This window comes from Acomys minous, assembly GCF_964271855.1.
Source record: "Acomys minous genome assembly, chromosome: 4".
Taxonomy (NCBI): domain Eukaryota; kingdom Metazoa; phylum Chordata; class Mammalia; order Rodentia; family Muridae; genus Acomys; species Acomys minous.
This window is the reverse complement of record NC_140486.1, coordinates 47,616,831-47,759,113: the sequence shown is the minus strand read 5'-3', so window position 1 is coordinate 47,759,113 and position 142,283 is coordinate 47,616,831. Positions and strand designations below refer to the sequence as shown.

Below are 142,283 nucleotides of genomic sequence, written 5' to 3'. Positions count from 1 at the left end.
AGGAAGTGGGTGTTCCCAGAGCTCTGGGAAGCTGTGATGTCACCTCTGCAGTAAGGGGTGCAGGCGAGCAGGGCCTGGTGCAGTAGCTGTCCTCTCCTACATGCTGGCTCATAGTGCTGAATGACCTCCTCAAGTCCTGTGGCTCCCATGACTCCAGAGAACTGGGGTTCCAGGGCAGAATAGGGACTAGGGTTTTAGGGAGACCGAGAGCATGGAATGAGGCTGGACGGTGGCGATTCCTGATGCTCTGAAGAGAAGCATGGCTAACTTGCTCTGTGAATGCTGGGTTTCAGTCCCCCTAGCTATAAAAATCTGTTAAATGTCGAACATTTCTGGGGGAAATCCCCAGGGCTCTTTGATTTCCCTTTATTCTGTAGTTGGAACAGGGTGACAAGCCCAGAGGCTACAGAGAAATGCCGGCTCCACCCTTGGCTAAGGGACTTAAATCAGCATTTGTTGACATTTCTCAAGACACCCTCAGTGCTGGTGACATTTCCAGAGACCTGCTCTCTGACATGGCTGGAGGATATGTAAGCTTGACCCTGAAGCTTTTGCTCCAGACCCAGACCCACTAGTATAAACCTTGCCTTTCGGCCACCACCCTCTGACCAGTGTTGAAACTCCCCAGGAGGCTCCCGTCCCACACCATCTTGAAAATGCTGATGAGGCAAGAATGAAGCAGGCTTAGCCCTTTGCTTGGCAAGCCTCAACATCTGCTTCTGTGGGATGGAACCACAATCCCACAGAACAGAGCCAAGAATGTGCAATGGTGAGAAAAGGGAAGTGCTACACCAACTGTGTACCGTTGTCCAAGTGTGAAGTTCGGATGGAAACATTAGGCCCTTGGTATGGGCGCAGTGTGGAAGATCCACAGGTGCAGAGGCTGGAGAACCCCAAGCCAGATTCTGCACTTTTACACATTGGAGAGGGGCACTGGATGGATAGAGGTCAGCACAGGGACCTAGGGGGATTCTTTGATGCTCTTGTTGATGCTAACAGAGGATGTCAGAGCTATGGACCACATCAGAACCAGTCCAGTCTAAGGCCCAGACCACCCTGAACATGCCTAAGCAGGGTTGGCTCTAGTCAACACATGGTTGGGAAAGCCAGTCCATATCAGGAGGGAGAGCCAAGCTCCGCTTGCTGGTTCCACTCTTTCATCTCAGGCTAGTTAGGAAGCCGATTTGAAAGATCAGGTCAGAGCGATGACAAAGTGTCTAGATTTTGGAGTCAGCAAAGCTAATCCTGGCTCTACTGCTCACTAGCTGTGTGGCTTTAGGCAAGTACTTCACCTTTCAGAATATTGTCTTTCTCAGTTCTGGAGAAGAGTGGTGATGCTGCCTACCCCTGCAGGCTTGTGCGGAGAACTAGAGAGGAAAATGTTTCAAATGTCTTAGCATGGACGACCACAAAACACACAGACTTTATTATCACCAGTGGCTTCAGCTCTCAACCAGGAAGCATTTTGGACCTCACCAAGACCCTTTCTCACCTCAGATGGGCTTCATCTATAAAGAGAGAGGACCGTCTCCCCAGCTGGTGCTTATGCATTTGAGAAAAGGGAAGTGCTCCACCAACTGTGTACCGTTGTCCAAGTGTGAAGTTCGGATGGAAACATTAGGCCCTTGGTATGGGGCCAGGCACCTAGTGTGCACCCACCGTGGACAGAGGGGAAAAAAAGAAAATCAGATTCCTACTCAGAGTGCAAATGTGCTGATTGTGTGAGATAGGTTTCTCACCTGAATCTCAGTTTTTGCCTCTTTAAATATAAGAGCAGGAGCTGGGGATGGGGCTTGAAGGGGAAGAGCGCTTCCTGCTCTTTCAGAGGACCCAAATTCCCAGCACCTATGTCAGGTGACTCACAACGGCCTGTAACTACAGCTCCAGGACATTTAATGTCATCTTCTGGCCTCTAGAATCACACACCCTCCCCGCAACACACACACACACACACAGAGTGAGACACACATATAAGAAATAATGAATCGGGTTGGAGAGATGGCTCAGAGGTTAAGATCATTGGCTGCTCTTCCAAAGGTCATGAGTTCAATTCCCAGCAACCACATGGTGGCTCACAACCATCTATAATGAGATCTGGTGGTCTCTTCTGGAGTGCAGGTATGCATGCAGGCAGAGCACTGTATACCTAATAAATCTTTTTTTCAAAAAAGGAAAAGGAAAAAAAGAAACAATAAATCTTAGAAAATATGGGGTCTGGAGAGATGGCTCAGAGGTTAAGGGCACTGTCTGCTCTTTCAGAGGTCCTGAGTTCAATTCCCAGGAACCACATAGTGGCTCACAACCATCAAGGATGGGATCTGGTGTCCTCTTCTGGCCTGCAGGCAGAGCACTGTGTACATAATAAATAAACAAATCTTTAAAGAAAAATGAAAGTAACCAGTGAATGAGTATGGATTGGTACTAATAACCAGTAAGTGGCCAGGCATGGTGGCACACGCCTTTAATCCCAGCACTGGGAAGGCAGAGGCAGGTGGATTTGTGAGTTTGAGGCCAGCCTGGTCTACAGAGTGAGTTCCATGACAGCCGAGGCTACACAGAGAAACCCTGTCTCAAAAAACAAAACAAAACAAAACAAAACAAAACAAAAAACCAATAATAACAAAAAAAAATTTTAAGTGAATTTCTGGTGAAGGAAATGAGTCTTTTTGGTGCCAACGTGATCCACAAACATTATTTTTCTAGGAGGTAAGGATAAAATTACAGCCACCACTCTGTCTGCCTAAGAGTTCCAATGATGAGAGAATAAGGTACCACCTGCCTTCTGCTGTGATGCAACATGGTATATCAGCGCTGCCCCACATATGTTCCAATGGTTTACTTTAAATTGCTTTAGCCTTTAGATCAAATTCCTAATTTATAGAAAATGCTGGGAGAGTGTCAGAAGCTGAGTGATAGCACAAGGAAATAACTAGGTAGCTAGGAGAAGGGATGGGTACAGGAAGGAGTGTGTCGTGCTAACTGGGCGTGGTGGTGCATGCCTTTGATTCCAGCACTTGGGAAGCAGAGGCAGATGGAGCTCTGTGAGTTCGAGGCCAGCCTGGTGTTCAGAGTAATTCCAGGACAGCCAGAGCTACACACATAGAAACCCTGTGTGTAAACAAAAACAAAAACAAAAGACCTGGCAGCTAAGATTATGAGGCTGCAGAGACGGCTCAGGGGTAAACGCACTGACTGTCTAACTCTTCCTTCAAAGGGCCCAGATTCAATTCCCAGTGGCAGCTCACAACTGTCTGTGACTTCAAGATCTGACTCCCTCACACAGGCATACATGCAGGCAAACATCAATGCACATTAAAATAAAAAAAAATTTTAAAGGGTGTATCATGTTAAGGGGTGTTCTGCACAGCCTAATATCAGGTGCTGTCCCCATACTGGACTCTGGCAAACCAACTGGAAAGAACTGAGAGGGTGGCTAGTTGGAGAAATTTGTATATGAGATATGTATTAAAGGAGAAGACAAGAGGCCGGCGTGGTGGCACACACCTTTAATCCCAGCACTCAGGGAGGCAGAGGCAAGTAGATCTCTGTATGTTCGAGGCCAGCCTTATTTACGAAGTAAGTCCAGGACAGCCAAGGATACACAGAGAAACTCTGTCTTAAACAAACAAACAAACAAAAGAGAAAAAGAAAAAGAAGACACACAAACAAACATATAAAATATGTTATTTTCATAAGAATGCATTTTGGGGCTGGAGAGATACCTCAGAGGTTAAGAGCACTGACTGCTCTTCCAAAGGTCCTGGAGGGAGAGCACTGTTATATATAAAAATAAATAAATCTTTTAAAAAATAAATAAAAGAGAAGACATTTACTGAAATGAAAGGGTGGAAATTGCTGAATGCACACATACCTTGATCACTTTTTTCCATTTTACAGGTGGGTGGTTTGCCCACATGTATGTCTATGTACCGCATGCATGCAATGCCAGTGGGAACCAGAAGAGGACATTAAATCCCCTGGAACTGGAGTTAGGGTCAGTTGTGAGCTTCTATGTGGGCGCTGCTAATCGAACCAGGGTCCTCTGAAGATCAGACAGTGTTCTTTATTATTTAAGCCAAATCTCCAGACCTTGATTACATTTTGTTTTTTTTTTTTAATGGCTTATTAGTTAAAAAAAAAAAAAAGAAGAAGAAGAAGAAGAAGATCAAGAACAGCTGGGCATGGTGCCACACACCTGTAATCCTAGAACTTAGAAGGCAGAGGCAGGAGGATGGGCAGTTTGAGGCCAGATTGGTCTCTGGGGTGGACACCAGACCAGCCAACGCCGTGTGGGCAGACCTTACTCAAAAGCTAAAAAGAGGAGGGGAGGGGTGGATGTGTTGTTAATACTGACAGGAATATGACCGGTTTAAATTTTTATATTTTTGCTTTTGTATTCATCATGTACATGCATTGCTTCTATAATAAAATGCTATTTAATAAACAAAATGGAAACGGTAACAGTGTGTACCCGCTGGTGCTGTCATGGTGCAGTGAGGTACTGATGAGGAACACAGGCTTTGGTGCAGGGCATGCTAGGCAGTTAGGTGACATGAAGATGTCTGTGTTTTTCTACTCCCAGCCCATTACTAATTTCAGCTGCCTTACTGGGGGTGCCTCCCCTGTCCCCAAGTCCTGGCACATAGGAGGCCTCTGCTGATATTTGCTGAACAAATCATTACTTTTGGTATAGCTTCTGCTGGAAGGAAGCGTGCGGGCTGTGTTTATGTGGGTGACTCTCAGCCAGGTCCTTACAATAGGCAAGCGGCAACTCTCTGCTAGTGACAGAAAGTCTCAGTGGTCTGGGTCAAAGGAAAACAACCTTGTCCCCACTTCCCCAGCCTATACTCTCCATTTACTTTCTTTTTCATTTCTGAAACAGAGTCTGGTTTTGTTTGTTTGTTTTGGTTTGGTTTTTTTGAGACAGAATTTCTCTATGTAGCCTTGACTGTCCTGGACTCACTTTGTAGACCAGGTTGGCCTCGAACTCACAGCGATCCTTCTGCCTCTGCCTCCCCAAGTGCTGGGATTAAAGGTGTGTGACACCACCACCCAGCTGAAACAGAAACAGAGTCTGGCCGTAGCTCAGGCTAGTCTGGAACTCACCGTTTTCCTGTCTCAGTCTCCCCAGTGTTGGGATTATAAAAACAACTTCCAATTCCCCCCACTCCTAAAAGCTTTTGATGCTGGCTTCCTTATCCACCCTAAAACTCTGGGCCAGAGGTTGAGACTGAAGCTGTTCTTCAAATACCGACTGGGATTAAGGCCAGCCTTACCGCAGGAGCTGGTTTTTGGTCTGGGCTGAAACAGCTTCCCACAGAAAGCTTCAAAATTAAGATCAGGCTGCACCAGGATTATGCGATGGCTGAGGACTGCCCTGAATTGAAAGCCGAGCTTTAGAAAAGAATGCTAGCAAGCTTGGGTCCAAAGCTTGGGTTCTGGGCTGAACGCTGAAGCTGAGGCTGGGTGTGATCCGGGTTGAGGCCGAGGTTGCACCTGCACAACAGGAGTGGGCCTGAGGTATTGCTTCGCGGAGAAGCCAAGAAGGAGGCGGTGGGCAGTGGACTGCGGGGTGGGGTTGCAGGCAGTCACGCTGCGCCGGAGAGGCCGAGATGCCCGCGGAGGCTTAGGGTGAGGGCAGCGGCGCCTACCCGCGCCAACACAGGGAAGCCGGTACTAAGGGCGTTCGGGCACCTACAGAGTCGAGGTAGAGCTTTGCAGTCAGCGAGGAGCACTTGCCTCCGAGGGATCGCCGCTCTGGAGAAGGGCCTCCGGGCCCAGCGTGTGTGGTTTGTGCCCCATTACCCCAGCTCCACCCACTAGGAGCCCGCTGGGCTCTTTGCTCATTAGGCCGACATCCCTCTTTAATAAAAAATACATGAATAAATAAATAATAACAGCTATAACCGAGCGGGAAACCACTTTCCACTCTTCTGTTCTGTTTCCTCCACTCCTTCCTTCCAACCGCAGTCGGAGGGGCTCCCGGTGGGGTGGTCTGTAAATCCTTTGCTCCCCACAGAGTGGCTGGCGTTCCTGGAGACTGCGGCTTGGGGCCACTGGCTGTGCTTGTGTCATGTTAAGCCAGACGAGGGGCTCTTCTGGGTTTTGGCACTGTCGAGACTTTGGGAACAAGACTGGAACACTCAGGGACAGGCACAGACTGGAGGCGGTATGAGAGGAGGAACTGGAAAGTGGCGCGTTGAGAAAGCAGGGACTACAGGGCGCTGGCCTCAGGGAAAGTGAGGAACTGGGACGGAAGATTATCTTTCTTACACAGAACTACCAAACCCTCACTCTTCACACCATCTTGAATTGCCCTGCATTGTCCCCTTTCTTTCTGTGCCTCTGTGTCTTACACTCTGTCTCCAAGAGATCACCTCCTCCTGATCTCTGCCGCTGGAAGTTACTACAAACCTTTCCGCCCCGGCCTACGGTTCAGGACCATGGAGAGTGCCCTGCAAGGCAGGTACCCTTTCCCTATGCAAACTCAATTCTAATAGGGACTGCCTCAGAGAGTGAGGCTCAGGCTGACTGAAAGCCTGAGGAAGGAGGTGGTGGTCAGCGGGAAGGGGGTGGGCGAAGGTCATTCTAGCCTGGCCCTAATGGGATGTGTTTTCTAAACTGGCATTCAAAAATGTTGGTGCTCTGGACCAAAGGCCTTGAGTTACATAGCCCCTGCCCCCCAACCTCCTCTTGTACATGCGCACCCTACATCACTACCTTTTGGAGGAGTGGGAAGCAAAAAAGCTGCCAATTCTGGGATGTGTAGTTTAGGAATACAGCCCTTGCTAGGATGCTAAACATACCAGCCCATCCCGGCACGGAGAACACTATGACCCACGGGGTGGCTGATAGAGGGTGTAGAAGCAGTGTTGTGCACACAGCCCTAAATCTGAGGAGGTGCTCAAGAGTAGAAAGAGTAGGCCATGGGGACCATAGTCTCCTAGGTCTATTCACTCTGGCAGCTGCAGGCCAGAAGCGGGAGGTCAGCCAGGGCCTTCCCTGGCCCTAGCTCAGAACTAATGGGACCCAGGAGTTTCCTCTTCCCCCAGCAGATCCCTCTAGACAAAACCAGGAGCCAGATTTCAGGAGCAGTCCAGATGTTCAGGGGAAATACAGGGAAGTGGAGCAGATGGGGTCTGGGATTCCTGTGGGGGCAGGGGAGGGGGGAGGCAGCTGGAGGCTGTGCTGGGGCATGTGTTAGAGACAAGGTTGGTGCAGTGTGTGCCAGGGCATGCCTTACCATGTGGGCTTAGGATGTGGGACTTGGTTAAAGATCAGGTGGAGTCGGGTAGCCCTGGGAACCTTCCCTGGACCAGCTACTAAGATCTGATCTGGCTCTAGTTCTTCCGGGGGCCCAAAGGGTGAACCCTGTGTTAGAAGTGTGACATGCCAGACCCGGCTCCTGCAGCTGTGTGGGGGAGCTTAGTCGGTCTGCCTATCATGCAGGCTTTTGATTTGGACCCTGGAAAGGCACCTGCCACTCAGAGGCTGAGGTGGGGGTCACTCCTTCTATCCTGGGGGTGCCAAGTTCTGCCCATAAAAGGCCCAAGCTTTCTCTTTCCTTTCTACTCCAGGAGACAGCTCATCTCCCCGTCCAGGGCCTTGATCCATGTCCATGCCATCTCTGCCCTGTGGTCCTTGGGAGTCTGTGGAGCAAGGCAAAGGGACATTGACATGTATAGCCAGACTCTAGACTCGTGTCATCCTGCCTCCAGCAAGGGCTTGAGGTCCACAGGCCGTTTCTTCCCATCCTCGTTTTGTTGCACCCAGCTGTTTTCAATTCCCTGTGGTCACACCAGTGGGAGGGAGGGGCCATGAGCCCACTTGGAAGATGAGAAAACTGAGGTACATAGGAGCAAAGCCATCGTGCATGGAAGGCGCAGTTCTGCTCCAGGGCAGGATCTAAAGCTGCCTACAAGTTTTACCAGCAAGTCAGGTAACCCCGGGCATGGCTTTCCATGACACACATTCTCTATCCTCCTCCTTCTCCCCTCCCCCACCCCACTGAAAGAGAAGGTCCAAACAGTTGATCTCCAAGTGGGTTATGTTCCACTCTGCTCTGAGAAATGGGAAGATGAAGGTGTCAGCTGTGTTGATGGTACCCCAGCCGAGGACAAGGTAGTAATCAATCTCCCACATTTTTCTAGGCCCTTGGGGCCCCCTAGGAGGACAGGATATTTGGCAAGGGTGGGTCCTCTATAGGCTCTCAAGGTGGGGTTGGTTGGAGTAGCGGCTTGGGGTGGCCGCATGCTGAACTAATGGCTCAGGAAAGAGTAGGGAAGATCTGGAGTGGAAAGCAGAGCTAACTGGGCAGGCCAGTGCCAGACAGGCAGAGCCAGGCAAGCAGAGCCAGGCAAGCAGAACAGAACGAGCCTCAAAGCTCTAGGGCTTTACAAATGGATTTTGCTAAAATGGAAATTTCCACCCATCCCTGAAATGAAGCCTAGCAGTATGGCCAGATCTGGTGGGGGCTGCAACAACTGGGGACATAGGCAGGGACAGAAAACCTCAAGCCTATCCACCCCTCCTTCTTTGTCTCCCTCCCACAAGGGTCATCGGGTTCCCCCGGTTCCTCGGAGACCTGCAGTGTCCTCACACCTTTTAAAACCCTTCTACTGTCCCTCTCACCACCACCCGCAGCCTCCTCCTCTTCTTCCCTAAACAGCCCACACACCTCCCTGCTCCCCCCCCCCCACTGACCTGACCAATTTCTCGCCTCCACCTTTTCATCTTTTTACCCTCCCCTGCTCCCCTTCCCCCTCACACACTCTCTCACACTCTCCCCTCAGCTCAAGCCCAACCCCATTCACTCTGCACCCTCCTCACCCCACTTTTTGGAATCCTCTGCTGCTCCCAACACTCTCTCGCCCTCTATCTCCCTCCTCCTGCCACTCCATATGACACTGCCTTCCTGTCTTGAACCCTCTCTCCTACACACTTGCTTGTAACCATTAATAGCATTTGGTGGGGGTTGCTTTTTTTTTTTTTTTTTTTTTTTTTTTAGACAACGTCTTAGCTCTGTAGCCCAGGCTGGCCTAGAATTTGGAATCTTTCTACCTGAGACTCCTGAGTGCTGGGATTACAGGCATGTGCTCCCATACCTTGTACACCTGGCTCCCACCAACCAAGTCTTTAGGGCTAAGCACATCCTGGGAAGGGGCTGGGTTCTAATGTCAGACTCCTAGCTCAGCCCCTGACTGTTTGGGTGGACCAGGAAATTGTCTGATGCCTCTGAGATTGTTTCCTTACCTGGACAGTGGAGTCGGCATCTAACCACTCCTGTGGTGGGGCTGCTGTGCTGGCTGATTTAAGGAACATTTGCCTAGCACGCAGGAGCCTTAATCTTGTGCATTTGCTCTTGTGTAATTAATTGATCCTTTTGGGGGAGGGGAAGGATGCAGCTCATTGTGTAAGCCCAGAGGGCCAGAGTGAAAGAAAACAGTGAACTGACTCCTGGGAATTATAGATAGCCCAGACCTTAAAGAGGTATATACAGACACTGGCCATGGGGCATTCTAGAGAATGAGGACACCCTTTCCTTCCCAGGCCACTGTTCACCACAGCCTTCCTCCAATGACACCACCCAAAGGCTAACCTAGAGGTTGTAGTTGGGGATGAAGCTCAAGGTCTGGGTAGAGATAGGGGGCTAGTGGGCACCCTTTGAGGTCTTGGTATCAGGAGATCCTCACTGCTGTAGGGAACAGGCTCCTGCTTCTAGGTATAGGGAGAGCAGAGTATGCAGACTGGGTGGGACTGGGCTTGTGGGTTGAATGAATGGGGCCAGTGGTCAAAGGAGGATGAAAACTGCATTTAACCTGAGCAGGTAGGGCACTGAGGGGCACCTGGTAGGCCATGGGAGTATGGTACGGAGCTAGCCTCCTTCCTCTTCAGTTTCACAGAAAATTAGCATCTGGGATGCCAAAGCTTTCTCTCATTCTAGTCCTAGGTGTTGGGTACCAATCTCAGAGCCTGGCCCGAGCTGGGTCAGTCTGTGGAAAACCAGGTTGTTACAGGGAGAGATGGCCATGAGTGATAGGTGATGCATAAGGACAAACAACAGTCACTTGGAGAAGTGGCCTTGGGGTTTGGGGCCTGGGAGAAAGGATAAGTAGGGAGATGGGAAAGAATACATCTTCAGAATGGGCCAGGAACAGGGAGCCTAAAAAAACTGGGGAGCTAGCAACTCCTTCACCCAGACTGAGGTCCAAGTCAGAATCCTGGTGCTATCACATTCTAGTCTATGTAGCTTTGGCACGTGGCCAAGCGCTCTGGTTTCCCCATTTTATCTGTCTGTCTGACTATTTACTTATTTTGGTTTTTTGAGATAGGCTTTTCTGTGTGTAACCTTGGCTGTCCTAGAACTTGCTCTGTAGCCCAGGCTGGCCTTGAACTCACAGAGATCTGCCTGCCTCTGCCTCCTGAGTGCTGGGATGTATGTCACCACTTCCAGCTAGTTTCCTCAGTTTAAAAGGATAATAGGGGGCTGGAGAGATGGCTCAGTGGTTAGGAGCACTGGCTGCTCTTCCAGAGGTCCTTTGTTCAATTCCCAGCACCCACATGGTGGCTCACAACCATCTGTATTATGATCAGATGCCCTCTTCTGGTGTACATGAATACAGCATACTCATCTACATAATAAATAAATAAACATATTTTTAAATTAAAATAAAAGGATAATAATAGTAATAATAGGAGACACATTGTGAGTCTCAGTGCAAAGCACCTTACTCTCTTGAGATATAGAGGAGCAAACTTTATGCATACAAGGCAGGCAAGCACTCTCATTAGCAACACCTACCTTGGTTTGTTGTTGCTTGGGTTTTTGTTTGATTGTTACTTTGTTTTTTTTAAAGACAGGGTCTTACTGTGTAGCTCAGGCTAGCCTGGATCCTGAGATCCTCCTGCCCCAGCCTTCTGAGTTGCTAAGATTTACAGATGTGTACCACTAAGTTTAGCACCTAACACTTTTTTTTTATATATCCTCACAAACCTTTTAAGGAGGGTTTGTTGTTGTTTGTTGTTTTTGGTTCTTTTGTTTTTCAAGACAGAGTTTCTCTGTGTGGCTCTGGCTGTCCTAGAACTCATTCTATAGACCAGGCTGGCCTCGAACTCAGAGAGACCTGCCTGCCTCTGCCTTCTGGGTGCTAGGATTAAAAGGCTTGCGCCAGCACGGCCCAATTTATAAGGCGGTTTTGGAGCTGAGGAAACAGGAAATCTGAAAGGTTAAGTGATATTTTTCTCCCAGTAGTCATCTGGCAAGTGAGGAGGTGGGGCCTCTAGCCTCAGAGCCCTACCCTCTATGGATAATGGTGTGTGTGTTTCCTTGTCACTGTGAGGGACAAAGGAGATGACGCACTTAAAGGAGTATTTAGCTCCTGTCTGGCACACAGCGAGTGCTCGGGAACTAATGCTGTTATTACTTATTCATTGGCACGGGTGCGCCGGGTTTTTGGTTTATGGCTGGGCAGATAGTAGGGGGCTTGGGAAAGGATGGGGTAACTTCTTGGGGGTAGGGTAAGATAAGACTATGCAGCTGTAGGGAGGTAATAGGTACAGGAATAAGAGGGTGAGTCAGTGAGGCGAGCCGACTAAAGGAAAAGGAAGTGAACGGCTGTGTATTTACTTAAAGATCACTCCTGTGATCTCACTGGCCAGACATCTGGTTTTCCTGGGCATCCCCAGGGAGAGGAAGTCAGACCCATTACTTCAGCAGCTCTGATGCCATTCACCTCAGGTCTGCTTGAACTGGCTTGATAGCTTGAGGGCTCAAGCCATTTCACTGAAAACTGAACCACAGCTATAGGTCTGGTCTTGAAGCTTGCTGGGAGTGGCAGTCGCTTCTGGGTTGGTCACTCTTTGCTCAGAGTCAGCGGGGGAGAGTTGGGGGGACTGGGGAGGCTGGGGGGACTAGGCGGGGGAGGGCACAGGACACAACACAATCTGCCTCCCTGACCAGATCTATGCTAGTATTGAAATCGGATGTTGCAAGGCATTGAGAAGGACACTGAGGAATCCCTGGAGAAGAGACCCCCTCCCGCAGGAGGTTAGTCACCAGGCAACTGCCCAATGGCCACTGTGCCCTGAAGACCACTAAGGCTTCACAAGTCATTAACAAATTGGAGGAGAGAGTATGAGTCATAATGGGCATGGCAGAGAGTTGCCAGGACAGCTCTGGAGGCTGCGCTTATCAGGTGAGACCCCTGCAGGGTGGTCAGCCACAGGGCTGTTCATTACATCCTTCTTTCCGACTTGGGGCTCCTGGAGAATCAAAGGGTTCCCCCACGAAACTCAGTGGGGCAAGCCAGGTTAGGAGCAGACAGGCACCGCTCAGCTGACGGCGAGGCTGAGGGTTGCAGACAGCCTCCCTCTTTGCCCAGTCCTCGCACAGCGTCTCTCTTCCCCAGTAAATACAGGACAAGGACTGAATGCATGCTGGCTAAAAAAGAGGCATCTAATTGCTCATTTGTCCCTGGTTCTGCCAATTGCAAAAGTTCCATAGCGATGGCTTTCATGGTCCCGTTCCTGTCTTGATCATTTATTCAACTCAGCTCATTCATTCTTTTCTTCACTCATTCAGCAGCCATTTCTAAGCACCTGCCTTGCGCTGGTCCTGTCTTAGGACCAATGAGACAACAGCAAACTATTTCCTTTCAACGCACACCCCCCACCCCCATCCCCATGCCCCTCCCCGCGCCGCCGCCCTTTTTCAATTCCTATGAGCCACTGAACCTGTTGGTGTTCAGAATGTTTTGTGTGCCAAGCCTACATTAGGGAGGGGTGGGTCAGAAGCCGACCAGAGCCTCTGCCCCAGGAAGAAATCCTCCCTTTGAATAACAAGGCATCTTCACAGAGGCGTCATTTGGGGCCTGCCTGCTGCCCAGCCCAGCTTCCCCAGTTTTATATCCCTGGCTTTCCAAATGCCCCAGGACTTCACAAGATCTAATAAATTCATGCTGGTCCTTGCTCTGTGTGTGTCTTCATGTGAATCTATATGAGTGTTCATGTGCATGTGAGTATTCCCGCTAGTGTGTGTATGTGTGTGTGTGTGTGTGTCCATGTGAATATGTGCATTTGTGTGAGTGTTCGTGAGTGTTAAGTGAGTGTGAATTTCAAGCAAAAACTGTCCAGAGGCCACATTCTCTCTGAGCACATGCTCATCTGGACATCTGAGGGGAAACAGATGATTCTAATCTCTAGCCTCATCATAACTTATAGACCCCACTGGACCTTTCTACCAAAAGCGGCTGCCCACAGGAACAGAGCACCCAAACTAAGCTGGTAGTGGTTTCTCCTAACCCCTTAGGGAGAACCTGTGGGAAGGCCAGGAAGCCAGAGGGAGTAAAACCAACAAGGCACCCTCAGAGTGCATGACCTCTCAGAGTGCGTGACCTCACCGTCCCTTGGGCTTCCGTTCCCGCCTGGGCTCCTGGGCCGTTTTCCAATCCTGAAGGTGCCTGACCCAGAAGCCTTGTCCCATAGGACCTATTTGGCTTGCTGAAGAGACAGAAACAACCCAGGAGATTAGGTCTTTGTGTTCAATACCTCTGCCTCTCCCCGACAGAAACCTGTCAGAATGTTCTCCAAGGAGCTAGATTCTAAGCAACAGCTGGCCCAGCAGAGGGAGGCTGTGAGCAGCAGGGGCATGTGTGGGGGAGACTGGGGGCTGGGTATCACGTGCCCAGAAATAGGGGGGGCCTATGTCTGCACAGGCGTGCCCCCCCCCACACACTGTCTGACAAAACGAGCTGCGTCCTTGCCGTCTCTATTTTTAGTCGGAACTGGAAGGAAAGGAAATTCGGGGGCCAAGCTACCAGCCCCGGCTGCCGCTGCCAGCACCCACTCCACGTGGTGCGGGGGCACAGGAGGAGCCCCAAGTACCAGAGCCTCAGGGAGGTGGCACACTGCTCCCTCCCACCTGCCAACCCAGATACAGGGGCCTGATGGAGCCTGGAGTCAGGGGACATGTTCTGGGTTGCCAACTGGGGAGGCAGTACCTCCTTCCTGCTTGACCCCCAGGCCGTGATGGGTGTGTCCTGCCACAGATGGTGGTAGAGGAGGATGCAGACCCAGTTTGGTCTCCTGGAAGCAGGACTTTGGTAGCTCTGAGGTGTTTCTGTTTGAGTGGATCCCCTGCTCCCGTCTGCAGGCTTATTAAACACAGGTGTTGGGGCTGGTTCTTCCTCAATGGGAGACTTGAAAAAATAGACCCCTCCAAGCACCTTAGCTACAGAGTTGGGGGCAGTAGAAGTGTTTTAGTGTCTCCACTGCCTTAGACCAAAGAACAATCTGGTGGAAACCTGCAACTGATACAGTCATGACTTCTCTGAGTTCTAAAAAATGGTAGTCCAGTGGCAGTAGAGTGCAGTGGTTAGAGCCTGGCGTCCAATCTGCAGACAGATGTGGGTTCAATCCTGACTACTGTAGCCACTGGCTGTATAAAACCAAGGAAGTGAACAAACATCTCTGAACTTCTATTTTCCCATCTGTGGGAAAACCTTACATGTTCCTTATAGGAAGACTAAGTGAGAAAATGTGATAAACCTTAACCGTTGGCTAATAGAATTAAAAAAAGAAAAACACAACAGATTCAGATTCTAGAGAGATGGCTCAGCATCTCTCCAGAACTGTACCCACAACTTTTCCAGAGGACCCAAGTTCAGTTCCCAACATCCACGTGGCAGATAACAACTATTCTAGCTCCATTTCCACGGGCATGCACATGGTGCACAGAGATGCATGCAGGCAAAACACCCATATACACAAAATAAATAATAAATCTTTAAATTTTTAAAAAGAAGATTCAGGAAAGTCCTGAGTCTGAACCCCCAAGGTGTAGCTAATCTCAGGCCCACACTTGTACACCCATAGCGCTGGGCAGATTCTCCAAGTGACCTAGGAGCCACTGCCCTACACACACACACACACACACACACACACACACACACACACACACACCATTTAAGAACCACTAAAATGGGGCTGGAGAGACAGCTTAGTGGTTAAGAGCACTGATTGCTCTTCCAGAGGTCATGAGTTCAATTCCCAGCAACCACATGGTGGCTCACAACCATCTATAATGTGATCTGATGCCCTTTTCAGCACTATATGCATAATAATAAATAAATATTTAAAAAAACACTGAAGACCCTGACCCCAAAATTAAGAGATCTGGATGTTAAGACCATGGTAGCCTCTCACTACTTAGGAAGCAAGCTTCCTTCTCAACTTCCTCATTTCCTTCTTGGGTGGTTACACCAAGTGAGCTTTGTTCTTCAGCTTGGACCTTCATCCTAAGGCTATGAAATACAACATCTTGTGTCTGTCTGTTGGTTTTTGAAACAGGGTCTCTCTAGATAGCCAGGCTGACGTCTAACCCGTGAGCCTCTTGCCACAGCCTCCCAGCTGCAGGGACTGATAGGCATGTGCCACCCACCTGCTTTCTGTGAAGTCTAGTGAGCAGTGATGAAGGAGGGCACTCAGACCTGGGCTAGGGGCAGGCATGAAGACAGCAGGGTTGGGCCCCTGCCTACTTCTTCCCAGGAGCTGGTATGGTCCATCAGCCAACATGTCAGCCAGCCAGCCGACAGAAACTGAGCTGCATCTCTCCACCAACCCGGGAGGCTGTTGCCATGGCAACTTCATATTTATCCACTTTAGCTCCTAATTAAGGGGAAAAGCATATAACATATTGGATGTCAAGGAGGCTTTGTGAGCCTCAATTTAGCGGCCGTGCCTAGATGTCAAACTCAAGCGTGATTGCTGTTAATCACCTCCCAAATTACCAAGACAGGTCACAAAGGGAGAAGGCCCCCAGTGGTGAGGGCATCAGGGTTCAGGGGGATGAGGTAGGGACAGGAAGGGTGACATATTCAGCCTCATGACCTGGGAGACTGCCGGGCAAACGCCTGTGCGATTATAAGGTCTGTGGGGACAGTGACCAGGTCTGTTTTCACTGACCCTGTGTCAGAAAGCTTCACCCTGGAGATTCACAAATAAAGGCCCTTAGTCTGTAGAAAAGAAGTGGCCAACTGGTCAACCAAAAGGCAAGTAAGGATCGTCTGGTAGCTCCTGGTATCAGAATAAAGATGGAAAGATGGCTGAGGATGGTAAGCATAGGCCAACTTACCGTCCAGTGGGATGGGCGGCCACTACATGGCAGATGGGCAGCCTCATGGGGGTCTGCTTAGGATGGGCTGGCTGGATGGCTGCCCATAGTCTCCCATAGTCTCCCAAGACATTGTTTTTAGAGCTCCAATTAGATCATCTCCTGCTGTGGTGACCCTGACCTGTGTCACTGGGCGGTGCCTCGGAGCCACGCTTCTTGAAGCTTTGACTGGTCCCTTGGACCCTGTGCAGGCTGACAGAGCAGTGTTGGGAGTCGAGGCTACCGATAGGAGACCATCAGCAGAGCAGGTATGAACTTGAGTTTGGGTAGAGTTTCATCTTGACTACTTATAGCTGTGCGACGTTGATGACATCATCTGTCAGGTGGGGATTATGGTCGTATGTCCCATGAGGCTCCCATAAAACAATATGCAGAAGGCACCCAGCACACTCCCTGGCATGTGAAATGCCCTCAGTAACTGTGCAGATTGTCACCTGAAGGGGCAGGCTTGGCAAGAAGCCACAGGCCTTTGGGGATTGAGGGCTGGGCTTGGAGGAGGAGGGGATCATTTCTTTGTGTCCCTTTCTGATCAGCTCTGAAAGGAAAACACTCAGAAGGGAGCCTTGATGGAGGCAGGCAGAGGAGGCTGGAAGACAGAGGGGATGGGACCACCGAGCACTGTGTGACCTACATGAGGGTCTTTCTTAGCCTAAGAGAAGGCCATAGGAAGGAGGCCCTGGGGCTTACTTGCTGGCCAGTCTAGGCAAATTGAGGAGCTCCAGAGTTAGCGAGACCTTGCTTCAAAATAGAGAGTAGAAAGCAACAATTAAGGAAAACACTCAACATTAATCTCTGGCTTCTGCATGTGTGTACACACACAGAGATGAGGGAGGGAAGGAGGGAGGGAGAGGGAGAGGGGGAGGGAGAGGGGGAGGGAGAGGGAGAGGGGGAGGGAGAGGGAGAGGGAGGGAATAGACGCCTGGGATGATTCCACTCTGAACTCTGACACAGACTTCCTGAACAAAAATCAAGGGGTGTGGCCTTGGGACTGTTCTCAACACTTCCTGGAGTGTCTGAGCTCCAACCAAGCCTGTGATTTAGTGCCCAGAACCAGAGAGGCCACTGCAGGTCAGAGCTTCAAGCAGAGATGAACAAACCGTCCCCATACCTGTAGTACCCAGGTTCCGACTGAAAATTTGTACCTGGGGGAAAAAAATCCACAATGAAAACATCTGAATAGTGTTAATACTGATAACCCAGTGCCGTGGACCGGCCGAGAAAAAGCTTGACTGAGGAGGAGGAGAAGGAAAAGGAGGAAAACTGTCAACCAGGCCCCAGTTAAGTGCCTGGTTCTCATGAAGTATCTCTTTTAATCCTCTTAACAGTCAACCCATTGATACAGATAAGAAAGTAGAGGTTCAGCGAGGTATGCCAAAGGTCACATAGCTTGTTCATGTGACTCAACCCTTAGTCATCTGAACCCGTGGCTGACATAACCGTTTCCTATCTCTCTACATACCGGTCAGGAATCCTATCTCTCTACATACTGGTCAGGAAACAGGAGGCCCAGAGAGCTACAGTGACTTTCCCAAGATCACACAGCAAATTGGTGGTAGAAGAAGGACTAGAACCCCTGCTCCTCTTCCTCTTCTCCATTCTTCAGATACAGGTGGCAGACAAGTTAAGGATGGTCTGAGGGGAGCGTTCTCAGGGCTGTACGCCCCCCCCGCCCAGAGGCCTGGAAAGAGAGAGTAGAGTGACACGGAAGGAGAAGGAGCAGCTTGTGACAAGGTGACCATGGTGGCTGTGGCCTGGTAGGAGGAGTTGCATGGCCTGGTTTCCACAGCTGTGGGCTGCAGCCGCCTGCTGAATGGGAGGCTATTAAGGGAAAACGCTTTGCAAAGAGCTGAGCAGCCGGGTGCACAGACCATCAGCTGCTGAATTGGGGCTTTGTCTCTCTAGCCTCCACCAGACGTCTGCTGCCTGGGTCTATGTCTGGGAGGCTGGCTGGTCATGAGGCCAGAGGGTCACTCTAAGAAGGCTCTCTGGCCTCCACTCCTTCATCCTCCCTCTCCCCGGGGGTGGCTCTGGGGGCCAATTAGAGGGCATATGCTACAGTTTACTGAAAAATCCTAGTGACTTGGGTTTTGTTGTTTGTAAAATAGGACTGAAGAGGGGATCGCCTTAAAGCCTCTTGACTACCACGTCCCCTTGATGGGGAGGCCCAGTGGCACTCAGAGGAAGGATAGCAGGCTAATAATAGGAGACTTGATAGCCTATGATCACATAGAGGGGGAGGAGGTCCCCCTCAGTCACAGGCATAGGGGAGGGGAACAGAGTGAAAGCAGGAGGGAGGGGGGAACGGGAGGATACAAGGGATGGGATAACAATTGAGTTGTAATCCGAATAAACTAATTAAATAACTTTTTAAAACCTCATGAAGTCTGAGCAGGAAAGGAAGCGCGCTTCAGTGGTGCTGGGTGGTAGTGGTGCTGGGTGGTAGTGGTGCTGGGTGGTAGTGGTGCTGGGTGGTAGTGGTGCTGGGTGGTAGTGGTGCTGGGTGGTAGTGGTGCTGGGTGGTAGTGGTGCTGGGTGGTAGTGGTGCTGGGCGTGTGTACACTTAACTTGATCTATCTCCACCCCACACATCCCAGGGAAAACTTCTTTCAAGCCTCCCCTAGGTCCCCTCCCCACAACAGACAGACAGCAGCTCAGAATGGCCATCTTGTGTGAGAGTGAGGCTGCGTGTGGGAGAGGATCCACCCCAAAGTTAGAGCTCTGAAGAGCACCAAGGCTCCAGCCTCCACACCCGCTGACTTAGAACACCCTGGGAGGCTGAAATGCGTGTGCCTGTCAATGCGGGCCTTTAAGAATGCTTGGACCCTCCATTTTCATCCCCTTTCCCCATCCCTTTGTCAGCCAGCTCTTTCCCTGGGCCTTGGGTGTTGCAAGCTGCCTCAAGGAATCCACCTCTGAGACCCCCCCCCCCCGACACTCCTGACGAAGTACCCCCCCCCTTCTCTTTGGGGCCTGGAGTCCTGTGAGGTTAGAGCCGCATGGAACGGAACCTGGCCCACAGTGAGCCACATATAAATGTCAGCCAGATGAAGGGGTGGGTGAGTAAATGAAGAAATGATTTGATTCCTCGGCCCAGGGGAGGAATAAAGTAAAGAAGGATGTCTGGTGGGACGAAGAGAAAGCAGTGTGGTGGGGAGCTTCAGCAGAGACTGTGAACGCGCCAGGCTAGGCCCTCTCTCAGGTGAGACACTGAGCTGAACTTCTCTCCTGGGATCTGTCTTGGAGTTAGACTAGCATCATAGCATGTCAGTCCCTATGTTCAGCACTTCACACCCTCACAGTGTGTGTGTGTGTGTGTGTGTGTGTGTGTGTGTGTGTGTGTATGTGTGTACTGCTTCATTGAATCTGTTCCCCCCTCCCCATACCAGGAACGGAACCCAGGGCCTCAGGTGTGCCAGGTAAGTGCCCTCTTTCTGCAATTCATCCCTAACCCCTTCACTGTATCCTTAAAGCATCTCTATAAGAGCAGGTACTGTACTTGTCTTCCTTGTATAGAATAGGAAACAAAAATTGAGAAAAATAAAGACCCTGGGCTCAAGGCCGTACAGCCAGCAATGGTGGGCTGTAGCCAGGGTTAGCACTCAGGCATGTGTGCTTGCGAGGTAGAGCTGAAGTCGTTGCTCCACCTCCTAGGAAGCGGAAGTTGCTGAGAGCTGGAGCTGGAGAAAGTTCAGCTATTCAGTCAGCTTTGGGTGAGCAACCAGAGCGCTGGACCCTGCAGGAAATGCAGAGTTGGCAGGCAGCCCAGCCAGCCTGTATCAGAGCAGACAGACAGAGCGACCTCAGGAAGAGGTCTGTAGGGGGGCTATGTCAGCCCATGCAGTGACAGCAGGTGGCATTTGTCCACAGGTGGCTTGAGGGTGGACAGTGGTGAGCCCTGGGTGCAGGGTTGTTTGCGGAGAACTGTTTGAACCATTCTGTTGGAGACTTCACTGTGTGACACTTGCTGAATTCGGCCCCATGGCTCCTTGGCACTCCAGGCACTAACAGGACCAACTCCTTTGCCATCTCCAGAGAGGAAGTTCCCCTGCTTCTCGGGGCTTGGCAGCTCACTCTAAGACACTCTTTCCCCCACCTCCCAACCCCCAGCCACAGGGTGCCAAGCCTTATAGTGCCCTTCTCTCTTGATGAATGCCAACAGCATCCTTTTAGCAGAGGCAGAGCCCCCGGGTCTGGCCTGCCTGAGACCCTAGCGGCTGCATTCCCTGATTGTCCGCTGTGCTGGAAGCAATGCCCCATTAGGCTTAGCCTCTGCCATGTGGAAATAACCCACTGAGAGGCGAGGGGCACGGTGGTGAGCTGTCTTGGCCAAGTGCTGATTTCTTGCCATTCCTCAGGAGAAGCACAGCCTCTGAGCTCTGTCCTGGCAGCTGGAGACCTGTCACATGCCTCTTGCCCAAGCCCTGGTTGTTAAGATGCTGGGCACAGTAGGAGAGCCTCAGGCTTGACTATGAAGAGCTGAGAGCTGGGAACTTGAGCATTTTCATCAACAGGATGCACCACCCCGATGTCTTGGCTTTACGTGAGGGCCCTCAAACCTGCATCAGCCTTGTTCAGTTGCCATAGGACTAAGCCAGATGCTGGCTGCAGGGCTAAGCTAAGGGGCTGCTGCGGCTAGGAGGTCAAACTGAGGTTGGAGAAAGGATTGGATCAGATGAGAAATGAGGAGTGGGCATGGGGCCAAGGGCGTGGCTAGGGATAGACTAAGATTAAATATGTATGGAGATGCTGGAGGTATACCTTAGCAGTAGAACACATTTTCTGCATACAGAAAACCAGATGACAAAACTTACACATGCATATATGTATATTATATATGTATATGCATAAACACATACATATAAAGGTCCACACATAGATTAAGACTGAGGTTGGAAATAGTGTTGGGATTATTATTGCTGTTAGCTATAGGATTTGAGGGGGAGTCCGTCTTGGTTTTGATATGATGGATGGTATTAGGGGTTAGAGCTGAAACTGTAGTCATACAGAGCTCGGATACAGTGTTAGCGATGAGGAGAGGCTCAAGCTGGTCGTGGCAGAACTACAGACCTGCTGTTAGCACATGGTCATGTCTGATTTGATTCAGAATGGTGCCCAAGAGTGACTGGGAAGTGGTGGCAGCCCTGTCTTCTTGTCACCTACCAAGGTGAGCACTTTGTCAGCAAGTGGAAAAAATCCAAAGCAAGACAACAGGGGTCCTCCCAAGGGTCCTCTCCCACTCCCCACATCATGACCTGCCTTCCCATCCTTATCCCCATTGCCCTCAAATCCCATCTCCTAGTCATAGGCAAAGTCCATCATTTCCTTATGGCCCTCATCAGACAGAACTGCCTGGGGCCTTGGCTGTGTCTTTCCTAGCCAGCTGCATCATGTAGCGTCCTCCAGGGAGGAGGGGAGTGGGAACCAAGACACGCTCCATCAGCCGGGCCTCATCCGAGGGGTGAATGGGGACACGGGTGCATGAAGTCCACCCCTTCCTACCACAGCGCTGACCTCTCACCATCGTTCTGCAGAGGCCCCCTGTCACTGCCTGGCCCCTGTCTTGCTTCTCAGGGTGACAACCTGACATCCTCCAGCCCTCAGCGCTGGGGTCAGGCTTTTAAAGCTGTTGCTGGGAAGACTGGGGTCCCTTCATGCAGAAGCGTGCATCAGGGCATGAAGCGGAGGACGCCTGTGACACTGTGATGCCTTTGAAATGCAGGCAATTAATTGGCTGAATAAGATACAGAACAAGCACCTCTGCCTGCTCTTGGCACAGCCCTGTGGAAGGCTGCCATGGCGAGGGGTTCGGCGCTGATGGGGGAACGGGGTATAGTGGCCCTGCTCCTGGGCAGGGGCTGTTTGCTGGGACCATGCTTCAGAGAAGAGAGAGTTAAATTTTCTCCGTCAACTCAGTTCTTCCAGAGTTGGGGATCATTAGTCTGCTTGGGCTACTAGAACAAAATGCCCTAAATTGGGTGGCTTTAAAATCAAGGAAACTTATTTTTCACACTCTGTGATCAAGAAGACACTGGCAGATTTGGTGGTGAGAGGCCCAGCTTCCTCCTAGGAAGCACCTCTGGCTGTCATCTCAGGGAGAGGGACAAAGGAGTTTCCTAGATCTAGTTTACAAAGATGCTAGTCTCATTTGTGGCTCCTCGGAAACCTAAGGACTTCCTAAGAATCAAGGATTGTTTCAGCATAGAAATTTTGAGGTAGCATAAATATTCAGGCCATCGCCCCGGGGAACACAGAGAGACTGTGGCAGATCTTAAAGGATCTAGGAGACAGTCCTATAGAATAGCACCAAGCAGAGGACAGTGGCCTTGGAATGTGACAAAACTGCTGACACTGCTGTGATAAAATACCTGACACAGTCAAGTTATAAGAAAAACGATTTTGCCTTATGGTTTCAGGGCAGGGTGGCTCATTGGTCACCATGGTGGGGGAAGACAGTGAGAAGTGGGGGGGGGGGGGGAGAGAGAGAGGGAGGGAGGGAGGGAGGGAAAAAGAGAAGAGTGAGAGATTCCATTATCCCAGGGTCTCATTTATTCCCTTCAATGACATATGCCAGCCAGCCATCAGGCTTCCTTCCATGAGGCTCTTCTCCTAAAGATTCCACCGCCGCCATCACCACTGCCACCATCAACCATCGCCGGCCATCACCATCATCGCCACCGCCATCACCATCGCCGCCATCTCCACCATCTCAGGCAAAGGTTGGGAAGTGATCATTCACAGCTTTCCCATAGTGCCACAGGCTGACAACCAAGCCTGTGACATGTGGCCATTGGGAGGCATTTGAGATCCCAACCGTAACAGCCACTCACCAGCTGTGCGACTTGGGCAGGCTGCCTCCCCTGGAAAATGGAAATAATCAACAGTGCCACCCTGTGAGTGATGTCATATTTAAATGAGGTATTTAGTGAACTAAGCCCCCAAAGAAGACATCCCCCACCACCACCACTGCAGAAGGGAATAAGGCTAAGTTTGAAGCTGTGTTGGGAAGTCTTGCAGTGAATAGGTCAATAGATCATGGGGCATGGGAGTGTAAGGGAAGCTGAGTGGACCCCCCACACACCCCAGGGGCTTGGGGTTCTTTTTGCTTCCCTCACTGATGCCCCTCTCTGGTATTCCACAGAGAAACAGGCAGGCAGGCTGACTGTTAGAGGATACAAAAGAAAGAACAGAGACCTAATGACTCCAGGGGCGTGTTTCCCATCGGTTCTCCTCTTTGTCACCCTCTGCTGGGATGCCAGGCATAGATAACCCCCTTGGATGTCTCTCTGAAGGTCCCTGAGCCCTAAACACACAGTAACTGGGAGCATCCTCACAGACCTGTTTCCCTGCTAATCGGCAGTCCCTCCCACGCTGTTCCTAAGAGAAGAAGGGCTCATGAGGGTGCTTCTCAGGGGACGTGGCTGTCTCATGAAGCGGCTACCCAGGTCACAGCTGGGGAACAGAAAAGGCCAGGTACTTGGCTCCTGCTCCCATAAGGACCCCCATCCTGTTTCTGGCTCAGCCCCTTTCTTTAAATAAAAGCAATGACATCATCCTCGTGCTCAGTGGCTGAGCCAAAAAGAGGTGATCTGAGCTACTGTGAAAGAAAAACAAAAGGAGCTTGGGGTGGAGAGGCCTTGGCCAGATGAAGGGCAAAATTCCCAGTCCCCTTTAGTGCTTTTGTATGTACCTCTGAAATGTGTGTGTGTGTGTGTGTGTGTGTGTGTGTGTGTGTGTGTGTGTGTGTGTGTTGGCGAGTTAGAGGGAAAACTGCTGAGTCACAAGATGTTAGAGCTAGGCTGCTGGGAAAGCAGAGGCTCGCACACAGCAAGGTGGAGTCCAACGGACCTACACAAGCTCCCTGGTTGGTATGCATCTCGGTTCCCTCATCTATAAAACTGGTAAGGGGCTGGGTAACAGAACTAGGCCTGGTGGTGAAGGCTTGGCTGCCTGAGAGGCTGAAGCAGGAGAGGATGCAAGTAGACTATTCAGTGCTACCCTATCTCAAAACAAAAAGTTTCAAAAAAAAATTAAGAATATAGCTTAGGGGTTACCACACACGTGTAAGCCTGCACACACTCAAATAAGGGAGTGACAACAGTATCAGCCTTACAAGCACTTTGTGTAAAGGACAGGGACATAATGGCTGCAAGTCTCTGGTTCATAGTAAGGCTCCAGTCAGAGGTGACCACTGGGAATATGAATGAGGGAAAAATAACAGTCACTCAGCTGCAGGGCTGGCACCCTGGGACCTGCTCTACGAGAGGCAGTGCACGGGGCAAAGAGCAGTTCCATTATCATTCCCCGGACCTCCACCCTTGGCCCACTTGCCCTCCCTTCCAGCCATGGTCCAGATCTTCGGATCATAGGGTCATCTCTAAAGGATGCTTGGCTAGCAACGGGAGGGGGCCCTCAATATCCGTGTTCCTGTGCAACTCGTAGCCCCACAGTAGGAGTCCTGGGCTCAGGTTCCTCTCAGCCACTGGGTGTGTTCCTATCAGAGTTCTGGGAAGAGTTTCTGCTCTCCCCTCCAGACACAGCCCTAGATCCTTCTAGAGTCTTCTGTAGAAGCCCTGGGTTCTGTATTCCTTGTGTATCTCTAGCGCTCCCTTCAGGGCTTGGTGGGGTCTCCGGTGTCTTCTGCTCATTTGGGCACTTGCCACCATTCTGCTGCTCAGTGTCCCTTTTATCTCTTCCCTTAGTCCCTCTTTTCTTTCTGTCTTTCCTCATCCTTGTCTCTGATCCATCTGATGACCCGTCTCACTTTGGTCTCTGGGCTTGCCTCTTCTTCCCTGTCTCCCTGTCAGCCATCTGTCCCATCCCTTCCTCTCCTGTATATTAAATCCCAGTGGCCTCTCTCACCAGTCCACACTGTGTCTTGCTACATCCCACATGAATTTTACCCCCCTGCTCTCTAAAAAGTTGAATCCCAAGCTTTGAAAAAAAAAAAAGGCCAAAGGCCAAAGGGCGAAGGACAGTCTTGCTATCCAAAGAGGGAAGGAAGGGCCGTTCCTCCACCCAGCTCCCTTCTTCCCCAATGTGGGGTGCAGTCCTGGCTCTCTGTGCTTCCTGAGCACGGGTGTGTGTGGGCTGAGGGCAGAAGGCCCATCTTGCCTGTCATCTGGAGAGACGTGTGTGCAAAATGTTAGTTCTATGGCTCTGATTCAGCTTCCAGGCGGCTGGCTGCGGAACACAATGATGGAAGAGGGTGACGGGGACCGAGAAGAAGGAGCGAGTGGGAACGGAGACAGAGTCCTGGGCTTTGGCAGAAGACCTCAGACTTCCAGGCCGAGGGGCTCGAGGTGGTCTCATGAGGGTGTGGCTGGGGTCATAACAACACTCACTGGTTGCGATGATATTAAAGAGTCCTGGAAAGAAAGCATGGCAGACAGGGGGCTTTTGGGTGTAATGAAGGGTACGCAGAATGGGGCAGAGAAGGGGACCTGTGGGGAAGAGAGGGCGTATTGTGAGAGAAACGTGCGTGAAAAGGACGGGTCAGAAGAAGGCAGCCCAGGAAGTAGACATAAGTGAATGGTGAGAGGCCATTGGCTGACCTCTTTGGGCCCTCCCTCTGCTTGCTTCTCACTTGTCCCCTTGCTGTACTCCTTGTCAAGTCTCTCCTGTGGCAGTCCCAGGCCATTCCCTCTCAGCTCTCCCTGTGTAGCCTGTGGTTGTTGTTTTGTTTGAGTGGTCTCAATTAGAGACCACTACTATGTGACTATGTGTGTGTGTGTGTGTGTGTGTGTGTTGTGTGTGTGTGTGTGTGTGTGTGTGTGTCCATTTATGTAGCCTGGGGAGGACCTGGGATTCCTGACATCCCTGCCTCGGCCTCCCCAGTGCTGGGTTACGGGCGGCCTGTGTAGTTCTGAGTAGCATGTGGCCTTCTTGACATAGGATATCCCACTTACAGGTCCCCCTATCACCGCGATCTGGCTCCCACGAGTGACTTCGAGTGTGAGGATTGAATCTGAGACTTTTACCTGAGACATGGCTGGTAGACACTCCGTACATGTGACTAGATAGAGGTCAGTGTGTGGTCAACCACACTGATAGTTCAGACAGCCCGTAGAAGCCAGATTCACCACTGTTTCCCATGCCCACAATACTTTGTCTACACCCACAGGGGTGGGGGGGGGGCACAATGACCTTTTAGTTTTGGGGACCTGAGGCCAGTTTTGAAATATATGCCAATGATGCTGATGTAGGGACAGGGAACCTCACTGAGAGCCCTCCATGGGTTAGGCTGTATAGAGAGCGGAGATGGACCTCATTGTTGTCATAGAGATGGAAACTGAGCGCATGGGCCTGGATTTGCCAGGGAGAAAATGACTGGGAAGCCAGAACAAACAACTCAGAGCGTGGATCCTTGGGAAAGTAATGGTGGAGGCACCCAAGGGTGGAAGGGTATGGAGCACTCCAGGAGGGGCACTGGTTTGTGGGTACAACTTTGGCAGGGCCAGGCTCCCAGCTCCTCCCCCAAGGCCTGAGAGTTCACCAAGCACGTCCAGACCCACAAGGGCCTCAGATCCCGCTGCCTCCACTGACACCTTGAAAAGTCGCTAATTGGTTACACTTGTGGCCATGGGGGGGGGAGGGGTGGCCTATATTTAGTTCTCTTTTTTCTGGGGTGTAAATGAAAACATGAGGTGAGGCAAGAGCCTGTTCCGGGTCCACTCCGGTTTCCCACGCCCCGTTCTACAAGTAGCATGAGCCCCTGGCAGCGGAGAGATGCTTAGAGACCCTCCCCACGTGTCTCTGTGTGGGTGCACTGGGCTGCTGTGTTCCTGAGGCGCCGGTGGGTGCGTGACGATGGCAGCTCCCACCCGGCAGAGCCGTGAACAGAAGGGGCGAGCTGCCGGCAGCTTTAAATAGCTTCTTGCTGTATCTCACTTGCGGAAGCCCCATCCCCCCTTCCAGTCTGCTGCCCTAGGGAGGGGCCCTGTGAGCCCCAGAAATGAGGCCAAGACAGAGGGGCTCAGCCCCCACCTGAGAAACATCCTAGTCACGCACCTGCCCATGCCGAAGAGGCCGAGCTCACTTTTTATTTTTATTTTATTTTATTTTTTTGAACCCAGCTTTTCTGAAGGGGCAGGATCCAGGAGAATTCCCAAGACCTGGAGCTGGGCAGTGTGTGTTTCTGCCTGGGCATGTATTAGAGAGGAAGGCCTTCCTTTCAAGGGGACACAGGCTTCGCAAAGCCCAAGTAAGGCAGCCATTGCTACAGAGAGGGGTACAGCCCTCCCTGGGTCAATCACTTGGTGGGCAGCTCCCATCCTCGCCTTCTGTGTTCTTACCTTTTGACACCCTTCCTCTCCTTTCCAATCTACAGACAAACCTCACTTGCTGATCTCCCTTCTGCTTCCCACACACGCCTGGCTGGTTGTCATCTCGGGACCATTGTGTGTGCTATTTCTTCTATCTGAAATGCTCTTCTGTGGCTTCCCCAGCCTTGTAGACAAGACACCACACAGAGGGCTCTAAAGACCTTTGCCTTTCTGCATTCCTCTCTATTGAAAGATACATAAATAATGTTTTATGGCCTTTTGTATTGCTTATTAACATATTTTCTTCAACCCCAAAGTTCATTGTTTTCCTCTGATTTTTAAAGAAATGAACATCTTGGCAAGCCTCTGAATGTGGGGTGTGCTCTAGGCTCTATACTAAAGTCTTTAAAGGTGAATTTAAGATCAGCTAGGCCAGTGAGGGTTTTCCACAAGAAACAAGGGCTTATCTGAGATCTCCACACAAGCTGAAGTTCATGGAGAGACATGCTCCATGCAGCTGTGCTAGTCTATGAGATGACTTGTGGACTTGTTCGGGCCGTGAGGTGAGGAGACACAAGTAGGCCTTGTCCACACTGTAGAGGACCTTGGGGTTCACACTGTGGCACATTTCTTTTTCTGGGGAGGTCCTCAAATGATTTTTAATGATCTATTAGGCTTATATCTCTCTGGTTGCCTACGAAAATAAGGATGCTTACCCTGCTTGTCACAACCCTCTCCTGGCATGCCACAGCAGACAGCACTAATCAATTACAGCAGAGATTCTCCAAGTGTGGTCCTGAGACCCGAGGCATCATCACCACCTGGGGGATTTGTTAGAAATGCAAATGATCAGACCTCACACTAGAGTCCTCGAATGGGAAACTCTGGGGGCGGGAGCCAGCAAGCTGTGTTTAACAAGCCCTCCAGGTGATTCTGATGAGAGGTGAAATTTAAATGGCACTGAACTTTAACACTCTTTCCTGCACAGTCCCTCCATACGGCCCCCTAGGCAGGCACAACTAACTGAGCTAAGTGCACAAAGCCCTGGCCGAGGTGGGCGGGGCGGGGGCGGGGCATTGGGGGGTTGGAGGGGCTGCGGAAAGTAATGAGAAGCCGAGGAGGCCCTGGCAAGGCAGTGAATGGGCCGGGAGCAGGATATGGAGGTAGCCTCCAGCTACAACTGAGTATTGTGCAACCTCAAGGCATCTACTCCTTCTGAGCCTCAGTTTCCTCTTCTGGGCATTGAAGAAAGTGTCACCCACCGAGTGAGACTGCTTCTGCAGCTTCTGAGCCAGAGCCAAGCGGACGTCTGATTGCCCCACCCCCACCCATCCCCCCACTCCACCCCACCTCACCCCTGCTCCCCTGGGGAAATCCCTATAAATCTGCCTTCTACTGCTAGGCCTGGAGCAAGGACTGAGCCGTGGCAGGGATGCTGCCCAGAGCTTGTAAGAGGCAGCACATGACTCAGCCCTGGAAGGAGGCATCCATCACTCTGGGCAGCAGAAGGCAGTGAGGGAGAGACAGCGTGAGAGTGAGGGAAGGGGGGAGGCGAGGAGCCAGCCTGCTCATGCCCAGGCCTTGGAGCCATTAAACTACAAGGAGAACCCTAAGCCCGGAGAGGGGAGGAAACCCCAAGATTCAGAGGAAATAGAAATGGAGGTCAGATTATACAAAAAGCATTCAGGTTGCAAAATACATGAGGCTGAACTTCTTACAAATCCTAGCTCTGAGGAATTTCCTCCCCAACTCCATTTACCTGCCTGCCTCTCTTCTTAAATGTCACTTTAAGAGAGAGAGAGCCTCCCTGGTGAGCCATCTGATCACTGCCACCTTTTCAGGGCCCTCTGGGCTTGCTGCCACTCTCCAGAGTCACTGCGCTGATCTGCTCACTGGCCAGTGAGCACCCCCTGCAACATGTCTCCTTCAGAACAGGGGGTCTCCCAGCTTGATGATGGCTGCCACCCTCCCACACCGGGAACAGTGCCTGGCACAGAGTGGGCACTCCAAACAGCTGTCTCAATGTGCTGGGAGCGCCTGCAGATGACTTACCGCAATATGTCATCAAGTCCCTGGCATCTCTAATAGGGAATATGGTCACTTCCCATTGTGCGGATGGAACCGCCTCAAAGGACTGGCTCAGTGGGCACAGGGGACAGGAGTAAGCAGCAGGGAGCCCTGATTTAGGCCTCCTTTCTCTGACTCTAAAGCTGGAATAGTGGGACACTGTCCTGTGTGTGTGTGTGTGTGTGTGTGTGTGTGTGTGTGTGTGTGTCTGTCTGTCTGTCTGTCTGTCTGTCTGTCTGAGACCTCCCAAGCTCCTGATAAGGAAACCTCAACGCAAGGAGGGCCATTCTCAAGGTGGCCCGCCCTAGCTGAGGATTTCTTGGTGGGGGGAGGGGTCCCGCTTTCACAGCTGCTGTCCACCTTCTGGAATGTGTTACCCACAAGGGGTCTTCCCAGCTAAAAATAGAAAGGAGTTCAGAAAGAGCCCTGCAAAGTTAATGGATAGCAGGTCCCTAACGGTAATTAGAGGAAGTGAGAGATGCTGAGGGGTTGGGCCTTGAGACTGGAGGTCAGCATCATGCTGAGGACCACTATGGTCTCACTTTAATGGTTCCCAGGTGCCCCCCCCCAAGCAAAAGCCACAGGCCAGGATTCGTGAAAGACACTTGCTCTTGCAGTCCCAGGTTAGTCACTGCCAGAATGCTTGCCTCCTCCTAGACCCAGACTCAGCAGGCCCATTGGGGCTGGGTCCCTTAGCTTGGTGACTCACCTACCTGCCTAGCTGGGTCAATTTGTGTAGGATAGATAGGTAGATAAATTATATATACATACATACACATACATACATATATATACTTTTTAATGCCTTATTATATTTTAAGTGTATATGTGTGTGTGCATACACTCGTGCACTTGTGTGTATGTACATGCATGCATGGTGTACAAGTGGAGAGCAGCGAACAACTTGTGGGAGCTGGTTCTCGCCACTGTATGGTTCCCATGTTTGTCAGCAGAGGCCTTTACTCCCTGCACCATCTCACTGGTCCTAGGATCCTATGTAGCCTAGGCTACCCTCAAACTCACTGTGCACCTCTTCCAAATTTCAGCATTATGGATATGAGCTACCACACCTGGCTTTGTTCTGTGTTCGGTGTGTGTCTTATGCCACTTTGACCCACAAACTAGAATTATCTGAAAAGAGGGAAACTCAATTGAGAAAATGCCTCCACAGGATCCTGCTTTAAGGCATTTTCTTAATTAGTTATTGATGGGGGAGGGCGCAGCACATTGTGAAAGGGGCCACCCCTGGGCTGGTGGTCCTGAGTTCCCTAAGAAAGCAGGCTGAGCAAGGCATGGGAAGCAAGCCAGTAGGCAGCACTCCTCCATGGCCTCTGCATCAGCTCCTGCCTCCAGCATCCTGGCCTGTGTGAGTTCCGGCCCTGACTCACTTTAATAATGAACAGGGCTGTGGAAGTGTAAGCCAAATAAACCCTTTCCTCCCAGCTGGCTTTTTGGTCATGATGTTTCATGGCAGGGATAGAAGCCCTGACTTAAAACATTCTGTTATGTTCTTTGTTGCCCTCTTTTTATTTATATTTATATTTATATTTATTTTTTTATTAATGTAATGACTTTTATGGGGTCTTTTTGGGGGGATTGATTTGTGTGTGTGTGTGTGGTTTTGTTTGTTCAGGTGTGTATTGAGACAGACCGTACCTATGCAGCCTTGGCTGGGCTCAGGCTCCAAGCCGTCCTTGCCTTTAGCCTCCAAAGTTCTAGGATTACAAGTATGAGCTACCGTGTTAACCATAGCTTCATTCATTCTGTTTCCGCTTCCTCTTTTTCTTTTTACCCTTTAAGAAATCCATACACGTATCAATGGTATATCATGTACGATCTTCACCTCCCCTCCGGCCCGCCTCCAGTGTACCCCCTCCTAACATCTCCCCTCCGGCCCGCCTCCAGTATACCCCCTCCTAACATCTCCCCTCCAGCCCGCCTCCAGTGTACCCCCTCCTAACATCGCATCTTCCTTTTTGATAGCCCACTAAGTCTCATCAAGCCCTGTCCATATGTGCCTAGGTACGGGGCCATCCCTAGGGTATAGGAGAAAACCAACCAGTGGCCATACATTCAGAAAAGAATGACTTGGCTGCTTTGACTTTGTGTGGATGCCATGCAGATAACTATACCTGGTGCGGCGTTCGTGAGTACAATAACCAATTCATGCCCAGAACTCACAACCCTCCACCCCATACTCCCAGCTCTTACATTCTTTTGTTTGTTTGTTTGTTTTTGGTTTGTTTTGTTTTATTTTTCAAGACAGAGTTTCTCTGTGTAGCCTTGGCTGTCCTGGACTCACTTTGTAGACCAGGCTGGCCTCGAACTCACAGAGATCCAACTGCCTCTGCCTCCCAAGTGCTGGGATTAAAGGCCTGTGCCACCACACCTAGCACTTTTAGATTCTTTCAGCCACCTTTCTATGGTCTTCTGAACTGTTCCCTGAGCCACGGGGTGTGGATCAGGCTGGGGAATGGCTGGGTGGCAGGCCGGTGAAGATGTCCCGTTTGGAGCTGAGGACTCGTTCCAGCACTTTGTGACATGGCTTTTCATTCACTGGCTACTGTCCAGTGCACAGACAAGCTTCTCCAGCTAAGGCTGAGAACAGCCCAGGGCCCCCGGTCAGATGTGGTTCCCACCCTGGGTCATCAGCTTCCTCTGAGCTTTTCTGGGGTGGTGGCAGGGAGCAAAGCCCTCTTCCTTCCTAATGGTTCATATTCCTTCCATTTATTCATCATGGAAAACACAAAACATAATCAGCAGCTCTCTTTCTCATGAAATCCAGATGAAGGAACTGCAGGCCAGGGCCTCTTGTGTCTAGTAAATCTAAGACATGAGACGGGCCCCATGCCCTTCCTCACCGGGGACTTGCAGCCCCCATTCACCCTGTGACCTCCCTCCCACTAACACCCCATGGAGGCTGTGGGATCTACCCTCACAGTGTCCTCCAGCCATGGCCATCTCTCCTCTCCCCCCGTCCTCTTCCCCTTTATGTCCCCTGATGCCCACCTGCATCCCTGGTTCTCCCATCCACTTAGCCAATTTCCTCCTCCACCTCCTCTTCTTCCCCAGATTTCTTCCCTTCTCATATGCAGAGCCCTCGCAACTCAGAATCACCCTCAGAACATCTAAATCTCTCATCCCTGTCTCTGAAAAACCAAAAACAAAACAACAACAACAAAAAAACCCACCAAGTTGTCTGTGGTGTTCTCAGAAACAGTCTATGCTGCCTTACCCCTGCCAAGTCTTCCTGAACACCTGAAACCTCCCAGTTCCAAGCCACCAGCAATGAAGAGAGGCAGGGACTTGCAAGTCCCTTGACCACTGGGGACAAGACACAGTCCTTTTGGTCAACGTTAAGATGTCAGGCTGAGACTGAAGCTCATAGCAGACCTCTCTCACTATCTCAGGCCTACCCTGGGAAAGCCTGGGCAAGAGCCGTTGTCCTCTTCATACCCCTAGGCTCCCCAGAGGAGGGTCTTCTGGCCACCCGGGAACAAATGGCCATTGGAAGAAGCTGACCTGAGCCTTTCTCCACCATCTGAAGGCTTGACCTTTGTCCGAGCCTTTCTAGCCTTTGATGTTGCAGCTTTCTTGTTGAGAACAAAGGTCCCAAGGCTCAGACACTCCCGTGAGCGCACAGGTACCCCTTCCCATGCCGTGGCACAGATGTGTTACAGCAGGGCTTCCCAAACTTGGACACCAGAATTACCTGGGAGGCTTGGGGGGAGGTGCAAGGCTCCACCCTTTGGGGTTTGTGGTTTCTGAAGGAGCTGAGGGGCTGTTGCATTCCAAGCCCAACCCAGCTACTGCTGCCTGCCACACTGCTGCTGTTCCGCTGACCGAGAGCCAAACTCTGAGAAGTGCTGCCCTAGAGACACTCACTTGTGCACAGACAGGCAGGTGCACACCCTGCCAAGCTTTTGCAGAAGAGACAGTGAGGCAACTGGGGGGTGGGGGGCTGGAAGTTAGCGGATTCCTTAAGCTAAGAGCAATCTCCAGGCACCCTTCTCCCTGTGGCCTCTGACCCCAGCCAGGCCCTCCAGCCTCCAGGTGGCCTCCTGACTCCTCTGCACACAGGATCTCATTTGCTGCTGTCACCCTGGGAGTGAGCAGCAGGCAGGTGAGAGAAGAAGACTAGAGAGCAGGCTCAGCTTCCAGCTATCAGGGAATCAGGGAGCACCTTGAGGGAGCACCTCCCCCACAAGAATGCAGCCAATTATCGCCCCCCCCCCATTCTGGTTGATAATCATTCATGCCACAGGAAATTCTAAACAAGCGATTAAATCATTACTGGGGAAGGCTCAGCCAACCTGTACCACCATTAAGCTCGCTGTGTATTGGTCTCAGGAGAGCTCACCTGAGAGGTAGGGATAGGAAAGGGAGAGGGTGTTGGCCCAGCCACGCAGCATCACCAGCAGCCCAGCCAGTTGGGCAGGGACCGGCTCGGATCCACCATCCCTTCTCTGAGCTGCACGCCTGGCTATTGCTTCCAACCCACCAAGTAGCCCTTCTCAATCGCGTCCTACTTCATGGGTCAATGCTTTCACTCAACCGACAACCATTGACTAAGCATCCACTGTGTGCCAGCAGCACTGCACGGTATTCCCTGAGGATACAAGGCAGGCAGGTTCCTGGCCTCAGTAGTTCCCAGTCCAGTGGGAAGGGCAGATAATCAGGAGGTAAACAAATAACTAATAAATAATTCCAACTTTGGCAGTGCTAGGAGAGGCGGTGGTATAACCAAGGGACTGGCTGTTTTGCGTGGAGCACCTAGTGGGAGGAGCATGGAGGTACACTATCAGCCCCCACCCTTGAGGCTGGCCAGCAGTCTGTGGCCATCTCTCGGGCCTGCAGATCATGTTCTACATGAACATCTGCAACTCGTGAGCTGCCTCCTTCCTACCCGCCGAGTCCCCAGCACACTATCTTTGGAAAGATAATGAGTATCTGTAACAGCTTACTGTTGTTTAGCACTTACTGTGTGCCAGGGATTGCACTAAGCAATTTATGGTCAATGACGTCATTTCATCCACAGAACAATAATAACGTGATGAGCTAGGTGTTTCTTAATCCCCACTTTACAGAGAAGGAAATGGAGACTTGAAACAGTTGAGCCATTTAACCGAGTCTCAGTATCAGGGGACTGCCTGCCTGAGTTCCAGAGAGATGCCGCCTTGTTTTGACTCCCAGGAGACCCACGACAGGCTTGTGTGGACTTCTCAGCATTTATTGCAAAGCGATGAGGTGTGTGGCTTGGCTTCCCTGTGGAGGTGGAGCTCTTTTAGGACTGGACAGTCAGGGCTGGCGAGGCCAGTATAATAACAGTGAGAGGCCCTGTGTGTTTCAGGCCTCCAAACTAAAGCCCCAGGAGGATGGACAATTTGCACGGCCAGCTGTAGAGCCCCACTTGAGTACTCAGATTCTAGGTCAGCCCCATCTGGTTCCCCAAGACCGAACAGAACCCACAGACCTCTCTATTTCACTGCTACACCCCAGGCCACGTCAGCCCCCAGAGGGCTCTTCCAGTGTCCCTATATGCCCTCCACCTCCTGGCCCGGTGGCCAGCCTGCGCTCCGCAGGGCCCTTGGGGTAGCCAGAGGCAGACAGGACCGGAGCCTGGGTCTGTGGTGACTAATCGCCTGGTGCTTAGGAGGCCATGGTGAATTATTCACACGGATTCTGTGAATTATTCAAGTTGTTATTATTTATTTTTCAGATGTGCCTGCGGCAGAGCCTCCAGGCCCATGTTCAAAGGATGACATAACTCCTGACTCCCAGTTGCCTCTGTCTGAGGAAGGAGCCCAACCTGTCTCCAGCCTCCCCACCAGACCCCAGTGTGGGCCTAGACACAGAGTTGAGCATGGGGCAGACTTGTGCAGGAGCCCTACCCTGGCACCAATTACTTACAGAGGCTTTGTGGTGCCCACCCCCAATTGGGCTTTCTAGACAGGCTCAAATGACATCACAAAGAACACCATCACACCCATTTTATAGATGAGGGAACTGATGCCAGGAGAAGTCATATTTCTTGTCAGAAACTGGGATCAAGTCCAGAACTGTAGATCTTAATGCCTGTGTCAGCCACTGTCATATACGCCCATGGCTGTCTCGTTGGACGGTGTCTCGCCAAATCCCCCTGCTGCCCCGGACCACATCCCCACCTCCACCCTCAGCTTCGAACCATGCTGAGGGCTTGCCACGCCCCAGGGCTCTAACACTCTCAGAGGAGCTGGTTCCACATCTCTATGGCAACAGGATCCTGAACAGCCAGTACTGAGTTTGCCAGGCCTCTAAGGAACAGAGGTGGCCTTTGCCAACAGAGGCCCCCAGGTGTCCCAGGCTCTGAGCAAGTGTGATACAGGGCTCCCTCAGGCACATCAACTGCACACTTCTCCATCTCCCCAGCGCACACGCAGAGACACGGTACCATTCTTCCTTCACGATAGCCATCCCTGCCTCCTTCCCTCTGTCCTCTCCCAGCTTACTAGCCACCTAACTTCTGTCTGTCAGAGAGCAACTTTTTTCTGGGATGGGGCCTTCTCTCCCCTCCCCCATGGTGCCATCTGAAGAAGAAGATGTCATCCTTGGGGAGGCCCTGAGGTCAAGGTGATTAGAGATCTGTATTCCACAGACACACTCTGATCCTGGAAGAAAAGTTGTCTTTCTGACAGTCCATTCATTCATTCATTCACCACTCACTCACTCACTCACTCATTCATTCACCACTCACTCATTAATTCACCATTCACTCATTCATTCATTCACCACTCACTCACTCATTCATTCATTCACCACTCACTCACTCATTCATTCATTCACCACTCACTCATTAATTCACCATTCACTCACTCATTCATTCATTCACCACTCACTCACTCATTCATTCGCTGACGGTCTCTTTAGCCAGATGCCTTCTCTGTGTCAGTCACTGTTGCATGGGCTAAAGGGATGCCGAGAGCAGCAGATTCCCCCTCACCAGAGACCCCTCTCTCCAGGGACCTGCATCTCCTGACAAGGGAAGCAAAACCACAGGCAAACTGGGTTAGAATATGATCTTTCCAGCCCTTGACTCTGGATGACTTTGAATTCTGTGTTCTAAGCCCTCAGAGTCCCCTCCCCCACCCCCCTCTCTCCCAAGGCAGGAACTAAAGAAGAGGAACAGCACAACCATTCCTGTCTCACAGCTGTGAGAGGCAGCTCTGTGCACATGCTCCACCTCAGGTAGACTTAGCAACTGCCCCACGCTCTGTGCTTGCTACAGAGGAGTCTGGGATGGTTCTACTAAAAAGCTTTGCAATAAAGGAGCCAATTCCTGAAAGTTGTCTTCTGACCACCACAGCAGCATCATGGCACATGTGCACCCACACAGCCACACGCACACAAATACCAGATACATGTGTGCAAATATCATATTAAATTTAAATGTTTTACCTGAGTCTGTTTCCGTTGCTAAAGTGGAGCGGTGACAAGCATTCGCACGGTGCCTGTGCTAGCCTCACAAGCGGCTTTTTGAAATCTCTGCAGAGGTGGATCCTGTGAGTCCCATTTGATGGACAAGGAAACGGAGACTCTGGCTACAGGGCTGGGAAGTGGCAGAGCTGGCCTTTGAACCCAGCCCTGGGGCTGGAGGTGGGTGTGGGTGACCAGATCAACCTTTCTTCCGGGAAGCTGGAGTCTGCTGATTTCCGTTCCTGGACAATTGTAGTGGAGACGCTTTGGATGAGTCATACAGGGTCTAGGAAGTCCTGGTGTATATTACCCCAAAGCAGCCACTTCCGCATGCTCTCTATCTCAAAACACCTAGACTTGGTGAGAGGTAGTCAGGAGAGAGCCAGGTGGGGAGGAAGCACAGAGTCTGAAACATGGGCATAGAAATGGGGCATGGAAGCATCCACACCAATGGCCCAGCCAATGACCTTGTACTCGTGTGGCCTGGCCTGATTTCCATATTTCTTCTGATTCTTGAACTATGGAAGAGACCCTGCAAGGCTGTGAGATTATAAACCAGTCCGAAGCTCCATCCTCCAAGCCCAGCAATGGGGCCTCCTGTTCAGCACCCAGGCTCTGGGCAACCCAAACCTGCATCCTAGGGCTGTTAGTCCATAGTCAGACCTCCTTGGATCAGCACATCATCTACCGAACCTTTTATGAAATGGGGATACCTGCACCCTTCTGCTGAGCTTGTGTGATAGATACAAAGTGCACCTCGGGAAAGGCCGCGTATGATGATGAGCTAGCTCCTCCCTCCCTCCCAAGTTCCTCATGCTGGTTATGAAATGGCCCAGTAAGTCTTAAACTCCTCAGAATAGCAGGGTGTTAAACTGCCCTCAAACCACAGCTCCTTGTTCCCATGGGTCCTACTTGAGGCTCTGTAGGAAATCAGCCCCGGGGCTGGAGGAATGGCTCCAGGTTAAGAGCACTTGCTGCTCTTGCAGAGAGTGGGAGTTTTGGTGCCCAGGCCCCATGTGGAACAGCGCCCAGGGATCTGATGCCCTCACCTGCTTACCATGGGCACCTACATAGATCTGCAGACACACACACATGCACACACACACACACACACCAATTATTTTCTTTGTTTTGTTTTTTGAGACAGGGTTTCTCTGTGTAGCCCTGGCTGTCCTGGCACGCACACTGTAGTCCAGGCTGGCTTTGAACTCACAGAGATCTGCCTGCCTCTGCCTCCTATGTGCTGAGAATAAAGGTGTGCGCCTCTAAGCCTGGGTTTATTTTATTTTATTTTATTTTTTAATAAGGAAAACTCTACAGATCTCCTGCAGCCTGAGGCTGTGGGGCCCTTTATGGAGACTCTGAGCTTCAGAAAGCGCTACCTTTAGTCTTAGGGACTAATCGTTAGAGACATAGCTGAGGACTGGGCTGTGGCTGGGAGACCCACAGGAGGCAACAATGTACCATTTGGGGGGAAACCTGAAGACCAGGCTCCACCTCCTTCCTCTTGGACCCGCTTGGGAAAGGACTGGTGTTGGTTCTGTTTACATATGGCAAGCACAATCAATGCTGTGTTTTGGGATGAAGGTATGGACCCTGCTTAGCAGACAGGCTGGAACCAGAACCAAATCTTCAGAAGTCCAAGGTCAAGTTAGTGCCGAACATGCCATGTCCCTTTCTAAGCCATCCATGGAGATGGTGCTTTTCTGCGCTCTGGTGGGCCCAGCACCTCTGAGCGTTCTTCGTCTATGTTCTCACCGTTGCTTCTGTCTGGGGCCTTCCTCACCTTTCCCGTGCCCTCATCCTGGCCTCTCTGATTAAGACCCAGGACTGAAGACGTGGCCCCCACCTCCAACTCCAAACTAGAAGCTGTCCTTCCCTCTGCCCGCAGGCCCCCGGGAGCCAGCCCCTAATTACATCTCAGCCTGGGAGTCTATTAGCCTGTGATTGAATCCCTGATGTCTCCTGTGCCCCCTGGGTGTCGGTTCTCAGCTTCCACGGGGGTTTGAGATGACATTGAGCTCTAATTTAAGACCCATCTACCTTGGCTCCCCAGTCCTCTCACCCCAAGCCCTCAGTAGGCTCCTCCAATGAGCTGGGTCCTGTACTGTGGGCTAAGTCAACGGCTCAGACCGTAAGAGTAGGTCCCTGGCCCATCAAAGAGAGAACACATTTCCATGCTAACCCATACCTACTGCTGCTCTGGGACTTTCATGACATCTTCCTGTCCCTGTTTTGGCCCTGGGCTTCCTTCTGTCTTGGGAAGACAACAGCCTGGAGTGAGGGTGCTGGGTGCTTTTCCTCTCTGCCTGGTCATCCACTGCCTGTGCCTTAAAAAAAATAGGGCATCTGCTTTGTCTAACTTGCTCTTAGCAGGAATGGTTGGCATTTTGGTGAATCTTGAGTTTTCCTCCATCAGTGGCTTCCGAATAGTGGGCATGGTGCCAGGAACTGTGCATGCCAACCAAGCAAGCACTTGCCTTCCCAGCTGCAGTGCAGCCATTGGGGCTAGGATAGAGGAACCACCGATTGCCTGAGGGTGGGATGGCCAGCGGTGGCCCATGGGGGGGGGACTCAGAAGAGGAACTTTTTCTAGTTTATAGATGTGGAATGAGAAATCTTCCTAGTCTAGTTCCCGAGGTGTAAGGGATGAGGAAGACGATTCTATTTACTCAAGGATAAGGTGTGGGGGCTGGGTAAGGAAACTGCAACAGCACAGGGAACAGCATAGCAAAAAGGCCGCGGAGGGAAGGGATGGAAAGCGTAGAGGCTGGAAGCTGCCTGAGGTCCCTGATTGATGATTTGCACTTCATGCAGAGGGCGCAGAAGAACCATGGGGAGTATTGGGACAGGAGCACGGTATGGTGCCATATGGAGGAAGGATTGGGGGCCAGAGGGGTGAAGGCGGGAGACCTTCACGCAGACTCCCAACCATCTGTCCTTCCTCCCCCACAAGTGGGAACAGCCCCTTATGTCCCCATTAGAAAGGGAAGTGCCATTCCTTTGATTCTCCTTTCCTTGGCTCCCACAGTTCCCCCACTCAAAGGCACCCGGTGGCGCGTGCAAGTGTGCGCTCAAAAAACACACCACAAGACCATCAGGGGATCCTTTGTTGGGGGGAAGGGCAGAGATGGCTTGGGGGTGATGACATAGCCATCCTGTGCCATCTGCCTTTCCAGAGCTGGAAGCGAAGAGGTCTGGAGGTTTTATGCCTGAGTGAAGCTCCTGACAGTAGAGCCACTCCATGTCACTTGGCACATAAATACCCTTGTGCCCTAAAGGGTTAATCTCTGCCAGAGCGACAGAGACTGGAGCTGAGGACACTGTCCAGCTCAGCAGCTCCATCAGCCTTGGAATCCACCCTCTCCTAGGCTCCAGCAGCTTCCAAAACAGGAAGCTCTACCCAAGTCCCACACTTGGCCCCAGAAACGCAGATCCCCACAGGGGTAGGTGGGGTGCCAAGTGGCTATCACCAGACTACAGCTCTACCTGTGGGGACCTCTTTTGTCATCTCTACAGCATCCTCCTTGCTCTTTCTTCTCCCGTCATCCCGCTGCCATCCTGTCCCCTACACTGCAGCCACACCAATGTTCCTATAAGAAAACTCCAGTCACTACAGCCGGGCATGGTGGCTCATGCCTTTAATCCCAGCACTCGGGAGGCAGAGGCAGGCAGATCGCTGTGAGTTCGAGGCCAGCCTGGTCTACAAAGTGAGTCCAGGACAGCCAAGGCTACACAGAGAAACCCTGTCTCATCCAGTCGCCACTCTTCTTGATGTCCTTCTGTGGCTCTCAACTGCCTCATAGTGAGAATCAAATTCCTCCTGTAGATTTACAAGGCCAGTGTGACCTCAATACCTTAACAGCATCCTCTGGGCCTCTGGCTCTGCCTGTTCTCGGTCTAGGCTTTGGCACAGTCCAAAGATGGAGACTCAGTCTCCATCACTCATTTGTTGATCATGTCTCAACTTGAAAGTTAACTCCAGCTGTGAGGAGCCTCTAGCCGCCATGTTGGTTCTCCTTTAGGGCTGGGAGATTCCTTTTGGATGTTGTTTTTGTTTTGTTGTCTTGTTTCAAGACAAGGTTTCTCTGTGTAGCTCGTGGCTGTCGTGGAACTTGCACTGTCAACCAGGCTGGCCTCAAGCTCACCCTTGTGTTTGCCTCTACATCCTGAGTGCTGGCATTAAAGGCCTGCACCACCACCACCTGGCTTTTGAGATGAGAGACTTTGTAAAGAAGAGAAACTAGACATTGACAAGTGGCTGGTCTTGAGGGCTGGTGAGAGCAGAGGGTAGCTAGGAGCATGGTTCAGCTAAAGGCAGGGAAGTGGAAAGCATAGAAAAGATTTGGCTGGAGAAGCAGCAAGTCATGTACTCAGGAATGGATGAACCCACTGATGGATTTTTAAAGAAAATCTGTGTGTGTGTGTGTGTGTGTGTGTGTGTGTGTGTGTGTGTGTGTGTGTTCAAGTACTAGGAGTGATAGCAGTCAAATCTAGGATCTCCCACATGCTAAGTCAGTGCTCTGACCCAGAGCCACACCCCCATTCATGTGTTTACCGGGGTCCAGGGTTAATGGGCTATCTGCAGAGTGAGTCTGATACAAAGGCCAGTTTTGGTTCTGTCTCCTATATGTGTCTCTCTCAGCAGGCAATGTCCTGTGCCAGCTACATACTTGTAGAGTTTTACCAACAAAGTCATTACCAGACACAGGCTCAGAAAGCTTAGTACCCCAAGGTAAATAGCCAGAAAGTGACATAGGTAAGGTCTTCCCAGTGGCTGGGATAGGGGATTTGAGGTGGAACCCTTGAGCTATGTGAAGTGTATCTGGTACTCAAAAAGGCTATTCATTGTTCTAGAAGATTCATCAGTTCAGGAAAATCACCAGAGTACGCCATGTCCCAATGAGAAGTCTCACTTCTCTGGCCAAGGGTCCAAAATCCCTAGGTCCCTGAAAGGGAAGTATGCCATGTTTGCATGGCAAAACCATGCAGGAGGTTCGAAGGAGCCAGCCTCTGGGGAGTCCCTCGTTAACACTTGTGTCCTTCTGAGGCAGAAGTCTGGGAAGTGGGAAGAACATCTCACCACATCACATCAGAGGTAAGGTCCTGAATCTAATAGCAACGCAAATTTGGCTTGGAAAGGAAATGAGATTTCTTAGTCAAGGTGAGAGTGTCTAGGAGAGCAGGGAACAGGACAAAGTGGGGGGACAGGGTGCTTTGGAGGGGGGCTACAAAAGAGGGAGTGTGGATCTGGAATTATTAGAATGTTGATTATGTCCTCTTGATTGTTAATGAAATTCTTCACCTTGGGTTTCTGGACCAGGGGGAAAGCTCCCAGAGCTCATTTTCCTGCTGATGAGAGCAAGAGAGAGGGCAGGAAGGGGGCAGAAGACTCTCGGCTTAGGGAGAAATTAAATTCCACCTAAACAAATGGGACTGGACAAGCCTGGCCGCTGCCATTGGAGGCAGAGCCTCTGGCTGACCTGAAGTCCCTGTGGAAATGCGATGGAGACCCCAGAGAGGGGAAAAGCCCAAGGCGCATGGCTCAGGCAGCAGCACAGACTCTGATAACAACAGCTGACTCTGCCAGCCCTGTAGCCCAGACACAAGGCTGCTCAGGTGCCACCCACTAAAGCTCTAACAGCCCCAAGTGGTCAGAACAGTGATGGCTCCCATCCTGCAAATGTGAACACCGAGGCTCAGCCAGGACAGAAGTTTGCCTATTCTCCCACATCTGGGACATGTAGGGGCCAGTACTAGCCAGGTAGCCTGGCATCGGTTTGTGTGCTCTGAGGTTTGGAAGACACCCAACTCTGCACCACCTCCTGGAGCCTCAGCTGCCTCACCTAGAACACAGAGCCAATAACAGTTGTTGCCAGGGAGAGCTGTTGTTAGGAGTCAACGAAACAAACAACAACAATGAAAATCATTTCAAATACAACTAGTACTTTCAGGCTGGGGATATGGCCCAATCGGTAGAATGCTTGCCTAGCATCCATGAAGCCCCGGGTTTGATTCTAGTGCCACATTAACCAGGTGTGTGTGTGTGTGTGTGTGCACGCGTGCGCGCGCGCACAGCTATGATCCTAGCATTTTGGAAGTGGAGACAGGGAAAGAAGAATTTCAAGATCATCCTCAGCCGTATCTTTGGTGAATCTGAGGCCAACCTGGGGTTCAAATTCCAACACCTATTCAGCAGCTCACACTCACCCATAACTCCTGTCCCAGGGGATCTGATGCCCTCTTCTGACTTCCACAGGGACCAGGCACGTACATGTCCAACAGACATACACGTGGGCAAAAACATTCATACAACAAAAATAAGTAAAGAAAAAAAGCTTTAAAAATTTAATGTGAAAACATAATATTCCCCTTGGCAGTGACCCGTCTCAGCTGTGTGACCACAAGCAAGATAAGTAAATACAGATTATAACGGAGCTGTACTGGTTTGAATGAGAATGGCCCCCCATAGGCTAATAAAACGCTTGGTCCTCAGTTGGTGGAACTGTTTGGGAAGGGTTAGGAGGTGTGGCTTTGTTGTTGAGGTGTGTCACTAGGGGGTGGGCTTTGCCTGTCCCTGCCTATGGATCAGATGTAAGCTCTCAGCTACTGCTCCAGCGCCGTGCCTGCCTGCCTGCCTGCCTGCCTGCTTGCCTGCTGCCGTGTTCCTTACCAGATAGATGGTCATGGACTCACCCTCCGGAACTGTAAGCCCCATTAAGTGCTTTCTTCTATAAGTTGCCTTGGTCACGGTGATGGAAAAGTAACCGAAACTCCTACAGATGGTTGAATACAATAGAACACAATCAAGCAGAAGGAGAGGAAGCATTGATGAGAAAGGTGACAATTATAAAATAGTCTGCCAGATGGTGGTGACACATGTCCTTAATCCCAACTCTTGGGAAGCAGAGGCAGGCAGATCTCTGAGTTCCAGGACAGCCAGGGCTATGCAAAAAAACCCTGGGGTGAGCCATACCAGGAACTTGTCTTCTTCTTCTTCTTCTTCTTCTTCTTCTTCTTCTTCTTCTTCTTCTTCTTCTTCTTCTTCTTCTTCCTCCTCCTCCTCCTCCTCCTCCTCCTCCTCCTCCTCTTCCTCTTCCTCTTCCTCTTCTTCCTCTTCTCCTTTTTGAGACAGGGTTTCTTTGCACAACCCTGGCTGTCCTGGAACTTCCTCTATAGGCTGGGCTGGCCTTGAACTCACAGAGATCTGCCTGCCTCTGCCTCCTAAGTGCTGGGATTAAAGGCGTGCGCCACCACGATCTGGCTAGAACTATAGTTCTTGAGATAATGGGAAGTGTGGCTATATTGCAGCCTGTGGCCTTTAGAAGGACGCTGAGCTTCTATCTTCTGGAGACAGTGATGCTTCAGAGGGTTTTAGGAGTGGTCTGATTCATAGTTAGCGGTGCCTCTTTGACATAGCACTGAGCTTGCCCTGTAGAGAGCCCAGCTCAAAAGAAAAGGAGGATTAGATGTTCAGGGATGTAGTGATGGAGATAGTGCTAATAGCACACTCTGGATGTATCCCATGGTGAAGTTAAAGCCCACAGGATGAGCTGGTGGTGCTAAAGAAGATGGGAGATGAAAAGAAAAATCCCTTATGCTCCCCACCCTACCTCCCCCTTTTCCAACTCTAAATTCCTAAAGACCTCTGTCTCAGAGCTCTGTGAATGACTGCTTCCACTATCCTGCAGACCCATGATCTGGAGCAGCAATCTGCCTTGCGACTTTCCTGGGCTCCCCATGCCCCTCCCCTACAGAGACCTGCAGTAGCCTGCCTCTGCCCCAGCCTCTGCTCCCATAGCATCCCTGGTTTTGCTCTAGAAGCTGGTTTTATTGCTCTCTCTTGCTCAGCTGCCCTCCCACACACACTGCCTCGCTGTCTCTGCAGGAGCACCCATATGGCAGAAGACCTTCTCTGGCCTACCAGGCTGGGTGAAGCCACCATCCTAGCTCTGTAACTCTGAGCTTCCTCCACAGGGGTGAGCCCCTCTTTCTTTTTGTGTTTTGATGAAAGCCTGCCCTCAACTAAGTGGCTATATAACCTCTGCAGTGGCGAGGGCCCACCTGTGTCCTCACGGCAGGCAACTCACCCAAAGAGACCTTAGATCTGCAGTGGATCCTTAGGCTTTTGGTAAATTAACTTTGGTGGGAGAGTGTTGAGACAGGGTCTCACATAGCCCAGGCTGCCCTTGAACTCACTGTGTAGCCAAAGGTAACCTTGACCTCCGGAACCTTCTACCTTTGCTAGTCTAAATGGCGGGGTTACTGGTGTTCTTCACCATGCCCAGCTGGTCCTAAAAATCTCTGACTACCAGGTAAATGCCTGGCACAGATGGAATGCTTTCCACACACTTATTAAAGGAACGAGGCAGACTTCTATAAGACCTTGTGCATGAGACAAACCTTATGAGCCTCAGTCTCTCCATAGACGAGGGTGGGAATAAGAACACTAACTCCACGTGTCATATGGGGATTAGAAAGCATGCGCAGGAGCTGTGCCCACGCTAGGCGAACCACAATAATTGTTCCTCGAACACATTCTCAGACAATTAGACCTTACTGCTCCCCTGCTCCTTCCTGGCCCCTCCCCACTGCCTTCCATCCCACCCACCCCTCCCCCCACGGCCTCCCCTTCCCCTTCCAAAGGACTCCCAGGGGTGGAATCATCAAGGCCTCCAAACGCACCCCTTCTCCCCCAAGGTCCCCCCAATTCGCCACTGGTTACATATTGATCCCGTTTAACTTTCCCAATGGATGATAAACATGAAATTAAAATGACTTCCTGGAATATTAATGTAGTAAATGGCCCTATTAAAAGAAAGAAAATACAGCTGAGAAAATTTGCTTTGATGTAGCATTTCTGCAGGAGGCTCATTTATCTGCAGTCGGATTCTCCAAATGAGATTCTGAAGGTTTCTCTGATGTCTCTTATTTTTCCCTCACCAGAATTTCAACAGAAAATAGAATTACAAGCTGGTGTCATAAAAACTCGGGACTTTTCCCTTCTCAACTAAGAGGCAACTGAAAGCAGGGCAGGTAGGTGTCAGCTTCTGCAACCATAGGCTGAGGTCTCTCCGGCTCCTCCCATTTCCCCTGCATCTTGCTGATGGAGTCCTGCTGTAGGCTGCCACACAAGCCTCTAAGGATCAGAGCAACACTCAGAAGACCTGCGCTGCCCTGAAATGAGCAAAAGGGCTCAGCTCCTCTCATACTGTGCTCCAGTGCGGCTGGGCAGCTCAGCTTGTGGACAAGAAACCTTGGATCTGTCACTTACCATATGCATGGTCTTTGGTAAAGCTGGAATCCCAGCTCTCGGGGAGCATAACAGAAGGATCAAGGCCAACCTGATCTACACAGCAAGTTCTAGGCAAACCAGTACTACATAAGACCCTGTTTAAAAAATAAAATAAAGTCGGACCAGGCATGGTGGCACATGCCTGTAATACCAGCACTTGGTAGGCAGACACAGGAAGATTACTTTGAGTTCAAGGCCAGCCTGGTCTACAAAACAAGTTCTAGGACAGCCAGAGCTATACAGGAACCCTGTCTCAAAAACAAAACAAAATAATAATAATAATAATAATAATAATAATAATAATAAGAAGAAGAAGAAGAAGAAGAAGAAGAAGAAGAAGAAGGATGGGAACATGCCTTTAGTCCCAGTATTCAGGAGGCAGAGGCAGGCAGATCTCTGAGTTAAAGGCTAGCCTGATCTACTGAGTAAGTTCCAGGTTAGCCAGGGCTACACAGAGAAATCTTGTCTTGAAAATCCAAAAAACCAGCCAAGTGTGGTAGTGCACACCTTTAATCCCAGCACTTGGGAGGCAGAGGCAGATGCATGACTGTGATTTTGAGGCAAGCTTGGTCTAGAAAGCCAGTCCAGGACAATCAAGGCTACACAGAAAAATCCTGTCTTGAAAAAAAAAAAAAAAAAAAAAACAGGGGCCGGAGAGATGGCTCAGAGGGTAAGAGCACTGGCTGTTCTTCCAAAGGTCCTGAGTTCAATTCCCAGCAACCACGTGGTGGCTCACAACCATCTGTAATGAGTTTGGGTGCCCTCTTCTCACCTGCTCGCTCACATGGAGGCTAAATACTATATACATATAGATAAATAAATAAATCTTAGAAAGAAAGAAAGAAAAAGAAAAGAAAGAAAAACAAAAATAAACCAAGACAAAGAAAGCAAGCACGGGACTGGAGAGTTGGTCCACTGAGTAAGAGCCCTGGCTGCTCTTTCAGAGCACCCAGGTTCAGTTCCAACACCCACATTATGGTTCACAACCATCTGTAACTCCAGATCCAGGGGATCCGATGGCCTCTTCTGATCTCTGCAGGCCCCAGACATGCATATGGTGCACATATAGGCAAAAACAGTCACACACATAAAAGTAAAATAAGTAAATTGTTTTTGTGTTTCAAGACAGGGTTTCTCTGTGTAGCCCTGGCTGTCTGGATTCATTTTGTAGACCAGGCTGGCCTAGAACTCACGGAGATCTGCCTGCCTCTGCCTCTCAGAGTACTGGGATTACAGACCTGAACCATGGAGCCCAGCTTAAATCTACATATTTTTAAATAATTAATCAATCACTTCGCCTGTGATGGTCTGAATGAGAATTCTCCACACCCATCCCTGTTCATATATTTGAATACTTGGTCCCCGGTGGATGGAACTTTTTGGGAAGGACCAGGAGGTATGGCCTTGTTAGAGGAAGTGTGTCCCTGGGGCAAACTTTGAGCTTTCAAAAGACTTGTGCCATTCTCAATGTCTCTCTCCCTGCCTCCTAGTTGTGACACGAGCTCTTAGCTGTCCCTTTGCTCCAACGCCATGGACTCTAACTCTGTAAAAACCATATGCCGCTGGGCGGTGGTGGTGCATGCCTTTAATCCCAGCACTTGGGAGGCAGAGGCAGGCAGATCACTGTGAGTTCGAGGCCAGCCTGGTCTACAAAGTGAGTCCAGGACAGCCAAGGCTACACAGAGAAACCCTGTCTCGGAAGAAAACAAAAACAATACGTTGCCTTGGTCATGACTTCTACCACAACAATAGAAAAGTAACTAAAACATCATCATTCTGTGATGTGGGGATACTAGCATTCTACTCGAAGGGCAGCAGCGAGACTAAATGAGATGAGATTCCCGTCATAAGCAAGTCCTCAGGGTCATCGTTGGTCACTACTGTTACTGTAAATACGAATTTTTTGGTAGTGGGATCATTTAACCCTCCACTGAGGTGTCACCTACTCCAAGACAATGACCCTGGGCTTTGTACATTCCTGCTTCCTGCACATGTGTGTGCGGTATGTATTTATGTGTATACATGTGTTTATGGAAACCAGAGAAGGCAGTCACCTTCATCAATCGCCAACCATCTTCTTTTGTTGTTGTTTTTCGAGACAGGGTTTCTCTGTGTAGCCTTGGCTGTCCTGAACTCGCTTTGTAGACCAGGCTGGCCTTGAACTCACAGAGATCTGCCTGCCTTTGCCTCCCTGAGTGATGGGATTACAGGCATGTACCACAATGCCCAGCTCATCTTCCTTTTTGAAGCCAAGTCCTTTCACTGTTCCTGGAGTTCACTAATTTGACAAGAGTGACTGGCCGGTAAGCCTAGGATCCTCTGTCTGAAGGTACATAGCAGTGGTCCCAGCTTTTTACATGGGTCTTCAGTATATGAACTCAGGCCCTCAAGCTTACACAGGAAGTACTTCACCAACTGAGCCATCTCCTCAGCTTCTCCTGCTTCTGGTCGTTGATAGACGTCCTGTTCCATCTGGCAGGGCCTAACAGTTTGCGTTGTATACAGTCTTCTGGGTGGTTCTAAGAGCTCTGAGAGCCCAACTCAAAGACGGTGGTCTCCAGCCCCAGGCTTCCTTGTGTACATCTTGCCTGGGTCTCTGCTTGATGTGCGGAAGCCTACTCCTTCCTCTTAGCCTCAGAGAGGCAGGGGTTGGCAGAACAATCTAGAACCTCTAGCATAATTCACCCTCCCATCTTTATCAGTCTCTTGCTTCCTCTTTCTCCTCAGTGACTTCTGCTGAGATCTCACATTCCACCTTACCAGGACTTGAAGTGTTGTGCACCTTCTGCTTACCTGACTCTCCACAGATTCCCTGGGAATAGCCTGAGATATCTCACAGCCTCCCCTTCTTGGCCAAACCTCTCTTTGCTGCCTATAACTCAAGGTTCTTCTGACCCTTCCCAGCCTATCTGAAGAGGAGGCCTACACTGGGATCCCGAGAACAGCCCCAGCCCTGCCTGCCTTGGTGTTTCTCGGCCATCCATAGCCTCATGTGTGTGCACAGACACAATCACATAGGAGGGAGGCTCAGATGCTCAATCACACAGTCTCTGTGGTCACAGGAAGCAAGAAAGAAAGAAGGACGCCTGGGGACCAGGGATAGGCCTGGGACTGTGTACCATCATCTCACCTGCTGGGCCTACAGTGCTTGGAGACCCCTGCCCAGCCAGCCTATGGCCCCCTAGCAGGAAAATGAGGAGCTGAGATAGAAGGGTTAATTGGGGGAAAGCAGCTGCTGCTTGGAAGAGTGAGGGCAGCCCCAGGGCGAGAGCTGTTCTGGCTGTGATAATGACTATGAGGAGGTTGGTGCTGGCCAGGGAGCACACCCCAAATGCCTCCCCTTATGCGCAGCACAGACAAGCTATCTGTGTGGCCATGGACACACACACAGACACACAGACACACACACACACACACACACACACACACACACACACAGACACACAGGCAATCTGCTGGTGTGAGACACAGCTCCTTCTAAACAATTGTACTAATGCCACAGTTGTTTTGTGTGTGTGTGTGTGTGTGAATATAGAACTACTCAAAGAGATGGCTTTACACCAAAGACTGAACACACACACACACACACACACACACACACACACACACACACACACAGAGCTTCTTCTAAGTCACTGTACGCTAGAGTCTGACAGCATGCCAAAGTGACCCTCAAAACCTCACACAGACAATTCCTCCCTATAAAAGAAACCAAAGAGTTAGGGACACCTGCCTAGAGCCCCAAGACTGGTTGGAGGCCTCCTTTGACCTGCTTGCCTCTCCTTACTCCCCACAGGGCTCCCCCACTGAATGTCAGCTGCGATAGCCACGCCCAGCTTCACACTCCACCTGATTACCAGGAGCCCGGGATGAGTTGGGCAGCTTTGCATAATGTGATGCTTTGCTGGCACTTCATTAAGCATTTGTTGCTCGTGATTTCTTCGTGTGGTTTGTTTTTTTTTTAATATTTATTCAGAAGAGGGTATCATATCACATTATAGATGGTTGTGAGCCACCATGTGGTTGCTGGGAATTGAACTCAGGACCTCTGGAAGAACAGTCAGTGCTCTTAACCACTGAGCCATCTCACCAGCCCCTTCGTGTGGGTTTTTGTCATAGCTGGGGCCATTGATCATTTTCAACAGCAAAAGCTTTTGGCCTGGGGTTTAAGTCCTTGGTGATAGATGATAGAGACATAGCGAAAAGGGTGGCAGGCATTGGGAGCCAGCACTGTTGCCACTGGGAGTCCAGCCCTACTTTAACGACCAGTCAGAAACAGCAAGCAGGAGACCCTCTGAGGACCAACTGGCTCACCGTTTGCCCACCATCCTCAGAGCCAAAGAGAAAGCTGAAGACTGTGGGCCCAGGAGGCTCCGTGTTGATGTTTCAGATGCCATTCTGCTGATCTGCACTCCACAGACCATACCTGGACAGCGACATAATGTGCATGCTTTCACATAGGTACTCCGACAGATGCACACCCATGTCCCCCCTGCATACATGCCCTAGCTGATATGCATTGCCCTGTTACCCCTGACACACATACACACTCCCCAGCTAAGTGACCCTAGGCAGACTCAGGCACATAGAACTCCATCTCTTATGGGAAGCTACACAGTATGGCACAGAAGGCCGCCCCCACCCCCGGGAAACTTGCCTGTGGGTGACACCCCAACCAGGCCCTCGAGTCTACACAGCAATGTACAACCAGGCATGTGGCTGCAGCTTCCCGCATCTGAACCTCCTCCCTGCCCCCTCCTTCTCACCCCAACTTCTATGATGCCTGTCCTGTCATGGGGAGTCAGAACATCCCAGTCCCACAGAGCCCAAGGGGCCTGATTAACAGGAAATTCTACGAATGCCAATTAGAGCCAAGTTTACTGAACAAATTGTTTGCAGTTGTGCCCCGGAACCATCATGAATTTTAATTTTGCATTGATTTGCGCTGATTCGAGACTCACAGATGCCAGGGTCTGTGGCACCTCCCACCTCTCCTCCAATCCCCAATGAGGTGTCATTATCCAACCTCAGACCCTGGGGCCCTGGGACAGCCTTCAGCCTCGACCAGCCACAAGGCCAGTACTACCAGCTCAGGTTTGCGAGACCCTTGTCGCCCAGGAGGTGGGTGTGGGTTTCATAAACGCACGCATTGTTAATGAGGAAAACTCTAGGCTTTCAAGAATCCTAGGAGTGTGCAGATGACATTGGGGCCCTCTCATGAAAATGAAGTCATCCATGAATATGAATGCCAGAAGAGGAGAGACACAGCCATAGCCACGGAACTGTAAGTTGTAGTTGTATTAATACTGCCCCAACTAAGAGGACCCCAGCATTATATAACCTCAGTCTAAAAGCCACTTCAAAAATAAATCCAGTCATATCTTCCTGTCCTTTCCATCAAAGTCTCTTCCCAAACCCCTCTATCATTCCCCACCACTTAATGTATCCTTGAGTCTGGTGATGGTGGTGGTGGTGGTGGTGGTGGTGGTGGTGGTGGTGGTGGTGGAGGTGGTGGTGGTGGAGGTGGTGGTGGTGGAGGTGGTGGTGGAGGTGGTGGTGGTGGAGGTGGTGGTGGTGGTGGTGGAGGTGGCTGAGCGCATGCCTTTAGCCCCAGCACTTGGGAGGCAGAGGAAGGTGGATCTCTGAGTTTGAGTGAACTCCAGGACAGTCAGAGCTACACAAAGAAACCGTGTCTCTCTCTGTGTGTAGAGGGGGTGTGTATCCTTGCGTTGGGGCCTGCTGAGGCACAACTGTGATCTCAGTCAGCCACTTCAGAGGCTGAGGCAGGAAGAATCTGACGTTCAAGGTCTGCAAAGACTACAGAGCAAGTCTGAAGTCAGCCTGGGCAACCCGGGGAAACTCTGTCTCTAAATTAAAATATTAAAAAGTAATAGTGTACTAGTCAGTTGGATGGGTCGGGGAGACAGATGGATCTCTTGAGTTCTAGGCTAGCCTGTTCTACAGAGTGAGTTCCAGACCACCAGAGCTACACAGAAAAACCCTGTCTCGAAAAAACAAACCAACCAAACCAACAAAAAAAGTATTAGTATATGTGTATCCTGCGCCCAGGACCTGGAGTTTAGTCCCCAGCAACACACATGCACACTCCTTGCCTAATTGGTAGCCCCAGTGTGCAATCCCACCCTCACTGCCTCACCTTACACAGTCTTCATATTTTTAATCCTCTGGCCTTGGGGCCTTTTCATATTCCAAACCCCTGTCTGAAGTTTACCTGCTTAAAATCTACTCATCTCTCCTAAGCATTACTCCAGGAGTTTTCCTTGGACCCTCCCCATCCCAAATGCACCCTCTGCAAGTCCCTGCCTTTAAATGACCCTATCTGGCTTGGTTCACGACTGTATGCTCAGTGCTTAGTCAAGCGCCTTGCATGAAAGCGATGCTCTGCATGCCTCAGTTTTTTGCTCAAGGAACACTGTGCTGCAAACCACCTCAAAGACTGGGCCAGAAAGCAAGGATTTCTTTCCTTCCAGGTCACCTGGGCTTTGGTCGGTCTGGCTTGGGCCCAGCTAGTTCTGGCTGTAAGCTGAGGTTGGGCGCAGCCACCTGAGGTATGCTCTGCAAAAGGCAGGAATTCAAGAAAGCAAGCCCAGCCAAGCAAGCCCAGTCCTGAGGCCACAGCAAGGGCGTGGATCCAGGAGCAGGGGCATGCACTCCCAGCAGGTGAATCGACCAAAGGCCACTGAACATCTCAAGGAGTCCAGTACCAGTTCTGTGCTTCATGGGGCTCAGCATTTTGCATATGCTAATTCATTTAGTCCTCTGGTAAGTACTACAGCCCTGCAAGCAGCGTTCCATTGGTCTTGTCTTCATAAAAATGTAGTTTAATTAATAAGTAAAACTTATGCAAACAACTGAAGTTGCATCAATTTTATTATTCTTTCTGAAACCTCAGTCTGGCGTCCTAAGGCACAGGGATAGTTTCTTCCTTTTGTGTACTTTCTAGAAGTTTACATATACATCTCTGTCCCTCTCCCTCTCTCTCCCCACCACCTACAAAACACAGATACACACACACACACACACACACACACACACACACACACACACACACACATTTTGAAAATGGGACTTGGGGGCTGGGAAGATGGCTGATTTGATGAGTGTTTGCCTTGCAAGTATAAAGACCTAAGTTCTAGTCCCAGACCCCACTTGGGGGGGAAAAAAAAAGCCTGGACATGGTAATGAGTACTTTTAATCACAGCAAAGAAAGATAGGTGAGTCTGGGGGAGGGCTCACCAGCCAGTCAGCCTAGCCTAGCCTATTTGATGAGTTCTAGACCACCGAGGAACAAGACCTGAGGTTGCCCTGCACTGTACACATCCACCTACACACATTCAAATGCACACACGCACGTGCTCAGGCTCGCACACGTGACCCGGCAGCTGAGGGTGTGACTCTGATGGTAGAGTTCTTGCCTAGTATGCATGAAGCCCTTGGCTCACTCCCCCACATTGCACAGTCTGGGTGTGGTGGGACATACCTGTAATCCCCGCCCTCAACAGATAGAGACAGGAAAGAACAGAAGTTTGTGATCTTCCTCCTAAACTTAAAGAAATGTTATCTACCTACTGAGTTTGAGGCCAGCTCAAGCTCTGTGAGACCGTGTCTCAAACAAACAAACCAACAAACAAATAGACAAAAAAATGTGACTGGGAACACTAAAACTTTTATTGATTTCATTTTGTTTTTAGGCAGGGTCTCACTATATATATAGCCCAGGCTACCCTCAAACTCTCAATCCTCCTGCCTCAGCCTCCCAAGTCCTGGGATTATAGGTATGCACCGCCATGCCCAGTTTCCTTTTGTTTGTTTATTTTGACTTTATTTTATTCTGTGTGTATGGGTGTTTTGTCTTCATGTATTCTGTGTCTCATGTATGCACTGCCCTCAGAGGCTAGAAAGGGGTGTCAGGTACCCCAGAACTGAAGTTAAAGACAATTGTTAGTGGCCATGTAGGTGCTGGGAATGGAAGCTGGGTCCTCTAGAAAAGCAGTGTTCTTAACCAAGGAGCCGTTTCTCCAGCCCTCCTTTTGTTTTTTGGTTTGGTTTGGTTTTTTGTTTGTTTGTTTGTTTGTTTTTTGTTTTGTGAGGCAGGGTTTCTCTGTGTAGCCTTGGCTGTCCTGGACTCACTTTGTAGACCAGGCTGGCCTTGAACTCACAGTGATCCTCCTGCCTCTGCCTCCCAAGCACTGGGATTAAAGGTGTGTGCCACCACCGCCCAGCTATTGGTTTGGTTTTTTGGGACAAGGTTTTTTCTTATAGTCCTGGCTGTCCTGAACTCACTTTGCAGTCCAGGCTGGCCTTGAACTCACAGCAATCCGCCTGCCTCTGCCTCCCGAGTGCTGGCGTCCTTTTGTTTTGAAGAAATTGCCTGGCCCCTCGCCTCACTAACTCCCTTCTGTCTCTCTCAGGTCTGCTTCTGACTCCTTATCGTTTTTTTCCTTCTGAGTCACTCTCTTTTGCAGTTGCCTTGGGCTCCAAGAACAGCAGGACTGATCAATAAACATCTTTATGACAAGGGACTGAAACTGCCCCTTAGCAACAGCAAGCCTTGTGGGACTGATGACCTCATGATTCGGTCATTTCCTCAAATGGTGAGGCCACTCCCTGGAGCTGGGACACCACATTTTTCTCAAGTGATCACCATGGTATCACCTTCTTTAGACCCTCTCACAGAAGCAGAACTGAGACACTAAGCAAAGAGACCTGCCTGACTGTGGTCAGCTGCCTGGAAGCTGTGTGTTGTCCCTTCCCTTTACAATAAAAATCTCAGGGGCCAGCAAGACGGTTCAGCTGGTAAAGACACTTGCTGCCCAACCTGACTTCTTCCCCAAGATTCACATGGTGGAAACAGAGAACCAATGTCCACAATTTGTCTCTGGCTGTCACTGGTGTACCATGACATGCACACATGCACATGTGAACATACACACACACACACACACACACACACACACACACAAACACACAGAAAGACATACCAAAGTACTATCAGACTCTGCAATTTTAAGGGATACTGAACCCTCACTTCATCAGCTTGTGGCCATGTTGATTGAAGCTTCTGCCTCTGCCTGTTCTTTACTGGCTAGGATCAGGAGATACGGCTGAACCCTGTATTTTGGAATTCCCAGAGCCAATACTTTTGCTCTTAAACTCTGGTAACCTGAATGTGATGGCACATGCCTGTAATCCCAGCACTCGGGAAAGGCAGAGGCAGGCAAATCTTTGTGAGTTCAAGGCCAGCTTGGTCTACAAAGGGAGTCCAGGACAGCCAAGGCTACACAGAGAAACCCCTGTCTCATAAAACCAAAACTAAAACAAACAAATAACACTTCTCCCCACCCCCAAAAGGGGGGGGGGACAACTCTGGTAACCTGTCCAAGACAAGAGGATCATGAGTTCAAGGCCAGCCTGGGCTACATGGTGAGACTCTGAGAGTGGCTGTGGCATCGGAGATGGGGGATAACTCTAGTTCTAAGGAGGCAGGTTTGGGGCAGAAACGTCAATCTGCCTCTTCTGTGTGTTCGGCCGCCCTGTTCTACTGACGTGGGGCAGCAGGGTGGTACACAGGGCCTAGCATGAGCAGACAGGATCCAGTCCAGAATCTTTGGGCTCCAGCAGAGGGCTCTCTCACGGGACAAGGAAAGACATGGGAACCTGAAGCGCAGGACCCAGCCTGTTAGCATTCCCAATCCCAGGACTGGCGCCTGAGCCAGCCTCTGCCCTCGGGCCACTCTCCCTTCCTACAGTGCAGGCAGCAGGCGTTTATCAGCCCCACCTTCATCCTCCCCTCTGCTCTCTCGAGAAAAAAAAAATGAAGTTCCTTATGAAGAGAGGCAAGAGCTGTGAGCCTAAATCTATCTTTTTCCCAATTTTGTGATCCTGGGGTTTGAATCTGGGCTCTATACCACTGGGCTCTTTTTACTTTCCATTTTGAGACAAGGCGTCACTATATTACCCAAACCGGCCTTGAGCTTGTGATCCCAGTGCTTCAGCCCCCCAAATAGGCAGGATTACAGCCTATGCCATCACAACTGGCCTTCCTGTCGTTCAGAGCCTGCGCACAGCATCTCTGTATTGTGTTAAATAACTAACCACTCTCACCTTGTCTTTCAGTCAGAGCACAGAGAGGCTGTAAGCTCAGATATGGGATGTGGTGTGGGGGTGGGGGAGATAGCGCCTCAAGAATGGGTACAGAGGCCAGGCATGGTGGCGTATGCCTTTAATCCCAGCACTCAGGAGGCAGAGGCAGGCTGATCACTGTGAGTTCGAGGCCAGCCTGGTCTACAAAGCGAGTCCAGGACAGCCAGTACTACACAGAGAAACCCAGTCTCGAAAAACAAAAACAACAACAACAAAAACAGAATGGGTACAGACTAAGACTTTTGGGTCAGGTTCTCTGAACCTTATGACTTGGCTGAGAGGCCCTCTAACCCCCCCCACACTCACGGGGCTGACTCAGAATGCAGCCTCTCTCCTGGAAGCAGTGCCTATGTGGGGTGGTACGGAGGGCAAGCTCAGTGGCTCACAGTCTGTTTCTTCAGGTGGACCTGGGCTCTGCAGGTCACTTGCCACATAGCATGCTCTCAGTATGTTCCAGACCCCGCCTTCAGCAATGCCCCAGGCAATTCTGGGAAGTAGATATTGTCCTCAGCAGAAACTGAGTCACAGAAAGACTATCTCAGAGCCAAAAAGTAGAGAAAGGAAATTATTTATTTTTCTGTGTCTTGGGTTCTTCTTCTATTCAGTGGGTACAAAAGGGTCCATTAGAAACAAACTAAACTGATCGGGCTGCAGGCACACAGTAGGTACTCAGGAAACACAATTCCCTGCCCAACTTGGTGGAGTCAAACTTTTAGACAGAACTTTGAAATCACATGAGAGTTTGATTTGGTTAGGTTTTTCAGACAGCCCTGGCCGGCTTGAAACTTGCTGCCTAGAATAAACTGGCCACAGGGCTGGAGAGATGCTCCAGCAGTCTTGAAAAACATCATCATCATCATCATCATCATCATCATCATCATCATAGCACTGGCTGCTCATCTAGACAACCTGGGTTTGATTCCTAGACCCCATGGGATGCTCACTACTGTCTGTAACTCTAAGTCTCAGGCAGGGGTCAGACAACATCTTCTGGCCTCTGTGGACACATCTTGCCAAAAACCAAAAAGCACTGATCAGGGGCTATGTGTGTGGGAGGAAGGGTTCTGGGGTTCAGTGGATGTCACACAACTGTGGGGACCGAGTTTGGATCTTCAGAGCCCATATAAATGCCAGCTGGGTACAACAGCTCGTCGGTAATTCCAGCCTCGGAAAGCACAGACAGAGGAGCCCCAAAATAAACTGGCTCACAAGATTGGCCACACTGGCAAACTCTAGGTGTAACTGAGAGACTCTACCTCCTTGAATGAGGTAGAAGGATCAAGGATGAGTCCTGACCTCAATCTTGGGATTCCTATGCATGTGTGCCTACATATTTGTGCACATGAACATGCAAGCATGAATGCAGCCACGCACAGCACACACATAAGAAAATGGAGAAAGAGCTGGGCAGTGGTGGTGCATGCCTTTAATCGCAGCCCCTGGGGAGGCAGAGGCAGATGGATCTCTGTGAGTTCGGACAGCCAAGGCTACACAGAGAAACCCATCTCAAAAAAATAAAAATAAAAATTCATAAGGAACAATAATCCATATCTACACATCCTACAGAGGTAGGAAGAGAACTCAGGCCTTTACACAAGTTAGGCAAGTGTGCTACCAACCCCTACCCATTGCATCTAATAGCTTTTCTATTTTGTTTTTGCTTTTTGTTTGTTAGTGCTTAACAGACGTTTGCTGCGGTTGGCATGCAGCTCAGTGGTTGAGTGCCACAAGGCCTGGGTTCCATCCTGGCACCACAGAAAGAAATAAGCAGGAGTAGGGTGACAGCTAGCTGCTGAAGCACCAGCCATGCAAGCATGAGGGTCTGAATTCCACTCCCGGAACCCTTTTATTTTGTTATTTTGGTTTTCCAAGACAGAGTTTCTCAGTGCAGTCATGGACTCACTTTGTAGACCAGGCCAGCCTGATACCCACAATGATCCTCCTGCCTCTGCCTCCCAAGCTGCTGGGATTAAAGGCGTGTGCCACCATGCCTGGCTCAGAACCCTTTTTTAAAAGCCAGTTGTAGTGTCATGTGTTCGTAATCCCAGTGCTAGGGAGGTGGAGACAGGTAAAATCCCTGGATTTTGACGGTCAGCCAGCCTTGCCTAGTTAATAAATTCAAAGCCAGTCTCAAAAACCAAGGTGTGGCCGGGGTGGATGCCTCTGTGAATAAACATTTGCTGTGTAAGCATGTGGAGCAGGGTTGGGGTCACCAGGATCTATGGAGATTCTGGGCAGGTATGGCGGCCACCTGCAATCCCAGGAGCTAAGTGGCAGAGAGGCAGGCTTGACAGATCCAGAGTTCGGGGCTCCAGATTCAGCAAGAGGCTGTGCCTCAATAAATAAAGTGGAGAGCAATTGAGGAAGATGCCTGACATCAACTTTGGGTCTTCAGATACATATGTATTCACATCCACACACACATATACAGCCACACACACAGGAACATGCGTATACATACATGTCACATAAATATGCAAAATGAGAATTTTGGGGGTTTTTCAAGACCGGGTTTCTCTGTGCAGCCTTGGTTGGCCTGGACTTGCATTGTAGACCAGGCTGGCCTTGAACTCACAGCGATCTGCCTGCCTCTTTTTCCCAAGTGCTGGGATTACAGATGTGCACCACTGCACCCAGCTATGATGTTTTTGGTTTGGTTTGGTTTGGTTTTTTTATTTTTCAAGGCAGGGTTTCTCTATGTCACCCTGGCTGTTCTGGGCTCACTTTGTAGACCAGGCTGGCCTTGAACTTATAGTGATCCCCTTGCCTCTGCCTCCTGAATGCTGGGACTAAAGGAGTATGCCACCATACCCAGCATGATAATATTTTTTAAAGTGTTCTCCAAAAAAGCTCCAGATGGATAGCACCTGAGGAATGACATCCCTGAAGTTGATTTCTGTCTTCTACATGCAAGTGGACACACCTGCACCCACAAACGCACAAAATAAATCAACAACTAAACAATATTTGAAGAATGAATGAATGGCACCAAGTCCACAGCCTTTTGTAGGGCTGGATGTTTCAGAATTTTTTCATTACATTATGGAGAGAGAGAGAGAGAGAGAGAGAGAGAGAGAGAGAGAGAGGCAGACAGATAGACTGACAGAGACACAGAGACAGAAAGAGACACAGAGACAGAGAGATAGAGACAGAGACAGACAGACAGACAGACAGACAGACAGACAGACAGACAGACAGAGACAGAGACAGAGGTTAATAATAGCATCTAGCGAAGGAGCACAGCCAGCCCTCTATGCCTATGGGTTGCACATCTGTGGATTCAGCAAACTTTGATTAGGAAATCTTTGGGGGTGGGGTTACCTCTGCACTGAACATGTAGAGAAAATTTCCCTGGCCATTATTTCCTAAACAACACAGTGTAGCTACTATTTACACAGCATTTACATTGTATTAGGCATTATAAGTCATCTGGACATGATTTAAAGTACGCTGCAGGACTAGGAGGGCTGTATGCAAATGCTACAACATTTTCTATAAAGGATTGGACAGCCGTGGATTTAGGTCATCAGTAGTAAGGCAGTCCTGGAACCCATCCCTCCATGGTCAACTACACCCATTCCGCTTAGAAAAATGGAGGGGCCGTGAGTGCAGGAGCCTCCCTCCTGCATCCTCTCCACACTCACAAGAGATCCCCCCACCTTACCCCACTTGTTCCGGCTCAAGGTCCTAACTGCATCTCTCCAAGGACCAGCCAGATCAGAGGGACCTTTTCTGGAATCAGGCTTACCTCACCAGGTAGCAGCAACAGCCCTGTGGGATGGCATCCCCGGAGCACCACGCCCATGGATATTCAGGAGAGGTGCTTTCTCGGGGAGCAGACAGAGGAAAAGTGTCACCAGCAGTAACCTGACATGAGTCAAGATTAGGGAGAAGATGTGGATCATGGGGGCCTGATGGGAAAAGAGCCATGACCATATGGTCCCGAGTGGAGACCGGATGAAGAGGAGACCCCTAAGAGAGGATCATCGCATACCACCAGCCCCGGCTTCATCCTTCCACCCAAACCCCAGCCTGCTAACATCCTCTGAATATTCCTAGGCTGTCCCGGCACTTGAGCAAGGGCAGGGATCTCACCAAAAGCTGTGTCTCATTCTCATCTTCTCTTGCTTCATGGCTAAGGTACCAGGCACTAAGCTAAGAGGTTTACACACACCCCTGCCACGGGCCACACTATCCCTATGCTGTGACAAGTGAGAAAACAAGGGTCAAGGCAGCTTTGTCATTTGCTTATCTCAAAGCCCAGATCTCAATGGCATTGCTATGCCTGCTGCCTAGAACCATCACAGAAGACCCCTAGTTCTGAAAAGGAGAACTGCAAAAAAAAAAAATAGCCTTGCTACAAGCAAGCCCTCCCATCATGTGGAGGGTGGCTTTCCCTTCACGCTTAGTGAAGGTGCCACAATTACTGACGCCACCTCTGGCACAAGGGAGCTTAAAGGACAACAGGATCATAGAATGCCACACTTTCAGCTGGCAGGTGACAAACTGGAGGCCTGCATGGGCTTCCTGGTCCCATCTCACAACAGCTATCGAGGCTTGTGGCGGGGCCTCTAGATATTTCTGCCCATATCCTTGCGTTCCTGCTCTGATAATCCGTTTTGATTTTGGAGGGTGGGTAGTAAAGCCTGAATCCAGAGACTCCTGCTCGCTAGGCAAGTACACCGCTACCGAGCTATAGCCCCCTGCTCATATATTTCCATTTTGAATTTCAGCTCTCTTACCCAAAGCCCCTGGGAGCCTGCTGCTGCTTCTCATTTGGTGTGTCTTTAAAGAAGACTGTGCACAACTCCTCTCCCTCCCCTTGGGTTTTTGTCCCTCTCCCGTTTCCTCCTCTTCACCCCCCCCCCCCCCCCCGATTATCTGCCTCCTTTTCCTTTTCCTGCAGCTACAGACAGGAGCCCAAAGGGCCCAGGTCCCCAACTGTAGTCATGTGCTGGCCGGCAGGGGCTATCGGGTCTTCTGGCTTCTCCAAAGAGCCTCTTTCTGCAGCTTCTCTCCTCTCCCGGGGTTGCTGGGAGATTATTAGATAATTTTCAAATTTGTAAAATGCCTTAAGCTCCTCAGAGGCAAGGTGGTATATGAGTGTAATAACAATAACAATCCTATCTGTCAGAGCCATTGAGAAAATGAATCTTGTTATCCTCAGGAACCAGCCTGGAAACTGCAGCAAGAAGCACCTAAGCAATGTGTGCGGCTCAGCTTCCTGGCCAATCAGGGGCAGCTACAGTGCCACCCCCAGCCACAGTGGCACTAGACACCCCACCCCCACCCCACCCCGCCCCAAGCCCAAGGGCTAGCAGTAAAGGGCTCTCAGGAAGTTACCCAAATTGTCTCTGACGCTTCACCAATTAAAATGACTTTAGGACAAGTTGGAATCAAGTTAGGGAGCAAAGCATTCTGATTTCTGAACCTCTGGGAAGGCAAGTGTCTGAGCGGCTTGTCACTCACTCGGGAGTAATGACGGGAAATCCATCAGGGACGGCGATTGAGTCTGGAGAATTAGTAAGGCTGTTTACACGGGTAGCTGGGAGTCAGCAGGGCTGGCCGAGGCTGGGCTCTTGACGGCTATGTCAGCTTCTCTCCTAATGAGCTTCTCCGACTCCACACTCTCCCGGCTGGACTCACTGCTGCAGACTTCAAGTCTAGCTAGCTCTGACCTTTCAGTGAGGACCTGAGGGCCGGGTGACTGTAGACACACACGCAGAGCTGCATTCAAGTTCTGTCTCTGTCTTTCAATGTTAGGCAAAGCGGTGTACTCCAAGCCTCAGTTTCCCCAATTCCAACACCTACTTGAAGCCCCAAGTGCCTGTCTGTAATCCTGAGAGGCTCAAAAGTTCAAGGCCAACCCAGGTTACATAGTCAGTTCTAGGCTAGCCTTGGGTACCTGAGATCCTGTCTGAAACGACACAAGAGAATAAAATCTACACCATAGTACAGTTTATAGCTGCCTGGTGAGAACAAAAGCGAGCTAAGACGCCTTCTGCAGTACAGTTGCCTTGTGAGCCCCGAGGGACAGGGAAAGTCTGGCTTATCTGCTCAGCCCTGGGGTATCCATCTTCTTCAGGGCTCAGGACACACAGAAAAAGCAGTAGCCATGGAGAAAATAGAACCGCATTTCGAGGCCACAGCCCCGCCCCCCAGCCCCTGCTGTGTGAGTGTGCGCAAGTCACTCTGAGCCTTAGTTTTACTGTCCTTATAATCAAATGAGCACAGAGCCTCTCTCTAAGCCCACCAGAAGCTCTCTAGGAGAAATTACAGAGGACTGCAGCATGAAAGGACTGCAGTCAGACTAGACCTGGACTCCCAGGCAATGGGCAGCAGTAAGCCAACTTCTTCCTAAGATCTTTGGCTGTGTCTGAGCAAAGGTCAGGCAGGACATGTTGGAAGGAAAGAAGGAAGGAAAGAAGGAAGGCATGACAGTCCCCGAGATGCTCTACAGGCAGGAGAAGGTGACCAAGATGGCCTAGCAGTCCCAAGGGCTTTCTTTGATCCTCGTTTTCCAAGGCTTTGTAGAACCTAGAGCAACCCTGAAAGGAAATCGCTGGCCCCGTACAAGAGCAGAGGTCACATCCTCACAGACAAGCCCCGGTCAGCCCTAGGCCACGACCCTATTATTTAATGTTTTCATAAAAGGGCTGCCCCTAACGCGGGAAGAATGGCCGCCAGCGCTGGCTTTTCCTGGCAGGAAGTAGGAGCAGCTGGGACTAGGGCAGCCTGGTTTGACCTGCGCGGCTCTCGGGCCTGGGCAGAAGCCTCCCAACCTGTGTCAAGCACCCCCTTTGGCTGAGACGGAAGTCCCCTGGATAGCCCAGGAGCTCCTCTCTGCCTAAGCCAGGCCCACTAGCAGCCTCTCCACACTGGTTGTGGACTCTGCTGATTTTATTGTAATTTCCGACTTGTCGCAGTTAATAGCATCCCTTTGTTAATTACTGTGTATTTTTAAAGTAAAAGGAAAGGGAATTCCCTCTGGAGACTCTCACTTGGCTAAAACTGTGTGAGGTAAGGAGGGGGGCTGGGCCAAGGAGAGGCTGTGGACTGCCAAAGTGGGAGGCACCATGTCCCTTCTTGCCCTGCCCCCCCTTCTTTTTGGGGGAGAGCTCCTCAGCCGCATACTTGTCTAGTCACCAAGCCCCATACTCTTACCAGGGGAAGCCCAAGGAGAAAGCCTGTGCTAGGAGACCTGGCACCAAAGGAACAGCTCCCAGGGGCTTGTCCTGTGACAAGGGACAACTGACTGAATAGAGATCTTTTGGTTGGGAAACAGCTAGAGTTCAGGAATCATATATTAAAATCTAGCCATAAAGCTCAGTGGTAGCATACTTGCCTAGAAAATATGAAGCCCCAGGTTCAATCCCTGGTAATGCTTTTTTTGTTGGTTTTTGGGTATTTTTGTTTTTGTTTTAAGACAGGGTTTCTCTGTGTAGCGATTCACCTGCCTCTGCGCGGGCACGCATGCGCGCGCGCGCGCACACACACACACACACACACACACACACACACACACACACCTTGCAGACTACAGCTCCAAGGGAAAGAGAATGGTTAGGCTAGAGCAGCAACTGTGGCGGGGCAACCAAGACTGTAGGCTGCAGAGCACTCAACAAGCTGCAGGCCATGCCATACAGAGGGGTGGGGGGAGTGAGATTTAAAAGGGGCTCGAACGCCGACCTGCCAAACTCCTATCCAGAGTCCTCCTGAGCCACAGAGTCCAGAAGCATCAGCACAGAGCAGGAGCAGGGAGAGCGAGGCGAGTCAGGAGGGAAGGGAGGTTAGGGAGAGAGACTCCCCGGACAGAGAAGGATGGAAGCCTGAGAAGGAAGTTCATACAATCTAGAGGCACTGATTAAAATCCTGGAAGAAAATGTAACAGAGGGGCTTTCTATCTTTCGATTGAGACATTTAACCTAAAAGAAATGAGTTAAATAATTTATACGGAGAACAAGTGAAATTTGCTTTGATCAAATTAAAAAATATGACTGTGGAAATAAAGTGTCCGCCGCATCCTTTCCAGGCGGCAGAAAGGGCTGCCGAGAAACAAAATGACAGAGACATAAAAATAACTAACCCTAACCCGGCGAATATTAGCACCATATTTTTTGGGAGATTACACAGCGTCACTGTAGGCCTCGCAGAGAAATCCTCTCTAAGCACCGGCATGAGAGGTCTCTCTCATTGTGGAAGCCCCATAAAACCCAGAAAATGGATACAATTTTCCTTTGCAAACGCCATCTGACTTCACTCAGGGGTTGGCCCAAAAGCCACAAGGGATCAAGTCAAATTTCCCACTTGTACATTTCATAAAAGGAAGAAATCTGCTTAGCTTCCCACCCCAACTCTGTGTTTCCTGAAGATGCCTCCCTTTCTTCCATGTCTCTCTCTCTCTCTCTCTCTCTCTCTCTCTCTCTCTCTCTCTCTCTCTCTCTCTCACACACACACACACACACACACACACACACACACACACAAACACACACACACTCAGCTATGTGTTTTTTTTGGGGGGTGGGCTATTTGAAACAGGTATCTCTTTGTAGTCCTAGCTAGGCTGGCTTGGCCTCAAATTTATAATCCTCCTGCTGTTAGCTCCTGGGTGCTAGGATTTTCTATAGGTCTGAACCTCCACACCAGATATTCAAACTCCTGTGTTGAACCCTGCTGTTAAGGTCAAAATCTGCCATTTTGGGATACCCACTGAGCTCCGTGCTAAAATGACCAACTCCCTTCCTCAGCTGGGTTCCCCTCTCTCTGCCAGATCTGAGGAAACCCCCAGACCCCCTAAGGAGTATCTCCTAGCCCTCAGGGAGATTACAGGGACACCTTTTTCCAATAAGAAACGTGTTCATGGGTGGTGGTGCACGCCTTTAATCCCAGCACTTGGGAGGTAGAGGCAGGCAGATCACTGTGAGTTTGAGGCCAGCCTGGTATACAAAGTGAGTCCAGGACAGCTAAGGCTATGCAGAAAAATCCTGTCTTGAAAACAACAACAACGGGCTGGAGAGATGGCTCAGAGGTTAAGAGCACTGGCTGTTCTTCCAAAGGTCCTGAGTTCAATTCCCAGCAACCACATGGTGGCTCACAACCATCTATAATGAAATCTGGTGCTCCCTTCTGGTTTGCAGGCACACATTTGGGCAGACTACTGTATGATAAATAAATCCTTAAAAAAGAAAGAAAGAAAGAAAGAAAGAAAGAAAGAAAGAAAACAACAACAACAAATAGAAAAAGAAAAGAAACAAAAAGAAAGAAAGAAAAAGAAACCCATTTATTCTGCACCAGGGGATTCCTGGAAATACCCTCCCTCATGCTAATGAGATGTCTTGGTACCTAAGCTTTCAACCAATAACCTTTATCCATACTTCTAACAGTACCTGGAGTTCTTACCCCATCCCCCACTGCCCATAGGATAATTAGATACTGCATTCCCCTTCTTATGATAAGACTGTTGCTGCATGTAAATAAAGTATCCCTGGCACTCCTGGTCCCAGCAGATCAAACATTTTCATACAGACACCCCAAACCCTCTCACTGCCCAAAGTTTATAACATTCCTGAGTCACAAAATAAACTCTCGGCCGGGCGTGGTGGCGCACGCCTTTAATCCCAGCACTCGGGAGGCAGAGGCAGGCGGATCGCTGTGAGTTCAAGGCCAGCCTGGTCTACAAAGCGTGTCCAGGACAGCCAAGGCTACACAGAGAAACCCTGTCTCAAAAAAACAAAAAAAAAAAAATTAATAATAATAAATAAAAATAAATAAATAAATAAACTCTCTCTAACTCCATTCCTCCACCATGACCCACTGAGACTTATGCAACCATTTTTCTCCCATGATCTGCCTACCACAGCGCCTCTCTGCAGAGGTAAGCAGCCATTCCGTCTGCCTCAGTAGGGCTCCTGCCACTGCCTCTCAGTTTCTGAGCTCTGAGCCTGAGCCAGGCTGAGCCCTCATTGCCACCTGGTTCGGGTTTCAGAGCCCTGAGCTCCCTGCTGCCACCTGGCCTGGTGCTGGAAGCCCAGCTAAAAGAGCAGCAACAATCTCGTTGCGTGTTCCACCCTTGCCAGGTGTGGGGGCGCACGCCTTTAATCCCAGCACTCGGGGAGGCTGAGGCAGGTGGATCTCTGTGAGTTTGAGGCCAATCTGGTCTACAAAAGTGAGTCCAGGACAGCCAGGGCTACAGAGAAACCCTGTCTGGGGGGGGGGGGAGAAAAAGAAAAGAAAAGAAAAAAGAAAAAAAAAGCCATGTTCATGTTTCTGCAGCATAGGCAAATCTGGGAAAGGAGGAACCTTTGACTTGATGCTTCACCCTTTTCCACCTGTATGCAGAGTAACACCCCAGCATCCTTTTGGATTTGTTTGTTTGTTTGTTTGTTTGTTTGTTTTTAAGATAGGTCCTGAACTTGCTATGTAGCCAAGGATGACCTTGGACTTCTGATCCTCTTGCCTCCACTTCTCCAGGCCTGGGATTACAGCTATGTATCCATGAGGCCTATACGGTATAGGGGATGGATCTTAGGGTTTTGCACATGATAGCCAGTCCTCTATAAACTGAGCTGTGCCCCCAATATTCCTTTATCATTGTCATCTTCCTCCTCTTCCTCCTCCTCCTCTTCTTTGAGAATTTATTTATTTTTATTTTATGTGTATGGGCGTGTCTTGTCTCCACATATGTTTGTGCGCCACGTACACTCAGTGCCTGTGGAGACTGAGGCTAAAAGAGGGAGTCAGATTCCCCTGGGCCTGGACTTACATAGAGATCATTGTCAGCTGCAACACAGGTGCTGGGAACAGAACGTGGGTCCTCTGGAAGGGCAGCTAGTGCTCTTCAGAGCTGACTCTGAGCTGTCTCTCCAGCCCCCCACCTGCCCTTAGGAACCATCTCAGACCAGTTCCAAGAGCCCTGAGCAAGAGGTGAATGCGGATATCATTGACTTAACCTCTCAGCTTCAGCAAGTCATCCTTTCTGGTGCATTTGCCTGGCTCATCATCCTAGCACATGCCTGTAATCACAGCATCCCAGGGCAGAGAAGCAGGACAGTAGATGAAAGCCGCAGACAGCCTGATCTATGTAGTCAGATCCTGCCAAAATGGAGGAGAAGACATGGATCTGCCGTAGTACAAAGGGAGCCTCACTAGCATCTTGGGACCTATCTTCTTCTTCTACCTGAGGGGGGGTAATAATAATAATAATAATAATAATAATAATAATAATAATAATAATAATAACAACAACAACAACAAAGTAAAACCTGAGAAGCCAGCAATCTCCGCTCATCCACACCTCCATCTGCCTCCTGGAGAACCTACATGGGAACTGTAATCCAAGCTGGGAGTGAAAGTTCAGCTTGGCTTGTACCAATCCTACTGGCCTTAGGGGCACAGAAGACCCAGAAGACCCTTAGCTCTGAGAAGAAGTTAAAAGCAAGGTTAGAAGTCAGACAGTAGCTGGTCTAAGTGCTGGCCTCACCACTGTGTACTGGTGTACCCACAGCCCAGCTCTCCTCAGCTGCAGGAGGAACAGAAGCAGTCTCCAAGGACAGAAGGGAGTATAGGAATGCACCAGGGTACCCAGAATTTGTTTTTTTGGGTTTTTTTGTTTGTTTGTTTGTTTGTTTTTTGAGCCAGGGTTTCTCTGTGTAGCCTTGGCTGTCCCGGACTCACTTTGTAGACCAGGGTGGCCTCGAACTCACAGAGATCCGCCTGCCTCTGCCTCCCAAGTGCTGGGATTAAAGGCGTGCGCCACCACGCCCAGCTTCCGAGAATTTGTAAGAGTTCCATAAATGCAGATGGTTTTTTCTTTTTTCAATGACCTTGGTCAAAGGCATCCAAGGTCACGGTGAATTTTCTTTCTAAAATCCTTGGTTATGGTTTCTGACTCCCCACAGAAAGAATATCTAACTGGCCTGTGTCCTGCCTGCACCACGGGGAAGGAGGGATGTGGTCTGCTGCCCTGGCAGCACAGATGAGGAGAACCGAGAGAAAGTTCACACAGTTCCACATGAGGTCTGGAGCAAGCAAGGCCCGTGGCAGCTGTCTCCTTCCAAAGGCCTGCCATGCGCCTGAGGGAGCCAGGACTGCCTTGCACAGAGGAAGCTTCCTGTTTGTTTGTTTGCATTTTGATTTTTGAGACGCGTCCTCACGTAGCTCAGGCTGGTTTCCAACTCACTAGATAACAGAGGGAAGCACCGAATTTCTGATCCTCTTGCCTCCACCTCCCCAGCGCTGGAATTTTAGGGGTGCATCACCAAGCTTGGCTTCTAAAGAAGCTCTAGGGGGCTGGGGGCTTTGCAGATGCAGATGCTGCCTCTAGCGGGTGAGCTCTCTGTCCCTGAGGCTGTGTAAACAGAGCCTGAGGGCCATACGGAGGAGGGGTGTTGATTGCCCAGTGAGGCCCACTCAAAGGGAACCCTGTGCAGTTCTCAGTATGTCAGAAGGACTCAAGCTCAGAACCTACCCAGCCTGCGTGGCCTTGAGGTGTCTGCCCCCTTCTTCTCTGTGTACCGCCTACTTTCCTTTCCCCGTGATTGATCTCTTCCTCTCTCTCCACTCACTACCCCCCTACCACCTACCCCCTGCACCCTCCCACCCACCCCCAACCCCTGCCACAGGACCCTGGAGAGATGCAAAAACCGCATGAGAATAGAATCCGTTCATATTATGGTTGTGTGTGGCAGAATGCTGGGAAGATAAAGGAGGAAGAGGTAGAGAATGGAAAGACAGGGTGTGTGTGTGTGTGTGTGTGTGTGTGTGTGTGTGTGTGTTTGTGGAGAGAGAGAGAGAGAGAGAGAGAGAGAGAGGGAGGGAGGGAGATATCCACAGCAGGTGTGTTCATGTTGTCCAGGAACCGGGCTGTGGGTGGGCCCAGGGCACATGAGTGTGTGCACCCAGGGAAAGCTGCTGAGCCACCGTGTCAGTGCAAGTGTGTCAGCCCTGGGATGGGGTTGAGCCTGCTTTTATCTCCTCTGGCTGTGCAGGATTTACAAGCTTTTGAAATGCAGGATTAATAAGAAGAGGCCGGTGTTTTAATCTATAATGGAACAGAAAGTATCATTATTGTTAAATAATGCACAGCCTGTCGTTTATTAAGAATTAATGGTTTATCGAGTGTTCAGGTTGCAGCAGCTGCCTGTGCCCTCCCTGGCCTGGGCTCCTAACTGGTGGCCTGGCTTTCAGTCCTGACCCCAGAGCCTGCAGGCTGCAGGGACAGCAGCCACCAGTGGGTGGCCTGAAAAGCTCAGAGTTTCTGCTGAGGGGCTTGGCCTCTCCTCCTGGTGTTCCTGGTGGTGTCAGGGACAGAGATGCAGAAAGGGGTGACATGACCCTTCACTCCCTTAGTTTGGGTCCTTCTGTCCCATTTTAGAGAGAAACATCCCTGTCCCATCATGTTTTAGGTCAGGAGGCTGTCAACATTTTTGGAAGTGAGGACAGTGCAGACCCAACTATTCAGGAAGTTTCTTCCCCCTGGGTCACGGAATGTGGCATTAAAAATTTCTCAGGAGAATCAGCACCTACAGAGACCTTCTGGCTCAAAAGAAGGAAGGCACATTAATGAAGAATTTTCTACGGGCCAGGCATTTCCCAAGCATCATCCCACCGTAACCTGCATCACCAACTAGCACATATTTTCCCATTGTATAGATGGGGTAACTGAGGCTCACAGAAATTATAACAGCCATCCAAGGCCATATCACAGACGGATCTAGAACCAAGCCATTCTTTTTTATTTTTGAAAGACATTTGGGGCTGGAGAGATGATGGCTCAGCAGTTAAGAGCACTGACGGCTCTTCCAGAGGCCCTGGATTCAATTCCCAGCACCCATGTGACAGCTCACAACTGTCTGTAACTCCAAGATATGACACCCCTCACACAGACATCCATGCAGGCAAAACACTAATGCACATGAAATATAAATAAATAAATAAGTAAATAAATAAATGACATTTAGCTCATGCTGGCCTTAACTCCCTATGTAGCCAAGGATACCTGACCTTCCTCCCTCGGCCTCCTGCATGCTAGGTTTACAGATCTGTACCATCACAACTTAACTTAGAGCCAAGCTGTTCTACTTTTTTCCAACTCTCTTTCCAGTCTGGACCTTGCAGCACCAGCTCTGGGCTCCTCCACTGTTTCAAAATAGATGAGTTTTTCAAGGACGACGCTTGAGAGCTGCTATAGGGTCTCCACCTCTGTCGCTTCGACTGTAATGTCGCACAAACAAAGCAAAAACTCCAGCAAATCCAGCAGGGAACGCTGAATACAGAGCAAGATGATGTCACAGATGGCAGCCAGGGCCCTGACCCCATGGCTCAGCATCACGGCCAGATCCATCCTTGACCTCTGGACACAGAATACCCTCTAACCCCATCACAAATCTTCATGGTTTGAATCTCTGGCCAGAAAGGCTCAGCTCCAAAGACAGCCAATGATTACGTGTCCACCACATCGGTGGTAGAACCAGAGCTCTATGACCTTGAATAAGTTACTCGACCTCTCTGAATCTCTGGTGGATGTTGTAATAGGCCCTGCCTCAAAGGATTATTGTAAATATGCAGTGAGGTCATCCATGTCAGAGCGTAGCACAGACCTGACAGTAAACACTGGGTTGGTACTGGGGAGGACTGGTGTTGCTAGGGCGACTGATTCCAGCATTCGTGGCCCACCAGTTTCCACCTCATTCCTCCACTGCCATGATTATGCAGCAAGCACACACTCAGCGCTGGGCACCCGTGCTGTGAGTCAGCCCGAGGCTGTGCTGAGCAACGTCTGTCCCGAACAAACCTTCATAGCCCTATCCACCTCCTTTCTCCAGTCCCAACTCCAACCCCTCTCCTCTTGGACCCTCCTGAAGCCCCCCTCTATACCTACCTGGCCTCGTGTCTATGCCTCACACCCATTCACCATCCTTCCCAAACAGCTCGGTGTTTGCCAGCAGCCTCATTCCTACGTCTTTCCTTCTTTCCCCTCGTGTCTCTTCCCCCGCCTTCCAGCGCCACACCACTCCTGTCTCAACCTCATCTCGCTCTACTCTTCTTCCCAGTTCCAGCCTTTGCCAGCCACTAACCTCCCTCTACCAGAGCCTTCTCCCATCCCAGTTACAGGGATCCCGAGGTTTTGTTGGGGGTGGGCACACTGCCCCCAGAGGCCATTGTGGGAAGGCGCACTATGAGGAAATGAACCCCCAATATTCCAGGGCAGGCACAGCCCCAGCACCTGCAGTGGGTGGAACCCCTGATTGGCTGGAGTGGGGGCGGGAACTAACTGAGCTCCAAGCAGGCTCCTCGCTTCCTACCCCCACCGTCCCTCCCTTCTCTGGGCGGGCCACCACGCTGGGACCTCGGCCCACAGCCCTGCTCCTCACGAGGCTCCTGTTTTATTAACCTGCCTGTCGCAGCTCTCGCCATTGAATAGGACCTGGGGGGGCGCCAAAAGAGGGGGGCGAGGAGATGCGAGGTGGGGGCCGGGCTTTGCTGGTGATCACCATGGAAACAACAGCTCGGCCAATCAGTGGGCAGGCAGGCCGAGTGCAGCGGGCAGCCGGGTCTCTGAAGCCTCGTGCAGCCGCCGGCTGACTCCTGCCTGACAGGCGGTCCGCAACCCCTGCGAGGCAGAGGATGAAAGGGGGGACAAGACCCTAGGGGAAGTGGCACCGCTAGATGAGTGGCGGGGCGGGCGTGAGGCCGGAGGCACTGGGGGAAGGAGGAACTAGATTAGAAGATACAGAAAGACTTGGGGGCGGGGGCTGGTGACTTGCCCTGGCATGGGGGAGACCGTGACAGGGCCACAGAAGCCAGGGGCAGGGGCCCCAGTTCCTCCAGTTCCATCCAAACCAGGGTTTCTCGCTGGTTGGGACCACTTCACTCTTTGTATGGGAAAGGTCTGTCTCTGCAACCACAGCCAGCCCACAGCACTTCCTACTCCCCAGCTATGACAAGCAACATTGTTGAATATCCCGGGGTGATGGGGAGGTGGCAGACAGTCCCTGGTCAGGAGCCACTGAGCAACAGCAGGCAGTGGTCACTATTTGTGAAACTTATTGCCCGCAACTGGCTTCCTTTAGGGAAAGGGGAGGAGATCAAGGAGGGGAAGTGGGACAGGAGGAGGAGGAGCTTGAGGAAGTCAGGCCTGGGGGCGAGGTGGGAGGAGGGAGAGAGGACACCTGGGCTACCAGTTAGGGTAGCAAGGCGCAATCGAAACAAACTCTCTGAATGCCTTCCTTCCTGCCAGGCCTTGCCCAGCTGTCACTCGAGACACCGCATCCAGGAAGCCCTCCGTGGCTGTCTCACTCCCATTACTCACCTCTGCCTCCACCACTTCCCTCTGACTCACTGCTAACAGTTGTCACCCTGTCGTCGTTGAGGGAGAGCTTCCCCTGGGCCAGACCCTGACAGACTTCACTCCTGTTTTCTCATCTCACCCTCACAACTCCACAAGCTAGGTAACCATTAGCACCCACCATTTTGCAGGTGAGGAAAGCCCAGGCTCCCGCTAGCAAGCTTGCCCAAGATGGATCACAGAGAGGATTCAAAGCAGGTTGTCAGGTCTGAGGACTTGCCTGGCTAAGCCTCAGATGTGTAGCATGAAGCTTGTGCCTCTTGGATGGATCTGAAGGCCCTTGCAATGCCCAGCACACACCGGTGAGTAGCTGGCACTGCAGAAAGGCTCTGAAGAGGATGGAGGTTCTGTGTGAACAGCCAGGCTCCCAGCCCAAGAAGGTTAAGACTGAATGGCAACTCCAGAGTGCTGGTTCCCCAGAAGACCAGGGGGTTTACTGTGGCGTGGTCTAGTGGAGCCAGCCCGGTGAACGGAATACCCGTTGAGGCTACTTTTCAGCCACACTACCTCATCAGGTCTACCTCACCCACTCCCCAAGCCCCACCCCCAGAGCTCTCCCAGTACCATGGATGACGCACCATGGCCCCCCCTAGTGGCCAGAGGGTCACTCTGATGACAGCAGTGTCCTCCACGGCACCTGGAGATCTCAAACACTGGGCTCATCACCCAGAGCTGAATTCTCAGGCTCCAGGGCATCCCCTCGAGGTTAGAGCCTAAAGGCCTAAAGTGACTGGACCGGCTCCAACCATAGTCTGTTAAAGCACATCTCCGTTACTACCTCTAACCACAGGAAGAGTCCCTTTGCTCCACCCTGGACACATTTGAAGGGAAGAGATGTTGCCAGCAGGACTCAATCAATCAGAGACACCCCCCCCCCTCACAATGGCCAGAATGATTTCTTCCTCGTCCCTGAGAGAGAGAGGGGGGGGGCTTGAGGCTGAGGGGCCTCTGCCAGGAAATATTGCCGCTTCCCACACAGGTTAGGGTTTAGGTATGGAATCCAGGAGCTGGAGTCCCAGGGGGCTCCCATCAGAACTGCTACACACACACACACACACACACACACACACACACACACACACTCTCACCACCCGCCTCCCTCAGGAACCTGCCACACACGCACAGCACCTCAGCTTTGAAGGCAGGGCTCCTGGCAGGCTGCTGTTCCCATGGCAACCCCATCCCAGGCTGCCCTACCCAGCGCTTCCCTCCACCCCGAACCCACATCACCTTCATTCACAGAGCAAGTGCGGCATCACATCAACAAAGTGGACACTCCTTCCCCCAGGCCCTTCTCCCTCTTCTCATTCAGTGGAAAGCCACAAGCTGAGAAGAGAAGAGAAAGGGCGGAGGTGGGAAGAGGCTGAGCTGAGGTGGATGAAGGGAGAGGGGAGAAACTGGAGGGAGCCATGGCTCAGATCCCCTCCACACCGTTGTGGTCCCCAACGTTTAGGCTTCTCTTCTCATTGCCCAGCTGTTTCATCTCGGGGTACACATCCGTGTCTCTGCCAGGTGAAGCGCCAAAGCACAGACAGGCTCCCCGATGAGACCCCAGGACTCTCGACATCAGAGCCCAGTGCCTTCTCCAGCAGCCGCCAAATTGTAACTCTCAGACCTTAGAACTCAGCCGCCAGCCCCAAGGCGCCTCTCCGTGCAGAGCTGGTCTGATTGCTTGGGAAAGACCTTCCCTGGCAGGGTCAGTGGGTCAGTCAGTGCACGGAGCCGGTGGAGCCCCAACCCCATGCCTGGTTAGACAATACGACTCCTCTGACCGGGGGAAACTTGGCTTTGGCAGGTGCTTGTTGGAAAGTCCAGAGAAACCTGCTCAGAGCCAGCATGAGTCCTGTCTCTTCAGGAGGTCCAGTGCGATGGTCACAAGCCACCTTCCGTGCACCAGCGGCCTGGACTTGAATTGCAATGCCTTCATTTATCCTCCCCAGGAAGCTTGTCTCCTCTGCCTAGATTCCCGCGTCTGAACAACGGAGGCGGCAATGACACACAGGCCTTGAGCTGCGGTATTTCATTTACTCCTTGCCACAGCTCAGCAGGGTAGAATGATTGTTGTCTGTTCTACGGAAGGGAAACTGAGGCTCGGATAGTCAGCGGCACAGCAGGGCTTTAATCAGGCAATAGAAGGTTAATGTTGCAACAGACTTGACACACAGCTGCTAAGTCTAAAGGGGAAAGGGTCTAGAAGATGAAGCTCCAGGGTTGGAGCACTTGCCGGGCCCTTGCCGGGTAGTCTCACTGAGGTTCTAAGACCTCAGGTATAGACAGACTCCTCTGGGGACCCAGACTGTACACTCACCAGCCAAGATCAAGGTCAAGGAAGGGCTTGGTGAGGCAGAAAGTATGATGTGGCCCAGAAGGGAGCTCTAGCTCTCGCCCAGGGATCGCCTGAGCCAACAAGTTATAAGCAACTCTGTCTAGCCAAACACTGGAAGACGAGGCCTCGAGGACAAAGGGATTTGACCAACTGGTATTCGCTCTACCCTTCTGGCATAGGATGCAGCCTGTGGGAAACCGGTCAAGGTCAGCAGCCTCTGCGCTTAGAATCCCCATAAAGGGAGCAGAAATCCCTAAGGAAGCAAGACTTGCAGCAGGAGGAGGAGGGCAGTCTGGGGAACACCGTCTCACCTCCCCCCCACCCCCACCCCCACCCCCACCCCCACCCACCTGCCAGCCCCATAGCTTCCTATCTTCCTACAGCCCACCCCCCAGTTTCTTAAGGGGTCCTCCAATCCCTAACCACGCTGGGAGTTTCAGTGTGCTGGGACCTAACCATCCTCCCCCTCCCCGACCCCCCCCTTCAATCCCCCACCTTGAGTGAACAAGCCAAACAAACAGCATTGTTCTCCTACACAATGCACACAAAGAACTTGGGAATTCACAGAACGCTCCTGAATTTCAGCTTCCTTCCCCTCCAAGCCCTAGAGAGCCCCATTGTCGGCAAACGCCACTTTAAAATACGAACCACTGCTCCAGCTGTGCAACCACTTAAGACTCAAGGAAGCACCACCCCCCCACCCCACCCCCCTTCCCAGTACCCTGCCGAGCTATGGGGGAGGAGAGCAGCAACGGGCCTACAGTCCCTGCACCGGGGACAAGCTGGAAATGACTGGGCCCTCGGTGCCACTCGGGGGCGCCCATTTTACAGCTGAAAAACCTAACAGACCATGATCGTTGGACCGTAGGATATGAAAGTCCCCAGGGTCCCTCCTCTGCTCCACTGTGTACTCACAGACCTCTAAGGACAGGGAACTAACTCTCTACTTTTAAGACACCTGTTCTACCAAAAACTCCCACCACCAACAAAAACCGGTCCTTGAAGGAATGCTGCCCAGGTCCCCTAAGGCCCAAGTGACTGGTCCTCCATAGGCTTGCGACTCCTGGCATCTGAGTCTGCCATGAGATTCTCCCCAGAACAACTCACTTCTTTCCTTAATGCGATTAGTCAGTCTCTTTAAGTCCCTCCCCCATGCTATTTCCTTCCTTCTTGTGTCTTTCAAGTGCCCAGAATTGACCCCAGCACCCCCAAGTAGCCACTTAACAAGCACTAAGCATCTTCTAGAGACCAGGCCTTGTATCTGGGTTTTTCGTTTTGTTTTGTTTTTGTTTTTGTTTTCGAGACAGCGTTTCTCTGTGTAGCTTTGGCTGTCCTGGGCTTCCTTTGTAGAGACCAGGCTAGCCTCGAACTCAGCCATCAGCCTGCTTCTGCCTCCCGAGTGCTGGGATTAAAGACGTGTGTGCCGCCACGCCTGGTTTAGGCCCTGTGTCTGGATCTAGGCATCAGACCCCATTTCTCCAGATAAGCACTGTAAATTGATGCATAATTACCGAGAGAGATAAGGGATCTGACTGTGTGAATTTGGGGAAAGCCCCTAACAAAGGATTCTTGATTAGTGGAGCCCAACTGTGCCAAGGCCCTGTGGCAGGAGGAAGTTGTTTCATTTGAGGAACTGAGGGTGCCAGTGGGATTGGAGCCCAGTGGGGTTTGCAGATGAGGCGCTGGAGCAGCAGTGAGGTATCTGATCTGATTCTAGATCAGTAGAAAGACACATGAGTGTGTGCGAGAAAGGCTAGTTGACTTCTACGATTGTTTGGTACTAAAAGGGTCTCCTGTGGCCCAAATGGTCTGGAACTCACTATATAGAAAAGACTGGCCTTGGACTGCTGATCCTCCTTCCTGCCTCTGCCTCCTAAGTGCTGCTGGCAACATAAGGCTGGTTGACTTTTGCCTCAGAAAACTACATATCCACGTAGCACTGAAAACAGAGCTCAAATGCTATGCCTGCCTAGCATGCATAACGCCCTGAGTGTAATTTCCAGCATCACATAATTCAGGCCGGGTGGTGCATTCCTGTAGCCCCAGCGCTTGGGAGGTAGAGGAAAGCAGCTCAGAAATTCAAGGTCAATATCAGCAAGTTCTAGGCTAGTTTGGGCTATGTGAACCCTGTCCCAAGAAAGAAAAAGAAAAGAGGTTGGGAAAGAAAGGGAAGGTGGAAAGGAAGGGGCAGAAAGGGGGAAGAAAAAAAAGGCAGGCCACAGACTCCAGAGTACCTTCTTTCAAGGCGGGTCCTTCAAGCTCTTGCACATTCTCTTCCCTTTACCCATGATGCTCTGATTTTAGAACCTCCATTCAGGTCCTCGACTGAACTGCTTTCTCCCCCCTACACACACACACACACACACACACACACACACACACACACACACACACAATGCAGCTCTCTCTACATACACTGTCATGTTACCTATTTAGAGAGTTTGGGTCCTTTTTATAGTATTTACATGGCCTAAAATTAAATTATTTACTTCTTTGCCTGCTTACTGTTGCTTTATCCTTTCTAAAGAAAATAGGAGTTTTGCCTAGTCATTGAATTTGCATGCTTCAAGTCCATCGTTTGGAAAGAAATGAGTCAGGAGAATGGAGTGCAGCTGGCCAAAAGGCCAGCATGGTGCAAAGAGTGTCCCCAAGTGGCCACCATCCCCAGCCAGGAGAGAGAGAAGATCAGTTTACCTCAAATAGTCTACTCTTTTTTTTTCTTTTTTTGTTTTGTTTTGTTTTGTTTTCAAGACAGGGTCTTTCTGGGTACCCTTGGCTGTCCTGGGGCTTTGTAGACCAGGCTGGCCTCGAACTCACAGCGATCCACCTGCCTCTGCCTCCCGAGTGCTGGGATTAAAGGCGTGCGCCACAGGTCCGGCTTAGCCACTGTTTCTTAAAGAACATTGGATTCCCTAGACCCTTTGCTGCTGAGCTCCATATGCACATGCATGTGCATGCACACATGCAATAAATAAATAAATAAATAAATAAATAAATAAATAAATTTATTCAGGAAGGGGAAGAATCCAAGGCAAGCACTCTACCTCTAAGCGACATTCTGACACTAACATTTTATTATTTTATTTACTAATTTGTTGACTGGGTATGAGTGTTAAACTGGCAAAGGATGACCTGGCTCACGCACAGTAGCTGGCTTGGGGGCAGACTGAAGTAGATTTGTAACCTGAATGCACATACATGACTCTTTACATGGATTTCCTCACAGTCTCAAAGAGACTGTGTGTGTACACGCGTCTCTGCTAGTATTCTCCCATTTACAGATGAGCACACTAAGGCTCTGGAAGGATTAAGCAGTTTGCTCCAAATTTCCACTATTAAGCAGTAAGTGTCGTTGTTGTTGTTGTTTTGTTTTGTTCTTCGAGACAGGGCTTCTCTGTGTATCTTTGGCTGTCCTGAACGTCATCTGTAGACCAGGCTGGCCTTGAACTCACAGAGATCCACCTGCCTTTGCCTCCCAAGTGCTGGGATTATAGGCGTGCACCACCAAGTCTGGCTTGGAAGAAGGGATTTTCTAACTCAGGGTGCAGAGGTCCCACTCTTCTTCCTGATGGCAGCGGTAGCCATATCAGGAATCAAAAGTAGTATCTGATTGGGCGGATTGGAGAATTCCATTCCAGGAAGAGGCCAGAGTCTGAGCAGTTTACACTTTTTGTTTTTGCAACACCGTGAACCAAGCCTAAGGCTTCGTGAATAGCTGGCAAATATTACCTCTGGGCTATGCTCCTAACCCAGATTTGTCTTATAAATTTTAGGGTAGTTTGGGATTCTAAATCGACACCAACAAAGCAACAGTTACTGCTGAGTTTTTCCTCTCTGTGACCTTTAGAATACCGAGCCTGGGATGGTGTTCCGGTCTCTGGCCCGGGTGTGTCTCTAGCCCTCAAACAGAACTTCATGAACCACCCGATGGGGCTGAGCGTAGAGGGGTGGGGTAAGAGATAGGAAAGAGATGGGCAGAGTGCTTTTGGTAAATTTGTCGCCCTACTCTGGCTGAGGACAGAAGCCACTTGGGGACACTCTCAGGGCCAAGTTGGTCCTTTGCCCATCTGCATCCCTGCCTCCTGACTCATTTCTTTCCAACCAATAGATTTGAAATATGCAAATTTAATGACCAGGCAAAGAAACGATTGGCTCATTCCCCTGATGTAATAAATGCCACTATTCAAGTAACTCCTCCCCATGCCAATTTAGGACCAATTTTTTTTCTGGCAGGAATCCCCCACCTCTTCTGTTTCCCCTTGTTCTTTCCCCATTCTGTTAGCAAATCACATCAAAATGCTCTAGTCATCTCCCAGGGGATGGGAGTAGAGCAGATCAGAAAACCCACACCCTTAGGACCCGCCACAGCTGTGGTCTTCCTAGGCCAGCCATGTGCCACTGCTGGCTGTGCAAAAAGCATCAAATCCAGATGACAGAGCCCAGTGACTGAGACACTTTGTGAGAATCCATGTCCAAAGCTTTCTGAAACCAAACCCCAGCATATCGGCTGTTCTTTTCAGCCCCTAATTTAGTAATTCTATTGAGAAAGGAGATTGTGGGTTTTTTTATTTGGTGTGATTTATTCTTTATCATATAAATAATAATAATTTACACAAAGCTCTTCCCCAAACAGAAGAGAATCTGTACATAAAAATAAACAAAAATTAAACTGAGCTGGGCCTGATGCCCAGAAAACCAGCCAATTCCAAACACAACCAGGAGAAAAAAGCCTCCAGGTCCTGGGAGCTCTGGGGCCTTGGCTGGAAGTCTGGGCGGAGGCTCTGATCTGGGAAGCTGCAGCCCTCTCTTCAAGTTCCTATGCGGGCTGATGGCAGGGCTGGCAGCCGACGTTCACAGGGAGCAGGCCAGCTCAGTGGGCTGGGAGGCAGGTGGGATTCAGACTAGCAGAAATACATAATCTCTAAACTCCCGAGCAGTGTTGCTGAAGGCTGCCAGCTTCCAGGGGAATGGCAAGAGCTCCCGTGGCTGGGAAGATGGAGTGTTGGCCAATACCCAAAGTGGGTGGTTCTCTTGTCCGTTTGGAGCCTCTCAGGCCTGGGCTGGGCAGAGCATCTTCTGGTCTTCTGTTCCCTTGGCGCTTTGGCTCTCTCTCTCTAGAGGCCTGTTATTTTTACAGATATTGAAAGATGACAAGCAATCTCCTTGGCCATTGATTCATTTCCCTCAACTGACACTCTTTGGCTGTTTTAAATTCTCTTCCCACCCCCACCCCAACCTCTGCCCCTTATTTTCTGAGGACTTTCCACATTCTTATGTGGTACATGCACTATAAACTGAAGCTCCTCTGATGACACAGAAGGAAGTGGGCGTGCACTGCTCTGTAGGCATGGCCGCCATTGCAGTTAGATAGTTTACCAAAGGTGAAGGTGACTATGGTGGTAGGCGTGGTGATGTTGAACACGAAGAGGAGGAAGGACCTCCGGAGTGATGCTGAACCTGCTGTAGGGGTCTCAGGTGATTATTTGCCTTGAACTAAAATGAAAAAAAAAATGAGAAAATGATGAATTGTGAAGGCGGCGATGACAACAATGAACGTGAGAGTATGAGTGAAGGACAAGAGACAGGAAATAAAGGAAACGCATGTAGGTGCGGGTGAAGCTTAAGGAACATCACAAGGCAGCTGAAAGCCAGGGCTCTAGGAACAGCTGCTTTGGTTTCAAATTCCAGCTCCATTGTGTTCCTGAGGGACTCACCACTTGCCCAGGATGTCTGGGTTCAATCCCCGGTGCCGTTAAAAAGATAAAACCAGCTGCACCGCTCACTGTCTTAGTTTCTCTGAGGCTGGGCTTTCCTATCTGTAAAACAGGACTTGTAATAACATCTTCCTTGATCGATGGGTATTCAAATAAGGCCTGGCTAGTCCAGCTGGGTGTGACAGTGCACACCCGTGACTCTCAACACTCAGGAGACTGAAACAAGAGGATGACAAAGTTCAGGTCTATCTGGTCTACCTAGAGACATTCCCCTCTCCAAAAGGAAGAGAGAGGGCAGGGAGATTGCTCACCAGTTTAAGGAACTTCCAGAACTCTCCTGGTGAAATGAAAGAACCGGCCCTTGTAGGTTGTCCTCTGACTTACACATGCATGTCGTGGCATGTGCAAACCACCCCCTACTCCCTCCCCGCCAAAAATGAAAGAAAAACAGAGACCAGAAGAGGAGAGGACAGTTTAGTTAAGGGTGTGGACCTTAGGTGCAGATCAGGGTTACAACTACTTCTAGGCCAAGGATCCACAGAACGCAGCAACCAGCGTGAGAAAGTTCAGGAGATCTTGGTCAGGGCTCTGCCACTGGGTTTGAGTGACTCTTGCCCACCCCCACTGAAATGAGTGAGAGGGTGATGTTTGAAGCTCATTAGTCCCCTAGGGCATAACTCTGTAGGAGTGACTGCGTGGCCCGTGGGAAAGTCCTATCTCCAGACAGGCCCATGCAGGTGTTCAGGTACGGACTGAACAGCATGCCTGCGCCAGGGGTCAAGCAGAGGGAGGTGCTGAGCAGGTTGAACCAGCCTCCTCCTTCCAGCAGCTGTAGAAAGGCCTGCTTAACGGAGGAGGCTCCTGCGGCCCCTCTCTCTAAAACAACTGCCAAGCTCTCAGTAGCCTCTCTCCTTGGACCCAGCTACAGAACCTGGTGAGTTTGTGACTGGGGCCATGTTGGCGTTTGCTCCCAAGCTTAGCTAAATATGGGGCTTCGCTAACAAAGTTGGTTTTCGCCATGTCTGCCCCCCTTTTTGCGTTCTTCATAAAGCTCTCCCTTCTCCCTGGAGTTGGAGGACAGGAACGGGCAGCAAGGGTCACCCATGCATAGTGCTTGATTAAATCTTTACAGACTTTCCTCGTCTGGACTTTGTCTAAGGATGTCAGAGCAATCTAAAGTCTCAAAAACAACAGGTGCTTGCTGCCTAGGGCCAGCTCTTTGTTCCTTGAAAGCCCAGGGTGGGGGCTCAGCATCAGGAGCCCTCATGGGTCTCTCTCCTTGGATCCTCGCAGACAGCAGCTCCACCCAATCACTGAAGACAGGTTAGAGCTCAGCATGCCCTGGGGGGCCAGGGTTTCATTCATTTGCTGTCTGGTCCCAGCCTGAAGTTCATCCGGGAACCCAGGCTTGCCTGGAGGTATCTCTGGTGACAGGACTGACATGGGCTCTGTAGATGCATCTGGCTGGTGCTTAGAAACCATGTGGTTCACTTATTGTATACTGAGCTCTAGTGTGTATGTGTCTTGCTTTTTGTTTTTAGCCTTTTTATTTCTCCAAGGCAGGATCTCTTGTAGCCCAAGATGGGCTAGAACTTACTAAATAGACAAGGATGATTTTGTTTGTTTGTTTAGATTTTTTGAGACAAGGTTTCTCTGTGTAGTCATGGCTGTCCTGGAACTCACTCTGTAGACCAGGCTGGCCTCTATCTCACAAAGATCTGCCTCCCAAGTGCTAGAATTAAAAAGATCACCACCATCGCTGACAAGGATGATCTTGAACTCCTGGATTCTCTTGCCTCCATCTTGTAAGCACTGCGATTACAGGTACATCGCTCCACATCCAGCTTTTTTTTTTTTAATTAAATTTTATGTATATGTGTGTGTGTGTGTGTGTGTGTGTGTGTGTGTGTGTGTGTGTGTGTGTGTGAACATGAGTGCAGTGTCTGCAGAAGCCAGAGCATCAGCTCTCTCTGGTGCTGGAGTCATAGGCAGCCATGAGACCCTGATAGGGGCACTGAGAGAACTGAACTCAGGTCCTCGGCAAGAACAGAATGTGTTCTTAACCACTGAGCCATCTCTCAGGCTCTGACCCTACTTTCTGTACTCTGGCTGGTCTGATAATCACTATGTAGCCCACACTAGCCTTGAACTCTAGTCATCCTCTTGCCTAAGTCTCCTGGGTACCACCTCTCCTAGCTTGTGCTAGGCTAGCTCTTCTGTTTGCATCACTCCAGATAAATCCCCCTTTCAGGAGAAGACTCAATCTCAGAGAAGCTAGGTCACCTGTTCAAGGTCATTCTGATAAAAACAGCAAAGTGGCTACTCAGGGAGCACCCTGATGCCAAAGGCTGGGCTCCTACCTACTAAGCTAAGCATCCCTCTCCTGGGTGAGCCTGAGCTTCCATTCCTAACAGTAAAGCAAGTGTGCTGAGGCAGCACAGAGAGCCAAGACAGCAATCCCCCAGCCTCAAATGCACCTGTCCGTCTATGTGTTCTTGCCCACCTGGGTCTATCTAAGCTAGAGCTGAGCCCAGCTCTCTGCTGGCAGCTCTTGGAGGTGACCCCATCTTTGCTGAGTCAACAAGCAGCCCCCAGCCCTAATCTACAGGGCCCGATGGCTTTCCCTCTTCCCCAATCCCTCTCCCTCATTTGTGCCAATCTATCAAAGTAGCCCTCTGCACCTTTCCTCTGTGTCCCTCTCCTCCCTACATACATGGCCTACACATGTATTTAGCCTCAGGGGGCACCCAGTTGCTAATCTGACCTGGTAAACTTGGGGGGGGGGTGCAGGGTCACAGTACCTGCATAATGTGACTTACATCATGTGTGTATAAATCAAAGGAAGCCCAGAGTCTCCGGGCTGGCTGATTCTTTAGACCTCCCCTCCCCCTGCAACTTCCCTTTTGCTCACCAGCTGCACAATGCAGTCAGGGGAAGGGGTGCACTGGCAGAAACCAGCTTGTTTCTGAGGCTCGGAAACAAAAACTGTAGGAAATTAACAGGCTGAGAGCTCGTATTGTACCCTTGGTCTTCACACCCTCGGTCTTTCTCTCTGTGGCTCATTCCTCCTGCCCCTGCCACCTCCATGCTGGCTCCCCACCCCCACCAACCAGCGTGGGCGCCTGGGGCTTGGAGGTTGTGTGTCTGGGGCTTTGAGGAAGGCACAGCTTGATGTGTGTGCATGCGTGTGTGTGTGTGTGTGTGTGTGTGTGTGTGTGTGTGTGTTTCTGTGCAGTGTGTGTAGGGATGGCAGACCTACCCCTCCTTGGGAGGCAGCTTAGCTAGAAACGCCAGCGGCAGAGACAATTGTGAGGGTGGGGATGCTGAGCACAGAGCCGGTGGAGCCCGCGGGCAGGCAGAGAAGCACCACACAAGAAATTGATTCCATTAAAAAGTAATCTTAAATTTAATAAAAGTTATGATTTGATTATAGCCACAGAACCTACAGGCAAGAGGGAAGGGGGTGGCTTCCAGTGACGGATAAACAGAAGAGGGGGGGAGAAAGGAGAGGGGAGAGAGAGAGAGAGAGAGAGATGCTTAGGTTCGGATGGATGAGAGGACGGAAGGACCTGGGGTGTAAGGGATGAGAGCATTTTCTTTCCTTCAGATGGAAGGAAAAAGCCTGTGGCTGCTTTCCAAAGTGGAAGCAAAGGAAGTGAGGAGTGTGAGGAGACTGGAGAGCTGGGAGAGATTTAGCATTGTGGTGTGTGGGAGGGACTCAGGGCATGGAGTCAGGAGCTGGATCCGGTGGATGTCATGCCTGTGTGTGGAGGTTGATATGGTCCTCGGGAAGGACCATAAAACATGCACTTAGCAGGCAGGAGATCCTGAGTTTCCATCCCAGATCAGCCTCTCCCTACCACTATGAGTGAGAACCTCTCAGACCCCCAGTTTCCTCAGTTACTCAAGGGAACTCTGGAGCTAACACCCACCTTCTATACATGGCTCTCCTGAGACAGAATGGAACAACAGCAAGAAGACAGACAGCAACAGCACAGTAGCTTCTAAGACCCCTGGAAACGTAGTTCTCTTCTGATACTCTGCCACTAGAGGTCACTGGCGAGCACTGCCCTCTCCGTTGTTTGTAAACACTAATTCCTTTTCCAACCAGACAGATTTAGCTTCCTCCAACTCTGATCTCACTCTAAAGCAGTGGTTCTCTAACTGTTGGTTGAGCATGCGGTGGCCGACGCCTTTAATTCCAGTACTTGGGAGGCAGAGGCAGGCGGGATCGCTGTGACTTCGAGGCCAGCCTAGTCTACAAAACAAATCCAGGACAGGCAAGGCTACACAGAGAAACCCTGTCTTGAAAAACCAAAAAACCAAACTGTGGGTTGAGAACCTCTTTTGAGGGAGGCGGGGGCGAATGATCTTTTCACAAGGGTCTAAGACCATTGGAAAACACAGATACTAGCTACCTTGCATTTCATAACAATAGCAAAATTACAGTTATGAAGTAGCAGCAAAAATAATTTTATGGTTGGGAAGAGTGGTCACCACAACTTGAGGAACTGTATTAAAGGTCACAGCATTAGAATGCTGAGAACCACAGCTATCTTATGATGACCATTGTCCATCTTTCAGAGTGTGGCAAGGTGGAAGGAACCGTAACCCGGAAGGCCGGGGAGGAAGGAGGTGACCAGAGATGTTAGAATCGAGAGGCAGAAGCTAAGGAGCCCAAGGTGCATTTCCATTATAGAATCAAAGACCATCTAGGGAAAGTACCCCCTGGGCAGTTTCCACTCCCTACCCTGCCCTTTCTCTCTCCTGCTCACCTCAGGCACAGAGCTCACGCTCACGTGCTTCTCACCTCAGAGAGGTAGGAGGTCCCTGTGGGGTTGAGACATCTGGGTCCAGCCTGCCCGCCACTGCAGTCAAGGAGGCGGAGCAAGCATTTGGCTTCCATGCAAGTCTTGATGGATTGCCTTCAGCAAAGCCCTGGCCCTGTCTTGAGCTTGGTGGGAGGGTGCTGGGGCCTGCAAGTTCAGTTCCAGAACCTGTGAGTGGGCACCGGGCAGGAAGCCAGGACATCGCTGTGAGAAGCTAATGGAAGTGAGAACCAGAAAAATCTCAGCGACTCCAGTGTCCAGGAATCAGGGACCACACAATACAATGAAGAGTATGGGAGCCTCCAGGAGACAGATAATTCTAGAGTGGGGGGGGAGGGGTAAGGGGGGGGCGACCAGTTCTGCTTTGTGGTAGAAGATTGGCTCAGAATACTCAAGGCTCTGAGTTCCATTTCCAGCACCAGCAAAAAGCATTAATGGAGGGGCAATGAGAAAGGCATGGCCAAAAAGCGTTTTCCTTTCTCTCTCTCTCTCTCTCTCTCTCTCTCTCTCTCTCACAGTCTTATGTAGACCAGGCTGGACCCAAAGTCTACATGTAGCTGAGTACAGCCTTAAACTCCTGGTCCTCATGTCTCTGTCTCCAACCTCCAACGTATTGGGATTATAGGAGTCCACCACTAACGGTGACACTTTTATAGAGTTTTGTTGTTGTTGTTGATGGTGGTGATAGAGTTGTTTTGGTTTTAGTTTTTTGTTTGTTTTTGTTTTAGCTGTCCTGGGACTCACTTTGTAGACCACGCTGGCCTCAAACTCACAGTGGTCCTCCTGCCTCTGGCTCTCCAGTGTTGGGATTATAGGCATGCACCTAGCTGGGGTTTTTTTGTTTTGTTTTGTTTTGTTTTGTTTTGTTTTGTTTTTGAGACAAGGTTTCTCTGTCTTACAGAGATCCATCTGTCTCCGCCTGTCTGTATAATAAGTGCTAAGATAAAAAGCATATGCCACCACTGCCTATTTCCTTTAGGTTTTCAAAGATTATTTATTTTGCTGGGAGTGGTGGTGCAGGCCTTTAATCCCAGCACTCAGGAGACAGAGGCAGGTGGATCATTGTGAATTGGAGGCCAGCCTGGTCTACAAAGAGAGGTCCAGGATAGCCAGGGCAATTACACACAGAGAAACTCTGTCTCAGAAAACAAAACAAAAGATTTTTTTTTTGAGATTATAATGATATCATCCACCCCCCATATTTCCTTCCTTGATCTTTCTGTTTTGTTTTTTGATTTCTTGGGGTGTGCTACCATGCCCCTCTTGATCTTTTTTTTCCTTTGTCTTTTTCTTTCTTTTATTTATTATTATTATTATTACTTTATACAGGCTGGCTGTCCTGGAACTTCCTCTGTAGACTAAGCTAACCTCAAATATCCCCCTGCCTCTGCCTCCTGAATGAACACTGTGATTAAAGACACCGCTGCCTGGTCATGGCCTCCTTTTTAATTAATTGTTGTATACACACACACACACACACACACACCCACACACACACACACACACCAGACTCCTAAATAGACAAATACAACTCACTGAGTGTATAATGTTAATTCTATGGTTGTGTTCAGGGCTGACCATTTGGTATCGGCTGACCAACTGGGGAAGTCTGTGCCCTCCCAACCCAGCTCCACTCCTTAGTTGCCTGTCGTTCTTTGTCTAAGGTTGAGGCTTCCCGGCCTGCTGTTACCTCTCCTCGTTGGCATGTCCACTGTTGTCCTCGGTCAGTTCCTGTTTAGGCAGTTGTTGGTGAGACTTTATGGGTGGAGCTTCGGACATTCCTAAGAGAGACGATCCTACAGCAAACTCCCCCTTTCCTCTGTCCCTTGTGCAATGATCCCTAAACCTTAGGTGCAAGGGTTGTTTTGTAGATGGATCCTTGGGAATGGGCTCCACAACTCTGCGGTTTGATTGGTTGTAGTTTTCTGTAACAATCTCTATCTGTTGCAAAGAAAAAAAATTCTTTGATGATGTTGTAGCCAGGATGTTCTTACCCAAAGAAGGAGACCAAGGTGAGCTCTTTATAATTTGGTTTGGTTTGGTTTGGGTTGTGTGTGTGTGTGTGTGTGTGTGTGTGACAGGGTTTCTCTGTGTAGCCTTGGCTGTCCTGGACTTGCTTTGTAGACCAGGCTGGCCTCAAACTCACAGAGATCCGCCTGCCTCTGCCTCCCGAGTGCTGGGATTAAAGGCGTGCGCCACCACCACGCCCTGATCTTTATGAATCTGAAGTTTGTATTGAGCCACACAGACCCAGCGTGGAGGGTGGGGGTGGGGACACCGCTCTCCTGTGACTACATATCTAAAGGGGCGGCCACAAGTCAGTAAAGCAGGGGCCAACACCACATGTTGGGCACTTTCCTTTGAATGCAGATGCAGTAGCTGTTGCCAAGCATGATGGGATATGAGTGTTTTACAAAATGAGGCACAGCTGTGTTATCATCATGATGTCACTGTTTGATCAGTTACGGAAGTGAACAACTTCCCGAGGGTCAGGCTGGCCCCAGTTTTAGCACGAGGTCAGGTCAGGATTTAATAAATATGGTTTTCTCTTCATCACCCCCATGTCTTGGGTATTCTATCATACCTGAGGGTAGCAGTCAATGGCAGTTGAGGAGTACACTTATCTGAGGGTATAAAGACAAATGTTTAGAATATAGTTAGAGATCAGACAACTCTGACCAACAACTCAAAAGACGGCTTTTCATGCCTGTTTGTGTTAAATGTTATCTGGCAGCCTGGCGCAGTGGCACACATCTGTAATCCCAGCACTCAGGGTGGCAGAGGCAGGTAGATCTCTGTGAGTTCGAGGCTAGCCTGGTCTACAAGTCAAATACAAGACAGCTAAGGTTATACAGAGAAACCCTGTGTCAAAAAACAAAACAAAACAAAACAAAAACAAAAACAAAATGTTATCTGGCTCTTAGAGAGAGCATTGTCAGCCCAAATGGAAGTTTTTCATTTAAACTATGTATGTATCTTTATCATCAACTTACAAGTATTACAAGTATTTTAGGTAGATAGTTAATGGTAGGATCCCTTGTGACTTTTTCAGACATCCTTACTGTTATTTTACCCTCTTCCTCCCTCCTTCCACAATCCTCTTCCTAATTAGAGTCCCACAATTTTCCCCATTTCTCCAATCAGATCTCTTGTACCCTTTCTATTGCTCCCCCGGTCCCCACAAGGTCCCTTTTTACTTTCCTCATTTCTGCAGTTATTTTAGGGTTTTGCTGCTATTGTCGTTTTGAGACAGAGTCTGACTGTGTATTTCTTGCTAACCTAGAATTTACCATGCGGCTCAGGATGGCTTTGACTTCTCAGCAGTTCTATGCCCCAGCCTCTCTGAGGATGGATTTACAGATGTGTAACCCATCACACCCGACTCTCACTCTGTAACTGGCCTTCGTTCCAAATCCTCCTGCCACAGCCTTCCGGGTGCTGATTACAGACATGAGCTACCACACCCAGCCTCTGGAGGAACACACAATGGGGAGGTTACTGTCTTCATTGTACCAAGGAAGAATCTGGCATTTTAAAGGGCATATTACTCCCCCGACCACAGAGCATGTACTGGACACATCTGGGAATTAAAACCACCTGTCCAGACTCAGGCTTTAGCGTGTGCCCCCCAGGCCCACTGCCAAATGCGCCACCGATAGTCACCCATCACGACCCCACCTTCTGGAGGCCTTGCCAAGCACTGCTGTCACAATACCGCTCGGCTCTACCATTTTGGATCAGCCCTCTGATTCCCATGCCAGCGGCTCCTTCCTCTCTTCCAGACAGAGAGCAGCCGGGCTTGCTTGTCCCGTGGCCAGTTACATTGCAGATTATAGATCTGGTTACTACTCGAAGCCCTAGAGACTGCAGAGTGCAGTGATCTGCAGCCAAGGGTTCCCACAGGGACTTTGGAGGTGATCTGCTGCAGCTACCTCTCCAAGAACTTCTTGACCCCTTCTCAGAACCCTTCCCTCCGAACCGAGCTGGAGCCATCACACGCGTGGTCCTGACACCAAAGCTGCTAACCACAGGCCTTGGCTGTGCTTCCCTTTTCCTGTTCTGTACTCTACGTAGAGAGCACGTGGTCATTCCCTGTCACCGAATCCAGCCATCTTCCTGCTCTTGATCCCTTCCTCTTCTGCAGAGACTGCAAAGCACTGGCTGGTCTGAACGGACCACGGAGGGAAAAGATCCTCATGTGATCCTGACGCAGAAGCATGACGCTCACCAATAAGCATCTTCTGCAACCTCTCCCCAGAGCTGTTCTGCCATGGTGGATGTATGTAGGAGGTTCGGACAGGGAAAAAGAACATACATTGATCAAAAGCCTGTAGGTGCTTGGGCCAGCTAGCCTGGTGTATGCAATAGTGAACGACAAAGAAACCCCCTTCCCCCTGAGGTTGTCCTCTGAACTCCATATACGTGCTATGAAATGTGCCTGCCATAGACACATCACACACACACACACACACACACACACACACACACACACACGAGAGAGAGAGAGAGAGAGAGAGAGAGAGAGAGAGAGAGAGAGAGAGAGATTGAGATTGAGATTAAATGACTTACTCAAAAGTCACACAGGAAGGTGGCAGAGCCAGGACTTGAACCTGCTCCTGCCTAATAGAAGCCTTTGTTCCTTCTGGCCTTGGGTATCTTTCATCTCTGGTTAAGCCCCAGAGAGGGAAGGCTCCTTCACAGGGAAAAGGTCTCCACTCTAACTTGGCACAATCTTTCAAAATGAAAAATTCATAGGCATTTTGAGCCAGCAATCTCTTTTCTAGGAATGAGTCCTCAAGAAACACTCACACATGCGCACAGTGTCTAGATGTTCTTGTTTGCAACAGAAAAGGCTCAGGGACAACCTGCATGTCCATCAGCAAGGGAGGGGATAAGTACAATACTATGCAGCTGCCAGGAGAGACAGGCCAGACTGTAAACCCAGGAAGGCGACAACAATGCCTTAGCTACTGGATACATTTACCTATGTTTTAGAAATGCACATACACTACATGTATGGGTTTTATTGTTATGGCTGAGGTTGCTTTATACAGCGTTGGCGGTTCCCAGCGAGAGGAAGTGAGGAAAGGTGGGGAAGGGTAAAGAGGCTCTCGGCACCAGGAAGCGGCCCCTCCACCCTGTCTGTCTGTCCTCTGTCTCTCCCTTGAGGATTCTCAGTGCACAGACACAGCAGACATTGAAGTCTGCCTGGGACAAAGGAAGGGAGTGGCTTATCAGTCCTGGGCACCGCTTCCTCCCACCGTCCCCATCCTGGCCTGGCACCTCCAGAAGTAGTCTCAGACTGCACCCTAGGTTTGGGGCACCAGGATCCACTTCGTTAGGTTCATAATCAGTGGCGGTTTTTGCAAGTCTTGGCATTACAGAGAGAAGAGGGATGCTGAGGTTCACCTCTGTGGGCCATCACGATGCACTAGAGCAAAGCAACCTGGGCCATTGAGCTCTTCCTAGGCCTGTATTGTTTATCATCCAGTTTTGTATACTGTACACCAGAAGAAACCCCGGATATGACTGATAAGGAACAGGGCATTCCTTCAGAGTATGAGACATGCAGGAATTTGTGGACCGTTTTCCTTCATCTTTAGAGACCGGTTAGGAGGACATCCGTTGCGACTGAGTGTCGATTGACCAGATACACTCCAGCTGACCTTGTCATCGTCCTCCTCTCATTCTATATTGTCTCACCACCTGTACAGGGTTGGGGAATCGCGTGGCCCACTGTCATCACATGGATAGTCAGCCAAAGTAAAAGTGTTCGTCCATCTTGTATTAATAGGTCTCTCTCTGAAAAGCCTCTTATGCTCTGTGTTCTTTTCTTTTTTTTTAATTAAAGATTTATTTATTTGAGCCGGGCGTGGTGGCGCATGCCTGTAATCCCAGCACTCGGGAGACAGAGGCAGGCAGATCGCTGTGAGTTCGAGGCCAGCCTGGTCTACAAAGTGAGTCCAGGACAGCCAAGGGTAACACAGAGAGACCTTGTCTCGAAAAACCAAAAAAAAAAAAAAAAAAAAGATTTATTTATTTGTTTATTAAGTATACAGTGTTTTGTCTGCATTTACACCAGAATAGGGCACCAGATCTCATTATAGATGGTTGTGAGCCATCATGTGGTTGCTGGGAATTGAACTCAGGACCTCTAGAAGAGCAGACAGTGCTCTTAACCTCTGAGCCATCTCTCCAGCCCGCTCTGTGTTCTTTTCAATAAACTGTCACCTTCCTGATTCACTGCTAGAGGTAAACTCAGTAATACAAATAGAACCTACCCACCACCAGAAACACACACGCACACACACCCACACACACACATGCCTGCCTCTGCCCACCTCCCCAAACACACCCCTGCTTTCTCTTCAGACTTGCTCCTCTTCTTGCAGTTGCTTCTCTCTGCCGGTTTCTCTAGGCTGTTCCAGCCTCTTGCATGTAAGTGATAGGAAGCCAACTCAAGAGGCTAAGGCTGTAGAGCAGCTGGTACGGTGCTTGCCTGCCACATACAAGGACCTGTGTTTGACCTCCGGCATCACATAAATCCACGCCGTGGGTGATGGTACATGAGAGGCAGAGGCAGGAGTTAAGGTCATCCTCGATCAGCTTGGGCTAAATGGGACCCTGGAGAGGGAGGGAAGGAGGGAGGGAGGGAGGGAGGGAGGGAGGGAGGGAGGGAGAGACACACACAGAGACAGAGATCCAAATGATGGCAGCTTAAGCTTTTTTTCTCACAATCCTGAAAAGCTCAAGAGATAAAGATTTCAGGCATATCTGCATCAGAGACTCAGACAATGTCACCAGGACATCTGTCCCTTTGACTCAGGTCTGATCTCATTTGTGTTACCTCTCCTCTCTAGGTAGCCATACTCCAAATGCTCTACCCAGCCCCATACTTAAACTTCCCACAGTAGCAGACCTTGCAGAAAAACAAACAAACAAACAAACAAACAAACAAACACCCTTTCTCTAGGAGGTCACCAAAAGGGATCCCCAGCTGATGGTACTGGGTCTGTATCTATTGAGCGACTTATGGTTCATGGATGGATGGCACAGACTGTCCAGGTCCAGTCCTGTATCTATCTAGAGAGAACTAGGTCAAATAGACCTTTCTGGTTTGGGTTTTGTTTTTGTTTTTCGAGACAGGGTTTGTCTGTGTAGCCTTGGTTGTCCTGGGTTCATTCTGTAGACCAGGCTGGCCTCGAACTCCCAGCGATCCACCTGCCTCTGCCTGCTGGGTGCTGGGATTAAAGGAGTGCGCCACCGCACCTGCCCCAAAGAGGCCATTCTAAACAGACATGGGGAGGGGTAGGACCTGCTCCCCAGCAGAAAGATGAGAGTCTGATGGCAAATCACAGTGACTGTCCAACCTTGTTACTGACTCTGGGTCAGTCTTTCCCTCTCAGGTCTGTTTTCTCTTATGGAAAGCTGGTGAGGTGTTGAGATGCTCTGGGGGCATCTCACAGCCTACTGCCTTTGCCTAGCCTTAGCCCCATGATCTAGACTAAAGCTGCTCCTTGGTCTGTTTCTCCGTGTAGTCTTGGCTGTCTAGACTCACTCTGTAAACCAAGCTGGCCTTGAACTCATGAAGATTGACCTGCCTCTGCCTCCCAAGTGCTGGGATTAAATTGTCAGGACCATTTTCACCATACACCCAGTAGACACTCTGGTATGGATGGGGACAGGGACAGTGAGAAAGGGAAAGTAAGGGATGGATTGGAGAGGAAGACAGTAGACATAGGAACGGAAGAAGGCAGAGGCTCGTGAGCAAACTTTGAAGGTGGGCCAATCCTGGGCCCGTGGACCTACCTTCCAGCCCCACAGTGTCCTCCAGCTGGGGGTGATTCACACTAGCTTAGTGTTCCTGCTCTTCCCTGCCCAGCTTCCTGCTCCTCCCGATGGCTGCCTGCTCTCAGGATCCTTTTTCTGACACACTGCCGGGGGACTCTGCATATGGGTGCCATCCTTGTGTCAGCCTGTCTTCCCTGTCTTCTCGCCTCCCAACTGTATTTTTTTTTTTTTTTTACTCAGTCTAAAGAAACCCAAAGCTTTTGCTCCAAGGAGCCTCCTTTTCTTCTACGGGGACAACAATGGGGGAAGATCAGAAGTGAAATAAAAGAGGCAGAAGCAGATGCTAGGAAGGTCCAGTGAGTGAGCGCTTAGTGGAAACATTTGCCTCACATCAACTCTGTGGCATGCCACAACTTTCCCCACAGCTGCCGGTTGTCCGCTCTCTTACTGTTATTACACACACGGTACCCACCCAAAGCTGACACATTTCCCAAGTCCCTTTCTGTGTTAAATTTGAAAATGCCAGCTGGGTATGGTGTCAAAAGTCTGTAATGCTATCACCTGGCAAGTGGGGGCAGGAGAATCAGAAGTTCAAGGGCAGCCTCAGCTACACAAGCCCCTCTTGAAAAAGAGCGGGGTCGGGGCGGGGTTGAAAGCTTAGACAGACAGCTTACCTTAACTCTTCTGATGCTCTACACTGAAAAGGTTGCAACTGACGCAAGTATATATGAGATTCTAGTCCATGCATCACCATTTCCAATTCAGTGGCCGTGGCAGACATTACCAATCAACCCTAGCAAGCTCTTCTCAAGGTGCATGCAGGTAGCTGTTACTCGGTCCTCGGTAGCCCGTGGCTGCTGCTTTGCCAGTCCTGGACTGGCTGATCTCTGAAGACTCATCACATGTCGATGCTGACAGCTAAGGACTGTTTTGACCTAGCTTAGCTCAAAGATTACCGCTCTTTCATTTCCCTTTCTCCCTCCAACTCTTTGTTCTAATCATTCTGTTGTTGCTATTTTGAGGCAGGGTTTCTCTATGCAGCCTTGGCTTGTTCTGCCTGTCTCTGTCTCCCAAGTACCAGGAACGAAAAACATGCTGGCTCCAACCCTTGTGACCATTTCCATCCCTCCCTTCCTTTCACCTCGCTGTTTCTGAGTTCTGCCCCCAAGTCCACACACACCCTTGCTGCTGTCTGGGGCTCCAAGGGTTCTGTTTACTGTCAGTCAGCCTCAGGTTCCTTGTAAGTTACATGTGCTCAGTGATTCTGTGACATTGGCTCAGAGAGGCAGGCATTGATAGACACACCAGAGGCAGTCACAGGAGGGCAGCAGGGATGACTGCACAGAAATGCTTCAAGATAACAGAACAGGCAAAGCAGGGGCTAGAGTTAAATTTATGTATTAAGGTCTGTGGATAGGAATAGGGAGGGGGAAATCTAAATGAAATTTGTCCTGGAGCCCGCGCCCCCCCCCCCCCGCCCCAAGGTCACAGTGGGAGGGAGGACCAGGTAGGACCTAAACCACAAAGGACAAAGGGAGCATATAAATTAGGATCTCAAATGACAAACATGAAAAGGATAGAGGGTTTTTTGGTAGCGGGGGGCTATGAAGAATTGCCATAACGAGAAGGACTTAACAGGGCTTTAGAGGTGTGACAGCATCCACAAGTAACTGATCAGAAGAGTTTGGACCAGGGGGTCAGGTGCTGGCTGGCCAGCAGCCAATTAGAGGCTTATCAGAAAGCCTTGCCTAGGTTACTGGTCATGGTTTATCCATAAGAACTACCTGGAGTAGTTTTAGAATTTCCAGAAAGGAGTATCAATTTTTATCTGGGTCGTATGTGTGCTTGTGGGGCATGCACAAAGCCAATGGGTCTGGGCAGGAGTGACCATAGGAAAGTGCCTTGTGTATCATTTGGGGGTTTCAAATCCTAGCTCATCTACTTTGTAACTGTAAGACTCTGGCTTCTGTTTTCTCACTTGCAAAATGAAGATGATATCACCTACCCTTAAGAGTTGTCGTTTGAGTGTTAAATAAGACATTGTGGCCGGGGACAGTGGAGCAGACCCATAATCCCAGCACTCGGGGAGGCAGAGGCAGGCGGATCTCTGTGAGTTCGAGGCCAGCCTGGTCTACAAAGTGAGTCCAGGACAGCCAAGGCTACACAGAGAAACCCTGTCTCAAAGAAGAAGAAAAAAAGAACATGTATGGAAGGGGGAGGGGGCTATAACTTTTAATATGTTGGGTATAGTGGTATGTGTTGTAATCCCAGCTCCAAGGAGGCAGAGACAGGCGGATTCCTGGAACAGTCAATCTAGCCTAACTGGTGAGCTTTGAGCCAAAGGTAGGCTCTATCTCAAAGAGGCGACAGTGTTTCTAAGGACGACCCCTGAGGTTGTCCTCTGACTGCTACATAGCTAGTTCAAAGTCACCAGTTACCTGGGGACAACTTAGCAAGACTCCTGAACCACCGAAAGTGTCACCGGGTCTAACAGCTCCTGGCAATTGGGAAGTGGAAGCAGGGAGATTAGGGGTTCGAGGTCACTCTCAACCTCTTATGAAATGTGACATCTGAGGGCCATCCTAAGCTACATGAGAACCGCTCTCTAGCTGGCCGGTGGTGGCACACGCCTTTAATCCCAGCACTTGGGAGGCAGAGGCAGGTGAATTGCTGTGAGTTCAAGGCCAGCCTGGTCTACAAAGTGGGCTGCAATCCCAAACTGCTGGCTTGTGGTATAGGAAGAGCCAGACCTGGACGGCATCTCCAGAACCTCAGCGGAGGCCGGTCCTTGTCTAGCATGCGGAGGCCATCTATGGCAGAACACGGGCACTGACTAGATGGAGAGGGCTGAGAAGGGCTCACAGATACTGACAAGATAGACAGTCAGGTCCTTAGACCAATCTTATCTCCTCTGTCATCGGGTTGTGCGCTGCCCAGCCTGTCCAAGCTTCCTGGCCCAGCCTCCATCCAATGAAAGAAACCAAAAAAGCAAACACAACATCTGGTGCTCTTAGGAGGCCACAACCCACCAGAGGTAGCCTGGCTGGCTATTTTGGAGGCCTGGCTGACAGTCCCTTGAAACAAAGATGAGGCTGGTGGGGGCACTTTCCTAAACCCCTGCAGCCCGTGTCCCAGAAGTTGTTCAGAGGCTCTGACTAATGTTGACTAAAGAATAAAAGGTTCTTGGGTCACCTGACCCTGTCTTGTGCCCATGGGACCTTCCATTTGGTACTGTGTGGGAGCCAGGCCAGAACAGAGGGAGATCTCAGCTTCCCAGGAAGCTACTACTCTCTCTCTCTACCCAGATACCTGGCTCTGGGACACACGGTACTACTTGAAATTAAGAACATCCTTGCTTTCCAGATTCTAGCTCAGAGATCCTCAGGCTAAGGCACAAAGGGTGAAGGGAAAGGGGCTATGGAGTCAGGCAGACCTGAGTTCAAATCCCACCTTGGCCATTTACTATTGGGACCATTGGGAGCAATCTGTATTGATTTTATCTATAAGTTCGGAATGAGAAAAATGAGTTCACAGCAGAATATCCACAAGATATTAGCCAATTTTTTTCTTCTAATTAATTGCTCATGAGGTGCCCAAATGTACTGTGATCGAGAACTTAAATAAATATCAGTCAAGAATACTAAAGAGCTCTCAGTACAGGAAGAGAATCCTACTCAAGTAAAGTGTGACTTGATGTGGTCTGGTTTTCCTGCCACCCAATTTTATGGCCTGGAGTGCCATAGAGGAGTGTCCTTTCAGCCCCTGTCTCCCCCCCCCCCACCCATTTTTCATGACCACCTGTGGTACTGCTGGAACAAAGACAGATCTCAGAAGAACCAGCTCCTAGACTCCCTTTGACCTTTGTCCTGGCCAGGGCCCAGAAAGAGGCAGCATTGGGCTAGGAATGGATGGTTCAGAACCACCCGGCCCAAAGGGACCTTCCTCCCCTCCCTGGGAAGCACAGCAAAGGGAACACCCCACCCCTCAACGGTGCTCTGTAGGAAGGGGGTTTCCCTGGGTTTCAGTTAGACAGTCAGGGCCTGCCTTTGGGGATGGAGTTAATATTAAGAAAGTAGGACCCACTCATGACACCAGACAAGACCCCAGACACTCTTTATGAGGACCTTATCTCGGGAGTCCTCCCTTCCCCCATATGTTCTCCCTCCTTCCTGGCCCCTTCCAGCCTCTACAACTGCCTTCGTTCTCCGCAGGAACAGCCGTGTTCCTGTGTTTACCTGGGGCAGCTCAGAACTGGGTATTTCTGTTTGTGGGTCCTTCCTTGTCCCCCACCCTGCGGATGCCCGGGCTGAGTTGCGCCTTTCCGGAGTTGCCTACTTGAATCACAGGTTTTTATTTTTAGAAGATTATGACAGCAGGGCCTGGGAGGAGAGGACAAGCGACCCAGAGTCAGAGTGGAGGAGGAACTGAGTATGGTGACTGAATACAGGAGTGGAGTGAGGCATCATGGTGTGTGTGTGTGTGTGTGTGTGTGTGTGTGTGTGTGTGTGTGTGAGAGAGAGAGAGAGAGAATTAAACCAGATTGGGGGAATAGTTGGGATGGTGGGGAAAAAAGGGAGGTGAGGAAGTGAGGGAGTCCCATTCTTCCAGGGCCCTGGGGGCCCTGAGTGGAATCAGAGTCTATCCGGCTGGGGAGGTTGAGTGGAAGGGACCAGGTCAAGGGTCAATCTCTGGCATGTAGCTGGATCCCTGGAGAGGCTGAGGAGCCTGAGAAACAGGCTGAAAAAAGTAGCTCCCTTCCCCGCCCCCCCTTCCCCAGAGGCTTTTGGGACTGGAGAATAGCTTCCTGTATGGAGAACTCTTCTGTCCCTTCTGCTGAGGACGTCTTAACTCTTCTGGTGCTGGTGACAGAGGAGGCAACACATGTGCTCACATGTTCCATCGCTATTCGTGGGCGGTGGCACGAGAGGACAAGGTCAGCCAAACTCCAAACTTTTGGGGGTTAGAAAGTCCCTAACCCTGCAAGCATGAGGGACCCAGGCAGAGAGGAAATGAGCCTTAAAGTCAGAGACGTGATTTGTATTTCTGTCTGCATCTGGTTGTTGTGACCTTGCAGAGTTCCTCAACTCGGGCACTTCAGATGCTGCAGCCTTGGAAAAGCGGCGAATCATGCTGGTGCTGAGAGGAGCACAGAGAGGAAGGCTGTCTGTTGGTCCTTCCTGGCCTGGAGTCCCCTAACTAAGGCACCCCTGTGTCCACAGACACTGGACTTCAGTGCTCCCCCTGCAGCTTGCTGCTGCAACCCCCCTCCTCCGCCCCAAATCCGTATGCTCAGCACATGCGCACCCTCGGCTGCCAATAAGCCCGAGATAAAGAAGTAAACCAAAATAGACGGGCGGCCTACCTTAACTCCAGCACAGGCTGTCTCTTCCCTTTCATGTTTGCCTCCCGAAGTGTACTAGATTGGAAGTCGGAACTGGCCTGGATTCAAGTTCTGACCGATACCAATTGTGAGGCTTTGAAGAAATCCCATCGCTCCTCGGGGCCTCAATTTCACTTAACTGCAAAATGGAGATCAGAAGTAAAAACTACCTTATGGTAAAGCACCTGTCTATGACAGATCCAGGCATCCTTTGTTAACCTACAGGGATGTACAAAGCAATTACTATTGTCAGTTGTGGACCTGGTCCAGAGGTCGTGCGCGCAGCATGGTCATTTTGAGACAGAGGCAGCTTGGAAGCGTGACCTTGGGTAAGTTCCTTGGGTCTCCATTTTCTCATCTGCAAAATGAGGGCTCTGCTAATACGTACTGCAATGGGCTATCAGGAGTGTAAATAACACAGTACTCATGAATGGTTATACAGTGCCTAATGCTTGGTGAGCTCCATAAATACTGGCTATTGTTGCGCTCCCCTCCCCCTCCCCCTCCCCCACATCTCCTGCAGCTCCTTGCCCTCCCCTCCTTCCAGCTACCTTCCCCGAAGGATAAACAGATACTCCCAGGTCCCTACTCTGGTCTCATTGGGCTGAAAATATATCTTCCAGATGCTGGGGCTTCTCAGCATCTGAAAGGAGAAGGGAGAGAGGGTTGCTGAGAGAGAAGGCCATATAGGCTGAGGGTGCTGGGAATTCACTGGGGGAGGGCAGGGAGAGTCGGAGGCCAATGCTCTCTCTTCCCTTCAGCTGCCCGGGTCGGGTCTCTCATCCTGCTAGGCAGGGTGAGTGGATACTGAGAGCTGCTTATCGGGTTAGCTTGGAGCCGATGTCTCTGGCTGTCTCCGCTTATTACCCGGCCCATCCATCTGCTCTCCCGAACACCCTGCCTGCCCCCAGCCCTGCCCATGCTAACTAGTTAATTGGATCTTGGCTAACCTGGTTATGGGCCGAGTCAGCAAGTGTGGGAGGGCCAAGGCTGAGCATGAGCATGTGTCTCTGTGTCCAAGAGCCTGTCTCTGGGCTCTTATCTAAAGGCCTGTCTCTGCATGCCTCAGAGGGGCTCAGAGCACACATCTTCACTGGGAGAGGTAGAGGGCACCGGTCACACGACACGTTCCTCAAAGCCAACGGGACCTGCTAACAGCCCATCTGGCCTGAAGGCGTGTAGATGGAGCGTGTCGGTGATTCTTAGCTTCCTCCTCTGTAAAATGGGATTATAAAACCTCTCACCTCAGGGGAGTCATTTGGGAAGATCAAAAGAAACAGCATGCATATGTGTGCTCGGTGCTTATTAGGCGCTCTGTGCATGACAACTTACCACCACCATCAATTAATCAAGCTGGGGTCCAGCTACGTTCTTGGGATCCTGGGGGTAAGGCCGAGGGACGTCGGATGGAGGTGGAAAGGCTTTCGCTGCTGGCAGGTGTTTCCTCTGCGGCAGGACTCCAATCTCTCCAATTGTTTCTCATGCAAATGCTATGCTAATGATCTCAGCACTGTATCCCCCTCCCCCCCCACCCCCACAGTGCCCAGCAAAAAGGTGAGGGTGGGCTTGTGCCCCCCAGGTTTCACTTTGACCAAGACTGTCCTCTCCCTTTCCCCAAAAGAAACCAATGCTGCTCCGCCTCAGAGCACTGAACTAGAGGGAAAAACAAAGAGAGGCCTGGGTCTGGATAAGAGGACGGCCTCATCACTGCCATCATCAACATCAAAACGGCCTTTTGGAAACGTCAGATTCTTCCCCGCCCTGTGCAGACTACTCTGCAATTACGGAGGCCCAGCCCCCCTGGCCCTCAGGGTCCTGAAGCTGGGGAAGGGGCGGGAAGGGAGGGAGAGCTGACAAGCTGTTTCCTAACAAGCTAGCGGCCTTTTCTCTTGAGTTCTCCTTGAGCCAAAGGCCAAGCTCAGGTCAGGAAGGCTCTCAATAAAGTGGGCAGACCACAGTGAAGGGAACAGAAGTGTTTGTCCCATCTCTCTTTCATTTTCTTCCCAGCAAGGTGACTTCACCTCTGTCTTCTGTCCGTCCTCGACCATAATCGAGGTCTGATAATTCCTGCCTCTCCACGTTACAGTGAGACTTAAGGCCTCAAAGACAGTTAGTCCTAACTGCTGGCTAGATTGATGGCAAGGGAAAGGCATATGCCCCCGCTGGCTTCTCTGTGGCCCCATGAGCTGAGCCCTGTAGCTGCTCCCCCCTTTGCACCTGTAGCTTATAAGTCAGTTCCCCGGAGGCAAGGTAAATGAGGCAATCAAATGGTGTGTGCCTCCAACTGGGTGGGCTCCACTTGGGCCTCCATTAACCTGTCTGCCCTCTGGATGCCTGTCCTGCCTTCTCACTTGATCCTCTGACTTTGTCCTCTAGATTACAGAAAGCTGGAGGTGCAGGGTGACGCTGTAGGCACAGGTTCAGCAGAAGGTGAGGGCTGCTGATCAGACCCATGTGGACACAACCTCATTCCTGGGGACTCTGTGCCTACATTGCCAGGCTCTCATTAAAATGTCCAGGCCTGGGCTGGAGAGATGGCTCAGTGGTAAAGAGCACTCACTGCTCTTCCAAAGGTCCCGAGTTCAATTCTCAGCAACCACATGGCAGCTCACAACTTTCTGATGCCATCTTCTGATGTACATGCAGACAAAGTACCTGTATACGTAAAATAAATATATATATATATATATATATATATTTTTTTTTTTTAATTGTTCAGGCCTGTACACCACTTTCTTTTGGTTCCTCCAGTCCCTATACAGAGATTCCAGTACCAGGATCTATCTACTCCAGGGCAGACCAAGCCTTCCACACACAATAGGTGCTCAATAAATACTCTATATATGTGAAACACACACACACACACACACACACACACACACACACACACGAGGAACCAGAGAGACATCCCTGAAGACTATCCAACAAATGCCAAATTGTGTAAGCAGCTGGCTGCTGTAATTAGACCAAGGAGGGCAGTCACTTATTAATATTGGACTCATGGCAGGGTTAACAGCCTTTGAGGGTAGGGTTAATGAAGAGAGAATCACTTCCTGTGCCCTCAGGGACTTCCTTCTGAAGAAGGTGGATCAGCACCCATGTGGCATCACTGGCTTAGAGTCCTGGGTCCTCGGATGGTCTCTGGCATGGTGTCCCAGTTAAGGCTCTGGCCTCTCCTATGCCTGCCTTTCTCCTGGAGGCCCATAGCCTTTATCTCTCTTACCTCATGATGTCTACCAGTAAGGAACCCAAGTGAGAGTTCTGTATACCCAAGCCTTATCTTTCCCTTATAGCCAAGGCTTCTAAACCCCAGGGCAGATTTATCTTCTGCCCATTCTGTACCCCAGAGGTGGGAGCAGAGCCCTCATGTTAGAAAGTAGACTTCAGGTGTTCATGTTGGAATAGAGAATTCCAGTGGGGAGAGGATGAGAGAGAGAATAAGAAAAAGAGAAAACAGAAAAAAAAAAAAAGAAAGAAAGAAACAGAGAGGACGGTAGCTTCTAAGAAGAGAGGTAAGAAGGAAGGAAGAAACGGAAGGAGGAAGGGAACAGAAGGAAGGGAAGGAAGGAGAGAAGGAACAGAGGAAAGTGACTATATCTGTTCTCAGAATCACAGGGCATACGCATGCTCTTCCTGGGAGCTTCCAGTGTATCTGAAAATATGGGGTAGTCAAATCCAGAGCGCCAAACTCCTGTCCCTTGGCTTTGAGGCCTCAGCTTGTACCTGCTCTCTGGCCCCCTCTTTCCTCCCTGGCCAGCTCCCCTTGGCAACCAGTCCCCGAGGACTTACTCCTGGGTACCATCCAGGGGTGGGGGCCACTCAGGAGCGATGCCAAGCTGGGAAGCATGGCCAGGAAAGAGTCGGCAAAGCAGATGCCGCCCCTCTCCTGCTGCCTTGATTAGAGAAATTGAGATGTTAATAATATTCTGAGATGCAAGGTGCTAATTAAAGTTAATTACTGTTTCCTTGTGAAGTAACCTCGCCTCGTGTTTACCAGGAACAAGGCTGCCAGCCGCTCCCTTGGCTCGTGCCAATCACGATGCCCGCTGCTCAGTGTACCCCCACACCCCCACAGGTGCCCTCAGCTGCCCCAGCTCAGTCCAGACGTGCACCAGGAGCTGAGGTTCCCAGGCCCTGTCAAGTGACACAAAGGCACCTGAGTATGAATGACCCATGTGACCTAGAGACAGGGCAGATGACCTCAGGGTTGCCACCATGTTCTCCAGTCTCCTGTTTTCCTGCAGGCTCTTTCCTATCTCTTTGACCAGCTCGTTGACCTGGAGCAAGGTATTTAACCTCTTAGGATCTATTTTCTCATGTGTAAGTGGGGCTCATAATTCCTACCTTTATTGTTGTTCAAGAGTCAAATGGGACACTGCCTGTAAAATGTTTAGCATAACCACATACATAGCTGGATTTAATAAGCTCTCAATTATGGTTAAGTGTGATTGTTTTTGTCTCTGTTAATAATCACCTCCTTTCTAAACCCTTCTGATATGTTGTCTGGCTGTAGGATGTAGGTGGGTGAGGTGAACACATATCACATATACACACATATATACACACACACATATATATATATACACACACATATATACATACACACACACACCCTCCACACACTGAGCCACCACCCATGAATCCTACCTACCCACACTTCCCTTTGTGAAGGGCCTTCCCTCTATTCCTCCATCCTTCTCTATAGCCCCTTACCTGGTCTCTCTCACTTGGAGAAGTGCCAACCCTTGGCTAGGAGTTCTGCCAACCCTAGTGTGTGTGTGTGTGTGTGTGTGTGTGTGTGTGTGTGTGTGTGTGCGCACGCGCGCACACACAAGTTCTCCTATTCCAGACTTCATAGGGCTTTGAGGGAGAAGCCACCCTCTTGGGATCCAAGTCAAGTTGCCATGACAACTACTGCAGGTGTTCACCTCCAATATCCTCCGCTCCCTCCCCAGCGCTCCCATCCCAACACTGCCACACTGGCCAGTACTGGGGCAAAACCACCTTTATGATAAGAACCGCCCAACACTTAATCTGAGCTACCTCTTCTGTCTTCCTGTCTTGTCAGAAAGCCTTCAGGCTGGGGTAGGCTGGAATTGGACTAAGCCCCTGTTCATGATGATTCCTTCCAACTTAGCTTCCTCTGGGCTCAGTGCTAATGACTTAGCATCACTGTCGTCTTTGATTTGGGAGGATGGAGGCTTTGCAGAGGGTCCCGTGTGCACCCCCCCCCCATGACAACCACCACTGTATCGTAGGGAGTCAGAGTCAGGAGCACTTGCTGGCTTCTGGTGGTTCTCCCAGCTACAGGAGAATACCTGGCCTTTTCTCTCAGCAAAGCACTGCCAGCCAAATCTATGTCACTTCTTTTTATGGGCTTAGAAAGGTAAAAGAAAGGCACTTGGGTTGGACATCCATCCCAGATTTGAGGGTGAAGGTGATTTAAAAAGGCACTGGTGGGAGCCGGGGTGTGGTCACGCACGCCTTTAATCCCAGCACTCGGGAGGCAGAGGCAGGTGGACCGATGTGAGTCCAAGGCCAGCCTGGTCTACAAAATGAGTCCAGGACAGCCAAGGCTAACAAAGAGAGAGCCCGTCTCGGGGGTGCTGGGGGTAGTGGAAGGCACTGGTGGAAGCAGCAGGCTCTGGCTTGGCTACTCCTGATGAACCCCTCATGCTCCCTGCTGTGGGCCCAGACCCCAACTTCAGGCTTAGTTTTGGTGAAGGCAGATCCTATTTGCCTTCCTTCTCTCCAAAACTGGGACTTCTAACTCCTCTGGAAACAGGGACCCCACCACCAAAGCCCACAGCTTCTGGTTCCAGATCCAGCGGCTTTCAACCCAAGTCCTCCCTCATTTCCTTCCCCTCCTGGTGTCCCTCTCAACCCTCTCCCCAGCCTTTTTCCTTCTCTCACCACAGTCCTCACCTGCACCTTTTTTACAGAGCTCCAGTTGGACCCCCAGCCCGTTTCTTGTTTTGGTTATATAGTCTCAAAGTAGATTTCCTTCTCCTTCCTTCTTTCCTTCCTTCCTTCCTTCCTTCCTAAAACGTTTTTGGTGGTGGTAGTGAGAAATAACATAAACAAGGTTCTCACCTTCTGGAAGCTTTTATTAGAGTGGGTTGAGACAGGATTTGAACAGGTAACAAAGTGATGACAGATTGGGATAAGGCCAGGACACAGGACAAAACGGGGCCTGGGACCCACATGAAAAGGGGCACCTTACACTTTACCACTAGGATAGGCGTTAGGGAAGGGTGATAAAGCAGTTCTCTAGGGCTCCTGGAAGGGAACTGGTCATTTGTCAGAGGCTGACCCCAGCACATCATGGGCACGGAGGCGCCTGCCCTGTTGCTATCCTCTGCTACCAGCTACACAGTCAACCACAGCAAAGATGTAAAGTCAGGGTGATCTCTTCCCCCAGAAGCCCTCACCTCCACCCACCAGGGTTTTCCAACTATTTGTATCTTATAATGCCCAGGGATGAAGGACAAAGGTGCCAATTCCTGGGGAATTTAGTTATTTATTTTATATGTTTTTGGTTTTATTGAGACAGGGTCTCATTATGTAGCTCTGGCTGTCCTGGAGCTCACTATGTATGCCAATCTGGCTTGGAACTCATAGATATCCACCTGCCTCTGTCTCCCTAGGGCTGGGACTAAAGGCTTGCACTACTATGTCAGGCCTTTTTTGGAGGTTATCTATTTATTTGTGTTTGTTCGTTTGAGACAACGTTTCTCTGTGTGTAGCCCTGACTCTCTTAGACTTGCTTTGTAGACCAGGCTGGCCTCGAAATCAGAGATCCACCTGTCTCTGCCTCACAAGTGCTGGGACTAAAGGCATGAGCCACCACACCTGGCTTTTTGGGGATAATTTAAATGAAGAAACTTGAGTTGGGGCTGTTGCTCAATGAGTGAGTTTTTACCTAGCTGCATGTAGATTCTGAGTTCATCTCCAATACTACACAGCAAACAAAAGACAAAAGGAAGGCTGGGCAGTGGTGGCGCACGCCTTTAATCCCAGCACATGGGAGGCAGAGGCAGGAGGATCACTGTGAGTTCGAGGCCAGCCTGGTCTACAAAGTGAGTCCAGGACACCCAAGGCTACACAGAGAAATGCTGTCTTGAAAAACCAAATCAAATCAAAACAAAACAAACAAACAAAAAACCAAAAAAGCAAAGCAAAACAAAAACAAAAACAAAACCCCAAAAAACAAAACAAAACAAAAAAAGACAAAAGGAGGCGCTGAGTACAAGGGCAAGAAAAGCCAAGGCCAAGCCAAAAAAAAAAAAAGTTTTAAATTTTTCTATTTTGTTTTTGGAGACAGGGTTTCTCTGTGTAGGCTTAGCTGTCCTAAAATTCTGTAGACCAGGCTGGCCTCAAACTCACAGTGATCCACCTGCCTGTGCCTCCTGAGTGCTGGGATTAAAGGGATGTGTCACCATACCTGGCTTTAAGTTATTTTTATGTACGTGTATGTCTGCACACATGGGTGCAGTGCCCTCAGAGGCCAGGAGAGAGTGCTGGATTCCTCAAAAGCTGGAGTCACAAGTGGTTATAAGTCACAGGTGCTGGGAACTGAGCTGAAGTCCTTAAGAGCAGCAAGTGCTCTGAACTGCTGGGCCATCGCTCCATCCCTCAGGTAAAGTGTTTTAACAGTCTTCATGCTACACAAACTCCTACTGCTGCAAGAAATAAAATATGCACGCTCTGGGAGGATTTCAGAAGGATCCTGGCCAGGAAAGGGCACATAGGGGCAGCTTTTTGTGGGTGCAGGTTATTGAGGGTTGGGAGTACAGAGGGCACTGAGCAGGTGGAGTAGGTCCAAGCCACGTGGAAGTGTCACATGCACACTGGCAAACACAGCCCGGGGACTTTGCCCTTCCTGGTGCTGCAGCCCCATGAAATATTTAAGCTTCTGGATGCTGCTCATCCCTTACTGTCCCCCTCAGCAAGGATATTTCTTTCTTTACATCATTTATGGCTGTCCTCTTTCCTCCCCTCAGAGGCAGGCAGAGTAGGGAAAGGCAGACCTGAAGCTAGAGAAGTTTTCGTGATCCTTTGGGCAGAAAGCAGAGTCCAAGCCCCACACCCCATACACAGCTATGAGTTCTGAAAGACATTCCCATTGGGTGGCCTCAGAAACAAGGGTCTGTGGCTAAGAAGGGGTAATTTTGCCTCCCATGAATGAAGAAGCTTCAAGATAACAATGCTCCTGAAAGGCTCTAGAGAAAAAAAAAAAAAGGCTGGTCTGACCATAAAACCTGCCATTTATTCATGTATGTATATATGTATGTATGTACGTACATGTGTGTATGTATGTATGTATGTGTTTATTTGAGACTGGGTGTTACTATGTGACCCTGGCTGTCCTGGAACTTACCATGCAGACCAGAACTCAAAGAGATCTGCCTGCTTCTGCCTCCCAAGTGCTGGGATTAAAGGCATGTTCCACTATCTATCTATCTATCTATCTATCTATCTATCTATCTATCTATCTATCTACTATTTATTTTGAGATACCATCTCACCCTCTTACCCAGACTAGTCTTGAAATCGCTATGTAACCCTGCAGCTGTTCAGAACTTCTGTCAACCCTCTTGCCTCAGCCTCCCGAGTGATGAGATTATAAATGTTTCACCATGCCTGGCTTAAAGCTGCCATTCACCCAGCTCTTACTACACCTTCACATAACAGTTTGTGTGCTCCTTAAACCCACCAGATGAATTCTGGCTTTATCATCCCCATTCCAGCTAGGGAAACTGATACTCAGGAGCTTAAGTAAGTAGTTCCCACCAGACAATCTGTCAGTCCAGTGCCAGGCTGTGTCCTCACGGGGATATTCTTTTTCTTTTCTTTTTCTTTTTTCTTTTTCTTTTTGGTTTTTAGAGACAGAATTTCCCTGTGTACCTGTGTAACCTTGGCTTTCCTGGACTCACTTTGTAGACCAGGCTGGACTCGAACTCACAGCAATCCACCTGCCTCTGCCTCCCGAGTGCTGGGATTAAAGACCACCACCTATACTTGATAACCTCCCTAGAGGTGAGAAGACTTAGTAAGGGGAAAGTCAGTCCTTCTATCTGTGCCCCCCTCTCCCTCCCCCAGGCTGGAGAGTTCTGTCAGGCCAGCCTCTGCTCTGTCCCCTCAGGGTCTGTTGTTTGTTTGTTTGTTTGTTTTTTCTCTCTATGTCCCAGTGGATCAGCTCCCTGCCCCCCTTATGATTCCCAACTACTCTATCTGTTCATTAAATAAAACTTGCCGGTGGGAGACGAAGTGGGGAGACCCTGAGGAAGGGGGAATGAAAGAGATGAACTCAAGGATCCAGAGCAACCAGGGGAGTATGATGAGAGAGTAAGGAGGCAGAGGTGCCACAGGAGGAGTAGAAAGCAGGTGAGTAAGACGGTGCCCAATGACAGCGGCAAGGACAGATGCGGGTGTGACTCCCCAGCCTGGACTCTTATAGACTACCCCATGCAATGAATGGGAAGAGGAAAACAGAAGTCCCATCCCCACCCTTTTCTAACAACCCCCCCTCCCCCCCCATTATTTCCTTCCCCTCCCCCAACATCTTCTCGTGAACAGTTCTAATTAGACTAAGTGACTAAGAGGTGGTTTCAGCCTGAACAGCCAATTAGGTCAGGAATAAGGAAAAGCAGCTCCCCCAAGTCTCTCACCCCAACCTACCCCCTTATCGGCCTTTTACCCAGAAGGAATAGTCTCATCCCAAGACTCCACACTGCCATCCAAGCTCCTCCATCTCTGCTCCTGTCTCGGTGCCCAGGAGCGCCATTGTCTGGGGCCGCGTAGTCTCAGCCTCCTAACCCAACCCCTCTTTCTTTGGACCTGAGTCCACCGAGTCTTCCCGGCAAGTGAGTACAAAGCAACGGTAGGGGTCTCCCTTCCAGGCCATCTTTCAATCTTTCTCTCCCCATTGACGTTTCTCTTCTCATTCTCTTCCCCCCACCTTCTCTCTTCTTCCTCTGGCACTTATTTCTAACATCCATGGACCAGGCCTCCCAGTTGCCATGGAGACGCAGTGTGCAGCTGGATGGTGAGTGAGAGGAGCTGTATGCACTCTGCAGTAGGGGCGGGTGGCTCTGTGGGAAATGCATTGGTGTGTAGGAAGCATTCTTCAGCAAGGGAGAGCATGGGGGGGGGGGATTGGACAGGGATCCAGGTCACCTCCCCAGTGTGACTGTACTAAGGGGGAATGCTCTGGAGGGCCTAAAACCTCAAATACTGGACATTTTCCTCTGGGAACACTGTCCTCCCAGTGTTCTACTTAGTCCAGGCATTAGACAGGCAGATTCTAGAGGGACCAAACCTGCCCCTGCAGCTTAAGGAGAGGACTAAGAAGCCCAGGAAAAGATGGGAAGTGGCTAGAGCTCATCTGGTCTAGGGACAACTCCCCCTAGAATTGGGGGAGACGGTTGTAGAGCGGCTGGGCAGATATGCTGACTAATAAGGAGGCCGACAGCTCCCCAGGACCACTGCAATGAATGGCAAGCACTGTCCTCTTCTACTCACATCCCCTGTATTTAGCCTGAAAGTTAGACATTACAGAGCTCAAGGTGCCTGCCTTCATGAAGCTTAGCATCTTCCTGGGACCCAGGAGGAAGGCTATCTCCCACATCAGACCCTTCGCAGCTGCACTTCCGAGCACCCGGATGTTCTCCCCAAGCGCCAAAGCTTAGAATTTCTCAACAGCAACAGCAAAAAGGCTTCCAGGCTACGCTGAACACAGCAGCCCCTTCCCCTACTCCACCTCCATTTCCCTTCCTTCCTGTCCCACTGTCTCCCTCCCAGCACTTAAACACAATCTATAATTATCTCATTTGTTTGTTTGTTTGTTTGTTGTCTGTTTTCCCCACTGGAAAGTAAGTTCTAGGGGGGGAGAGTTAAGGACACTGCTTGACTCAGTGCCGGAAATGTGAGCTCCTGGCACAGGGCCTTCCACCCACTATAAAATAAAAGCAGACAAATGACTTCACCAAACTTTTATAATCACCCTATTACCATCCCCATTTTATAGGTGAAGAAACTGAGGCTGAAACCTGCTCCAAGCCAGGTCGCCTGGAGTTGTGCAGACAGGTTCTGCTATTACTAAGCTCATGAAGGATGGAAGGACATGGGGCTATCTTAACCAACCTGAAATAAAACCTGCTTCCTCATCCTGTCTTTCTGTGTGTGTGTGTGTGTGTGTGTGTGTGTGTGTGTGTGTGTGTGTGTGTCTACTCCCAGCCCAGACATCCCCAGAGAAACTCAAGGCAGGGAAGGAAGGAAGACAGAATCTATAAAAAATGTAAATCTGACCTTTTCTCTTAGAGGCGTGGACTCCTTCGATGGCTCTTCTCCTCCCTGGGTTCTTAGATGGACTAGCAGGTCCTTGTAGTTCTGGCTTGTATTTCTACTCAACCTCTCTAGCTTTTCCAGGCCACTCTATGTTCTACTCCACCTCCAGGCCCTCACACACAGGACTTCCTGTGCCTGTGCCTGTAGAGAAGGCCCGGTCTCTCCCTCTGTGAGCTTTCAGTCCTATGCCTTTTGAAACCCATCGTTTACCACCTTTTGGGAAAGCCTTCTTGCCTCTGGAGGAGACAACCCCCTTGGTTCCTAAGCTAGAATTTCAGGCTCAAGCCCGGGCTGATCACAAGATGTGGTGATTGTTTACCTGCCTTTATTTCCCATAGAGATTATGTGTCACTCTTAGGGTGTCCCAGAATCTGGTACTGGACTTGTAACAGGGAGAGGCCCAGGAAATGTTTGTAGAATTAGTAAGCGAAACAGGGTCAGGATTCTGGTACCCAGCTGACCACGCCTCAGCCTCATCTCCTCCAACTCCCTTGACCTTTGACCTTACCCCCCCTCCCCCCCCCCCCCCCCCGGCTTGGCCTTAACTGGAGGGGCTCTCCATCCTCCACCTTCTAATCAGATCAGGATGGGGAGGATATGAGCCCTCCACACTGATTAGCCTGCCTCCTGATACCCTGAGATGTAAGACTGGAGAGGACCATCACCACGGCCACAGGTGGGGGGGGGTGGGGGGGGTTGAGTCTTTAGCTGGGGTACAGGGTTGCAGACTCAGCCAGGGAGCTATCCTAACCTTGTGGGCTCAAGGCTGCCAAGAACATTGCTTCCTTCTTCTTCTCCCACTTCACTAACAATGTGTCAAGCTTGTGCCACAGCCTGATCCAGATGTGTCTTCATCATGTCCTGTCGCACTGCCCAACACCCCCACCCTCATCTATCTTCACCCCTCAAGGAACGCACAGCTAGCTACAGGTCTTCTCAAAAGTAGCAGAGACCTGGAGCGAGACTCTAGACCCCATCATGCCGCGTGCGCGCGCGTCTAGGAATGGATGAAGAAGAGGCAGCGACCGACCCCCCCCCCCCGCCAACTCCACCCCCCCCCCCTCCGCCCCACCGCCGCCGTCCTCCAGTCAATCCGGGTTTACACCGTGGCTCATCCAGGATTAGTCCCTGTGCTTGGCTAATCCCAGTGGCTGGATGGACCAGAGTCCGAGGGAGCGAGTAGGCGGAGCGGAAACATGCCCAGCGTGGAGAGGAGGCGCGTCCGCGAAGGCGGGGCGGGGGAACAGGAAGATCCAGTATCTGTCCTTCGACCTCTCTCTAGCCGGTGTTTACCCGGGAACAGGATAGAGGAGTCCAGGCCGCTCCAGTACGGAAAAAGGAAGGAGAGCGCAGTCGGAGCCCAGGAATAAGACCTTGTTGGTCCCCTTCCCCAAAATCAACTTCCAACCCTCGTTCCTGAGCGTGGGAGGAAGCGCCAGACACACAGATGCCTCCCGCCCCCCTTCTCCCATCCAGTTCCGCAATGCCTACTCATTGCCAAAGGAGCGGGAAGTGATACACCAGGGAACGACGCAAGGGCCCTAGTTCCCACCCTCAAATCCCAGGAGGGCTCCCCACTGAAGAAGGCAATACAGCACCATCCCCTCAGAGAACACCTCCGGCCCTGACCTGCACCTGAGCTCGGGTCGAGCTAGGGGCCTTTGGAGTGCTGGAGACGAAAGCCATGTCACTTTGAGGTGCACAAACCAGGTGTCTTTCCCTCGCCCCTCAACCCGCGAAGGCAGCATTGATCCCAGTGTGGATCTCTCTTGAGCATCCCTAGCCCAAGGCCTCCACCCCAAAATAGCTCTATTCTCCCAGGGCTGTAGACCCGAGGGACTGGAAGAAGCGGAGTGGGGTCCGGTTTTCACACTTTTATTGTAAAGCTCGGGAATAATTACACGGGTCTTTCATTGACAGCTCAGCAAACAAACCGGAAACGAACCGAACCGGAGGGGGGGGTAGGGGCGGTGCCTGCGCATGCTCGCGGCGAGGGGAGGGAGGTCAGAGAAAGAGAAAGACAGAAAAGACAGAAATCATTACAAATCAACGGGATTGTGCTCGCAGCGCCGGGGGTGAGGATGGAGTGGGGGCGGGGGCCCTTCCCGGGAGGAGCGAGGCGGTGGGAAGTGGCACGAACCAAGAGAAACACGACCCCGAAGTGGGCACCCGACGCGCCCAAACCCCCCTCCCACCCCCCACCCCCGACACATGAGAGAGACACGGCCCCCCTCCCCACTCAGATAACCCGAGGAGACACAGTCTCCCCTCCCCATAGGCAGATATACCCGCCCTCGAACTCCCATGGGCGAGATGGCCCTCTCTCCTAGAGAGGTCTCACAAGGAGATGCCCCACTAGGAGACTTTCTCGTGGTCAACACAATCCCTCCCAACACCGGAGACAGCCCCCACCCAGGGAGGAAATGGCTCCAAGGGGCCGCCCTCAGGAGAGAGTGGTGTCCCAGAACCTCTAGGCAAAAAGACAATTCAGAGATGCTCAGCCTCCTTCCAATTGCTGCAGGGCAGGGACACTCCCACCGGAGAGATGTGGGGGGCGGGGGAGGGAGGGCCAGAGACATCCCTTCCAGGAAGCTTCAGGGACAGCTTCCCTGGAAAGAGAGCCGGCCCAAGACTGACTTGTCTTAGGTACTCCCAGGAACCCTGGGAGGCAAACAGGCTCCCCAGAGAGCCTGGGTTGGGAAGAGAGACATGTTCCCATGGTCCCTGGTGGGAATTCATGTCCCCCAGAGACTCCCAAAGGGAGACATAAGGACTAGGGAGCCCCCAGGTTAGGGATGCCTAGAGGCACCTCCCCTCCTGATGTGAGAGATGCTTTGGGGACCCTAGGAAATATGTCCCCACATACCCTTCCCCTACTAACAGACATGCTCTGTAGTAGGGAGATGGGGACCAACTTGGTCCCCTCTAGGAAGACACTGACTGGGTCAGGCTGGGTTTGAGGGGGTCTCCTCTGGCCAAATGTCGCCTATTGGTACATAAAACTGTACGCGACACAAGGCATTGGGAAGGGGTATTACAGACCTAGGACCAACAGGGCTAGTCCCTAGTGCTGTCACCCATCCCCTGCCCACCTTTGGTTTCACCTCTTGAGTGCTCAGGTGGTGACAGACTCAGTGCCCTTACCCCAACCAGGGGGCCAGGGCCAGGGCCTTTTCCTGTGGAAGGACGTCTGCTCTGTGCTTCTGAGCCCTCCCAGCCTTCTAGGCTACCCCCTTCCTTCTGGCTTTTCCATTGTGCAAAATGTTCCTCCGCTCTCCCACTCAGGAGTCTCCAAGGCCAGGTCAGGGTACCCAAGCCACCAGGGGCTTCCAGTGGGAGTCTACTGACCCCAGGGCCCCCTCTGGCTGGATTGGCCTCTCCACTGAGCAGATGGGCCTCATACAATCTTGTATGTCCAGACCCTACCCTTCAGGACCCAGGACAGCCCTCCAGGCCACTGCCCCACTAGCAGGGCCACCTCATCCTACCAGCTCCACCACTATTGCACCTGCCCCATTTGTGCAGGGGAAAGGGGCTGTGTCTTTAACAAGCCCCTTGGCCCACTTTCTGGGCCTCCCCTAGGGATGGGAGCCTTTGGCCAACCCCTAGACCTGGCTGTTGTCACCTTAGCCACCTTACCCCACTGCCCTCCGTAGAAGGGCTGTGGGGTGCCAGAGCTACCACCCTAACAGTGCACTCCTCCCCAGCACTGTTACCCCAAACAAAAGTGGGGGTAAAGAGGCAGAGCATAGGGTGATTCTACAGCTCCTGGCCTTTCTGGGGTGGTAGTGGGGTCTCTGGGGTTACAGGAGTCAAGACTCCAGCAGCACAGCTCCCAAAGGCACCAGACAACCCAGCAGCCTGTCCACCCCTCCCACAGTGGGCCACCCCCCCCCCAAGCTTAGACTAAGTCAAGTGGGGGTCATACCCTGAGTCTCCAGCCTCCCAGCCTGGGCCCTTGGGGAGCTGGAGAGGTAGGGGCCAAGGCAGTGGGGGTTTCTGGAAGGAAGAGAGGCTGAGGCTGTGAGATGGCCACAGTGGGAGATGGGGGGGGCTCTGCAGGATACCCCTAACACTTTGCCCCCCACCGAGGTGAAGAACCCCCCCCCACCTCATCATGGCTGACTGGGCTTCTCTGCCCCCTAACCTCCCCGCCCCCTCCCCCATGGGACTCCTGACCCTGGTGAAGGGAAGCCCAACTGGAAGAAGGGGCCTGGAGCCCAGGGTGCCCTGAGGCAGCCCTTCCCACCCCCTGAGATCAAGGCAATGGTGGTTTTACAGGCTGATGGGTCAGTCATGGCAGGGGCTGGGGGTTGGAGGGCAGGGAGGAGGCAAAGTGCAGGTCCTCCACACTGGAGGCAGCAACCAGCCACCCCCTGAGCAAACCTTTCCCGCTCCCAACTCACCCAACCAGGCCAGAGGCACAGTTCCTCCCATCCCTGTCCAGCTGCCCCCCACCCCCACAGCCTCAGGGCCCCTCTGTGATGCTCATCTGGGTGTGGGAGGCCAGTCTGAGCGAGGGATCCCCCCCTCCCCCAGGGCACAGCGCAACAGTTCCAAAAAAATAGAGATTTGTATTTTTTTTTTCTTAAAAAAAAAATTAAATAAAAGCCCAGCTCTGCTGATAGGCGAATGTTACCCCTGTCCCCACCCCACCCACCCTCTGTTTCCCTGGCCTGCACCCCCATCCCACCGTGGCCCCAGGGGTATTTACAACATGGAACAATAGAGACCTGGGGTGGGGCACTGCGGCAGGGAGGAGGGGCGCAGGGCAGGTTCCCCCCCCCCAGAGGGCCCCCCAAGACAACACAACATCAACAAGAAAAGTTGCAAATCAGGCAGAAATGGGGACATCATTCCAAGGTCCTTATATACAGACACCGCAAGACCAGCAGGGAAGGGGGTGCCCCCAATGGGATCAGCATGAGCCTGTGACAGGCGGGTGGGCCAGCCCAGGAGCAGCACTGGAAGACAAGACCTTCACAGTACTCTCACCCCAATCCCCACCCCACCTTTGGTAACAACAGCCCTTCAGAGAGCCCCTGGTGGTGGAAAAGTTTCCTCTGAGCGTTCCCAGGGAGTAAGTACCCCAGTTTACCCAGCTGCAAGGCTACGCTGCCCTGGTCAGCCATGCAGGAAACAACGGAGTTAAAAGTGTGCTGCCCACTCTTGACTCCACCATCTGCCTAAAGCAAGGGGGTGCTCTCTAGAAGTAGATGGAAGAGAGCCCAGTCACTGCAGCGGAGCCCTCATGGGCATCCACTGGGTGGAGCCCCATAGAGGGGGAAGAAGAGGCTCCTTGGAGCTAAGGGGTAGGAATGGGGGAAAGGATCTGGACCCTGCACTGGGGCAAGGGTCAACGTGGTCTTGAAGCCAGTACTCCCGCGCATCGGGCCCTGGCCACAGAGTCCACGCCGGAGGGAGGGGGTGGGGCCCTGGAATAGACCCAGTTGGGAGCTGGCCGGCGACTAGGGGAGGGGTGGCCGCCGGCCAGAAGGGGGGCTCACAGGTAGATCTCACGCTTGGCTGCGGTCTGGGCAGATGCCGGTGTGGCCGTGGGTGGGAAGTCCGAGGTCTGGGTCAGGGGAATTTCCTCCAAGGTGGCCGAGTCCTTGCAGGAGTCATGGCTACTGTGGGAGAAGGCACTGTAGGAGGGCAGGAGGCGCACGGGGGCCGTTTTGGTGTTCCGGTCTTCCGGGGGGCTGGGGCTGCCGGCGCCCGCAGGCTCCTGCCCTCCTCGGTCCTGGTAAGGCACGAAGGTGGAGAGTTTGAGGGCGCTGCTCTTGGTCCGGCGGCTGGGAGACGACTGGCCAGGCATCCAGCATGTGTCAGAGTGACCAAACTCGCTGCACTCCCGGGTACATGTGCCCGTCATGGCGACATCGGGCAAAGGGCGGAGGTCTGCAGGAGAGCAAGGACAGCCATTAGGGATGGCACCCTCGAAAGTCTCTGCTCCATGGCCTCTCATTATCATACACAGTCTACTTCTGAGTTGAGGTGCGTGCGGTTCCTCCTGCCCACAGAGCTCAGAAACACACCCCCCCCACAGGCAAGCGCAGCCGCCCTTATCAACCTGTGGCCCACTGTCACTGCACTGCTGCCCTCTAGGTTAGTCTCACTCTCCTACACACACACACACACACACACACACACACACACTCCCTAAATAGGTGCTATTCTTCCAGCCTCACCTACCTCCCTGCACGCTTCTCACACACCCACCAAATCTGCCCTCAGACAGGTGCACAAACAGCTCCTCCACAAGCCATCACCTGTCTCTAGACAGGTTCAGTCATGGAATTCCACCTTCAGATCGGGTTGAGGAAACCCCATTGTGATTTAGAGCCCCACCTCCACACACATACTTCATCATGGTTACACAAGTCTACCTCACTGGACACCACCTCTGTCCCCAGACCAAGATGGCACATACCTTCTAAATCCCTTCAAGCCTTGCATGCTCCCAGCTTCCTTTGAACCCAACCCCAGCACAGCAATGCCTTACTTTAAAGCCAAGGGGAGGAGACGAGCTTCTACATGCGTGCGATGTTCACACGTAAGCGCGCGCGCGCACACACACACACACACACAACCAACAAGCACACACATGCAGCCCCTGCCCACCTCACACCAGCCCCTTACCATCCAACCACCGTGGCCTTGCCCCCAGCTCCCTGCCCAGAACACCCACGGGAACAGGAGTTGGCCGCCTGACATCAGCAGTAGCCAGTGTGGTTGCTGGGCAGCGAGAGAATCTCCATGGGAACGCCTGGGCCATGAGCACTTCCTGTCACAGCTGCCCCCGTGCCTCCCTCACTCAGGGACAGCACCAGGCGGTGACACCCCCCTTGAGGGACATGACTGAGAAGCTCTGCCTGGGGCAGGGGCTCCCCCAGTACCACCCACTCACTCTAGCTTGGCCTCCTGCCAGCTAAGGTGAGGAGGGGATAGTTTTATTGTTAACCCTCAAGGCGCCAAAGCTTTTTAGTTCAGGGTTGAGGGACCCAGTTATGGCACAGAGCACTGGGTGGGCGGGGCTGGGGGCTGGGGCGAGTCCCATAGACCCCAGACCCCAGAACAGCTCCCACCTACCTGGCACTCTGCCTCAGGGCCTGCTCCGGCCAGCCGGCTCTGCGCGGGCACAAAAAGGACGAGACCAGCATGAGATCAGGCATGGAGTGGCAGGAGACGGGACAGAGGGTGCTCTGGGCCCAGGCCTGGGAGGTTAGACAGGGCCCTATGACTCAAGGTGAAGCCTGAGATTTTTCATCTTTTGGGAGGAGGGAGACTTTGGACTAAGAAAAGTATCAGACCTACATCAGTCCGTCTAGCCCAAGGGCTGCCTTATTTAGAGTCCCCTTCACAGGGGGATGCCTTGGATCCTTCTCATATGCACACATGTGCACACACACGTGCACCACCAACATACTCTCACTATATACCTCACCATCCATTCCCACACTCACCTCTGCTCCAGCGTCTCCCTTCAATACCCCCTCCCTACACACGCACACACACACACACACACACACACACACACACACACACACACAGGCCCACCCTCCCAGACTTTCTCCCAGCTTTTCCCAAACCTTCTCCCACTCTTCTCCTGGGGGGAAAGAAGGGAGGAGAGTTTTTCCTTCTCTGAATTCCTCATAGCATCCGGGTGCCATCAACGAGAGCATCGTGCTCTCATCCTGTATCCTCTCACTCATTTGGGGACCACCATCTTCCTTCCAGTTTCCTCACTCTTATCTGAGCCCCCCAGGCTACCATTCTCAAGATCCCTGTGCCCTGGAAGGCAGTGTAAGGCAATGCTGAACCCAAAAGATATGGACTCTGGACTCTGACATAAGACATAGACTCTTCCAGGTCTGTCCCTTTCCAGAGGTGTAATTTTGGGCAAGTTGCAGAACAGGTCCCCACCCCCACCCCCCGAGTCTCAGATTTCCCCGACGGTAAAGTGGGTACCATAAAGTTCTCAGGTGAGAGTGTGAGGAGCAGACAGATACCTGCAAACGCAGGTGCTTTCTACCGTGCACACAAACAGAACGCAAGCCATGGAGCATCATTTTAAAGCATCATCACCCTTTCTTGGACTTTTGCTCGTTCCTGGGGTGCCTCAGCCATGCTAAGGCTCCTCACCGTTTTCAGGGTGCTCCATTTCACCTATGCTGCCATCGGGGGTGGTGCGTTCATAGTGGTCCTCAGGTAGGGCCAGGGGACCAAGTCGGGGGCCTGAGGACGACTTGCTAGATGGCGTTTCAGACTCTTCCAGGCCACTGTCATAATAACTATGCTGTGATGGGTCCTGCAGCTCCTGGGCCTGACTTGTGGCTGAGAAGGTGACGCGGCGGTGAGGTAACTGTAAGGAGAGAGAGTGTTACTCTTGGCTGGCTAGCCTCCTCCATGGATCCCAACACCACACCAGTCCCAAGCCCAGCAAGACCCTCCCAGGCCTCAGCAGCAGCCAAGTAGAGGCCCAGTCCCTTAGTACAGCATAGGCCCCAGAAAGCACAGCCTCTAGTAGAGATGCCTCTTAATTCAAGGCTAGCTCCCCAGTTACAGCCAAGTACACACACTGGAAGTCCCAACACAGCATAAGTCCCACTGTTATTACAGCCCCCAGGCTGCCATCACAACCCTAGGCCAGAACTGTACTATCTCAGCCCAGGCCTCCTAGTGCTAAGCCCAGCTGCCCCGACACAAGCATGGCGGCCCTCGCCGTTCAGAACAGAATGAGCCCCAGTATAGAGGAGAGCCCGAGAGCAGAACAGCATAGTCTCAGCCAACTCCGAATGCCAGCCTGGCCTCCAAACACCAGCACAGTCCTCCCCTAAGCTTCTGAAACAAGCTTCCTGAAAGCAGGCCTCCTAATTCCCAAACGGCTCTTCCGCACAGAAGGGAAGGGTCACACTCCCACACAGCCGTGTACCTCTTTGAGCTCCTCACCTGTCTCTCTGCTCTGTAACTTCCCTTTGCCTCCATCCAAAAGGTACCAACCTCTTGTATCTTGCTCCTCAGACCAAGTCTGCAGTGCTGTGGCTTCACCGAGCCCCTCCTACTGAGCCCCCATCCCCCTACAAATCCTTTCACAGAGGCTTTGGGGGTTGGAAATAAATGGAGGGAGGAAAGGAATTAAGAAGTCAGCCCTGTGGGTGTCAGAGGACATAAATGGGACCCCTCAGGGCGCCCTGTGAGGAACGGGGCTGTGGAGGACAGGCCTTTCCATGGAAGAGCACATGACGACCAGCAAGGACTGGGAAGGCTCTTCTCCAGGGAGACCCCTCTAGGAAATGAAAGGAGCTAGGAGGGACCCCCTGCTTGGTGGACCGAGATGAGTTTAGACTGGGTGCTGGCAATGGGCACATGGACTGGAATAGCGACAGCCTGCTTCCCTGCCAGAAGTTCTGTCTGCCTGCCACGGGTTAATGATCAGACCAGGAACCTGGCAACCTCAGCCTGGCACTTGGCACAACCATCAAGCCACCCACCTGGGACCTCCACTGGTTTTCCTGCCAACCAGAAATGAGAAGAGTTGTGGAGGGCACAGATCCTGGGGCCCTGGAGGCCAGAGGAGCAACAAGGCCCAGGTCCCGTTGAATCAACAGACTCTAATTCTCCAAGACAGAAGCACCTTGTCTCAGCTCTGTGGCCCTTTCATAAAAGGTCAAGGAAATAGCCAGAGAGAGAGAGATGGTCTCAGGTTTGTAAGCCCACACTTTCACTCCCTACCCCTTCTGCCACCTCCTATTAATGTCTGGGGCCAGGGGGTCAGGGTACCAGGACAAGGAGCTTTGGGGTGATAGGAAGGCAGCCCACTGCTACCTCCCCTCATTTCCAGGAACCCGTTCGATCCCAAGCAGTGCAGGGTCTGGGTGATGAAACAAGGTCTCCAGAGCTGACCTGCACCATTGGGGCTAGGAGATGTATAAAGGATGCTGCATCTGGTTTGGGGATAAAGAGGCTCCAGGACAGTCCTAAAGGGCACAGGGCAGCCTGTCTACTTATGCTTCTCGTTTTCTGTCCAGACTGACCATCAGCCCTTCTTCTCTGAAGAATCTGGTAAGCAAGGGCTTCGGTCCTACACATGGGCAAGTCCCTTGGGCTTTTCCCAGGGTTTTTGTCGTCCCCCCCCCACACACACACACAATAAAATGCTGGGTGATTATTCTCCACCTTAACTGCACAGGCAATTCTATCAAATCGTAAGAGACCCGGTCCCAGATCACTCAGTCTCTGGTCCCGAAAGCTTGCCGAGCATTTCATGGGCTGCCTACCCATACAGATCCCTCCAGATCCAACATGTCTGAAATCAAATTATATTTCATCGATTGCCTTTCACATAGGCTGTGAGCTCATCACTGTCCCATCCCCCACACTCAGGAAGCTGATATCCAACCTGGGAATCCTGGGAGTTTCTCCCTCATCCCCAACCCTACTCCCTATTGCCAACCTTACTGGCTCTATGCTTTTTTTTTTTTCTCCCTCCAGCACAGATGGACATGGAGCTAGGGCTTTACCCCAGGCTAGGCAGGGCAAGTGCTCTTTTTAAAATTCAGTTCATCTGGGAAACTGAGATGTGAGGGACTTCTCTTCTTGAGGGACATTTAGCAAGGCATCCTTGTCCCATACACCCCGTAGTTCTTCCGGGCTCATGTCACTCCTCTACGCTCTCCACCACAACCAGAACGGTCCCCTTCAACCCTCTTCTTGCTTCCAACCTGGTCCTGCTCAACCCTCCTTTCAAGAGCTGCTCACACAGTGACAGTGACCCTAGGCAAGGGAGCCCTTCTACCCAAACCCTACTCACTCCCGACAAGCTGGCTCTGCGTTCCTCCTCTGCAGAGGCCCGTTCCTACTTCCCCCATATTATATCCTGAAAGTAGCAGGGGGCATCACAGTCACACGAGTGTGGGAAACTCAGTTGTACAAGTTAAACAAGTTCACCCTTTGTCACAGGGTTTTGCAGAACGTTTTATAGGCAAATGTGATAGCTAGTCTCTTGCTCACTTAACCATAGAATCAGCTTTTAATTGTACAGTAGATAATGGCAGACTCCAGAAATCAGATTCCCTGATGCTTTGTGCTTCAATTCTGACTCCATCAATTGTTAGTTTTCACTTGTGTGAAAAGACTATAATAAACTTGGCCTGTGTCACAGAGTTTATGAGCATTGAGTGAATTCACACATAGTACCTTGTACCTAGCAAGGCCTCCCCAAATGAGAACAAACAGTAGTAATGCAAGTTTCACAGAATCACACATGGTGGCACATGAATTAATCCCAACATGAGCAAGGCAAAGGCAGTGGATCTCTATGAATTCAAGGCCAGCCAGGTCAAGTTCCAGGCCCTGAGAGGCTACATAATGAAACCTTGTCTCAAACAAACAACGACAAACAAGGAGCCGGGGTTATGGCTCAGCCATCAAGAGCACTCACTGTTTTTGCAGACGACCCAGGTTTAGTTCCCAGCACCCACAATGCTCACAACCACCTGAAACTCCAGTTTCAGGGATCCCAGCCCCTCTTCTGGCCTCCACGGGCTCTGCACATATGTGCTACAGACATACACTTAGGCAGACACATACACATAAAAAAATTAACTAAATAAATATTAAAAAATGAGCAACCCCCAAAACAAAAACCTCTAAAATAGTTTTGCAGTATACATAGGGGAAAGCTGCCTATGGCCCTTCTAATTTGACACTTAGCATTCATTTCACGTGTAACCATTTTTCTATTGATGTCAAGTACATGCATGCTTGGCCTATATGCTCTGACCATGACAACAGGTAATGTGTTTTGGTTATATTCAAATGTTGGGAGGAGAGTTCAGTGTAGTTCCATGGATGGTTTGGGTTGGAGCCCAGTGAGGGACAATCCCTCGGACCTTGAGGGGGGGGAAAAAGCATCAGTGAACTCAGAGAACGGAGAAAGCAATGGTTGCAAGGCAGAAATGCAAGAGAGAGCCGGAGGTCAGGTGTTTCTGGAAGTCTCCTGACAGATCCTGACTCCTTAGGAGAAAGAAGTTGTTACTAGATATGACCTCCCCAAACTCTTCAGATTGTCTTTTCACTTTGGGGGTACCCCTGGGCTTTGGGGAGTTTATAGATGGAGCCAAGAAGAGAGGCAGGGCGGCGCCTTGGACCTCCTGGGAGTGTCTCAAGCCTCTTTGATCACCATGGAGATAAGTTGCCTCTGGCCTCAGAGACTCCCCCAGGACAGAAGGGCCCTCACCCACACCTTAACTTCCCTCAGGCACAACTTGAGAAAAGGGAGACCCAGGAGAACAAGAAGTGAGAGACGGAGGGAGAGAGAGAGAGAGAGAGAAAGTGCTAGCTGGCAGTCCTGGCTAGAGCAAGGGGCTGAAGGAAGGGGACGGAGGTGGTTCTGGGCAGGAGGCAGACCAGGGACACCTCATCCTAGAACAGTGGCTCACCCACAACATGAGGGTGCAAAGTGGGTCTCTGCAGTGTTGGAGAAGCCCCTGCCTCTCCCAGGGCCCCTCCCTCTCTGGAGCCCAGGCTGGTGGTGATCACAGGGAGGCACGGGGTGGGACCAGCTAATTGCTGAGTGTCGGTGTGCTGAAGAGGCTGGGAAAGGGACTTGGGGGAAGAGCTTGCCCTGAGGGAAGGTGGATGGTGTAATCAAAAGGTTCTCTGGCTTCACCTGAGGTAGGAAGGCTGGCAGCCACCCCACACAGGTGCACAGGTTTTAGGTCTCTCAGAAGCTACTCTATTTAGGCAGATTGGGGTTGGGGGGGGGGGACCTGTCTTGGGCCAGGGAGACAGAGCCTCTCCTCCAACAATTTGTTGGTGAAGAGTCTTATGCTAAGGAGAAGGCCTCACAGACATGGGGTGAGGAAGCACGCTCCCATACTCCTCTGTTTGAAAGTCGAGATTTTCTCCAGGCATGGAAATGGGGGTGGGGGTGGGCAGGAGATGACATGCTGAGAAAGGACTCTAGGGAGTCGGGAGGGATAGAGGGTGGACATGGTGAAATTGAGGCAGGATTTGAGAACAAAGCTGCTTCGCATCTCTCTCTCTCTCTCTCTCTCTCACTGCTTCTCTCAGTTCCGGGAAAATAAGAAACCAAAACTCCAAAAATAGAGAACTTTATTGTAGGGCCACATGGATAGGGCTGGGGTAGGGGATGTGGGGCCAGCCCCCGGGGGCCTGGGGGTACGGAAGAAGTTAATACATATTACATATAGAAGGCACAAGTGGGGGGGTTTCCCCCTCCCTAGCTGAGTCCCCACCCAATTTCTAGGTCTTCTGTGTCCCTTCCAAAGGAGCTCCTAGGTAGCTGATCTCCAATAGAGACCCAGGTTTGGAGTACGCTCCTCCCATTTTCCCCGGTGCCCGTCTGTCTCCAAACCTATTCACCTGCCCATCAGCTCCACCTGAAAGACCCAGTAGCTTGTTCAGCATCTGGAGAGCTGACAAGTCAGACTTCTCCTATATGGGGAGGACATGATAGAGGCCCCCTTACCAGTTTCCACTCAGCCTAACCCTCCATATCTGGGCAAGGCATCAGGATCCTTAGTTGAGGTCTCAGCAGCACCCGCGGATCAGCATTCCCACCTCCCACAGCTAGCTCAGGATGCTCCCACGGGATCTAGCCGACCACGGCAGGCAAGCCATACCTGCTCACGCCTTCACTCCCACACCTCGGTCCAGATGGCCCCATGGTAGGGGTGGGGTGGGGGCTGGGGTGTGCTAAGCCGAAAGGGCTGGCCTACCTGCTTGCTGGGGTATTTGGGGGGGTTGGTGCGATAGCTGTAGTCGGAGTACTGCTCGGAGCCCGTGGACGTGGTGTCCCCGGTGCCCACAAATGTGTTTGCAGGCGGCAGGTCCTGCACCACCTGGTGCTTCTTGGAGGCCGAGGGTGATTGGGGTTGTAGCTGGATGGAAGGCAATGGGGAGTTGGAGCGGTAATGGCGTCCCAAGTCAGGGCTGCCTGGTGGGTAGTTGAGGGGCAGGTGGATTCGGGGACTGTCCCCGGGGGCATCGCTCATTAGGTTGAACTTGAGGGACTTCTGCAGGCCAGCCTCATCCTCGTCCTCCACTGGTTTCACAGGCTTCGGGGACTTGCTTTTCTTCCCTTTGCTCTTGTTTCCCTTAGCAGCTTTGCCACTGGGTTTGGGGGCATACAGGTCCTTAGTCTCCTTTTTGCCAGCCTGGTAGCCGCTCTTAGCCTCCCGCTGCCGACAGTAGCGCACTAGTACTGCCAGGGCGATGAGTAAGGCCACAGCCACCACACCGGCTACAACACCAAAGAGAATGTTGCCGCGCTGCTTGGAGCGCTCGTATTCTGGGTCCCCGGCGATGTCAATATCCAGGGGCGTGTCCAGGCTATGGACGAGGAGGGTCTCTAGCAGCGTGCGGTTGGCTAAAGTCTCGTTGACGTAAAGGTGGACCAAGGCTGTGCCGTAGCGAGGGGGCTTGCCGCGGTCACTGACCTTCACCACGAGGCGGTGTAACCCGTGGTGGCGCCTTTCAATCTCCTTCTCCAGGGTGATGGCGCCTGAATGTGATCCAATCTGGAAAAGTCCATAAGGGTTGCCGCCAGCAATGCTATAGATCAGCTCGGCGTTGACACCAGAGTCAATGTCCTCCGCAGTCACCTGGCTGACTGTCTCACCGAGACGCGTCTGCGGGGTCAGCAGGCGGTGAGAGGTGTTGGAGGGGGCGGTGATAAAGGGCGCGTTGTCGTTCTCATCCAACACATTGATGGTGACGCCAACATACGCTGAACGAGGCGGGACACCCCCATCCACGGCCTTCAGCTGGAAGGTGTAGGTACTCTGTTGCTCTCGATCGAAGCTCAAACTGGATAAGATGGTGCCTGTGCCATTCTGGATGACAAAGTCACCGTTGTCTTGCTCTACCGAGAGCTGCACCCGGGCATTCTCCCCTTTGTCCCCATCAATGACAGTCACCATTCCCACCGGACTCAGTGCTGGCATGTTCTCCATCACTGAGAAGTTGTAGCCACTCAGCATAAATTTGGGGTCATTGTCATTGCAGTCAAGCACGTTGACGAGGACCGTGGCTGTGCCCTGAAGGCTGGGACTGCCCCGGTCGGCCGCCACCACCTTCAGCTCGTAGCTGTCTCTCTGTTCCCTATCCAGCGATGTCTTCACCCGGATCTCTCCATTCTCGGGTGAGATAGTAAAGAGGCCTTGGGCAGCTGGCTCCGGTTCCAGAGAGTACACCAGCTCTGCGTTAGAGCCAGAGTCGGCGTCGCTGGCGGTGACCTCGGCCACCACTTCACCAGGCTTGTTGTTTTCTGGGAAGGCGACTTCAGTGATGCTCTGGGTAAAGACGGGGGCGTTGTCATTGACATCTACCACCTGCACCTTGAGGGAGTTGGTGCTGGAGAGCGGGGGATTGCCCGAGTCCACGGCCACAATCTCAATGGTATAGTCTTTGACTTTCTCGTAGTCAAGAGGGGTGGTGGTCTGCAGAAAGTACTTTTTCTTACTGTCGCTGCCTGTCTCGCTGGCCTGGCGTAGCTGGAAGGGCACGTCACCCGCTACTACACAGGTGACAGCTGCATTCTCTCCCTCGTCTCGATCAGACACCTGCACCAAGGCCACGGCGGTCTCCTCTGCCACGTCCTCTGATATGTTGGCCATCCCGTCTTGATGAGTCACTAGCCCTATGCCTCGGATCTCGATGGTGGGGGCATTGTCGTTCATGTCTTTCACAGTCACAACTACCTGGGCACGGGCACTCTTGGGGTTGGCGCCTCGGTCCTTGGCGAGCACCGAGAAACGCAGAGTGCTTAGATCCTCACGGTCCACGGGGCCCTGAACGGTGATGAGACCGGTGTTTCTGTCAAGTCGCAAAAGACGCCTGACAACTTCAGGTGCTTGGTGGAAGGTATAGTCGATCTCCGCATTGGCACCTTGGTCTGAGTCATTGGCTTTCACCTGCAGGGAACAGGGACAGGTTAGTAAGCGAAGGGGTATGCGCTACCAGTGTCCTTTCCCACGAACTCAGCAGCCTCAGTGATGCCAACTCAGCACCCTCGGTACAGTCTCTCCCCTAGACCCAGCACTCTGATAGACATGGCTAACCTATTTTCCTAAAGAGACCAGATGCAGCTCGCAAATCCTCCTTAGTGACACTGCATCACCAGGACCGGGCAGAATTATACTCCACTCTTCATTTGTACCAGTCCACCTAAGCAGGGAGGTGAAGAGCTGACAAGCACTGAGCAAGCCCTCTCAGTCAAATAAGCTGCTCTCCCCTCCCCTCCCCCACTGCCACCACCACCGCCGCCGCCCAACTTCTGAAAGGATGAGAAAGGATTTGAGCAGTGGAGATGTTAGGCATTATGCACTTCTGTACATACCTTGTATGCAAGCATGCAACATACATACAAGTATGTGGCTGTAAGTTATGATTGCATTTGAGTGTGAGAAGGTATGTTTGTTCATGCGTGTGCAAGCATGCAACATACATACAAGTATGTGGCTGTAAGTTATGATTGCATTTGAGTGTGAGAAGGTATGTTTGTTCATGCGTGTGCATGCATCAGTGAGGACCCCCATGCCCAACTAGAGGCCCCAGATGAGGGGATTTCTAGTGAAAGCAGCCAGGTAGAGATAAGGGTCAGAAAGAGCCCGGCAGGCCCAACCCAGCCACTGCTGTCAAACTGGGGAAACCTGTTTCTGGAGCTCCTTGACTGTTGTCTGCTGCTGGCAAGGCACCAGTGTGAGGAATCCAGCCTGAGCCTGGGGCCAGAAGGGAGGGGCTGGTGCAGGCCACAGAGCCTGCTGGCAGCGGGCTGGGCTTCCAGAACCAAACAATGAACTGCCTGTCCCTTTGCAGTGGGCACGCCCTCCCACACCAATGCCGCCCTGCACTGGGACCCGGTCTATACAAACATGGGTGGTAATGGGGCAACAGAAGCCAGGTGGGAATGGCCAGGAGGTACCACAGGTGAGGGGTTGGAAATATTTACCGCCAAACAGAATGTAATGAAGTGTGTGTGTGTGTGTGTGTGTGTGTGTGTGTGTGTGTGTGTATGTGTCAGGGGGAGAGGGTGGGAAGGAATAGTAGACATAACTTGGCATAGCCTCTAAGGAGCAAAATGAAAGTCTTGGGTTCAGATCCCAGCTCTACTGCTTTCCAGTTAATTATGTGGCCTTGGGACAATTATTTAATCTTCCCAAGCCTCACCCTACAAATATATAAAATGGGAATGAATAACAAAACTTATTTTCTAAGATTGTGATAAAGGTCAAATGGGATAATATGAAGAAATACCTAAGCCAGGTGTGGGGGCGCACACCTTTTATCCCACCACTCAGAGAGGCAGACAGATCTCTGTGAGTTCAAGGCCAGCCTGTTCTACAAAGCGAGTCCAGGACAGCCAGGGCTACACAGAGAAACCCTGTCTTGAAGAAATGCCTAATACTGTCTAGAACATAGCAAGCGAGTCTTAAATAATCCCCCCTTCCTTTTGATCTGCCTGTCAATCGTTCATTCATTTACCCATCCATCTGTTTCTAGGAAATCCAATTACACAGTGCTAAGCACTGCAGCTTGAGGCCCTCACACCACAGCTGAATTTCCATCCTTCTCCTTAGGAAGAGACCTCTGTCCATACCCGTCAAGGCTTTTCTACAGGAGACTCTTGGACAAGGGCTCCCGGCTACCCTGGTGTCACTTCACACCTTTTTCTTTTTTTCTTTTCTTTTCGATACAGAGTTTCTCTGTGTTACCCTGGGTGTTCTAGAACTCTCTCTGTAAACTAGGCTGGCTTCAAACTCAGAGACCCTCCAGCCTCTGTCTCCAAAGTGTTGAGAGTAAAGGCACGCGCCACCACCACCTGGCAAATCTCTAGCCATTTTCCCTACCCTATCCCAGTGTGTCCGTCCCCAGCCCTCTGGCTGTGCGATGGCCTCCCTGCCTCTAGATTGGTCACCTCACTTCTTGTCCACCTCTTTCCCCCACCGCTCATCCTTGTCTCTGTCTATGGCTCCTACCTTTCCACTCTTGTTTAGCTCTAACTCTGCCTCTTTCCCACCCCTGTCCTTTCCCATGTACTTTTCAGTACTGCCAACCAACCTCTGAAGACTCTTTATGTCCTGTGTCATCTCACTGAGAGGATGTAAAGCCAAACTATAGGACATGAGCTAAGGTGGGCTCTGACCTCAGGGCTCAGCTTCCTATCTGTAAAATGGGTATAATGCTTACTTACTTTGTACTGTAAGGAATAAATTATATAATACGCATAGTGTATTTAGAACAGTGCCTGGCACCTAGGCTATTATTACTCACCATCCCGAGTGGCTGTCTTTCTATTCTTTCTCAGCCTTGCTTTTATATTCTAGTCCACAAGCCTCTAGAAAAGATGAAAAACCGCCACCCACTCACTTCAGCTCCAGGACCCAGAACGAAGGGTCTCTCAGGTTGGATAACGGTTGTCCAGGCCAGCTAAACTCTCTCTGGCTTGCTCACATCACAGCCAGAGATAGCTTCAGCCCATGGGGAAGGAGAAAGAAGACGGGGCTGGCAGGAGGCCAGAGGCTGAGATGACAGCGGGAGATACACCCACCTGTCTGCAGGGACGCTTCTCTGCTCCCTTCCAGGCCCCAGCCCCACCAGTCTGCTGCCCAGCCCCTGAGGCGGTTCCCAGGAAGAAGGATGCTGAGAATTTTCATAGTTACTGGCCCCTCCGCAACCATCTTAAACACCACATACCAATGGCACCCTATGTCAGGGGAAGGAGCGAGGGTACAAACAGTCCGATGAGACTTGTCAAAACTGAGGAGCCTCCTGGCTGACACAGTCTCATGACTTTGTTGGGCAGGGACACATGGAGGTTGGGCCTTTAGCTGAATCAAAATCTTACCTGACTAAAGGGACCTGCCTCCTAGGTAGGAAGATACTCCCATGGCAGGTGGGGTGGGGATGGGGTGGGGGGGTATCTACTGGATAAAAGGTGAGTCCCTTGATCCAACCTAGGCTAAGCAGAGGACACTTCCCTAGCTTGGAGTAATTCCACTTCCCAGAAGTTTTCCTAAGTTGAATCTGATGGGGAGGGATAATGCTATTGAGATGCTATGCCACTGTCACCTAAGTTGATTGACAGTGGAAGAAAATACCACTTGATGAAGTGGAGGAGAGGAAGCTGGTGAGAAATTCTCCTTTGTCTGGGGCTAGAGAGAAGGGGCAGTCCCACAGCTTTCTCTTGGGTTTTTCACCCCCTAAGTGAAGGAGTCCTTCCACCTGCTTTCGGTGGATCCCATTTCTATAGGTGGGTCACCCTGACAAGTTAGATGGAGTGGGCCTCTCACCTGGATGACCGAGTGGCCAATGGGACTATTCTCAGACAGCTCAGCTTCATAGGATGGCCTCTCGAACTTGGGCGCGTTGTCGTTTGTATCAAGCACGGTGACACGGAGCAAGGCGCTGCTGGCGCGTGGAGGACTGCCGCCATCCTGGACTTTGATGGTGAGGTCGTAGGAGTCCCAACGCTCACGGTCCAGGTTGCCCATGACAATGAGCTGTGGCTGCTTCTCCTCCTGGTCCTCGGCCACCTGCAGCCCGAATAGCTCCTGGGCCTCAGGCCCAGCCTGCAGCTCGTAAGATGCTACGCCATTGGGGCCAGCGTCACGGTCTGTGGCCAGTGGGATGGGGAAGAGTGAGCCAATGTTGGTGTTCTCGGGGATAGCCAGGGTGATGACCGGTGAGGCAAAGTTGGGTGTGTTGTCATTGATGTCCTGTACCTCTATTTGGCCCTCCAGCAACCGGGGGCTGCCGTTCTGCACGAGGTCCGTGATAGACACCTCAAACTCCAGGATACAGGGATTCCCAGGAATCTGGTTCTGGCATTCATGGAGCCCCTCTCGGTCAATGGAGGTCTCCGTGGTGAAAATGTCACCGGTCTTGCCATCCACCCGAAGGTATGGAGCACCTACCTCTAGTTTATACAGATGACCCACGTCTGGAAAACCATAGTCAGCGGCAAGGCTCCCAATGAGGGTGTTGGGTGGCTGCTCCTCTGGCACCTTGTATACTACCTGGGTGGTATGGCCCGCAGATGGAGCGAATAGGAGCAGCAGTGGCAGCAGTAAGAGGGGCAGCAGCAGCTGCTGCCCCCCAGGCCCTGGGCTGGGCCTCAGAGGCCCCATCCTGGCAGGCTCCAAAGTCAGAAGAACTGCAAGGAGACACAGAGTAGAGACCATCAGCTATGAAGAGGAAGTCGACCCTGAAGGCTGCCAGAGCCAACCTCCCGTTTCTCCCTCTCCCACTGAAACACCATTCTCCCACAGGGAGAGTCAATCCCAGCCCCAAGATGGGTTTCCAGAACCGAGTCTCACCCGCAGTGGGGTGTAGCAGCTGCGCCTGACCCAGCTGGAGAAGTTGGTAAGATGACAGGCAGGTCTATAGCAGCTCCTGCCCATGGCACACCCTTACCCAGCTGACGTTCCCTGGGTACCAACCCCCCTCCCCCCCCCACCCCGTCTGCTTTCAGCTCTGTGCTTTGCACAACACCTCCTTCTCACCAGCATCTTGCCTTAGTCACCCATGGTAATTACCCTGATACTGAGATAGGGAGCAAAAGCAAGCGGAAGGGTTAGGCCAGGGATGTCTCCGGTTGGAGCACTCCTCCCCACATACCCACCCCTCAGATGCCCCAGACCCTGAGAGTCATTATGGTCTGTGCTTCCCATTCATGCTAGCTGGAGGAAAAGTGCAAAAGTGTTTCAGTTCTTTCTTCTGAGATGCCAAATAAGCTTATGTGTATGGGGTATTACATCCCAAATCCTTGTTTTTGACAAGCAGCTTCCACAGTGCCCAGTGTCGCCTGCTCCCATAAGTGAAGGCTAATACCTTGTGAATATGGCTAGCAGCAGGGACAGTGAGATGGCTCACTGGGCAAAGATGCCTGCTGTCAAACCTAAAGACCTGTGTTCAGTCCCTGGGACATATATCAGAAGGAGACCTCTGACCTCCAAACATTTTCTGTGACGTGCATACTTCAACATACATATAAAATAAATATAATTCAAAAGGTTTTTTTTAAAAAAGAAAATGCTAAAGTAATATGTGTTAGCCCTCCCTGACTTCCCACAAATTTGTCTACACACACACACACACACACACACACACACACACACACACACACACACACAGAGGCAGGTGTGTTAGAAGGAATAGAGGTCAAGATTAGGGTTAGGACTGATTGACCTTCAAAATGGCATGGGGACCCGCCCTGGCCTGCCCTTAACAACAGAGCGCCCAGCAGGTCTAACTGGGACAGAGCATCGATGACACCATCAGCCTTTCTTTGGTCCACCCCCTCTGCTTTCCAGATGATCATCTGTCTCCTGTTTCTTTTTCTTTTCTTTTCTCCTCCCCACCCACCCCCCCCCCCCACAGTCCTGAGACTTGTGCACAACACATTACACGTGCTAGACAAATGGTCTACCACCAAGCCACATTCCCAGACCTCCTTTTTTTTTTTTTTAAACACAGTCTCACTAGGTACCCCAGGCTAGCCTTTGATCCCTGAGTCCGCTTTCAGAATGCTAGGATTACAGACGTGCACTACCATACCTGGCTTTGGCTTCCGTTTGACCTTTATCCCTGCCTGCATCCAGAGCCTGCTGTGTCCTGATCCCTTCTTTCCTTGTCCCCAACTGGTCCAGTGTCTCTCACACCCTCCTTCCTCTGCCACCCCAGAGCCTTCCAGGAAGGGCTGTGCTGTGACAAGTTGCACCACCATTACCACAATAGCTGCCTCTTTCATCACCCTGTTCTGAGGCTGTCCACCTGCTCATGTTATCAGACCTGCCAGCACTGTCCCAGCCACTGCTCTCTCATCCCAATAAATGAATAAACAAACAAACAAACAAACAAATAGATAGATAGATAGATCAAACAACCATGGCAAACCCTTCCTCTATTCAAATCCCAAGTCCTTGGTTCAGCATTTTCTACAGGGAGGAAGGGAGGTTCCAGCTTCCCACCCCTGGAATTTTTATCCCAGGCCTGACACTGATCGTGCCCATCCCACTGAAGACAGGTTCTGCCTGCGCCTGCAACCCTACAATGCCTTCCTAGGCCTCTCCAGCCCACAGTGACCTCTCCCCCTCCAAGTCACAGCCACTTATTTTCTATTCCAATTCTAAGACAATGAATCACTGGGCTGCCCCGAACACCGCCCCGCCCTGTTGTTCAACTATAGTATTGGGCACCCATTGTGTGTTCTTCGTCTCCCCAGGAAGATGACAGACATTCCAAAGAGGCAAGAGTTCATATATACTCACTCTTCCCCCCTGCCCCACTGACCAAAGCAAGGTAAAACTGGGTTTATGTTAGGTGCCTATTCACATATTCAACAAATGCTTATTAGTCACTTAAAATGAGCTAGGCTGTGTCCTGGGCACTAGAACACAGCAGTAAAGATTGGGCCCGTGTGCTGTAACAGTGATTCAGCGGTTGCCAGTTTGCTAGGTTACCTGGCATATGTAAGACAGAAGGGTGAAGATGAGCCTGGGTTGTGACTTCAGATAATTTGAGGGCAGCCCCAGCTGCCAACGCTCTGGAGCAAACAAACCAAAGCACCAGTTTCTTCATCCATCAAATGGAGACAATACCACCTCTTTCCTGGTGGGTTTGAGTTCACCTAGGCTAAATGTTTATAACAACATAGGCATTTAACAAAAGGTCTTTTCTTTCAAAGCACTTAGCACAATCGTAGTAACGGGCCTGTTTGGAAAATTGGCTAATGTTTATCTTTCCTACAACATTCCTTGAGACAGGCCTCGAATACACACACCATAAACCCAGGCTGTGCTGGAATTCAAGATGTAGTCTAGGCTGGCCTCTTAAGAGCTGAGATTACACTTATAACCGCTTAATTGTTTACTGTGTCATCAGCTATGGACCCGACACACAGTAGGCCTGCAGTGAACAGTTCTTGTGCAGTGGGGGTTATTCTGGTTCCCTGAGCTTAGTTCCTGATGATGACCTTGGTTGTATTCACTTGCCTGCTTGCCAGTTCCCCAGGAATCTACTGGGACAATGTAAATATCCACTCAGAGTCTACAATTCACCAAATGTACACGTCACCTTCCTTGGGGAGCCTTCCCCAAATACAGGCCCCTCCTGAACCTGTGAGACCCTTCAACAGCTAAGTGTGCGTGCCACTCTCAGCCACAGTTTATCTTTAAAGGAGGAATTTCACGATGCCCCATTTGGATCCACCCTCCGCCATACTACTCCAAGCTCCAACCCAAAACATATCTCCAGAGGACCTGTTCAAAAAGCTCCCTCATTTGTAGCCCCTATCCCCAGAAGGGTTCATGAAGGAGGGTGTGTGTGTGTGTGTCACATCCCCCTGGAGAACTCTACAACATTATCAAGGAGGATTTTTTTTTTCTAAGAAAATGTCTGTTCACAAAATGTGGCAGCAAGTGGAAGGGTCTGTGGTCTGACGAATTTCGGGGTGATTTGATTTATGGCAACTTTGACAGCTAAATACTAACGCCTCTCACTTGGGGCTCTCCTCCCATCCTGGGATCACAGCCCACTTACTCAGGCCTCCCAGTCCCACCTCCCTTTGAGGGCTTGCTTTGCCTCCAGCTAGCTGCGGTCAAGAAAGGTTTTATCCCAGGGGCTCAGGCACCATCCAGAAAGGTTATGGAGATGGGAATGGGGTTTGGAGGGAGGCTTGCCCAGAATGAGGACAAGCATTAAGCAGGGCTTAGGTCCTTGAAGTACTCGCAGAGTTCTACCAAAATAAGGATTATCTGGCCCTACCCTAAGGAATTTTGATTGGAAGGTGGGACCTGGAGAACCCCGCCCCCCCCCCCCCAGGCAAATTGTGATACAAAGGTCTGGGAAAACAAACTTGATAGAGACTTGTTTGACAGAATTGAAAAAGAGCTTAAGCCCTGCAAACTGTTTCATCTCCACCTTTGCTAACACCACCACCATCCCAAAAAAAACCTTCATTAATGCACTGCTAAACACTTTACTGAATTCTCCCAATCATTCGGAATGGCTATCACCTATTTTTTTTTTTTAGTGCCCTCCCCATACCTTTTTACCTTTTAGCTTTGGCTTTGTTTGGTTTTAAACAGGGTTTCTCTGTGTTGCCCTGGCTGTCCTGGAACTTGCTCTGTAGGCCAGGCTGGCCTCGAACCCAGACATCCACCTGCCTCACCAGTGCGGGATTAAAGGCGTGCCCACCACGCACCATCTCCCCCACATCACTGATGTTCTGAGACTCAAAACTATGTTAAACACAGAAACTGTACCAACAGGCAGGATCTATGAAAGAGTGCATCTCTTCTCATCTTAAAGACTGGATTTGGGGAAGGACTCAACAGAAGCCCGAGGCTGAAATAAGGTATTTATTACATTTATTACCTCTCCCCCAACCATAGACTGCCAACCTGACCTGACCAGGAGGGAACCTGAACTCCCAGCCATTTGCAGCTGTAGAGACAGTCATGTGACCTGCCAGGAAGGGCTGGGAGAAGCAGTAAAGAGGCCTTTCCACATCCCTACCCCCAACATTGCTGAACTTTGTCCCAGGCAGTTAGTGTTGGGAGTCATTAGACTCAGGCGGCAGCCTTTGAAGCGATTAGCACCTTATCTGCCTGCACTGCCTTCCTAGGCAAGGGTGCCTCTCCACTCAGTGACTTGGGTGTCCAGGACCCAGGCAAGAGAAAGGCACAGGGACCTGTATCCATCAGGATGGAGGAGCCACAAAAGGAAAAAAACCACATCAGGGGTATAGGAATGAGGGACAAGGGGACAAAAGTCCCAAAAGGCCCGGGGGGGGGGGGGGGGACACATCTTGCGTCAACATCTGAGAAGGTACGAGGACAGGTGAGGGTTCACTTGGAACCTTCATTTCCACACCACTTCAGGCCCAAAGTCCACTTCTTGCTTTCACTGTTGCAGCAAGCAGGTCATCTCTGAAGGCCCACACCTGCCCCAGCACCATTACACAGCAGCCACCGGCGCTGCAAGCACAAAACACCAAAGGACAAAGGGCCCATCTGAGAGCCTGGGCGGGAGGGTAAGCAAGCCGAGCTGCAGGGGTGGAGCTGCTCAGGGGCTTCCCACAGCGAGCAGCACTGTTCCTCTTCCCTGTCTCCCAGAACCTTCTATTAGGCGCTGCAGGCTTCCAGGCACCTGCATTCTTGAACCAGATTGCTGAGTTCAAACCCTCACCTCAACCCTTGCTAGTTGTGTGACCTTACCCAGGTTGATCCACATTTATTAATCTATTTATATATTATTAAATGGGGGGAGGGGCTAAGAACTCTCTATCTCTTGGGCATGCAAGATGGCTCAGCGGTTAAAGGAGCTTGTCTTTGAGCCTCATGACTTTAGTTTGATTCTTGAGACCTAAAGAGTCGAAGGAGAAAAGCGACTACTGAAAGTCATTCTCTGACCTCCAAATGTGTGTTGTAAGCGTGAGTGCACAGATAAACTAAATAAACAAAGGTAATACATTTTTTTTTTTTAAAGAAAACTCCTGCCTCTTGACGATCCGATCCATTTCAAGATGGATTAGATATTTAAGTCTCCCAGTCCTGTGATAGAACATTGTATTCCACCAACCAGGCACAGAGTAGGTGCTCTGTGGCACAATGAGTGAACGAACAAATCTACAGCCCATGAAAGAAAAGGCAGTGTGCGCTCTACTATTGCACCCACAATGGGCTCTGGCCAACAGTAGCTGCTCAATACATTTATTAAATATGAAAAATGGCGGGGGGGGGAGCAGTATGCTAACAACATGGTTTAACAAAATCTCTTTCTGCAACACCAGCTAGCTTGGTTCCTGGCAGGGGCACCTCTTACCCCACATCAGAACCCGGATACTCTCTTCGCTCCTCCCCACCCATGCAGGCCCCGTTCCAAGCAACGTCTCTTGCCCAGCTCTCTGCTGAAGTACCCAGAGCTGCCAGATACCCTTACCCCTTCTAATATGGAACCAGACAACGACACCTAGACGAGGCTGCACCAGAACCCGGGCCTGTTCCCCCTACCCTGCTGCTCTCCCTTTCTGAGGTTTCTTAGGTTCTCTCCTGGAACCCATCCTCTGACCTAGCCTATTAAGGGTCTCAGCACAACCATGGAGGACCAATTCCCCCTACCCCCACCTCCACAGGAAAGTAGCACCAGGTGGGCTCTCACACACATCTAGACCCCTAAGGCTCCACAAACACCTTCTGGGTTGTACTGGTCCAGGGAGCTCGTGAGGACTGACCCAGAGCAGGTGCTGGAAGGAGCCCTGTACCTCCCAGCTCTAAGTCCTAGGTTTAGCCTACAGCAGTCCAGAGTCCTCACCATCTTGGTCAGTGAGCGCTCTCAGCACACACCCAAGCACGCCCGCCGAGCTCCTCCTCCCAGAGGACGCCGAGTGTGGGTCTGTAGTGTATGGGGGGTGGGGGCGGGAAGCGGCGGCGGCGGCCGCTCCTAAGGTTCTGGTCGCCCCATCCCCGCCCCCACCAGGGTGATGCCTGGCCTCTTGGAGCCCAAGGTGAGACTCGGTGAGGCGCAGTATAGTGAGAACTCTCTTAGGCCAGGCGACTACAAGCGACCCGCGCCTTCAGGACCGCCGCGGGGAATCCCTCCTTTCCCGCATCTCCGGTCTCCGCCTAGGTCCCCCTACAAGCCGGCGCCGGCGGGAGCAGCGCAGCGGGCGCCGGGAGGGGGGCAGGGAGGAAGCCGGCGCCGGAATCACAAAGCCGCGAGCCTGGCCGGGCGGGGACATTCTCATAAAACCGATCCTCTCAAGGCGGCAGAAACCGGGTACTTCCCTGCACTCAGTCCTCGATGGCCTCAGCGTCACCTGTTTTTTTTTTTTTTCTACTGAAGGAATAGTCGCCCTCACTACTGGGGAAACTGAGGCCAGGAGCCTGAACTACCAGAGAGTGGCCGGAGAAAGGGACGAGAGTCCTATTCGCCTACCGGTTTTTCTTCTGCGCATGCTGCGGGCTCCATTCTGGCCCCGGGGCCTTGTCGGCACACAGGATTGGCCTGCGAGCCGGCCTCCGTAGAGGGGCACCCAGGTGTGCCGGACGTAGGTGTGCTAGGGACCCAGGTGGCTCGGAGAACTCAGTTAAATGGCCCGAGAAAGGTTTCAAACACCTTCTATAGTGTTGTACCTTTTGCAGAGGGACCTAGAGCCACACGGGCCCAGGGTGGCGGCATGGCGCGGCCTGTCAGGTCCAGCTTGTTCCCGGAATACCTAGCCGGTCAGGCCCGGGAGTGGAAGTAGGGGGAGGCGCCGCCGGGAAGCCGGTCTGGCCGGCCCGGGGGCTCCAGCTATGCCGATATTTACAATAACAAAGTCGCGACTGAGGTGACAGGGCTCTGGGTGCTCTCTAGGAGAGCCTGGAAGCTTCTCCCGAGGGAATCCGACCAGGGAGAGTGGAGTGTGTGTGTGTGTGTGTGTGTGTGTGTGTGTGTGTGTGTGTGTGTGTGTCTGCGCGCGCTGCAGAGTGTAATGTGACACTGTTGGTGTAAGGTGTGTGTGACAACCAGTGTTAAAGATGCTTGAAGCAGTGGATTCTGTTTGTGGGGCGCTGTTGTCGGTACCTCTGTGCTAGGGTGTGTGCTACCAAGGCGTGCTATGTGACACTGGGTTGTGCATGTGTGGGTGCAGTAGAGAGGGGCAAGCAAGACCTGTGTTGTATACCTATGCCCTGGCCAAAGAGTGGGCACCCATTTATGTTAGGGTGTGTTTCTTCAAGCGGCATGTGTAGGGAGCTAGGCTTTGAGTGTTCATTTGGCGAACTGAAGCAGTCATAATCGTACATGAAGGCATGAGGTTGTGTGTGTGTGTCTGGCATCGCTCAGTATCACACCCGATTGTGTTGTAGCTATCTATGGCCACGGGTTGTGTGTCCCCGCTGCTGATCATGCAGGCGCCGAAGCAGATTCTGAGCTGGTGACTGTGCCCCAGTGGGCGCTGGTGTGCGGGAGGTATGTCTGTGCTCACATATGTACGGGTGGATGTGTGTGCGTGTGTGTGTGTGTGTGTGTGTGTGTGTGTATGTGTGTGTGTGATGTGGCTCTTCCAGGTGTCCGCGACGAGCTGGAAGCGCCTGAGTGAGCTGAGCAAATCGCCCAACAAGTGTGTGTGTCGTGGATACTGTTTCTAGCTTGCCTGGCCCTCCGGCAGCCCCCGGCTGAACTGATGGCCTTGCGCTTTCCCCAAACCTCCATTCCGCGCGCTCCTGGAGTCTCTCATCCCAGTGGCTTGGAGCGCGCCTGGGTGCGGGCGCCGGGGCTGGGGTCCAACCCAGCACCCCCTCCCTTCTCTCCGTATCTTGCAGTGGACCTTGGAGACCAGCCGCAACCACCGACTCGGTGTCCCAGCGGCCTCCGCCTCAGCCCTGGCGCGCTGGGCACCGACTGAGCCCTGGTCTCCTCGCTCCACCGAGCGCCCCTCCCTCAGCTCCCTCCGGCCATGGCCGCTCTGGGCCGGGAGTCGCCACAGCCAGATCCTTACCCGCCTCGGGGGCAGCACCGGCCGCCGGCCCCGCTGTCCGTGAGCAGCCGCCGGCCCCGGTGCAGGCTGCGGCTCTACACGGCTGGGGCTGGCGCTGCGGTTCAGGCTCCGGCTCCGACTGGCTGTGGGCACAGCAGCCCGGCGGCTTCGCGTCCGCGCCGCGCTCCCGCTCCGCTAGTGTGTGAGGCGGCAGCGGCGGCGGCGGCGGCGGAGCCAGCAGCGAGCGGAGCGCACAGCCGGCCCGCCCCCTCCCTCCCCCTCCCTCCCGGCCTGCCCGCCCTACTCCCGCCCGCCCCCCCCCCCCCCCTTTCGGCCGGGAGGTGGAGCTGGGACCGCTCTGGTCCCGCTGGGAGGGGACCCAGAGCACCGCGCCCCCAAACCAGCTCCCCCTCCTCTTACGCTGTCCCCACCATTGCCTAAGGCCGCGTGCACAGGCTTCCTTCTCGGCTCTTCACCTTATACTCATCCCATCCAAGCCTCCATCTAGGACCCTTTCGGAATAGCTCTCTTCTGCCTCAAACACCTGTCCCCGACTCTGCCGCCTGGGAAGTCAAAGCTGGGGAAGTGTCTCCTCTAGCTCTTTCTTCCCCAGTATCTTTCCTGGGGAGCTGTTCCTCCAGGCCCACCCTTTCCCAGTCAGACCCCCGAGTCACCCGGAGTGGCCCTCCCCTCTCTTTGAGCGCTAGGGAAGTCCGCCCTTCCCCCCCCATCCCCCGGCCGGAGCTGCAGTGGGAGTGAGACTATAAAGGGGACCGTACAAAGGGTTAGAGGATGTGATCTTGGAGCTCGAGAGCGAGGACGAGGAAGATATATTCAAGTGTGAGGATGAAATGACGCTCCTGGTGTCAGGCTGTTCGAGGGTCCCTTGATCACCTGCCCTCTGGGCGAAGTAGAGCTTCTGCCACTTGCTTTAGGCGGTGACCTAACACACCTCATAGAGTCGAATGGGTCTCTACCCTGTGAAGCCGCGCAGTGTCACGACGTGTGTCACACGCCCTCACAGTGCCACAAGCTCCCTGTCACTCGGAGAGTCACACACCGTGTCACACGCAGTGTCTCACACTCCAATACTTGGTTTCTTGTGCTCAGACCTGGCTCTCTGGCGCCATCTTGAGGTGCTTGAGCAGCTTGGGCACTCCCTCTCGCTCAGGTTCTGGTACCCAGGCTGCCAAGTGCCCCAATTCAGCAGGACCTCCTGCCTAGTGCCGCTTTATAAGCCAAGGCCCCATGTTCCAGGTCAGACAAATGTGGAAGATTATCCAGCAAGACCTGGTGTTGTGTGTGGAAAAGGTTCTTATATGAGACGAGAGCTCTCGAGGTCTCTGCTATAGCTGCTGACCCCCCCCCCCTTTCTGTCCCTCCCTTATTTTTTCATCTCTACCTTTTTTTCTGTAACATGTTTCTTTCTTCTGCTTTCTCCTCTACCTAGCCTCTGGGCCTCTTTATGTGGAACATTCTTCATGGTGAGATTTGTAGCAGTGGAGAACTGCCAGAGATCCCCCAGAGCACCTCCAACCTTCACACAGCTTCCTTTCTGATCTGGACCCTCTGCTCACCCTCAGCCCCCAGGAGCCCAACTGGGGTGCTCAACAGGAGCTGCAGAAATCTGGTGTGAAAGAGGGCCTGTCCTTTAAGGGGCTTCTCTCTGTCTCTTGCAAAGCTCATACTCGCCCCGTCATTGAGCACAGCACCAAGAAGCAAATCAGTGGGCCGGAGAGAAGAAATCTTCCCCAGCTTCCCTGCCCCCAGCATGTGCCTGCTGCCCACTGCAGCAAACCCTCCCCAGGCTGCTTGCTGGGAGCCATTCAAAGGCTCCTCTGTTCTCCTCCTTTGCTCAGTGCTGAGCAGGATCAGCAGCCACCGAGCTGGGCAGGAAATGCTAATCTCCCAGATGTTCCCTTCCATCCTCCCTGCTCCACCACCATCAACCCAAAATCCTGCACCAAGTGGTTAGAATAGAACTGGGCCAAGGCAGCAATAGGAGGGTGTGTTTAGTCTTCCCTGCTTCACGGCCCTCCCTACTTCAGCTGACAGACTGTTTCCATGGGGACCTGAGATGGGACAACATAGTAGGTATGAGTATTGGGGGGTATTCCCCCCTCTCCTGGGGAAGGCAAGCAAGCTTGCCGAGACTTCGAGGAGGATGCTTGGGGGGAGGAGGAGTAGATAGAGGGGGTAGCATTGAAGAAGAGAAGCGAGGCTCTTGGCCCTGTACCAAACTGGAAGGAGGACCAGTTGGCAAGTGAAGTGTTGGGGGAGGTTCCTCAAACTGACAGTGACTGAGAGTCCATCTGGGACTGTGTCCAGAGAATGAAGCCAGGGTGATGCTAGGTATGAAAATGGCTGGGATGCTTGCTGATATGTGTTTACCTGGGATGGGCTGTAGCTAAAAGAACTGGGATACAGTAGAACCTGAAACTAATAGAAAGGCTGTTGCCTCTGCTGTGGTTCTGGTGTGCCTAGGCTGTAACCAAATGGTCAGATGACCTAAGAAGCTATTGAGGAGTGATGTGTGTATATATATATGTGTGTGTGTGCATGTTGAAAGAGAGCTGTAACTGGAAAGTCACCGTTGTGCAAGCTGTAGGTGTGAGGCTGGCTATAGCTGAGCTGTTCTGTGTTCATTTGATGCAGTTAGGGCTGTAGCTGATTCTGCTGTGTCGGTCTTAGCAGATAAAAAAGCTGTTGCTAGGAGCCTGTACCCGAGACGCAGGCTGTTACCTGGGATAAGAGCAGAGCTACTGTTGTATATAGGACTGTGGCTAGCATGCTATTGGTCCTGAAGCTATAGCTGTGATGACAGCATATTGAGGATTGGCTATAGCTGAGATGCTATTGCCCAGGATTGTGACTGGGCTGTTCTCGTGTGCACGGCTCTCACTGGGATGCTGTTACGCCTGCAGCTAAAGCGCCGAAGCTCGAGTATAGCTAGGACGCCATTTCTTGGTAATATAGCTGGACCACTGTTGTGTGGGGGCTGTCGCTACGACTCCGTTGTCTAGGAGATGAGAAGTTGTTCCCCGAGATGCTGTTCTGGGAGGCAGCACGCAACTGGAGATGAGAGCTGATCTTACTCAGGATGGTTCTCCAGTGGCTAATGCTGGGTCTGTGGCGGGCTGGGTGGGGGAGGCCAGGTGAGTCTTGTCTAGAGGTCTGGGAGACATCAGGGCCCTAAGGTCTGGCAGGAGCTGCTGCTCCGGGGAGGCCTCAGCAGCTGCTCTGCTGTGGAGCTCAGAAGCCTGTTTTCATTACTGTTTTAACTCTTTTTTTAACCTTGTTTTTCTCTCGGCTGCACTTTCGCTCACTCATTAATTTTGGTATTTTTCTCACGGTGCCTCAGCCCCTGTCACGGCTGCCATGGCAACAGGAGGCAGTGTGCATAGTGCCAAAATATCTGATCAAAAAATAACCAAAATAAGCAAACACTAGGATGGCTATACTGGGGGCTACGGCCAAAGAAGGGCTGATGGGTAAGATCCTGCACACCCTAGATTCCCAAGGGAGCGCTTTCACTCCCCCTTGTCTCTAAGGAAGCTTTCCCAACCTTCTGATAACCTGGGAGCTTGCTTCCCAAGGGACCTTATAACATACTTTCCTAGGACTCTGAGGTTTTTGGTTTTTTGGTT

The 142,283-nt window shown here is 51.3% G+C and overlaps 1 protein-coding gene and 2 long non-coding RNA genes across 8 annotated transcripts; all 3 read right to left on the bottom strand.

Moving 5' to 3' along the window:
• Positions 1 to 22,701: 22,701 nt before the first annotated feature.
• On the bottom strand, positions 22,702 to 74,078 carry LOC311596592. Its single transcript, XR_014778887.1, has 3 exons — positions 73,986 to 74,078; positions 28,146 to 28,250; positions 22,702 to 23,025 (listed from the first exon to the last, which is right to left on the bottom strand). It is a non-coding gene; the product is annotated as an uncharacterized lncRNA (long non-coding RNA).
• Positions 74,079 to 79,671: 5,593 nt separating this feature from the next.
• Positions 79,672 to 100,297, bottom strand: LOC311596569. Of its 2 annotated transcripts, none has more exons than XR_014778883.1 (4): positions 100,128 to 100,297; positions 99,347 to 99,438; positions 98,778 to 99,153; positions 79,672 to 80,574 (listed from the first exon to the last, which is right to left on the bottom strand). It is a non-coding gene; the product is annotated as an uncharacterized lncRNA (long non-coding RNA). The 2 variants fall into 2 exon arrangements; XR_014778884.1 differs by lacking the exon at positions 79,672 to 80,574 and adding an exon at positions 98,211 to 98,551.
• An 11,701-nt stretch (positions 100,298 to 111,998) lies between these two features.
• Positions 111,999 to 138,870, bottom strand: PCDH1 (protocadherin 1). Of its 5 annotated transcripts, XM_084778818.1 has the most exons (6): positions 131,730 to 131,930; positions 129,464 to 130,326; positions 123,890 to 126,085; positions 118,290 to 118,509; positions 117,237 to 117,275; positions 115,914 to 116,045 (listed from the first exon to the last, which is right to left on the bottom strand). In XM_084778818.1, exons 1-5 carry the CDS (start codon positions 131,920 to 131,922, stop codon positions 117,250 to 117,252), a joined length of 3,498 nt encoding a protein of 1,165 aa, XP_084634944.1. In that variant the 5' UTR covers positions 131,923 to 131,930; the 3' UTR covers positions 115,914 to 116,045; positions 117,237 to 117,249. The 5 variants fall into 5 exon arrangements, with proteins under 5 accessions (XP_084634945.1, XP_084634942.1, XP_084634941.1 ...); XM_084778819.1 differs by lacking the exons at positions 117,237 to 117,275; positions 131,730 to 131,930 and adding an exon at positions 138,658 to 138,870 and having other exon boundaries at positions 111,999 to 116,045; XM_084778816.1 differs by lacking the exons at positions 117,237 to 117,275; positions 131,730 to 131,930 and adding an exon at positions 137,112 to 137,276 and having other exon boundaries at positions 111,999 to 116,045.
• Positions 138,871 to 142,283: the final 3,413 nt, after the last annotated feature.

Excerpts from the sequence above, each read along its gene's own strand:
- PCDH1 (XM_084778815.1), bottom strand. The coding sequence starts at position 131,922 with ATGAAAGAGGCAGCTATTGTGGTAATGGTGGTGCAACTTGTCACAGCA. Across the intron at positions 130,327-131,729 it reads CAAACGGAAGCCAAAGCCAG|TTCTTCTGACTTTGGAGCCT; the intron begins GTATGGTAGTGC and ends GTCTCCTTGCAG. Across the intron at positions 126,086-129,463 it reads TTGGCCACTCGGTCATCCAG|GTGAAAGCCAATGACTCAGA; the intron begins GTGAGAGGCCCA and ends TGTTCCCTGCAG.